Source organism: Amblyomma maculatum, chromosome 1, assembly GCF_055883805.1.
Source record: "Amblyomma maculatum isolate TAMU_Amacu chromosome 1, ASM5588380v1, whole genome shotgun sequence".
Taxonomy (NCBI): Eukaryota; Metazoa; Arthropoda; class Arachnida; order Ixodida; family Ixodidae; genus Amblyomma; species Amblyomma maculatum.
In genome coordinates this window covers 228,636,830-228,781,008 of record NC_139344.1, presented here as the reverse complement: position 1 = coordinate 228,781,008, position 144,179 = coordinate 228,636,830, and the positions used below count along the sequence as shown (strand labels likewise).

General features: G+C 42.7%; 2 protein-coding genes and 1 pseudogene across 3 annotated transcripts; 1 reads left to right on the top strand and 2 right to left on the bottom strand.

Moving 5' to 3' along the window:
* Positions 1-57,886: 57,886 nt before the first annotated feature.
* Positions 57,887-106,793, bottom strand: LOC146205843 (GPI ethanolamine phosphate transferase 1-like). 2 transcript variants are annotated; one of them, XM_084590479.1, is made up of 25 exons: positions 103,843-103,967; positions 101,305-101,385; positions 100,948-101,054; positions 99,922-100,046; positions 99,712-99,842; positions 95,691-95,807; positions 94,165-94,265; positions 93,915-94,063; positions 93,734-93,812; positions 93,578-93,657; positions 91,535-91,725; positions 89,888-89,960; positions 88,535-88,637; positions 88,361-88,444; positions 86,979-87,070; positions 81,114-81,164; positions 79,593-79,671; positions 79,029-79,137; positions 70,202-70,304; positions 69,223-69,310; positions 69,040-69,138; positions 68,569-68,624; positions 65,388-65,463; positions 62,973-63,089; positions 57,887-61,763 (listed from the first exon to the last, which is right to left on the bottom strand). In XM_084590479.1, exons 2-25 carry the CDS (start codon positions 101,324-101,326, stop codon positions 61,584-61,586), a joined length of 2,412 nt encoding a protein of 803 aa, XP_084446605.1. In that variant the 5' UTR covers positions 101,327-101,385; positions 103,843-103,967; the 3' UTR covers positions 57,887-61,583. The 2 variants fall into 2 exon arrangements, with proteins under 2 accessions (XP_084446605.1, XP_084446603.1); XM_084590477.1 differs by lacking the exon at positions 101,305-101,385 and adding an exon at positions 106,345-106,793 and having other exon boundaries at positions 57,888-61,763; positions 103,843-104,063.
* Positions 106,794-107,187: 394 nt separating this feature from the next.
* On the top strand, positions 107,188-113,537 carry LOC146205842 (transmembrane protein 70 homolog, mitochondrial). The gene is made up of 3 exons (XM_084590476.1): positions 107,188-107,464; positions 107,719-108,017; positions 110,594-113,537. The coding sequence occupies exons 1-3, from the start codon at positions 107,360-107,362 to the stop codon at positions 110,901-110,903; spliced, it is 714 nt and encodes a 237-aa protein (XP_084446602.1). The 5' UTR covers positions 107,188-107,359; the 3' UTR covers positions 110,904-113,537.
* Positions 113,538-129,721: 16,184 nt separating this feature from the next.
* On the bottom strand, positions 129,722-131,688 carry LOC146205841 (uncharacterized; annotated as a pseudogene).
* Positions 131,689-144,179: the final 12,491 nt, after the last annotated feature.

Below are 144,179 nucleotides of genomic sequence, written 5' to 3'. Positions count from 1 at the left end.
TATTGCGCGAAACAGAATAGAAGTACTCATTCGAAAACCGGACTTTCAAAAACCGTTATACTATTGCGCGAAACAGAATGGAAGTACTCATTCGAAAAACGGACTTTCAAAAGCGTTATACTATTGCGCGAAACAGAATAGAAGTACTCATTGGAAAACCGGGTTTTCAAAAACCGATATACTATTGCGCGAAACAGAATAGAAGTACTCATTGGAAAACCGGGTTTTCAAAAACCGATATACTATTGCGCGAAACGGAATAGAAGTACTCATTCGAAAACCGGACTTTCAAAAACCGTTATACTATTGCGCGAAACAGAATGGAAGTACTCATTCGAAAAACGGACTTTCAAAAGCGTTATACTATTGCGCGAAACAGAATAGAAGTACTCATTGGAAAACCGGGTTTTCAAAAACCGTTAAACTATTGCGCGAAACAGAATACAAGAACTCATTCGAGAACCGGACTTTCAAAAATCGTTATACTATCGCGCGAAACAGAACCCAAGTACACATTCGAAACCCGGACTTTCAAAAACCGATATACCATTGCGCGAAACAGAATAGTAGTACTCATTCGAAAACCGGACTTTCAAAAACCGTTATACTATTGCGCGAAACAGAATAGAAGTACTCATTCGAAAACCGGACTTTCAAAAACCGTTATACTATTGCGCGAAACAGAATGGAAGTACTCATTCGAAAAACAGACTTTCAAAAGCGTTATACTATTGCGCGAAACAGAATAGAAGTACTCATTGGAAAACCGGGCTTTCAAAAACCGATATACTGTTGCGCGAAACAGAATACAAGTATTCATTCGAAAACCGGACGTTCGAAAACCGTTGTACTATTGCGCGAAACAGAATAGAAGTACTCATTCGAAAACCGGACTTTCAAAAACCGATATACTATTACGCGAAATAGTGCAGAAGTACTCATTCGAAACCAGATTTTCAAAAACCGTTATACTATTGCGCGAAACAGAATAGAAGTACTCATTGAAAAACCGGGCTTTCAAAAACCGATATACTATTGCGCGAAACAAAATAGAAGTACTCATTCGAAAACCGGACTTTCTAAAATCGTTATACTATTGCGCGAAACAGAATGGAAGTACTCATTCGAAAAACGGACTTTAAAACGCGTTATACTATTGCGCGAAACAGAATAGAAGTACTCATTCGAAAACCGGGTTTTCAAAAACCGTTAAACTATTGCGCGAAACAGAATACAAGAACTCATTCGAGAACCGGACTTTCAAAAATCGTTATACTATTGTGCGAAACAGAATACAAGTACCATTCGAAAACCGGACTTTCAAAAACAGTTATACTATTGCGCGAAACAGAATACAAGAACTCATTCTAAAAACCGGACTTTCAAAAACCGTTATACTATTGCGCGAAACAGAATAGAAGCACTCATTCGAAAACCGTGCTTTCAAAACCCGTTAGACTATTGCGCGAAACAGAATACAAGAACTCATTCGAGAACCGGACTTTCAAAAATCGTTATACTATTGTGAGAAACTAAATACAAGTGCTCATTCGAAAACCGGACTTTCAGAAACCGTTATACTATTGCGCGAAACAAAATAGAAGTACTCATTCCAAAATCGGACTTTCAAAAACAGTTATACTATAGCGCGAAATAAAACACAAGTACTCATTCGAAACCCGGACTTTCAAAAACCGTTATACTATTGCGCGAAACAGAATAGAAGTACTCATTCGAAAACCGGACTTTCAAAACAGTTATACTATTGCGCGAAACAGAATAGAAGTACTCATGGGAAAACCGGGCCTTCAAAAACCGTTAGACTATTGCGCGAAACAGAATACAAGAACTCATTCGAGAACCGGACTTTCAAAAATCGTTATACTATCGCGCGAAACAGTACCCAAGTACACATTCGAAACCCGGACTTTCAAAAACCGATATACCATTGCGCGAAACAGAATAGAAATACTCATTCGAAAACCGGACTTTCAAAAACCGTTATACTATTGCGCGAAACAGAATAGAAGTACTCATTCGAAAACCGGACTTTCAAAAACCGATATACTATTGCGCGAAACAGAATAGAAGTACTCATTCAAAAACCGGACGTTCGAAAACCGTTATACTATTGCGCGAAACAGAATAGAAGTACTCATTCGAAAACCGGACTTTCAAAAACCGATATACTATTGCGCGAAATAGTACAGAAGTACTCATTCGAAACCAGATTTTCAAAAACCGTTATACTATTGCGCGAAACAGAATAGAAGTACTCATTGGAAAACCGGGTTTTCAAAAACCGATATACTATTGCGCGAAACAGAATAGAAGTACTCATTCGAAAACCGGACCTTCAAAAACCGTTATACTATTGCGCGAAACAGAATGGAAGTACTCATTCGAAAAACGGACTTTCAAAAGCGTTATACTATTGCGCGAAACAGAATAGAAGTACTCATTGGAAAACCAGGTTTTCAAAAACCGTTAAACTATTGCGCGAAACAGAATAGAAGTACTCATTGGAAAACCGGGTTTTCAAAAACCGATATACTATTGCGCGAAACAGAATAGAAGTACTCATTCGAAAACCGGACTTTCAAAAACCGTTATACTATTGCGCGAAACAGAATAGAAGTACTCATTCGAAAACCGGACTTTCAAAACAGTTATACTATTGCGCGAAACAGAATAGAAGTACTCATGGGAAAACCGGGCCTTCAAAAACCGTTAGACTATTGCGCGAAACAGAATACAAGAACTCATTCGAGAACCGGACTTTCAAAAATCGTTATACTATCGCGCGAAACAGTACCCAAGTACACATTCGAAACCCGGACTTTCAAAAACCGATATACCATTGCGCGAAACAGAATAGAAATACTCATTCGAAAACCGGACTTTCAAAAACCGTTATACTATTGCGCGAAACAGAATAGAAGTACTCATTCGAAAACCGGACTTTCAAAAACCGATATACTATTGCGCGAAACAGAATAGAAGTACTCATTCGAAAACCGGACGTTCAAAAAGCGTTATACTATTGCGCGAAACAGAATAGAAGTACTCATTCGAAAACCGGACTTTCAAAAACCGATATACTATTGCGCGAAATAGTACAGAAGTACTCATTCGAAACCAGATTTTCAAAAACCGTTATACTATTGCGCGAAACAGAATAGAAGTACTCATTGGAAAACCGGGTTTTCAAAAACCGATATACTATTGCGCGAAACAGAATAGAAGTACTCATTCGAAAACCGGACCTTCAAAAACCGTTATACTATTGCGCGAAACAGAATGGAAGTACTCATTCGAAAAACGGACTTTCAAAAGCGTTATACTATTGCGCGAAACAGAATAGAAGTACTCATTGGAAAACCGGGTTTTCAAAAACCGTTAAACTATTGCGCGAAACAGAATAGAAGTACTCATTGGAAAACCGGGTCTTCAAAAACCGATATACTATTGCGCGAAACAGAATAGAAGTACTCATTCGAAAACCGGACTTTCAAAAACCGTTATACTATTGCGCGAAACAGAATAGAAGTACTCATTCGAAAACCGGACTTTCAAAAACCGTTATACTATTGCGCGAAACAGAATGGAAGTACTCATTCGAAAAACGGACTTTCAAAAGCGTTATACTATTGCGCGAAACAGAATAGAAGTACTCATTGGAAAACCGGGTTTTCAAAAACCGATATACTATTGCGCGAAACAGAATAGAAGTACTCATTGGAAAACCGGGTTTTCAAAAACCGATATACTATTGCGCGAAACGGAATAGAAGTACTCATTCGAAAACCGGACTTTCAAAAACCGTTATACTATTGCGCGAAACAGAATGGAAGTACTCATTCGAAAAACGGACTTTCAAAAGCGTTATACTATTGCGCGAAACAGAATAGAAGTACTCATTGGAAAACCGGGTTTTCAAAAACCGTTAAACTATTGCGCGAAACAGAATACAAGAACTCATTCGAGAACCGGACTTTCAAAAATCGTTATACTATCGCGCGAAACAGAACCCAAGTACACATTCGAAACCCGGACTTTCAAAAACCGATATACCATTGCGCGAAACAGAATAGTAGTACTCATTCGAAAACCGGACTTTCAAAAACCGTTATACTATTGCGCGAAACAGAATAGAAGTACTCATTCGAAAACCGGACTTTCAAAAACCGTTATACTATTGCGCGAAACAGAATGGAAGTACTCATTCGAAAAACAGACTTTCAAAAGCGTTATACTATTGCGCGAAACAGAATAGAAGTACTCATTGGAAAACCGGGCTTTCAAAAACCGATATACTGTTGCGCGAAACAGAATACAAGTATTCATTCGAAAACCGGACGTTCGAAAACCGTTATACTATTGCGCGAAACAGAATAGAAGTACTCATTCGAAAACCGGACTTTCAAAAACCGATATACTATTACGCGAAATAGTGCAGAAGTACTCATTCGAAACCAGATTTTCAAAAACCGTTATACTATTGCGCGAAACAGAATAGAAGTACTCATTGAAAAACCGGGCTTTCAAAAACCGATATACTATTGCGCGAAACAAAATAGAAGTACTCATTCGAAAACCGGACTTTCTAAAATCGTTATACTATTGCGCGAAACAGAATGGAAGTACTCATTCGAAAAACGGACTTTCAAACGCGTTATACTATTGCGCGAAACAGAATAGAAGTACTCATTCGAAAACCGGGTTTTCAAAAACCGTTAAACTATTGCGCGAAACAGAATACAAGAACTCATTCGAGAACCGGACTTTCAAAAATCGTTATACTATTGTGCGAAACAGAATACAAGTACCATTCGAAAACCGGACTTTCAAAAACAGTTATACTATTGCGCGAAACAGAATACAAGAACTCATTCTAAAAACCGGACTTTCAAAAACCGTTATACTATTGCGCGAAACAGAATAGAAGCACTCATTCGAAAACCGTGCTTTCAAAACCCGTTAGACTATTGCGCGAAACAGAATACAAGAACTCATTCGAGAACCGGACTTTCAAAAATCGTTATACTATTGTGAGAAACTAAATACAAGTGCTCATTCGAAAACCGGACTTTCAGAAACCGTTATACTATTGCGCGAAACAAAATAGAAGTACTCATTCCAAAATCGGACTTTCAAAAACAGTTATACTATAGCGCGAAACAAAACACAAGTACTCATTCGAAACCCGGACTTTCAAAAACCGTTATACTATTGCGCGAAACAGAATAGAAGTACTCATTCGAAAACCGGACTTTCAAAACAGTTATACTATTGCGCGAAACAGAATAGAAGTACTCATGGGAAAACCGGGCCTTCAAAAACCGTTAGACTATTGCGCGAAACAGAATACAAGAACTCATTCGAGAACCGGACTTTCAAAAATCGTTATACTATCGCGCGAAACAGTACCCAAGTACACATTCGAAACCCGGACTTTCAAAAACCGATATACCATTGCGCGAAACAGAATAGAAATACTCATTCGAAAACCGGACTTTCAAAAACCGTTATACTATTGCGCGAAACAGAATAGAAGTACTCATTCGAAAACCGGACTTTCAAAAACCGATATACTATTGCGCGATACAGAATAGAAGTACTCATTCAAAAACCGGACGTTCGAAAACAGTTATACTATTGCGCGAAACAGAATAGAAGTACTCATTCGAAAACCGGACTTTCAAAAACCGATATACTATTGCGCGAAATAGTACAGAAGTACTCATTCGAAACCAGATTTTCAAAAACCGTTATACTATTGCGCGAAACAGAATAGAAGTACTCATTGGAAAACCGGGTTTTCAAAAACCGATATACTATTGCGCGAAACAGAATAGAAGTACTCATTCGAAAACCGGACCTTCAAAAACCGTTATACTATTGCGCGAAACAGAATGGAAGTACTCATTCGAAAAACGGACTTTCAAAAGCGTTATACTATTGCGCGAAACAGAATAGAAGTACTCATTGGAAAACCGGGTTTTCAAAAACCGTTAAACTATTGCGCGAAACAGAATAGAAGTACTCATTGGAAAACCGGGTTTTCAAAAACCGATATACTATTGCGCGAAACAGAATAGAAGTACTCATTCGAAAACCGGACTTTCAAAAACCGTTATACTATTGCGCGAAACAGAATAGAAGTACTCATTCGAAAACCGGACTTTCAAAAACCGTTATACTATTGCGCGAAACAGAATGGAAGTACTCATTCGAAAAACGGACTTTCAAAAGCGTTATACTATTGCGCGAAACAGAATAGAAGTACTCATTGGAAAACCGGGTTTTCAAAAACCGATATACTATTGCGCGAAACAGAATAGAAGTACTCATTGGAAAACCGGGTTTTCAAAAACCGATATACTATTGCGCGAAACAGAACCCAAGTACACATTCGAAACCCGGACTTTCAAAAACCGATATACCATTGCGCGAAACAGAATAGTAGTACTCATTCGAAAACCGGACTTTCAAAAACCGTTATACTATTGCGCGAAACAGAATGGAAGTACTCATTCGAAAAACAGACTTTCAAAAGCGTTATACTATTGCGCGAAACAGAATAGAAGTACTCATTGGAAAACCGGGCTTTCAAAAACCGATATACTGTTGCGCGAAACAGAATACAAGTATTCATTCGAAAACCGGACGTTCGAAAACCGTTATACTATTGCGCGAAACAGAATAGAAGTACTCATTCGAAAACCGGACTTTCAAAAACCGATATACTATTGCGCGAAATAGTACAGAAGTACTCATTCGAAACCAGATTTTCAAAAACCGTTATACTATTGCGCGAAACAGAATAGAAGTACTCATTGAAAAACCGGGCTTTCAAAAACCGATATACTATTGCGCGAAACAAAATAGAAGTACTCATTCGAAAACCGGACTTTCTAAAATCGTTATACTATTGCGCGAAACAGAATGGAAGTACTCATTCGAAAAACGGACTTTCAAACGCGTTATACTATTGCGCGAAACAGAATAGAATACTCATTCGAAAACCGGGTTTTCAAAAACCGTTAAACTATTGCGCGAAACAGAATACAAGAACTCATTCGAGAACCGAACTTTCAAAAATCGTTATACTATTGTGCGAAACAGAATACAAGTACCATTCGAAAACCGGACTTTCAAAAACAGTTATACTATTGCGCGAAACAGAATACAAGAACTCATTCGAAAACCGGACTTTCAAAAACCGTTATACTATTGCGCGAAACAGAATAGAAGTACTCATTCGAAAACCGGACTTTCAAAAATCGTTATACTATTGTGCGAAACAGAATACAAGAACTCATTCGAGAACCGGACTTTCAAAAATCGTTATACTATTGTGCGAAACAGAATACAAGTACCATTCGAAAACCGGACTTTCAAAAACAGTTATACTATTGCGCGAAACAGAATACAAGTACTCATTCGAAAACCGGACTTTCAAAAACAGTTATACTATTGCGCGAAACAGAATAGAAGTACTCATTCGAAAACCGGACTTTCAAAAATCGTTATACTATTGTGCGAAACAGAATACAAGTACCATTCGAAAACCGGACTTTCTAAAATCGTTATACTATTGCGCGAAACAGAATAGAAGTACTCATTCGAAAACCGGACTTTCAAAAACCGTTATACTATTGCGCGAAACAGAATGGAAGTACTCATTCGAAAAACGGACTTTCAAAAGCGTTATACTATTGCGCGAAACAGAATAGAAGTACTCATTGGAAAACCGGGTTTTCAAAAACCGTTAAACTATTGCGCGAAACAGAATACAAGAACGCATTCGAGAACCGGACTTTCAAAAATCGTTATACTATCGCGCGAAACAGAACCCAAGTACACATTCGAAACCCGGACTTTCAAAAACCGATATACCATTGCGCGAAACAGAATAGTAGTACTCATTCGAAAACCGGACTTTCAAAAACCGTTATACTATTGCGCGAAACAGAATGGAAGTACTCATTCGAAAAACAGACTTTCAAAAGCGTTATACTATTGCGCGAAACAGAATAGAAGTACTCATTGGAAAACCGGGCTTTCAAAAACCGATATACTGTTGCGCGAAACAGAATACAAGTATTCATTCGAAAACCGGACGTTCGAAAACCGTTATACTATTGCGCGAAACAGAATAGAAGTACTCATTCGAAAACCGGACTTTCAAAAACCGATATACTATTGCGCGAAATAGTACAGAAGTCCTCATTCGAAACCAGATTTACAAAAACCGTTATACTATTGCGCGAAACAGAATAGAAGTACTCATTGAAAAACCGGGCTTTCAAAAACCGATATACTATTGCGCGAAACAAAATAGAAGTACTCATTCGAAAACCGGACTTTCTAAAATCGTTATACTATTGCGCGAAACAGAATGGAAGTACTCATTCGAAAAACGGACTTTCAAACGCGTTATACTATTGCGCGAAACAGAATAGAATACTCATTCGAAAACCGGGTTTTCAAAAACCGTTAAACTATTGCGCGAAACAGAATACAAGAACTCATTCGAGAACCGAACTTTCAAAAATCGTTATACTATTGTGCGAAACAGAATACAAGTACCATTCGAAAACCGGACTTTCAAAAACAGTTATACTATTGCGCGAAACAGAATACAAGAACTCATTCGAAAACCGGACTTTCAAAAACCGTTATACTATTGCGCGAAACAGAATAGAAGTACTCATTCGAAAACCGGACTTTCAAAAATCGTTATACTATTGTGCGAAACAGAATACAAGAACTCATTCGAGAACCGGACTTTCAAAAATCGTTATACTATTGTGCGAAACAGAATACAAGTACCATTCGAAAACCGGACTTTCAAAAACAGTTATACTATTGCGCGAAACAGAATACAAGTACTCATTCGAAAACCGGACTTTCAAAAACAGTTATACTATTGCGCGAAACAGAATAGAAGTACTCATTCGAAAACCGGACTTTCAAAAATCGTTATACTATTGTGCGAAACAGAATACAAGTACCATTCGAAAACCGGACTTTCTAAAATCGTTATACTATTGCGCGAAACAGAATAGAAGTACTCATTCGAAAACCGGGTTTTCAAAAACCGTTAAACTATTGCGCGAAACAGAATACAAGAACTCATTCGAGAACCGGACTTTCAAAAATCGTTATACTATTGTGCGAAACAGATACAAGTACCATTCGAAAACCGGACTTTCAAAAACAGTTATACTATTGCGCGAAACAGAATACAAGAACTCATTCGAAAACCGGACTTTCAAAAACCGTTATACTATTGCGCGAAACAGAATACAAGTACTCATTCGAAAACCGGACTTTCAAAAACCGTTATACTATTGCGCGAAACAGAATAGAAGTACTCATTCGAAGACCGAACTTTCAAAACCGTTATACCATTGCGCGAAACAGAATAGATGTACTCATTGGAAAACCGGGCTTTCAAAAACCGTTAGACTATTGCGCGAAACAGAATAGAAGTACTCATTCGAAAACCGGACTTTCAAAAACCGTTAGACTATTGCGCGAAACAGAATACAAGAACTCATTCGAGAACCGGACTTTCAAAAATCGTTATACTATTGTGTGAAACAGAAGTACTCATTCGAAAACCGGACTTTCAAAAACCGTTATACTATTGCGCGAAACAGAAGTACTCATTCGAAAACCGGACTTTCAAAAGCCGTTATACTATTGCGCGAAACAGAATGGAAGTACTCATTCGAAAAACGGACTTTCAAAAGCGTTATACTATTGCGCGAAACAGAATAGAAGTACTCATTCGAAAACCGGACTTTCAAAAACCGTTAGACTATTGCGCGAAACAGAATACAAGAACTCATTCGAGAACCGGACTTTCAAAAATCGTTATACTATTGTGTGAAACAGAAGAACTCATTCGAAAACCAGACTTTCAAAAACCGTTATACTATTGCGCGAAACAGAAGTACTCATTCGAAAACCGGACTTTCAAAAACCGTTATACTATTGCGCGAAACAGAATACAAGTACTCATTCGAAAACCGGACTTTCAAAAACCGTTATACTATTGCGCGAAACAGAATACAAGTACTCATTCGAAAACCGGACTTTCAAAAACCGTTATACTATTGCGCGAAACAGAATACAAGTACTCATTCGAAAACCGGACTTTCAAAAACCGTTATACTATTGCGCGAAACAGAATACAAGTACTCATTCGAAAACCGGACTTTCAAAAACCGTTATACTATTGCGCGAAACAGAATACAAGTACTCATTCGAAGACCGAACTTTCAAAACCGTTATACCATTGCGCGAAACAGAATAGAAGTACTCATTGGAAAACCGGGCTTTCAAAAACCGTTAGACTATTGCGCGAAACAGAATAGAAGTACTCATTCGAAAACCGGACTTTCAAAAACAGTTAGACTATTGCGCGAAACAGAATACAAGAACTCATTCGAGAACCGGACTTTCAAAAATCGTTATACTATTGTGTGAAACAGAAGTACTCATTCGAAAACCGGACTTTCAAAAACCGTTATACTATTGCGCGAAACAGAAGTACTCATTCGAAAACCGGACTTTCAAAAACCGTTATACTATTGCGCGAAACAGAATACAAGTACTCATTCGAAAACCGGACTTTCAAAAACCGTTATACTATTGCGCGAAACAGAATACAAGTACTCATTCGAAAACCGGACTTTCAAAAACCGTTATACTATTGCGCGAAACAGAATACAAGTACTCATTCGAAAACCGGACTTTCAAAAACCGTTATACTATTGCGCGATACAGAATACAAGTACTCATTCGAAAACCGGACTTTCAAAAACCGTTATACTATTGCGCGAAACAGAATACAAGTACTCACTCGAAAACCGGACTTTCAAAAACCGTTATACTATTGCGCGAAACAGAATAGAAGTACTCATTCGAACACCGAACTTTCAAAACCGTTATACCATTGCGCGAAACAGAATAGAAGTACTCATTGGAAAACCGGGCTTTCAAAAACCGTTAGACTATTGCGCGAAACAGAATAGAAGTACTCATTCGAAAACCGGACTTTCAAAAACCGTTAGACTATTGCGCGAAACAGAATACAAGAACTCATTCGAGAACCGGACTTTCAAAAATCGTTTTACTATTGTGTGAAACAGAAGTACTCATTCGAAAACCGGACTTTCAAAATCCGTTATACTATTGCGCGAAACAGAAGTACTCATTCGAAAACCGGACTTTCAAAAGCCGTTATACTATTGCGCGAAACAGAATGGAAGTACCCATTCGAAAAACGGACTTTCAAAAGCGTTATACTATTGCGCGAAACAGAATAGAAGCACTCATTCGAAAACCGTGCTTTCAAAACCCGTTAGACTATTGCGCGAAACAGAATACAAGTACTCATTCGAAAACCGGACTTTCAAAAACCGTTATACTATTGCGCGAAACAGAATACAAGTACTCATTCGAAAACCGGACTTTCAAAAACCGTTATACTATTGCGCGAAACAGAATACAAGTACTCATTCGAAAACCGGACTTTCAAAAACCGTTATACTATTGCGCGAAACAGAATAGAAGTACTCATTCGAAGACCGAACTTTCAAAACCGTTATACCATTGCGCGAAACAGAATAGAAGTACTCATTGGAAAACCGGGCTTTCAAAAACCGTTAGACTATTGCGCGAAACAGAATAGAAGTACTCATTCGAAAACCGGACTTTCAAAAACCGTTAGACTATTGCGCGAAACAGAATACAAGAACTCATTCGAGAACCGGACTTTCAAAAATCGTTATACTATTGTGTGAAACAGAAGTACTCATTCGAAAACCGGACTTTCAAAAACCGTTATACTATTGCGCGAAACAGAAGTACTCATTCGAAAACCGGACTTTCAAAAGCCGTTATACTATTGCGCGAAACAGAATGGAAGTACTCATTCCAAAAACGGACTTTCAAAAGCGTTATACTATTGCGCGAAACAGAATAGAAGTACTCATTCGAAAACCGGACTTTCAAAAACCGTTAGACTATTGCGCGAAACAGAATACAAGAACTCATTCGGGAACCGGACTTTCAAAAATCGTTATACTATTGTGTGAAACAGAAGAACTCATTCGAAAACCAGACTTTCAAAAACCGTTATACTATTGCGCGAAACAGAAGTACTCATTCGAAAACCGGACTTTCAAAAACCGTTATACTATTGCGCGAAACAGAATACAAGTACTCATTCGAAAACCGGACTTTCAAAAACCGTTATACTATTGCGCGAAACAGAATACAAGTACTCATTCGAAAACCGGACTTTCAAAAACCGTTATACTATTGCGCGAAACAGAATACAAGTACTCATTCGAAAACCGGACTTTCAAAAACCGTTATACTATTGCGCGAAACAGAATACAAGTACTCATTCGAAAACCGGACTTTCAAAAACCGTTATACTATTGCGCGAAACAGAATAGAAGTACTCATTCGAAGACCGAACTTTCAAAACCGTTATACCATTGCGCGAAACAGAATACAAGTACTCATTCGAAAACCGGACTTTCAAAAACCGTTATACTATTGCGCGAAACAGAATACAAGTACTCATTCGAAAACCGGACTTTCAAAAACCGTTAGAATATTGCGCGAAACAGAATACAAGAACTCATTCGAGAACCGGACTTTCAAAAATCGTTATACTATTGTGTGAAACAGAAGTACTCATTCGAAAACCGGACTTTCAAAAACCGTTATACTATTGCGCGAAACAGAAGTACTCATTCGAAAACCGGACTTTCAAAAGCCGTTATACTATTGCGCGAAACAGAATGGAAGTACTCATTCGAAAAACGGACTTTCAAAAGCGTTATACTATTGCGCGAAACAGAATAGAAGTACTCATTCGAAAACCGGACTTTCAAAAACCGTTAGACTATTGCGCGAAACAGAATACAAGAACTCATTCGAGAACCGGACTTTCAAAAATCGTTATACTATTGTGTGAAACAGAAGAACTGATTCGAAAACCAGACTTTCAAAAACCGTTATACTATTGCGCGAAACAGAAGTACTCATTCGAAAACCGGACTTTCAAAAACCGTTATACTATTGCGCGAAACAGAATACAAGCACTCATTCGAAAACCGGACTTTCAAAAACCGTTATACTATTGCGCGAAACAGAATACAAGTACTCATTCGAAAACCGGACTTTCAAAAACCGTTATACTATTGCGCGAAACAGAATACAAGTACTCATTCGAAAACCGGACTTTCAAAAACCGTTATACTATTGCGCGAAACAGAACCCAAGTACACATTCGAAACCCGGACTTTCAAAAACCGATATACCATTGCGCGAAACAGAATAGTAGTACTCATTCGAAAACCGGACTTTCAAAAACCGTTATACTATTGCGCGAAACAGAATAGAAGTACTCATTCGAAAACCGGACTTTCAAAAACCGTTATACTATTGCGCGAAACAGAATGGAAGTACTCATTCGAAAAACAGACTTTCAAAAGCGTTATACTATTGCGCGAAACAGAATAGAAGTACTCATTGGAAAACCGGGCTTTCAAAAACCGATATACTGTTGCGCGAAACAGAATACAAGTATTCATTCGAAAACCGGACGTTCGAAAACCGTTATACTATTGCGCGAAACAGAATAGAAGTACTCATTCGAAAACCGGACTTTCAAAAACCGATATACTATTACGCGAAATAGTGCAGAAGTACTCATTCGAAACCAGATTTTCAAAAACCGTTATACTATTGCGCGAAACAGAATAGAAGTACTCATTGAAAAACCGGGCTTTCAAAAACCGATATACTATTGCGCGAAACAAAATAGAAGTACTCATTCGAAAACCGGACTTTCTAAAATCGTTATACTATTGCGCGAAACAGAATGGAAGTACTCATTCGAAAAACGGACTTTCAAACGCGTTATACTATTGCGCGAAACAGAATAGAAGTACTCATTCGAAAACCGGGTTTTCAAAAACCGTTAAACTATTGCGCGAAACAGAATAGAAGTACTCATTCGAAGACCGAACTTTCAAAACCGTTATACCATTGCGCGAAACAGAATAGAAGTACTCATTGGAAAACCGGGCTTTCAAAAACCGTTAGACTATTGCGCGAAACAGAATAGAAGTACTCATTCGAAAACCGGACTTTCAAAAACCGTTAGACTATTGCGCGAAACAGAATACAAGAACTCATTCGAGAACCGGACTTTCAAAAATCGTTATACTATTGTGTGAAACAGAAGTACTCATTCGAAAACCGGACTTTCAAAAACCGTTATACTATTGCGCGAAACAGAAGTACTCATTCGAAAACCGGACTTTCAAAAGCCGTTATACTATTGCGCGAAACAGAATGGAAGTACTCATTCGAAAAACGGACTTTCAAAAGCGTTATACTATTGCGCGAAACAGAATAGAAGTACTCATTCGAAAACCGGACTTTCAAAAACCGTTAGACTATTGCGCGAAACAGAATACAAGAACTCATTCGAGAACCGGACTTTCAAAAATCGTTATACTATTGTGTGAAACAGAAGAACTCATTCGAAAACCAGACTTTCAAAAACCGTTATACTATTGCGCGAAACAGAAGTACTCATTCGAAAACCGGACTTTCAAAAACCGTTATACTATTGCGCGAAACAGAATACAAGTACTCATTCGAAAACCGGACTTTCAAAAACCGTTATACTATTGCGCGAAACAGAATACAAGTACTCATTCGAAAACCGGACTTTCAAAAACCGTTATACTATTGCGCGAAACAGAATACAAGTACTCATTCGAAAACCGGACTTTCAAAAACCGTTATACTATTGCGCGAAACAGAATACAAGTACTCATTCGAAAACCGGACTTTCAAAAACCGTTATACTATTGCGCGAAACAGAATAGAAGTACTCATTCGAAGACCGAACTTTCAAAACCGTTATACCATTGCGCGAAACAGAATACAAGTACTCATTCGAAAACCGGACTTTCAAAAACCGTTATACTATTGCGCGAAACAGAATACAAGTACTCATTCGAAAACCGGACTTTCAAAAACCGTTAGAATATTGCGCGAAACAGAATACAAGAACTCATTCGAGAACCGGACTTTCAAAAATCGTTATACTATTGTGTGAAACAGAAGTACTCATTCGAAAACCGGACTTTCAAAAACCGTTATACTATTGCGCGAAACAGAAGTACTCATTCGAAAACCGGACTTTCAAAAGCCGTTATACTATTGCGCGAAACAGAATGGAAGTACTCATTCGAAAAACGGACTTTCAAAAGCGTTATACTATTGCGCGAAACAGAATAGAAGTACTCATTCGAAAACCGGACTTTCAAAAACCGTTAGACTATTGCGCGAAACAGAATACAAGAACTCATTCAAGAACCGGACTTTCAAAAATCGTTATACTATTGTGTGAAACAGAAGAACTGATTCGAAAACCAGACTTTCAAAAACCGTTATACTATTGCGCGAAACAGAAGTACTCATTCGAAAACCGGACTTTCAAAAACCGTTATACTATTGCGCGAAACAGAATACAAGCACTCATTCGAAAACCGGACTTTCAAAAACCGTTATACTATTGCGCGAAACAGAATACAAGTACTCATTCGAAAACCGGACTTTCAAAAACCGTTATACTATTGCGCGAAACAGAATACAAGTACTCATTCGAAAACCGGACTTTCAAAAACCGTTATACTATTGCGCGAAACAGAACCCAAGTACACATTCGAAACCCGGACTTTCAAAAACCGATGTACCATTGCGCGAAACAGAATAGTAGTACTCATTCGAAAACCGGACTTTCAAAAACCGTTATACTATTGCGCGAAACAGAATAGAAGTACTCATTCGAAAACCGGACTTTCAAAAACCGTTATACTATTGCGCGAAACAGAATGGAAGTACTCATTCGAAAAACAGACTTTCAAAAGCGTTATACTATTGCGCGAAACAGAATAGAAGTACTCATTGGAAAACCGGGCTTTCAAAAACCGATATACTGTTGCGCGAAACAGAATACAAGTATTCATTCGAAAACCGGACGTTCGAAAACCGTTATACTATTGCGCGAAACAGAATAGAAGTACTCATTCGAAAACCGGACTTTCAAAAACCGATATACTATTACGCGAAATAGTGCAGAAGTACTCATTCGAAACCAGATTTTCAAAAACCGTTATACTATTGCGCGAAACAGAATAGAAGTACTCATTGAAAAACCGGGCTTTCAAAAACCGATATACTATTGCGCGAAACAAAATAGAAGTACTCATTCGAAAACCGGACTTTCTAAAATCGTTATACTATTGCGCGAAACAGAATGGAAGTACTCATTCGAAAAACGGACTTTCAAACGCGTTATACTATTGCGCGAAACAGAATAGAAGTACTCATTCGAAAACCGGGTTTTCAAAAACCGTTAAACTATTGCGCGAAACAGAATACAAGAACTCATTCGAGAACCGGACTTTCAAAAATCGTTATACTATTGTGCGAAACAGAATACAAGTACCATTCGAAAACCGGACTTTCAAAAACAGTTATACTATTGCGCGAAACAGAATACAAGAACTCATTCGAAAACCGGACTTTCAAAAACCGTTATACTATTGCGCGAAACAGAATAGAAGCACTCATTCGAAAACCATGCTTTCAAAACCCGTTAGACTATTGCGCGAAACAGAATACAAGAACTCATTCGAGAACCGGACTTTCAAAAATCGTTATACTATTGTGAGAAACTAAATACAAGTGCTCATTCGAAAACCGGACTTTCAGAAACCGTTATACTATTGCGCGAAACAAAATAGAAGTACTCATTCCAAAATCGGACTTTCAAAAACAGTTATACTATAGCGCGAAACAAAACACAAGTACTCATTCGAAACCCGGACTTTCAAAAACCGTTATACTATTGCGCGAAACAGAATAGAAGTACTCATTCGAAAACCGGACTTTCAAAACAGTTATACTATTGCGCGAAACAGAATAGAAGTACTCATGGGAAAACCGGGCCTTCAAAAACCGTTAGACTATTGCGCGAAACAGAATACAAGAACTCATTCGAGAACCGGACTTTCAAAAATCGTTATACTATCGCGCGAAACAGTACCCAAGTACACATTCGAAACCCGGACTTTCAAAAACCGATATACCATTGCGCGAAACAGAATAGAAATACTCATTCGAAAACCGGACTTTCAAAAACCGTTATACTATTGCGCGAAACAGAATAGAAGTACTCATTCGAAAACCGGACTTTCAAAAACCGATATACTATTGCGCGAAACAGAATAGAAGTACTCATTCGAAAACCGGACGTTCGAAAACCGTTATACTATTGCGCGAAACAGAATAGAAGTACTCATTCGAAAACCGGACTTTCAAAAACCGATATACTATTGCGCGAAATAGTACAGAAGTACTCATTCGAAACCAGATTTTCAAAAACCGTTATACTATTGCGCGAAACAGAATAGAAGTACTCATTGGAAAACCGGGTTTTCAAAAACCGATATACTATTGCGCGAAACAGAATAGAAGTACTCATTCGAAAACCGGACCTTCAAAAACCTTTATACTATTGCGCGAAACAGAATGGAAGTACTCATTCGAAAAACGGACTTTCAAAAGCGTTATACTATTGCGCGAAACAGAATAGAAGTACTCATTGGAAAACCGGGTTTTCAAAAACTGTTAAACTATTGCGCGAAACAGAATAGAAGTACTCATTGGAAAACCGGGTTTTCAAAAACCGATATACTATTGCGCGAAACAGAATAGAAGTACTCATTCGAAAACCGGACTTTCAAAAACCGTTATACTATTGCGCGAAACAGAATAGAAGTACTCATTCGAAAACCGGACTTTCAAAAACCGTTATACTATTGCGCGAAACAGAATGGAAGTACTCATTCGAAAAACGGACTTTCAAAAGCGTTATACTATTGCGCGAAACAGAATAGAAGTACTCATTGGAAAACCGGGTTTTCAAAAACCGATATACTATTGCGCGAAACAGAATAGAAGTACTCATTGGAAAACCGGGTTTTCAAAAACCGATATACTATTGCGCGAAACGGAATAGAAGTACTCATTCGAAAACCGGACTTTCAAAAACCGTTATACTATTGCGCGAAACAGAATGGAAGTACTCATTCGAAAAACGGACTTTCAAAAGCGTTATACTATTGCGCGAAACAGAATAGAAGTACTCATTGGAAAACCGGGTTTTCAAAAACCGTTAAACTATTGCGCGAAACAGAATACAAGAACGCATTCGAGAACCGGACTTTCAAAAATCGTTATACTATCGCGCGAAACAGAACCCAAGTACACATTCGAAACCCGGACTTTCAAAAACCGATATACCATTGCGCGAAACAGAATAGTAGTACTCATTCGAAAACCGGACTTTCAAAAACCGTTATACTATTGCGCGAAACAGAATAGAAGTACTCATTCGAAAACCGGACTTTCAAAAACCGTTATACTATTGCGCGAAACAAAATGGAAGTACTCATTCGAAAAACAGACTTTCAAAAGCGTTATACTATTGCGCGAAACAGAATAGAAGTACTCATTGGAAAACCGGGCTTTCAAAAACCGATATACTGTTGCGCGAAACAGAATACAAGTATTCATTCGAAAACCGGACGTTCGAAAACCGTTATACTATTGCGCGAAACAGAATAGAAGTACTCATTCGAAAACCGGACTTTCAAAAACCGATATACTATTGCGCGAAATAGTACAGAAGTACTCATTCGAAACCAGATTTTCAAAAACCGTTATACTATTGCGCGAAACAGAATAGAAGTACTCATTGAAAAACCGGGCTTTCAAAAACCGATATACTATTGCGCGAAACAAAATAGAAGTACTCATTCGAAAACCGGACTTTCTAAAATCGTTATACTATTGCGCGAAACAGAATGGAAGTACTCATTCGAAAAACGGACTTTCAAACGCGTTATACTATTGCGCGAAACAGAATAGAAGTACTCATTCGAAAACCGGGTTTTCAAAAACCGTTAAACTATTGCGCGAAACAGAATACAAGAACTCATTCGAGAACCGGACTTTCAAAAATCGTTATACTATTGTGCGAAACAGAATACAAGTACCATTCGAAAACCGGACTTTCAAAAACAGTTATACTATTGCGCGAAACAGAATACAAGAACTCATTCGAAAACCGGACTTTCAAAAACCGTTATACTATTGCGCGAAACAGAATAGAAGTACCCATTCGAAAACCGGACTTTCAAAAATCGTTATACTATTGTGCGAAACAGAATACAAGAACTCATTCGAGAACCGGACTTTCAAAAATCGTTATACTATTGTGCGAAACAGAATACAAGTACCATTCGAAAACCGGACTTTCAAAAACAGTTATACTATTGCGCGAAACAGAATACAAGTACTCATTCGAAAACCGGACTTTCAAAAACAGTTATACTATTGCGCGAAACAGAATAGAAGTACTCATTCGAAAACCGGACTTTCAAAAATCGTTATACTATTGTGCGAAACAGAATACAAGTACCATTCGAAAACCGGACTTTCTAAAATCGTTATACTATTGCGCGAAACAGAATAGAAGTACTCATTCGAAAACCGGGTTTTCAAAAACCGTTAAACTATTGCGCGAAACAGAATACAAGAACTCATTCGAGAACCGGACTTTCAAAAATCGTTATACTATTGTGCGAAACAGATACAAGTACCATTCGAAAACCGGACTTTCAAAAACAGTTATACTATTGCGCGAAACAGAATACAAGAACTCATTCGAAAACCGGACTTTCAAAAACCGTTATACTATTGCGCGAAACAGAATACAAGTACTCATTCGAAAACCGGACTTTCAAAAACCGTTATACCATTGCGCGAAACAGAATAGAAGTACTCATTGGAAAACCGGGCTTTCAAAAACCGTTAGACTATTGCGCGAAACAGAATAGAAGTACTCATTCGAAAACCGGACTTTCAAAAACCGTTAGACTATTGCGCGAAACAGAATACAAGAACTCATTCGAGAACCGGACTTTCAAAAATCGTTATACTATTGTGTGAAACAGAAGTACTCATTCGAAAACCGGACTTTCAAAAACCGTTATACTATTGCGCGAAACAGAAGTACTCATTCGAAAACCGGACTTTCAAAAGCCGTTATACTATTGCGCGAAACAGAATGGAAGTACTCATTCGAAAAACGGACTTTCAAAAGCGTTATACTATTGCGCGAAACAGAATAGAAGTACTCATTCGAAAACCGGACTTTCAAAAACCGTTAGACTATTGCGCGAAACAGAATACAAGAACTCATTCGAGAACCGGACTTTCAAAAATCGTTATACTATTGTGTGAAACAGAAGAACTCATTCGAAAACCAGACTTTCAAAAACCGTTATACTATTGCGCGAAACAGAAGTACTCATTCGAAAACCGGACTTTCAAAAACCGTTATACTATTGCGCGAAACAGAATACAAGTACTCATTCGAAAACCGGACTTTCAAAAACCGTTATACTATTGCGCGAAACAGAATACAAGTACTCATTCGAAAACCGGACTTTCAAAAACCGTTATACTATTGCGCGAAACAGAATACAAGTACTCATTCGAAAACCGGACTTTCAAAAACCGTTATACTATTGCGCGAAACAGAATACAAGTACTCATTCGAAAACCGGACTTTCAAAAACCGTTATACTATTGCGCGAAACAGAATACAAGTACTCATTCGAAGACCGAACTTTCAAAACCGTTATACCATTGCGCGAAACAGAATAGAAGTACTCATTGGAAAACCGGGCTTTCAAAAACCGTTAGACTATTGCGCGAAACAGAATAGAAGTACTCATTCGAAAACCGGACTTTCAAAAACAGTTAGACTATTGCGCGAAACAGAATACAAGAACTCATTCGAGAACCGGACTTTCAAAAATCGTTATACTATTGTGTGAAACAGAAGTACTCATTCGAAAACCGGACTTTCAAAAACAGTTATACTTTTGCGCGAAACAGAAGTACTCATTCGAAAACCGGACTTTCAAAAACCGTTATACTATTGCGCGAAACAGAATACAAGTACTCATTCGAAAACCGGACTTTCAAAAACCGTTATACTATTGCGCGAAACAGAATACAAGTACTCATTCGAAAACCGGACTTTCAAAAACCGTTATACTATTGCGCGATACAGAATACAAGTACTCATTCGAAAACCGGACTTTCAAAAACCGTTATACTATTGCGCGAAACAGAATACAAGTACTCATTCGAAAACCGGACTTTCAAAAACCGTTATACTATTGCGCGAAACAGAATAGAAGTACTCATTCGAACCCCGAAGTTTCAAAACCGTTATACCATTGCGCGAAACAGAATAGAAGTACTCATTGGAAAACCGGGCTTTCAAAAACCGTTAGACTATTGCGCGAAACAGAATAGAAGTACTCATTCGAAAACCGGACTTTCAAAAACCGTTAGACTATTGCGCGAAACAGAATACAAGAACTCATTCGAGAACCGGACTTTCAAAAATCGTTTTACTATTGTGTGAAACAGAAGTACTCATTCGAAAACCGGACTTTCAAAATCCGTTATACTATTGCGCGAAACAGAAGTACTCATTCGAAAACCGGACTTTCAAAAGCCGTTATACTATTGCGCGAAACAGAATGGAAGTACCCATTCGAAAAACGGACTTTCAAAAGCGTTATACTATTGCGCGAAACAGAATAGAAGCACTCATTCGAAAACCGTGCTTTCAAAACCCGTTAGACTATTGCGCGAAACAGAATACAAGTACTCATTCGAAAACCGGACTTTCAAAAACCGTTATACTATTGCGCGAAACAGAATACAAGTACTCATTCGAAAACCGGACTTTCAAAAACCGTTATACTATTGCGCGAAACAGAATACAAGTACTCATTCAAAAACCGGACTTTCAAAAACCGTTATACTATTGCGCGAAACAGAATAGAAGTACTCATTCGAAGACCGAACTTTCAAAACCGTTATACCATTGCGCGAAACAGAATAGAAGTACTCATTGGAAAACCGGGCTTTCAAAAACCGTTAGACTATTGCGCGAAACAGAATAGAAGTACTCATTCGAAAACCGGACTTTCAAAAACCGTTAGACTATTGCGCGAAACAGAATACAAGAACTCATTCGAGAACCGGACTTTCAAAAATCGTTATACTATTGTGTGAAACAGAAGTACTCATTCGAAAACCGGACTTTCAAAAACCGTTATACTATTGCGCGAAACAGAAGTACTCATTCGAAAACCGGACTTTCAAAAGCCGTTATACTATTGCGCGAAACAGAATGGAAGTACTCATTCGAAAAACGGACTTTCAAAAGCGTTATACTATTGCGCGAAACAGAATAGAAGTACTCATTCGAAAACCGGACTTTCAAAAACCGTTAGACTATTGCGCGAAACAGAATACAAGAACTCATTCGAGAACCGGACTTTCAAAAATCGTTATACTATTGTGTGAAACAGAAGAACTCATTCGAAAACCAGACTTTCAAAAACCGTTATACTATTGCGCGAAACAGAAGTACTCATTCGAAAACCGGACTTTCAAAAACCGTTATACTATTGCGCGAAACAGAATACAAGTACTCATTCGAAAACCGGACTTTCAAAAACCGTTATACTATTGCGCGAAACAGAATACAAGTACTCATTCGAAAACCGGACTTTCAAAAACCGTTATACTATTGCGCGAAACAGAATACAAGTACTCATTCGAAAACCGGACTTTCAAAAACCGTTATACTATTGCGCGAAACAGAATACAAGTACTCATTCGAAAACCGGACTTTCAAAAACCGTTATACTATTGCGCGAAACAGAATAGAAGTACTCATTCGAAGACCGAACTTTCAAAACCGTTATACCATTGCGCGAAACAGAATACAAGTACTCATTCGAAAACCGGACTTTCAAAAACCGTTATACTATTGCGCGAAACAGAATACAAGTACTCATTCGAAAACCGGACTTTCAAAAACCGTTAGAATATTGCGCGAAACAGAATACAAGAACTCATTCGAGAACCGGACTTTCAAAAATCGTTATACTATTGTGTGAAACAGAAGAACTCATTCGAAAACCAGACTTTCAAAAACCGTTATACTATTGCGCGAAACAGAAGTACTCATTCGAAAACCGGACTTTCAAAAACCGTTATACTATTGCGCGAAACAGAATACAAGTACTCATTCGAAAACCGGACTTTCAAAAACCGTTATACTATTGCGCGAAACAGAATACAAGTACTCATTCGAAAACCGGACTTTCAAAAACCGTTATACTATTGCGCGAAACAGAATACAAGTACTCATTCGAAAACCGGACTTTCAAAAACCGTTATACTATTGCGCGAAACAGAATACAAGTACTCATTCGAAAACCGGACTTTCAAAAACCGTTATACTATTGCGCGAAACAGAATAGAAGTACTCATTCGAAGACCGAACTTTCAAAACCGTTATACCATTGCGCGAAACAGAATACAAGTACTCATTCGAAAACCGGACTTTCAAAAACCGTTATACTATTGCGCGAAACAGAATACAAGTACTCATTCGAAAACCGGACTTTCAAAAACCGTTAGAATATTGCGCGAAACAGAATACAAGAACTCATTCGAGAACCGGACTTTCAAAAATCGTTATACTATTGTGTGAAACAGAAGTAGTCATTCGAAAACCGGACTTTCAAAAACCGTTATACTATTGCGCGAAACAGAAGTACTCATTCGAAAACCGGACTTTCAAAAGCCGTTATACTATTGCGCGAAACAGAATGGAAGTACTCATTCGAAAAACGGACATTCAAAAGCGTTATACTATTGCGCGAAACAGAATAGAAGTACTCATTCGAAAACCGGACTTTCAAAAACCGTTAGACTATTGCGCGAAACAGAATACAAGAACTCATTCGAGAAGCGGACTTTCAAAAATCGTTATACTATTGTGTGAAACGGAAGAACTCATTCGAAAACCAGACTTTCAAAAACCGTTATACTATTGCGCGAAACAGAAGTACTCATTCGAAAACCGGACTTTCAAAAACCGTTATACTATTGCGCGAAACAGAATACAAGCACTCATTCGAAAACCGGACTTTCAAAAACCGTTATACTATTGCGCGAAACAGAATACAAGTACTCATTCGAAAACCGGACTTTCAAAAACCGTTATACTATTGCGCGAAACAGAATACAAGTACTCATTCGAAAACCGGACTTTCAAAAACCGTTATACTATTGCGCGAAACAGAATACAAGTACTCATTCGAAAACCGGACTTTCAAAAACCGTTATACTATTGCGCGAAACAGAATACAAGTACTCATTCGAAAACCGGACTTTCAAAAACCGTTATACTATTGCGCGAAACAGAATACAAGTACTCATTCGAAGACCGAACTTTCAAAACCGTTATACCATTGCGCGAAACAGAATAGAAGTACTCATTGGAAAACCGGGCTTTCAAAAACCGTTAGACTATTGCGCGAAACAGAATAGAAGTACTCATTCGAAAACCGGACTTTCAAAAACCGTTAGACTATTGCGCGAAACAGAATACAAGAACTCATTCGAGAACCGGACTTTCAAAAATCGTTATACTATTGTGTGAAACAGAAGTACTCATTCGAAAACCGGACTTTCAAAAACCGTTATACTATTGCGCGAAACAGAAGTACTCATTCGAAAACCGGACTTTCAAAAGCCGTTATACTATTGCGCGAAACAGAATGGAAGTACTCATTCGAAAACCGTGCTTTCAAAACCCGTTAGACTATTGCGCGAAACAGAATACAAGAACTCATTCGAGAACCGGACTTTCAAAAATCGTTATACTATTGTGAGAAACTAAATACAAGTGCTCATTCGAAAACCGGACTTTCAGAAACCGTTATACTATTGCGCGAAACAAAATAGAAGTACTCATTCCAAAATCGGACTTTCAAAAACAGTTATACTATAGCGCGAAACAAAACACAAGTACTCATTCGAAACCCGGACTTTCAAAAACCGTTATACTATTGCGCGAAACAGAATAGAAGTACTCATTCGAAAACCGGACTTTCAAAACAGTTATACTATTGCGCGAAACAGAATAGAAGTACTCATGGGAAAACCGGGCCTTCAAAAACCGTTAGACTATTGCGCGAAACAGAATACAAGAACTCATTCGAGAACCGGACTTTCAAAAATCGTTATACTATCGCGCGAAACAGTACCCAAGTACACATTCGAAACCCGGACTTTCAAAAACCGATATACCATTGCGCGAAACAGAATAGAAATACTCATTCGAAAACCGGACTTTCAAAAACCGTTATACTATTGCGCGAAACAGAATAGAAGTACTCATTCGAAAACCGGACTTTCAAAAACCGATATACTATTGCGCGAAACAGAATAGAAGTACTCATTCGAAAACCGGACGTTCGAAAACCGTTATACTATTGCGCGAAACAGAATAGAAGTACTCATTCGAAAACCGGACTTTCAAAAACCGATATACTATTGCGCGAAATAGTACAGAAGTACTCATTCGAAACCAGATTTTCAAAAACCGTTATACTATTGCGCGAAACAGAATAGAAGTACTCATTGGAAAACCGGGTTTTCAAAAACCGATATACTATTGCGCGAAACAGAATAGAAGTACTCATTCGAAAACCGGACCTTCAAAAACCGTTATACTATTGCGCGAAACAGAATGGAAGTACTCATTCGAAAAACGGACTTTCAAAAGCGTTATACTATTGCGCGAAACAGAATAGAAGTACTCATTGGAAAACCGGGTTTTCAAAAACCGTTAAACTATTGCGCGAAACAGAATAGAAGTACTCATTGGAAAACCGGGTTTTCAAAAACCGATATACTATTGCGCGAAACAGAATAGAAGTACTCATTCGAAAACCGGACTTTCAAAAACCGTTATACTATTGCGCGAAACAGAATACAAGTACTCATTCGAAAACCGGACTTTCAAAAACCGTTATACTATTGCGCGAAACAGAATACAAGTACTCATTCGAAAACCGGACTTTCAAAAACCGTTATACTATTGCGCGAAACAGAATAGAAGTACTCATTCGAAGACCGAACTTTCAAAACCGTTATACCATTGCGCGAAACAGAATACAAGTACTCATTCGAAAACCGGACTTTCAAAAACCGTTAGACTATTGCGCGAAACAGAATACAAGAACTCATTCGAGAACCGGACTTTCAAAAATCGTTATACTATTGTGTGAAACAGAAGAACTCATTCGAAAACCAGACTTTCAAAAACCGTTATACTATTGCGCGAAACAGAAGTACTCATTCGAAAACCGGACTTTCAAAAACCGTTATACTATTGCGCGAAACAGAATACAAGTACTCATTCGAAAACCGGACTTTCAAAAACCGTTATACTATTGCGCGAAACAGAATACAAGTACTCATTCGAAAACCGGACTTTCAAAAACCGTTATACTATTGCGCGAAACAGAATACAAGTACTCATTCGAAAACCGGACTTTCAAAAACCGTTATACTATTGCGCGAAACAGAATACAAGTACTCATTCGAAAACCGGACTTTCAAAAACCGTTATACTATTGCGCGAAACAGAATAGAAGTACTCATTCGAAGACCGAACTTTCAAAACCGTTATACCATTGCGCGAAACAGAATACAAGTACTCATTCGAAAACCGGACTTTCAAAAACCGTTATACTATTGCGCGAAACAGAATACAAGTACTCATTCGAAAACCGGACTTTCAAAAACCGTTAGAATATTGCGCGAAACAGAATACAAGAACTCATTCGAGAACCGGACTTTCAAAAATCGTTATACTATTGTGTGAAACAGAAGAACTCATTCGAAAACCAGACTTTCAAAAACCGTTATACTATTGCGCGAAACAGAAGTACTCATTCGAAAACCGGACTTTCAAAAACCGTTATACTATTGCGCGAAACAGAATACAAGTACTCATTCGAAAACCGGACTTTCAAAAACCGTTATACTATTGCGCGAAACAGAATACAAGTACTCATTCGAAAACCGGACTTTCAAAAACCGTTATACTATTGCGCGAAACAGAATACAAGTACTCATTCGAAAACCGGACTTTCAAAAACCGTTATACTATTGCGCGAAACAGAATACAAGTACTCATTCGAAAACCGGACTTTCAAAAACCGTTATACTATTGCGCGAAACAGAATAGAAGTACTCATTCGAAGACCGAACTTTCAAAACCGTTATACCATTGCGCGAAACAGAATACAAGTACTCATTCGAAAACCGGACTTTCAAAAACCGTTATACTATTGCGCGAAACAGAATACAAGTACTCATTCGAAAACCGGACTTTCAAAAACCGTTAGAATATTGCGCGAAACAGAATACAAGAACTCATTCGAGAACCGGACTTTCAAAAATCGTTATACTATTGTGTGAAACAGAAGTACTCATTCGAAAACCGGACTTTCAAAAACCGTTATACTATTGCGCGAAACAGAAGTACTCATTCGAAAACCGGACTTTCAAAAGCCGTTATACTATTGCGCGAAACAGAATGGAAGTACTCATTCGAAAAACGGACATTCAAAAGCGTTATACTATTGCGCGAAACAGAATAGAAGTACTCATTCGAAAACCGGACTTTCAAAAACCGTTAGACTATTGCGCGAAACAGAATACAAGAACTCATTCGAGAAGCGGACTTTCAAAAATCGTTATACTATTGTGTGAAACAGAAGAACTCATTCGAAAACCAGACTTTCAAAAACCGTTATACTATTGCGCGAAACAGAAGTACTCATTCGAAAACCGGACTTTCAAAAACCGTTATACTATTGCGCGAAACAGAATACAAGCACTCATTCGAAAACCGGACTTTCAAAAACCGTTATACTATTGCGCGAAACAGAATACAAGTACTCATTCGAAAACCGGACTTTCAAAAACCGTTATACTATTGCGCGAAACAGAATACAAGTACTCATTCGAAAACCGGACTTTCAAAAACCGTTATACTATTGCGCGAAACAGAATACAAGTACTCATTCGAAAACCGGACTTTCAAAAACCGTTATACTATTGCGCGAAACAGAATACAAGTACTCATTCGAAAACCGGACTTTCAAAAACCGTTATACTATTGCGCGAAACAGAATACAAGTACTCATTCGAAGACCGAACTTTCAAAACCGTTATACCATTGCGCGAAACAGAATAGAAGTACTCATTGGAAAACCGGGCTTTCAAAAACCGTTAGACTATTGCGCGAAACAGAATAGAAGTACTCATTCGAAAACCGGACTTTCAAAAACCGTTAGACTATTGCGCGAAACAGAATACAAGAACTCATTCGAGAACCGGACTTTCAAAAATCGTTATACTATTGTGTGAAACAGAAGTGCTCATTCGAAAACCGGACTTTCAAAAACCGTTATACTATTGCGCGAAACAGAAGTACTCATTCGAAAACCTGACTTTCAAAAGCCGTTATACTATTGCGCGAAACAGAATGGAAGTACTCATTCGAAAACCGTGCTTTCAAAACCCGTTAGACTATTGCGCGAAACAGAATACAAGAACTCATTCGAGAACCGGACTTTCAAAAATCGTTATACTATTGTGAGAAACTAAATACAAGTGCTCATTCGAAAACCGGACTTTCAGAAACCGTTATACTATTGCGCGAAACAGAATAGAAGTACTCATTCGAAAACCGGACTTTCAAAACAGTTATACTATTGCGCGAAACAGAATAGAAGTACTCATGGGAAAACCGGGCCTTCAAAAACCGTTAGACTATTGCGCGAAACAGAATACAAGAACTCATTCGAGAACCGGACTTTCAAAAATCGTTATACTATCGCGCGAAACAGTACCCAAGTACACATTCGAAACCCGGACTTTCAAAAACCGATATACCATTGCGCGAAACAGAATAGAAATACTCATTCGAAAACCGGACTTTCAAAAACCGTTATACTATTGCGCGAAACAGAATAGAAGTACTCATTCGAAAACCGGACTTTCAAAAACCGATATACTATTGCGCGAAACAGAATAGAAGTACTCATTCGAAAACCGGACGTTCGAAAACCGTTATACTATTGCGCGAAACAGAATAGAAGTACTCATTCGAAAACCGGACTTTCAAAAACCGATATACTATTGCGCGAAATAGTACAGAAGTACTCATTCGAAACCAGATTTTCAAAAACCGTTATACTATTGCGCGAAACAGAATAGAAGTACTCATTGGAAAACCGGGTTTTCAAAAACCGATATACTATTGCGCGAAACAGAATAGAAGTACTCATTCGAAAACCGGACCTTCAAAAACCGTTATACTATTGCGCGAAACAGAATGGAAGTACTCATTCGAAAAACGGACTTTCAAAAGCGTTATACTATTGCGCGAAACAGAATAGAAGTACTCATTGGAAAACCGGGTTTTCAAAAACCGTTAAACTATTGCGCGAAACAGAATAGAAGTACTCATTGGAAAACCGGGTTTTCAAAAACCGATATACTATTGCGCGAAACAGAATAGAAGTACTCATTCGAAAACCGGACTTTCAAAAACCGTTATACTATTGCGCGAAACAGAATAGAAGTACTCATTCGAAAACCGGACTTTCAAAAACCGTTATACTATTGCGCGAAACAGAATGGAAGTACTCATTCGAAAAACGGACTTTCAAAAGCGTTATACTATTGCGCGAAACAGAATAGAAGTACTCATTGGAAAACCGGGTTTTCAAAAACCGATATACTATTGCGCGAAACAGAATAGAAGTACTCATTGGAAAACCGGGTTTTCAAAAACCGATATACTATTGCGCGAAACGGAATAGAAGTACTCATTCGAAAACCGGACTTTCAAAAACCGTTATACTATTGCGCGAAACAGAATGGAAGTACTCATTCGAAAAACGGACTTTCAAAAGCGTTATACTATTGCGCGAAACAGAATAGAAGTACTCATTGGAAAACCGGGTTTTCAAAAACCGTTAAACTATTGCGCGAAACAGAATACAAGAACTCATTCGAGAACCGGACTTTCAAAAATCGTTATACTATCGCGCGAAACAGAACCCAAGTACACATTCGAAACCCGGACTTTCAAAAACCGATATACCATTGCGCGAAACAGAATAGTAGTACTCATTCGAAAACCGGACTTTCAAAAACCGTTATACTATTGCGCGAAACAGAATAGAAGTACTCATTCGAAAACCGGACTTTCAAAAACCGTTATACTATTGCGCGAAACAGAATGGAAGTACTCATTCGAAAAACAGACTTTCAAAAGCGTTATACTATTGCGCGAAACAGAATAGAAGTACTCATTGGAAAACCGGGCTTTCAAAAACCGATATACTGTTGCGCGAAACAGAATACAAGTATTCATTCGAAAACCGGACGTTCGAAAACCGTTATACTATTGCGCGAAACAGAATAGAAGTACTCATTCGAAAACCGGACTTTCAAAAACCGATATACTATTACGCGAAATAGTACAGAAGTACTCATTCGAAACCAGATTTTCAAAAACCGTTATACTATTGCGCGAAACAGAATAGAAGTACTCATTGAAAAACCGGGCTTTCAAAAACCGATATACTATTGCGCGAAACAAAATAGAAGTACTCATTCGAGAACCGGACTTTCAAAAATCGTTATACTATTGTGCGAAACAGAATACAAGTACCATTCGAAAACCGGACTTTCAAAAACAGTTATACTATTGCGCGAAACAGAATACAAGAACTCATTCGAAAACCGGACTTTCAAAAACCGTTATACTATTGCGCGAAACAGAATAGAAGCACTCATTCGAAAACCGTGCTTTCAAAACCCGTTAGACTATTGCGCGAAACAGAATACAAGAACTCATTCGAGAACCGGACTTTCAAAAATCGTTATACTATTGTGAGAAACTAAATACAAGTGCTCATTCGAAAACCGGACTTTCAGAAACCGTTATACTATTGCGCGAAACAAAATAGAAGTACTCATTCCAAAATCGGACTTTCAAAAACAGTTATACTATAGCGCGAAACAAAACACAAGTACTCATTCGAAACCCGGACTTTCAAAAACCGTTATACTATTGCGCGAAAAAGAATAGAAGTACTCATTCGAAAACCGGACTTTCAAAACAGTTATACTATTGCGCGAAACAGAATAGAAGTACTCATGGGAAAACCGGGCCTTCAAAAACCGTTAGACTATTGCGCGAAACAGAATACAAGAACTCATTCGAGAACCGGACTTTCAAAAATAGTTTTACTATCGCGCGAAACAGTACCCAAGTGCACATTCGAAACCCGGACTTTCAAAAACCGATATACCATTGCGCGAAACAGAATAGAAATACTCATTCGAAAACCGGACTTTCAAAAACCGTTATACTATTGCGCGAAACAGAATAGAAGTACTCATTCGAAAACCGGACTTTCAAAAACCGATATACTATTGCGCGAAACAGAATAGAAGTACTCATTCGAAAACCGGACGTTCTAAAACCGTTATACTATTGCGCGAAACAGAATAGAAGTACTCATTCGAAAACCGGACTTTCAAAAACCGATATACTATTGCGCGAAATAGTACAGAAGTACTCATTCGAAACCAGATTTTCAAAAACCGTTATACTATTGCGCGAAACAGAATAGAAGTACTCATTGGAAAACCGGGTTTTCAAAAACCGATATACTATTGCGCGAAACAGAATAGAAGTACTCATTCGAAAACCGGACCTTCAAAAACCGTTATACTATTGCGCGAAACAGAATGGAAGTACTCATTCGAAAAACGGACTTTCAAAAGCGTTATACTATTGCGCGAAACAGAATAGAAGTACTCATTGGAAAACCGGGTTTTCAAAAACCGTTAAACTATTGCGCGAAACAGAATAGAAGTACTCATTGGAAAACCGGGTTTTCAAAAACCGATATACTATTGCGCGAAACAGAATAGAAGTACTCATTCGAAAACCGGACTTTCAAAAACCGTTATACTATTGCGCGAAACAGAATAGAAGTACTCATTCGAAAACCGGACTTTCAAAAACCGTTATACTATTGCGCGAAACAGAATGGAAGTACTCATTCGAAAAACGGACTTTCAAAAGCGTTATACTATTGCGCGAAACAGAATAGAAGTACTCATTGGAAAACCGGGTTTTCAAAAACCGATATACTATTGCGCGAAACGGAATAGAAGTACTCATTGGAAAACCGGGTTTTCAAAAACCGATATACTATTGCGCGAAACGGAATAGAAGTACTCATTCGAAAACCGGACTTTCAAAAACCGTTATACTATTGCGCGAAACAGAATGGAAGTACTCATTCGAAAAACGGACTTTCAAAAGCGTTATACTATTGCGCGAAAAAGAATAGAAGTACTCATTGGAAAACCGGGTTTTCAAAAACCGTTAAACTATTGCGCGAAACAGAATACAAGAACTCATTCGAGAACCGGACTTTCAAAAATCGTTATACTATCGCGCGAAACAGAACCCAAGTACACATTCGAAACCCGGACTTTCAAAAACCGATATACCATTGCGCGAAACAGAATAGTAGTACTCATTCGAAAACCGGACTTTCAAAAACTGTTATACTATTGCGCGAAACAGAATAGAAGTACTCATTCGAAAACCGGACTTTCAAAAACCGTTATACTATTGCGCGAAACAGAATGGAAGTACTCATTCGAAAAACAGACTTTCAAAAGCGTTATACTATTGCGCGAAACAGAATAGAAGTACTCATTGGAAAACCGGGCTTTCAAAAACCGATATACTATTGCGCGAAACAGAATACAAGTATTCATTCGAAAACCGGACGTTCGAAAACCGTTATACTATTGCGCGAAACAGAATAGAAGTACTCATTCGAAAACCGGACTTTCAAAAACCGATATACTATTGCGCGAAATAGTACAGAAGTACTCATTCGAAACCAGATTTTCAAAAACCGTTATACTATTGCGCGAAACAGAATAGAAGTACTCATTGAAAAACCGGGCTTTCAAAAACCGATATACTATTGCGCGAAACAAAATAGAAGTACTCATTCGAAAACCGGACTTTCTAAAATCGTTATACTATTGCGCGAAACAGAATGGAAGTACTCATTCGAAAAACGGACTTTCAAACGCGTTATACTATTGCGCGAAACAGAATAGAAGTACTCATTCGAAAACCGGGTTTTCAAAAACCGTTAAACTATTGCGCGAAACAGAATACAAGAACTCATTCGAGAACCGGACTTTCAAAAATCGTTATACTATTGTGCGAAACAGAATACAAGTACCATTCGAAAACCGGACTTTCAAAAACAGTTATACTATTGCGCGACACAGAATACAAGAACTCATTCGAAAACCGGACTTTCAAAAACCGTTATACTATTGCGCGAAACAGAATAGAAGTACTCATTCGAAAACCGGACTTTCAAAAATCGTTATACTATTGTGCGAAACAGAATACAAGAACTCATTCGAGAACCAGACTTTCAAAAATCGTTATACTATTGTGCGAAACAGAATACAAGTACCATTCGAAAACCGGACTTTCAAAAACAGTTATACTATTGCGCGAAACAGAATACAAGTACTCATTCGAAAACCGGACTTTCAAAAACAGTTATACTATTGCGCGAAACAGAATAGAAGTACTCATTCGAAAACCGGACTTTCAAAAATCGTTATACTATTGTGCGAAACAGAATACAAGTACCATTCGAAAACCGGACTTTCTAAAATCGTTATACTATTGCGCGAAACAGAATAGAAGTACTCATTCGAAAACCGGGTTTTCAAAAACCGTTAAACTATTGCGCGAAACAGAATACAAGAACTCATTCGAGAACCGGACTTTCAAAAATCGTTATACTATTGTGCGAAACAGAATACAAGTACCATTCGAAAACCGGACTTTCAAAAACAGTTATACTATTGCGCGAAACAGAATACAAGAACTCATTCGAAAACCGGACTTTCAAAAACCGTTATACTATTGCGCGAAACAGAATGGAAGTACTCATTCGAAAACCGGACTTTCAAAAATCGTTATACTATTGTGCGAAACAGAATACAAGAACTCATTCGAGAACCGGACTTTCAAAAATCGTTATACTATTGTGCGAAACAGAATACAAGTACCATTCGAAAACCGGACTTTCAAAAACAGTTATACTATTGCGCGAAACAGAATACAAGAACTCATTCGAAAACCGGACTTTCAAAAACCGTTATACTATTGCGCGAAACAGAATAGAAGTACTCATTCGAAAACCGGACTTTCAAAAATCGTTATACTATTGTGCGAAACAGAATACAAGAACTCATTCGAGAACCGGACTTTCAAAAATCGTTATACTATTGTGCGAAACAGAATACAAGTACCATTCGAAAACCGGACTTTCAAAAACAGTTATACTATTGCGCGAAACAGAATACAAGTACTCATTCGAAAACCGGACTTTCAAAAACAGTTATACTATTGCGCGAAACAGAATACAAGAACTCATTCGAAAACCGGACTTTCAAAAACCGTTATACTATTGCGCGAAACAGAATAGAAGTACTCATTCGAAAACCGGGTTTTCAAAAATCGTTATACTATTGTGCGAAACAGAATACAAGAACTCATTCGAGAACCGGACTTTCAAAAATCGTTATACTATTGTGCGAAACAGAATACAAGTACCATTCGAAAACCGGACTTTCAAAAACAGTTATACTATTGCGCGAAACAGAATACAAGTACTCATTCGAAAACCGGACTTTCAAAAACCGTTATACTATTGCGCGAAACAGAATAGAAGTACTCATTCGAAAACCGGACTTTCAAAAACAGTTATACTATTGCGCGAAACAGAATACAAGTACTCATTCGAAAACCGGACTTTCAAAAACAGTTATACTATTGCGCGAAACAGAATACAAGAACTCATTCGAAAACCGGACTTTCAAAAACCGTTATACTATTGCGCGAAACAGAATAGAAGTACTCATTCGAAAACCGGACTTTCAAAAACAGTTATACTATTGCGCGAAGCAGAATACAAGTACTCATTCGAAAACCGGACTTTCAAAAACCGTTATACTATTGCGCGAAACAGAATAGAAGTACTCATTCGAAAACCGGGTTTTAAAAAATCGTTATACTATTGTGCGAAACAGAATACAAGAACTCATTCGAGAACCGGACTTTCAAAAATCGTTATACTATTGCGCGAAACAGAATACAAGAACTCATTCGAAAACCGGACTTTCAAAAACAGTTATACTATTGCGCGAAACAGAATACAAGTACTCATTCGAAAACCGGACTTTCAAAAACCGTTATACTATTGCGCGAAACAGAATAGAAGTACTCATTCGAAAACCGGACTTTCAGAAACCGATATACTATTGCGCGAAACAGAATAGAAGTACTCATCCGAAACCGGACTTTCAAAAACCGTTATACTATTGCGCGAAACAAAATACAAGTACTCATTCGAAAACCAGACTTTAAAAACCGCACCAAGGTATACACTTCCTGCATAAATCCTAGTAAAAAGAGACAGACAACAAAATTTGAAGAAACCGGCAAGTTGTGAATCCGTCCTCGTCGAACCCTTGTGTTGCCATGAAGACGGCAGGAACGCTAGACACACGCAGCTGCAAAAAATAATATGCTAACGATAAACTAATATACCGCAAGGAGAGATATATAGCAAGGAGAGATAAGAATGCCTTCCTGAACATACAGTGCCAAGCAGTTGAGGACAACAGCCAATTAAGGAACACAAGAGCTCTGTATAAGACAATCAAAGATATCAAAGGAAGCTTCTGTGCTAAGCTGGGCGTGATAAAGGACAAACGAGGCAAGGACCTCACTGAAGCCTCAGAGATAAAGAAGAGGTGGCAGGAATACACAGAAGAACTGTACAAGAAGGACCCGAATGTGCAAACCCAACATAAAACGGTTGTGTATACTGATCTCGAGCCGGGCATCCTGAAGAGTGAAGTTGAATGGGCCTTAGCCAGCCTTGCTAAGAACAAAGCTAGCGGAATTGATGGCATTCCAGCTGAGTTGCTTCAAAACCTCAACCATGAGGCTGTTAACATTCTGCATACATTATGTCAGAAGATTTGGACAACCCTGCAGTGGCCACAGGATTGGAGGAGGTCAGTTTACAACCCCATTCCAAAGAAAGGCAGTGCCAAAGATTGTTTCAACTACCGCGCGATCGCGCTTATTTCGCATTCTAGCAAGGTGATGTTGAAAATCCTCCAAGGAAGGCTGCAGCAGTATGTGGATCGGGAGCTTCCGAACGTGCAAGCAGGGTTTCGCAAGGGCAGAGGAACTAGAGACCAAATTGCCAACCTTCGCTGGATCATGGAAAAAGCAAGAAAGTTCCAGAAACCCATCTACTTCTGCTTTATTGATTATGTGAAAGCGTTTGACTGCGTAGATCACAGCATATTCTGGCAAGCTCTCCAAGAGATGGGAGTTCCAATTCACCTCATCTGTCTCCTTAGGTTCCTGTATGAAGGACAAAATTCCACAGTCAGAACTGGGCATGGTCTTAGTGATTGGTTTCCGATTGAGAAAGGAGTAAGGCAAGGCTGCATACTGTCGCCCTGCCTATTTAACCTATATGCTGAGTGCATCATGAGGAAGGCTGGTCTGGACGAGTCTTCAGCTGGAGTGAAGATTGCTGGAAAATGTATCAACAACCTTAGATATGCGGATGATACCACTTTAATGGCAGAAAGTGAAGTGGAACTCAAGAGACTTCTGATGCGCGTACAAGAAGAGAGTGAGAAGTTTGGGCTTAAACTGAACATTAAAAAGACAAAGGTCATGGCGTCGTGCCCTATCAAGTCCTGGAGCATCAATGGACAAGAAGTGGAAGCTGTGACATATTTTCTCTTCTTGGGCTCCAAGATTACCTCGGAAGGAGACTGCAGCCATGAAATTAGGAGACGCCTGCTTCTGGGAAAGAGAGCAATGGTTAACCTTGACCGCCTAGTAAAGAGCAGAGCAATTAGTCTGCCAACCAAGATCCGTATAACTCGTGCCATAGTCTTTCCACTTGTGATGTACGGATGCGAGAGTTGGTCTGTGAAAAAGGCTGACCGCCGAAGAATTGACGCGTTTGAATTGTGGTGCTGGCGAAGACTCTTGAGAGTTCCTTGGACTGCCAGAAGATCAAATCAGTCAATATTGTCGACCATAAACCCTGACTGCTCATTGGAGGGTCAAATTCTAAAGTTAAAGCTCAGCTAATTTGGTCATCTGATGAGAAGAGAGGAGTCGCTGGAGAAAGATTTGATGTTGGGAAAGGTTGAGGGTCGCCGGAGAAGGGGTAGGCAGCGAACGCGATGGTTAGATGGCATCCTCGAGGCACTGCAGATGAAGTTATGTGATGTTAGGAAGATAGTGAGAGACCGGAAAGCGTGGCGTGACATGGTCCATAGGGTCACGAAGAGTCGGACACGACTGAACGACTGAACTGACTGATAGCTGTCACAATCAACATATTTAGCCGTACACCTCACCTTTCCTTTTCTCTCCGAGCTTTTTTAGTCTCCTGCGTGGTCTACCATCCTGGACAAGCGAAATTTGCCCTCCTCCTTCGATGTTGGCGGGAGGCGAGGCACCAGGTGGATTACGTCAGATGCACATGTCATGCTTCCGCCTTGTGAAGTATTACGTGGTAGCGCATGCAGCTCGTTTCGCCGAAAAGACTCCGCCGCCGTAGGCTGTGGTCAGGAAACATTCTGATCGAGCGACAGAGTCATGACGTCACAAACATGACCTCACGTGGGAATTTCAAACGCCCCACATTCAAATAAAGCTAACGAATAAAGGAGGGTGCAAATCAAGCCAAAATTGGCAAGGAGGCTTCTCTAATGAAGATATTTCAGAGATTAAATGTATTTCACTTGTCGCCAGTCAGGTTCGAGTTCCGACTTTCTGCATATCGGGCGGGTACACAACGCATAGGCCCCCAAGCACCGTTGGTACCAAACGCTTAAGAGGGGCACCTAGTGAGTGCGTTATAGTGCGTATGACTTACTAACGTCTATTCGGGATGTGTACTGATTCTACCGTAATAATAATTTTAAAATTTAAATAAGTTAATTATATTTTGTTTTAATTTGCGGGATTGAAAGGCCGTCTACTGTGAAGGAGATCTTCGAGCGTGCTCCTAATTGTTTCTTCCTTTTTGCCGTCGCCTACATGTAAGGCCGCATTTCTTCGCTATGAGAGAAAGCGCGAGCTCTAGCGCAGCGGATAAAACTTCAGCCTGGGTTCCCTTGACATGTTGCTTGTTCTCGGGATCGGAAAGTTCGCGATTCTCTTCGCAATGATATAAACCCCGATGTGCGTGTCCGTTTGGAAATACTGTTCGTTTGGAAATACGAATGGGCCTATACGATGACCTCACTTTGCGCATGAGGCAACAGAGACGACGCCCAAAATCTGTGCCATCATCTGGTCGCGCGGTGCCGAGCTGACGACGCAATACGTTGTCTACGCCCACCCTTACCGTCAGTCAGAGAGACGGGCCAATCGATGATTATACTGCGTTGACGTCAACGTGGAGGTAGGTGACAGCGCCAACGTAGAGGATGCTTTTGTTTGGCTTTCTGCAAGGCGGCCTGACAGGGCTTTGATTTAAATTTTTACTGCTTTTCGAAGCACGCGCGCACACGGCTCAAGTATTTTGACAAACTATTCCTGATATAATCAATGAGGTTTCTTGTTTAAAATGTTCAGAACCTGGTCAGTGTCCCTTTAAAAAGAGAATGCCCAGAATTCGCTTGCTCTAAGAGAAAATAGAAATGAGTGGCAAACACAGTCAAGTACCTTTTAATGAAGCAAATCATCCTGGTCATGAGAGCAGCAGCATGAGTCGAGGACGCGCAACGTGCACATCACTCTGAATGAAACGGTCCCTCAAAAAGGACGTCTGGCGTGGACTAGTGAGAACAGACATTGAATATTGTAGGCGTTTTGATAAATTTTTGACTAAAATTTTAAAAAATCTACTTTTGCCAACATGACGGGCCCGTATACCTTCCACTGAGCGAAGTTTTTCTTCTTCAGTGCCCTTTGAAATTAAGACTATGTTACTATCTGAAAAATGAGGGAGGGTCTCTACATCAAATCACATTGCAAAGATCGGCACTAGAAAAGGAGAGAAGAATTGATTTAAATGAGTTTTAAAACTCTGCCTTCTTTTCGCATAATAAAGCACCAGCCCTTTGCGCTGTGCTTTGGACATCGTAGTCTTCATTTTTCATCCGTATACTTTACTCAGTCCAAATACTAGAGGCCACTTGCAAGTGCGAGCCTAGGTACGAACGCGTGGCCTTTTTAAAAAGTGCGACCGTTCCCAGTTGCTAGAGCACAGTGGAATTTGAAACCCCTCATGATGATGATGATGATGGCTAGTCCCTTTGTATCGGGCACGATGGTATCGGGTGGATGATGTCCCAGCCTCAAAACGAGCAAAGGAGCGTCATCTGACGAGCATGGAGCAAGCCACGAAACGGCGGGAGGTTTGAACCACCATGCCAAGTCAACAGAGAAGTTGAACATGCATTCATGTGAATAACATCAGTCCGTCAACGCAAAATGCTCACGAAATCGGAGCACACACGGTAACGCATTCGCCTTCCGCAACAGTTGCACTGATGCCCCGTGACTTTTATTACTACTGCACTTACTACTATCATTACTGCCACTACTATTACTGCAAATGCGATCACCACTGTTACTGTTTATATCTTTTACTGGGGCCGATATCAGTTCACACTACTGTTACTGCTGCGCGTACTAATACCGCTGCTAATATTGATACTTCTAACGCCTGCTACTACCACTAACACTACTATTGCTGCTGCTACCACTACGAATACTGCTACTATTATCGCTACTACAACTTCTACTACCAGTGCCATTACTGATTGTAGTAATCTACTACTACTACTACTGGCACCATTAAATTTAAGGCTAAACGATGGCCTTACCATTCTCGTTAAACTTGTTCACGGTCTCACTGGCTACCTGAACGTTAAGCCGCATCAAAATTCCGATCCAGAAAAAATTCAAGAAAAAATCTAGGCCTTTCTGTGGGATTCGTCTAGGTTTTGTCAAAAACCAAACGCGCGACTTCAGGAAATGCATAAAATTATTCAGAACACCTGGGCATATTTCACTTGCCGTGTTATCCGCATTTTTGAGACCGACGACCGGAAAGTTTGTGTGCATGTTCTTCTCCCTCTACCCCTTGCTGACCATAATTCTTTCTAGTGAGGCCTGGTGCCTGGTTTGGGTTAGAATTTGTAAGCGAGGAGAGATACCCAGCTTCGCGCCTAGTTTTTGCAGGCTGTTTAAGTTCACATTTGGATTCGGTGTATGTAACGGCTAATGCGATAGCTGCCTCTTCTAAGGGGGTGATGTTTGAATTTCGAATCGTTTGCACCGGTACCGTATGACCTGGGTGAATGACGGCTATTGTTGTGTTGCCCTCGGAAGGACAAGGAGCATCCAGGACGAAGGCTGTTGTCGGTCGTTCTGACTCGTGCCTTGCCTCGTTCCCGATGCTCTACGTGGTCCATGTTACGTGGCAGGGGTGTGCTATGGAATTTCGCCCTCGATTTGTGGGGTAGGTCCTATTGTAGTTGTGTGGTGGAGGGCGATCTAATGCCACGACCTTGAAATAATTGCAGTCAGTGGCCGGTATGAGAGTGGCGGAAAGTTTTCTTTAGCAGGTCAGCAGGCCAGTTCGTCACTGGTGTTGTGGACGCTCAGTAAAAGAAATGAGGGGTTGCCCTAGAGCTGGCTTGTAAGCCGAGCGAAGCACGCTGTAGAGATGCTTTAGGTCGCTCTTCCGTAGCTTGAAGTATGAGGTTACAAAGGTTAAATGGATGTCTATAAAGGCTTGAATCAGTCGGAGGGTGTCGTTTTCTCTCTCATACCAGTATTATTTGTCGTAATGCATGAGAAAATCCTGTTGACTGGACCGCACGTCGTGTGGAGCTTGATGGCAGCTTGTCGTGTTTACCCCTTTGTTATTTACGTCCAGCCCCATGAAGCGAATTCTCTGTGCTTTGGAAATAAGTTTGTTACACATCTTGACTTCGATCAGTTCGTTGGTGCCGTGAAAGCGTGTGACTGGAGGTTCATATTTAGTAGGCAAACAAATGAGGTCGCACTCAGTGACGTAGCTATGCATCGTGTTGGTGGCGTCCTGGAATGCGTCGTCAATCTGTCCTGTGTTATCTCTTGTTGACTAAGTGGTAATGCCTTCTGAATAGAGGGCATGATATAGGCCTTGTATGGCTTTGAGTTAGACGGGTAGTTACGATGGCATTAGATTATGAGGGAGCGCGGAGAGTACCGCCCTTTGTGGTGTGCATTGTGGATGCGGTTGGATCACATATTGCGCGCTCAGATTAGCCCCTGGCTATCGTCCAGCAATTCGTTGACCACGTTATAGGTGCTGACTACGCACTGCTGGCTGTGGAGGTTGTCCAAGATTTCGCAGAGCCTGACGTTATCGTATTCCTAGGGTGTCGTCGAACCGAATTTTTTCGGGTTTGGTTTCGGCTGTGGAGACGCATTCCGTTCCGATTCGAACCGGTTCGACCCTGCCCGAAACGATTCAAATGGGTTATTAGACAACGATAACAAGGAAAGTTTCAGGGACCCTCTGTTTTGTAAGCGGTCTCGTCCACACGAGTGGCATTAGAATGAAGACTCCATTTATAATTTTCTTGTTTTCTTTCTTTATTTATTTCCTGTATTGCTTCTTCAAGCTAGCCCCTTCCCGCCGTCTCACAGACTTTTCTTTCTTTCAGGTGCTCACGTTGAACTTCCCCGACTGCACAATTACTGCCATTCCCTCCTCTGTTTTTTTTTTTAATTTTTTGTATACTTAGGGTCTAATTGCAGGTTCCTTCGGTCCGCTTGATTCGTCCCTCTCCCTGCCTTGTCACCGCCTCCTCCCTTGTCACCGCGACCTCTCTTGTCGCCGCGCAACCCATAGACTAGGTTACTCATTAGTTACGTTTTCTCTCAATAGTGCACTTCTAGCTTTCAGTGCCACCTTTGTGGACTGCCTTAGGTATTCACATAAGTGATGGTGGATTAAGCAATGAAACACCCTCTGTTTTTCGACGCCATAATTTTACGGGCCAAAACAATAGCACACCAAATAGAGCTTATGAATTAACACTCCTACCAGTACTTCCACTCAGTTCCTTGCTCCACCCAGTCTTCACATTTGAACATTCACTCTTGCTTCCTTCCTGGTACAGTTTAACTCGTCAAGGGAAATAAAACAAGCAGTTATCGCTAGGGACAAAAGGAAGGGAAGGCAAAATTAGCTGGGGCTGAGCTTTAGTTAAGCCCGGTAGGGTGCGAAAGCAATAATAGCATGGCTACGCTATAGTTCAGCTCGTAGTGTAGCCGGCATTGCCGTTCTTCTATTTCCTGAACGCGTCGTTGCCGCCTAGTTGCAATCTAACGTTCTAGACTGCTGAGTGAACACGTCGGCAAAGATTCTTCACTGTTCAAAGCGTCCATTACATTCCATTCGGAGTCGTCACCGGTTGAGGATGATTCAAGAGAAGCGCGACGCGCTCGTCGAGCTGCATCTTGAGCGCGCCGTCGAGCGAGACGTTGTTCCCGTTCTTCATCTGTCTCTGTAGCCCGCTGTCGTTTCCTGGCTTCATCGAGACGACGTGACTTCTTTTCTGTTTATCAGGATGGATAGCGAATGCTATAGCTGAGCAACCGCGAGCATTTATATACCCATCGCTTTCGTCCTCCTCTCAACTGCGAGAGAAGTGACAGCAGTGCCTCCACTCGGTAGCAGCGCGCCGTGCTTACCGACCGCCACCACCCGACGACTCGACTTGGTAGCCATCTCTCACAGCTGGTATGACGTCACAGTGACGTCATCATCTCATCCGCGGCGCGCCGTGCCTACTGACCGCCGCCACCCGACGACTCGACTTGGTAGCCCATCCCTCGCAGCTGGTATGACGTCACAGCCATCTGGAATCATTAAAGGTCAAATATGCCTACCTACCATGGCTACGCGAAGGGCTGAAAATGGGAGTAGTATTGCTTACGCAACAAAAGGGAAATCGACTTATTTAATTATCTTTGTGCTAAGTTCAGATAAAACTCAAGAACACACCGGTAAATTGCTGCACAAGGCGGCCTTGCCACTATCGGCGCCGGCTTATCATTCTGAAGTCTCGGTCAACCAAATTGCGCCTGCAGGCGTCGCATCGTATACGGCTGCTATGCGCCTGCCATGTGACTCTTGCGACGTCGTCGAACGATAGGAAAATAAATTGATTTGCCTGACATTTTTTTAATAGATACGCGTTTAGTTTTTAGCTGTACACAATTATATATTTGTTTATCTAAACATGTGAATCAACTTGCGAATTATATGCTATTATTTTACTACCTAGGAAGCTAGGTTCTCGAATGGGGCAACTTTCTCCATGGCCAGGACGCCATGAGCAGCCACACGTTTTCGGGATAAAACTATCGCTCGACACGAGTGATTGGTGCTATGCATGTGACAATATATTTTCCTTTGCTGTTGACATCCTTTTGCAAGACAATTTTTCAATATGGTCGTGATGTTTGCAGCGTGCAGTGACGTTTCGGCAATAAGCGAGAATAGCGTTTTACAAGCATCGATAAAAGAAAAAGGAATGAAGGTAAGTTGCCAGCAAATGTGGGCCGGAACCGTACCGCGAACCGGGTAAGAACGGTTCCTCCAATTTCTTTCAGTTCAGTTCTAAGATGGCGAAAAAGATTCCGATTCGGTTTGGTTTTGGTTCTGGGCGAAAATTTAGGTTCGGTTCCGGCTTTCGTTTCGGTTCCGGTTCGGCACCCTGCGTAATTCATTTTAAGTGTGCACCGCAATGGCGTGTGAGCATCGTTCGCGGTTGGAGTCGACGACCTCACGTCTATTGCAAGATCAATAGTTTGCTTTACAAGCCGAACATGCAGTGGGCCAGGAGACTGTTCTTGTCTAGGTAGCGGGAGAAGTGGAATTGCACTGCTTTATTCACAAGCTTGAGCGCGCACGATATGGGGCATACGCATATATTAGCGATGTTAATTACTCTCCAGTATTTGGGAATGAATCGCACGTCTGCCGTCTTCTTTTCTTGCAGTAGTATCCGGGCGCACTAGCATTATATATATATATATTGTAACCCGCGCTAACCGTGTCAGTTCTGGAGGGAGAAGAAGACGAAGTTCTGCGGAGTGCGCGTAGTTCTGGGACGCCGCTGCTTTTGCCTGGTCAAGCGCCTGCTCTCTGCCTCCTGTGCCTCAACCCCGTCCTTTGACCCTGTCCTTCTGGACTGCCGTCCGGGTAGCGATAGAACCCGTGACATTCTGGTGGAGGTGCGGGGTAAATGCAGCACAGCCCCTCAAAACCCGCCACTCTGAGTTCGCCCCCAAGTTTCAGCCGCCGCCCCTTCGACGAGGAGGCCGAGATACGTGCCAGCCGGCGACTTCAAGGGCTTGCTCCTGAATTTGGTCTGTTGCCGAACTCCGGCTCTCCAGAACTTACAATGGCCCGGAGTACCACGACCCAATGTCAACAGACGGACTCGCTTCTCGCACCGTCCGTGGTGTACCTACCGATGGCTCCTCGAGCGGCTGCCACGTTCCATGGCGATGCCTCCGAATATGTGGAGGATTGGCTGGAGCAGTACGAACGTGTGGCGCGCCACAATGGCTGGAATGCCGAAATCTGTCTTCAGAATTTGTATTTCTGCCTGGACAGTACGGCTCGGCACTGGTTCGAAAACCACGAGGCCTCCCTTACATCCTGGGACACCTGTAAGGAAGAGCTGCGACGGACGTTCGCCAATCAGTATCGGCGACAGCGAGCAGAAGACCTTCTGCAAACAAGAGTACAACGACCCGACGAAACTGTAACGAGTTTTGTTCAAGACGTCCTACGACTTAGCTCCCGTGCCGACCCCCGTGCCACCGAGGAAAAAAAGGTGCGTGCACTCATGCGGGGCGTCAAGAGTGACATTTTCGGCGGGCTTATTCGTGATCCGCCGACTACAGTGGCACAATTTGTAAATGAGGCGACGAACATTGAGCGAGCCTTGGTTACGCGAGCGGACCATTATCGTCGCCTTGCTGGAGGTCCCAGCGTTTCGAACCTTTCAGCTGCTCGCTTCCCTGTTGGTTCCCTCGACACCGCAAACCTACGCGAGATCATCCGCGAAGTTGTACGCGAGGAAATACGGCAGCTGCTTCCACCTGCTGATGGTACGGCATCCTGCGCCCTCACGGATGCTGTCCGCGAAGAAGTACAACGTGCCCTTTATCCACAGTGCTCCGTTGCTTCTTCACCTACTCAGCCCATTGAGACGTACGCGTCCGTTGCTAGTCGCCCGCCGCCGCAGCAGCCACCACCGCCGCCTGCTCGCCGTCAGTACTTGCCTGCACAACCCCGTATCCCTGTGTACGATCTTCGTCCGCAGCAGCAATGGATGAGCAAGGCTGACGCGTGGAGGACAACCGACCAACGCCCACTATGCTTCCACTGCGGAGAAGCAGGCCACGTCTACCGTCGATGCCCTTACCGCGAGCTTGGTCTTCGCGGTTTCCAGCGGAATGCTCCCCGCCCGGAGTTCGGCGAGCAACCCAGCGACATCGCGGATTATCTGCGCCGTTCACCACCACCCGACCGGTCTTCACGTCGCGACCTTCGCTCGACACCGTCCCGCCGATACGATTCTCCCCTTCGCAGCAATCGACGGCAAAGCCTGTCCCCTCATCGGGAAAACTAAGCCCGGCGACTTCTGGAGGTGACGTTGCCGAACCCGTTCCTGTTAAAGAGCCTCCACGTTTTTCGCCCCGCTCCCCCACGCGAACCGACGATCAACCCGACGACCTTCCCGACGAACTTCGCGCCGAACTTCTCGCCGAACTTCCCGCCGAGCTTTCCGACGAGCTTTCTGACGAACTTCACGACGAACTCCCTGACGGAGCTTCCGACGACCGTCGCGCCATAGTGTACAATAACCTCGATGTTGTGATCGACGGCTACGACGTGACGGCACTCGTTGACACCGGTGCAAACTATTCTGTTATGAATGGGAGCTATGCCGCCGACTTCGCAAGGTAACGACGCAGTGGGATGGCCCCGATATCAGAACCGCTTGAGGCCACCTCGTGAGACTAATCGGCAGATGCACTGCTTGTATTGAGATTAACGGTCTCAGGTGCCCGGTTACCTTTGTTGTACTATCGAAATGTTCCAGAGACATTATTCTCGGCATGGATTTTTTGAGTGATTGCAGCGCTGTAATCGACTTTACCGACCGCCGCCTCATGCTTCGTCAACCTCGATATACCTCGGCGCAAACAAAGCCCCAAGTTTGCATGGCACGCGTCTTGGCGGAGCACGTAACCGTACCGCCCCAGTCTAGCGTATTTCTCCCTGTCACGTCCGACCACGTTGCTTCTGGCGAAGTTCTGCTGGAAGGAAGTGCTCAGCTGCTTCTTGAACGGGGTCTTGGTGTTGCTCGAGGTATCGCGCAGCTGGATACTGGTTGCGTACACGTCCTAGTCACCAACTTTTGTGGCACTCCACAGCGCCTTACGAAAGGCACGGCTCTCGGTACCATGGAGAGCATTACCGCCCCTATTCAAGTTGTTGCCCTGTCCGAAGGTGCTTTCTCCTCCTTCTCTTCGCAGCAGAACGATGCACCTTTGGGTGTAAGCATTGCACCTAATTTCTCTGTGAGCGAGAAGGCCAAATTGATAACGCTGCTTGCAGAATTCCAAGACTGCTTCTCTACGTCATCCGGAGTTCGCCAGACGACCATTGCCAAACACACAATAATTACCGATGACGCTGCTCACCCTGTTCGTCAGTCGCCTTACCGAGTTTCTTTCAAAGAACGTGAAGTTATTCAGAACCAAGTGCAAGAAATGCTGGCCGACGATATAATCCAACCCTCGCACAGCCAATGGGCAGCTCCAGTGGTACTAGTAAAGAAAAAGGATGGCACTCTTCGATTCTGTGTTGACTATCGCCGTCTCAACAACGTCACCAAGAAGGATGTTTATCCCCTTCCTCGCATTGATGACGCACTTGATCATCTACGACATGCCCGTTACTTTTCATCCATAGATCTGAAAAGTGGTTACTGGCAAATCGAAGTTGATGAGCGCGACCGAGAGAAGACTGCTTTTATCATCCCGGATGGTCTATATGAGTTTAAAGTGATGCCGTTCGGCCTCTGTACCGCCCCAGCAACCTTTCAGCGCGTTATGGACATCGTCTTGGCCGGACTGAAGTGGCAAACTTGTCTGGTGTACCTTGACGATGTTGTAATCTTCTCAAGCACGTTCTCCGATCATCTTCTTCGCCTGAGAGCAGTACTACAAGCTATAAGAAGCGCAGGCCTCACTCTGAAGCCAACAAAGTGCAAGTTTGCCTACGATGAATTAAAATTTCTTGGCCACGTCGTCAGTAGCGCGGGTGTTCGTCCAGATCCCGATAAAACAGCCGCCGTCGCCTCCTTTCCTACACCATCGGACAACAATGCTGTGCATTCGACTGCCTTAAACAAAGCTTACAGACCTCCCCTGTACTCGGGCACTTTGACCAGGACGCCGAGACTGAAGTTCATACAGACGCCAGCAACAAGGGCCTCGGAGTCGTGCTCATTCAAAAAACAGAACGGGACCGAGCGTGTAATCGCTTACGCAAGTCGAACATTATCGAAGGCGGAGACTAACTACTCGACCACTGAAAAAGAATGCCTTGCGATAGTTTGGGCGATTAATAAGTTCAGACCCTACTTGTACGGACGCCCATTTCAGGTGGTTACCGATCATCACTCTCTATGTTGGCTCAGCACTCTGAGAGACCCTTCAGGGCGACTTGCACGGTGGGCCCTTCGGTTGCAAGAATTCGATGCTACAATAGTTTATAAGTCCGGTCGCAGGCACACAGATGCTGACTGCCTCTAGAGAGCCCCTATAGAATCAGCATCTGACGGTCAAGACGACGAGTATGAAGATGCTTTTATAGGTACCATAAGCACGGTCGATATGGCAGCGCGGCAGCGACACGACACTGAACTCCGTGAAGTAATCACCCATCTGGAAGGTCAAGAAGGCACCATTCCACGCGTCTTCTTGCGCGTTCTACCCGCATTACGTCTTCGCAACAATGTGCTATACAAAAAGAGCTTCGCAGCGAGTGTGAGGTCTTGGCTACTGGTTATTCCGGCTGACCTACGTAATGAAATTATGGACGCCTGTCATGACGACCCAACTTCCGGGCATTTGGGATACAGCCGAACACTCGCACGAATTCGTTTCAAGTATTATTGGCCTCAACTTGCTAAGACTGTTCGTCACTATACCAGGACCTGCCGCGAATGTCAAAGACGTAAGACTTCGCCCGTACAACCCGCAGGACATCTTCACCCCATTCCGCCGCCTATGACTCCGTTCCAGCAGGTAGGCATGGACCTGCTCGGACCTTTTCCTACGTCCAACTCGGGACACCGCTGGATTGCTGTTGCTACGGATTACCTCACACGGTTAGCTGAATCGCGAGCTTTACCTTCTGCAACAGCGGCTGATGTAGCGAAGTTTTTCGTCGAGTCCATCGTCCTCCGTCACGGTGCTCCCGAAGTCTTGATCACAGATCGCGGTGCCGCGTTCGTGTCCCAGCTAATGGCAGAGATCTTGCGTTTAAGCAACACGCACCACCTCAAAACTACCACATACCACCCCCAAACGAATGGGCTCACAGAGCGCCTTAATAAGACTATGGCCGACATGATATCTATGTATGTGGACGTCGAGCACCGTACATGGGACGATATTCTTCCCTACGTAACTTTCGCTTATAACACCGCAACTCAGGAAACAACCGGGTTTTCGCCGTTCCGCCTGGTGCACGGCCGAGAGGTTATTACCATGCTTGACGCCATGCTTCCTCATGAGCCAGAGGCCTACTCTTACGACGATGTCCAACTGGTAACCCAGCACGCAGAAGAAGCCCGACAGTTGGCACGACTACGCATCCAAGACCGCCAGCACGTCGATGCACGCAGGTACAACCTCCGGCATCGTGAAGTTCATTTTGCACCTGGTGATAAAGTGTGGGTGTGGACTCCCTTTCGCCGTCGCGGTCTCAGTGAGAAGCTGCTAAAGCGTTACTTTGGCCCATACGAGGTCGTTCGCCGTATAAGCGACGTGAATTACGAGGTGATTCCGATTGTTCCGAGCACATCTCGTCGGCTCCCTCATCCTGAAGTGGTGCATGTGGTTCGCCTCAAAATTTACTGTGAACGCTAGAACCATGTATTCTGACTCTGAGCTCTGCTCGATTTAACGTTTCAGTTACGCTGGAGCGCGCATCGGGACGATGCGCCTTTCAGGGGGAGGAGTAGTGTAACCCGCGCTAACCGTGTCAGTTCTGGAGGGAAAAGAAGACGAAGTTCTGCGGAGTGCGCGTGGTTCTGGGACGCCGCTGCTTTTGCCTGGTCAAGCGCCTGCTCTCTGCCTCCTGTGCCTCAACCCCGTCCTTTGACCCTGTCCTTCTGGACTGCCGTCCGGGTAGCGATAGAGCCCGTGACAATATTTCATTAGTTTCTCGGGTTTTCCACAGCTGAGGTTAGCGAGGAGGCCTACTGTGATCTTATGGCCTAGGACAGTGCTAAGGCGCATTGTCATGAGGGCGGCTTGTATTTCACTGGCACTGAAGAGTCACAGTCGAAATATATTTTGTACTTGCCGTCGTAATCTATAGGGAAATCGATTATCTCTAGAAATGCAGAGCTAGGCGTCGGCAAAGGTGTCGATTAATTTTTCATCTCTCCCTTGGAAGGAGTTGGGGGCCGTTCTGACCCTATGTTGCCGCCCTCTTCGGGACATCCGAGGAGCTATCAGGAAATTTGAAAAGTTCCAGGCTGATTAAGTTCCGAGGCTGCCAGTATGTTAGTCACATTGCATGAGCCAGTTGTTTTCAGTATGAGTTTTGCTAATTTCGAGTTAAGTTTCCGGTTGAGACGTTGCTTTTTCCGCCACTATGTGAGACTTCTACTGGTGTCTCGGAGATGGAAACGGTGATTATTTGTGTCTGCACTGTATTCCAATGTTTGCAGTCTGCGTGTAAAGTTTTCTCTGGTCTAGTGTCGATGAGAGCTCGCGACCATGTTTCGTAGTTTTTAAATTTTGCTTTGAGGGTGTAGGTCTCCGCAGCACGCAACTGCGTCCAATCCACGGTGCCAGCTCGCCGCCGGCGTGTGCGGTGTTTGTTAACGGCAAGGCTAATGTGGTGTAAGTAACGATCGGTTCCCAGAGTTTCCTCCGTATACTGTGCAACGGCGTCACATGATGCGCGTGGTCTTTTCAGTTCTGTGGCGTGAAATCATTACACGAATCCGAGTTTTTATAGCTTAAATTCTACGGCCGTTTTTGCGGGTTAATCATTTAAATTTCACATTTTCTATTTCGATATTATGAGAATATAATTCTTATCATGACCATATGTGCGTTAATTCCTTTTATATGAGCAGTCATTTCCTTTAAGAATGTTTAAATAAACTCTGTCACTTCGACACAACGTGTATATGAGTTATTTCAAAAAGAAGATGAAACCTACGTTCTGAAATAAGGAATTAGAAATGCTCTGAATTAATTCAACACAGAACCTGAAAGGTTCTAACACCTCACTATACGTGGCTATATATGCGGCAGAATAATTGGAAGCGTAAACTCTCAAGTAGTTCATACGTCCAGGTATAGCTCTTCCATACACCCTTACGAAGAGTGGCCGCGAAGTGCATGTACGAAATTCGACTCCTCACAATCTAGCGAGCGATTCCTAGAATTTATTCGAGCACCAGCATGGAATAGCTATTTGTTACACTTTAACGGGCGCTAAGGCGAAGAATCTTGATACTGAGAAATTTCACAAACTACCAAAATACGAGTTAAATTGGAGTTACCACAGATATAGGGTCAGTGGCATAGCCGGAATTTAGTTGCATCTCATACATGCACGCTGATGGCAAGAAAACAAACACGTTGGAGCAGCTGGACGCAATTTAATTGCATTTGACCACTCTGAAAAGCAATTTTTCGCTCATAGCCGACAATATCCGACGTGCCAGAAAGCTAAGATTTTCTATGCAGACTTCCTCGACCAGGATTTTTGCCAATCAGCTGGAATTTTTCTTCCTGATGCATTGCGCCCCTTATTTCTTGGCGGCCTTGCGCTTGCCCCTGCTGCTGGTATGAGACTTCGAACGAAGGGCTCTCTTTCCCTTCTTCGTGGGAATGCTTTTTGAGGACGCGCTGGTAGAACGGTGATGGCGTTTTCCTCTGCGTCTGTGCCCGCCGGTGCGCCTTGAGGATCTAGAGCGGGACCTGCGATGCCTCCTCCCAGCTCGTTTTCCTACGCCAGTGCCGCCGGAAGAGCTGGATCGTGAGCGGCGATGGGAATGGGAGCGCGCCCTCCTGCGACCTCTGCTTCGTGATCTTTTGCGGCTTCTCGGCGTGTGCTTTTTGTCTCCAGCAGGTTTCCGGGACCTGCTGCGTGGCCGACGAAGACTCTCACTTCGCCAGCCAGCCGAAGAGGGACCTGTAGAGGTGCTTCGGGCATGTGCCTTTCGACGCACAGCGTTGGCTTTCCCTTTAGGGGGCGACGGCTCTGACTGGATGCTGCCTGGTGAGTCCGCTGCCTTTTTTGTCAAACGGCTCTTGGCGACGGAGCCTAACGCCTTCAGTGGTGCCTTGCGTTTGGGCTCATCAGTTACACCATTGGTAGCCTTCTTCGGTCGACTGAGTGTAGGCCTGCTACCGGTTGTCTTTGGTGCGTCAGTCGGCGAATCGACCCCAAGCGGAGCTATCTTCGCCGCCTTACGTGTTCGCCTTAGCTTGGGTTCCCTGGTGTCACTTGCCGCTGGGCTCTGACTACGCTTCTCGGCTTTCCGTGAACTTTCGCGGGCGTCTTTATCCATGCTGTCGTCAGGTCAGCCTCGACCGATGAAATGGGTTCAAAACGGTCCGTCTGGTCGAAGCCTAGGACAGTCAGGACTCGATGGCTGTTCGGCAACGCCCGGAAAGCTTCTCACCTGAGCACGTCTCAGAGGGTCCTCCCAACGGATGACAGCCGGGCCCGCTGGAGATCTTTGCAGCGAGCTCCAGGCTCCTCAGTCATGCCGCGCCACTCCCTCGTTGATGCATACCGGCGCTGGCAAATCTCTTGGCCAGCCGACGCAAGACGCCGGGGAAGAGAAGCTGGCCGGCCAAGGCCCGGCGAAGTGTTCCAGCTGAAGCCGAGCAGGGCTCTGGGGCGCGTGGCAGCGCACGGGAGCCGCTGACTACCTCGTGACATTCGTCTTCTTCCCATTCTGCTGTGGGGCCCTGCTGATGGTAGATTACCGAAACAGTCAAAATGCTCAAATCACCGTGTTTAATCGAGCGCTTTCCACACCACGAAACAAAATAATGTCAAATAAACAGATAAAGTTCGAACAGGGCCGCGCAATAAAATTAATTTCTTTTCACCAAGACAAAAGTTGCCTGGGCAGCGAGGCCCTTACAGAACAGAGAAGGCTTACCAAAGTTTACAGCTGCTCATATGTCACTTACGCAAGACGCTACCGGTTTACTATACAGAACAAGTTCTTTTCATTTCGACCCAAATCTCATCTCACGAGTTTTTTTGTTTTTTTTTTTTTGTTTTTTTCGTCAGTTACTTGTCGGTACTTTTGTGTGCTTTTTTTTCACATCGTGCTCTTTGGCCCAGCAAAATCATAAACGAGGGTTCATGGTGTGCTTGTTGGCAATACTGCATTGCTGACTGACTGCACCATTAAGTTCATCCAGCTCCGATGGTACGCCTGCTTTTTCTTTATTTGATACGTTGTTTATAGAAAAAATAAAGAGTATTGTTCTGATATTGCTTCGTTTAATTTATGTAGAGCCGGAGCAAGTGGCATGAACACCAAGTGGGCAGCATGTTGCAAGTTGTGGGGATTCAATATTCCTCTCGCCCGCACGACGCGGCGAACACCCTCTCCTTCCCTTTTGCGGGGAGCTATTATCCTTATGCTTTTGGCCTCGTTTCCCCGTAGCTGCTGCGGAGAGGGTGGGGGCAAGAGTTACTGGCGTAGCGCCTCGGTCGGCCCCCGTTTCTCCCTCCCATCTCATCTCGACGGACAGCCTCTGCAGCGCGCGGATGCTGCTATGACCGAGGAAGAACATTGGCGATGACTTCCAATAAACAGCTTGGCCCGCTTTCTGAGCCTCGGTGTGCTGTTCTTCCCTACCACTGATGTGATCCGAGCTAGCGGCGTGGCGTTTGGCTCCGAGAGCAGAGCGCGAGCCCCGTTAGGACCCCCACAAATTTTATTGTGCAGTACAGAGAGGAGTGCAGACACACGCCCCTTATGTAATACCCTGAAATGGGTCTTTAAGGCAATAAAATGAAATTAAATGTTTAATGTTGGTTGGAGTTATTGGGGGAAGGGGGGGGGGGGGTTAACGTCCCTAAGAGACTCAGGCTATGAGAGACGCTGTAATGGAGGGCTCCAGAATTTTGACCCCCTGGGTTCTTTAGCGGGCACGGGCGCCTAGCTTTTCGCTTACAGCGCAAATCAGCCGCCGAGGCCGGGTTTGATCCCGCATCCTTGGGCAGAGTATTCGATTGCCCTGACCACTGTACCACACCAGCGGGGTCGTTTAATGCTAGAAAACAGTGTTCCTTATTTGTTGAACATCACAAACTGATTTCTAGGGCACTAAAATGGTGCTATAATTGGTATTGTAGACTGGAAATGTTTTTTTTTTTTTGCTGCCTTTTAATTCAACGCGACTGCTAACGAAATACGCACTGCAACAGTGAAAGTCATGAAGGCAAGTGTCACGCGGAAGGCGAATCCTAACGCGCACGCACGCGCACGCGCACACACACACACACACACACACGCACACACACACACACACACACACACACACACACACACACACACACACACACACACACACACACACACACACACACACACACACACACACACACACACACACGCGCGCGCACACACACACACACACACACACACACACGCGTGGTCACGTGGTGCGTGTCACGTTGTCTCTTGACGTCAAACGACCCGCCAGCCAATACTGGCCGGCCATGTCTCCTGCCAAATATCACCTGCTGAAGGCATGCTCGTGAGGATGACTGAACGGACGGACGGACGGACGGGTGGGTAGGCAGGCAGGCAGTCTAGTGGGCGGGCTTTGTGAATAGTCTGTATATATAGTCCTATCTGTACATAACCGAATGTAATAAGCACGTCTGAAAAAAAAAAAGGAAATTGTTGTGGCCCATAGGAAGCGTGCCTGTTTCGCAAACCTGAGATTCTAGGTTCGAATATCTCACTCTAGCGCACCATCACTCTATTTTCTTTCCAGCTCAATTACTTTCATTTGGCTACAAGAACTTGCTTGACAATTTTGGCCTTTCACACGTTCTTGAACTTTATGATTATTTGCTTCCATCGGGCGTTTTCGTTCACGGCAATCAACGTCTACACTGACAGCGACAGTGCCGGTTGGCTTTTCTGCGACACGGGATCCTTAGCTCTATACCGTTAAAATGAAGTATGCGTCCTATGTCAGTCGTAAAGGCGCCGATTTCTGCATATCATGTCAGATGATAAACCGCGACCATGGGCCAGCGGTTGCCGGCTGCACTGTACGGAAACCGGCCGTATAAATCATTGCCGACACGGTCGAAGAGGCATAGGTAAGGTAGCGGATACACTGGCCCCAGTGGAATAAGGAGACAATGTCTTTCGACGTTCACGGGCAAGGCGGCGAAATTCAAGAATGCGGGTTGTAACTGTACATTAAAAACTCGCTGTTTGCGTTGCTTTTTTTTTTTTTTTTTGAAAAAATGAAGGCGCAATATTTGTCTCAGTGCCTTTAACACAACTTTTTCATTCCGTGAACACTTCTATTCATGAAGGTAGCAATAAGATATGAGCGGAGGAAGAAGTATTTCGAGCTTATGTACTATACTAACATCGCCATGCCCACAGGCGTCTTTAGCACCTCGTTTCCGTCGAAATGCGGCCGCCGTGGTCAAGATAAACTCGTGAACGTGTGCACGGCAGCCGAAAGCCGCAGCCATCGGGCCGCGGTGGAATGCACAGTTTCAATATCGATTCTTCAGTCACGGTGCATGTGGTGGTCACTCCAAGGACTGCGCGCTCAAGTTAGTGCGCACCATGACTACATGGCGGTTTCCCGCGCAAATAACGACTAGGCCAGCCACTTTTCACGGCGACGCAAGTCCAGCATTCTGGGACACTTTTTAATTATGAGGCGCATCTGGAATATTACAAGACACTGTTAGCGCACGTCTTTGGCAAATGCATAAGCTTGCGATGCGTAGCAAAATTTTGCTTTTAAACTTAAATTAATTTTGAGGCAGCTGTGGGGTATTTTAAGATACTTTATGGATACCTTGATAGAAATGGCTTAAGCTTTAGGTGTGGACCAAAAAGTTTATATGAAACTAGCCCCGCTCTCAAAACAAAAAAATCAGACTACCATAGAATACTAATGGGACCCGTTTTTAATAATTAATCAAAAAAGGAAAAAAAATTGCTCACGATTACGTTACTTCCTGATGCAAAACTTGGGCGCAGCTCATTTTCGATTAATTGAGGTATGCGTTTCGGCTCGGGTGGTGCACATATCGAGATCCGCCGCCACCGATCCGCAGCTCTGATTGCCGCCGCACAGGGGTTGCATTGGAGGAGCAGCGAAGAGAGCAATTAAGTTATCGGGAGGTGGCTAGAGGCAGCGCTTGGGCCCATAGGAACGTTGCGCGGCGAAGAGATAGCAGCGATTGACTGATGCCGCTGACGCTGCTAGCGAGTCAAGTCAACGTGGCTCTGCGTTTCAGCTAGGGATGCACGCACCGTGATCCGCTGGTGCCGAGCCGGTGCTTCGGCAACCGGAGAACACCGTCGCCACCACACAGGAAGAGCGGGAGGGGGTTACATGCATCGGCGAACGGTGGTGGCAGGAGTGCGCGTTGTCCCGGCTGCGGAGCGAGGGGCAACGGCGACGACGACGCGAAACGCAGGAACGGGCGCCAAAGAGCTGCGCTCTAAAACTAGAAGCCTACCGAAGGCGGATATATGGATATATTAATTCTTGGTGAAGTTATACCATACGTGACAAAATTACATCCATAATCTCTATCCCAGGAAATGTCCAAAATTTCTGGGCATGTTCGCATCGATAGGCGAACGCTTGCGCCGCAGCAATGCATTCACCACAGTACGAGCGTTCGTGCGGCGGTGCATCCTTTACAGGCGAAAACCGTTTAGGCGTTTAGATCTGCAATTAGAGGAGCTTCAGCCATGTTTAATGCGTGCTGATTGGAAAAAAAGCTTACAACGCTGGCCGTCAGTATATAAATACCATATGGGCTTTAGTCAAACACTGTTCTGGTATCTACCAACCCATTCCCTCAACTAGGCTTACATTATGCGTTGCTTTTCGGTGAAAACGGGAAATTGTTTGGCCAGAGCTGTTTATCCATTGCATTCATTGAAGATGAAAAGAACCAGTTAACATTTAGTCAAGCGAGACTGCAAACCAATAATGCACCTATTCACATGAAAAAAGAACAAGAGAAATGTGAATTCAGGCAATCACCAACGGTTGATAAATGAGAATCTACCTATCCCCGTAACCGCCCGGTTCCCTTCCCGACTCGGACCTGAAATGAAGTTTTCCTCCCTTCTTACCTGTGGTCAGGAAATGTCGTGGTCACTTTCCTATTATTAATTTTTTTTTTTGTTAAGTCCGATTTCAAAACAGCGTTTTATGTAAGGAGTTACACCTGAATTTAGAGCTGGTTGTCCAGCGAACCTTGTCGTTTTGTACACTCGATTCTTTTTGTGGCTGAAAGACGTACCAGGGCATCATATCCGTGACATACTCTCGATTTGCGTCACAGACTATGCCTAGTCTGTCTGTACAGCACTGACCAGACATAAAAACATCTGAAAATTCGTCTTAACATGCAAAAAAATCTATAATTGACAGCATAGACATACTTATTGCCGCGAATATGATTCAAGCAACATATCTCAACAACGAGCATGAAGAAAAACAAAGGACAGAATCGATCCTCGCGCTAGAATCACAATAAGGCGGCATGCGAGCTGCTGTCAAAAAAGAACAAATAAAGATTTGGTTTGGTTTGTGGGGTTTAACGTCTCAAAGCAACTCAGGCTATGAGAGACGCCGTAGTGGAGGACTCCGGAAATTTCGACCACCTGGGGTTCTTTAACGTGCGCTGACATCGCACAGCACACGGACGCCACTTCGTTTCTCCTCCATCGAAACGCAGCCGCCGTGGTCGGGATTCGGTGCCGGAGTTCCCGGGATCGAATCTCGACCACGGCGGCTGCGTTTCGATGGAGGAGAAACGAAGTGGCGTCCGTGCACCATGCTCGATATGCAATGAAACCATGTATACATGCAGCAATTGCAGAAATCCACAAACACTGGCTCCACAAAAACGGTGTGGAACCAATACCACCCCCTCAAAACTGACCTAAATTGGCCCTTGCAAACTCCAGCACTTGCAAGATTTTGGATGTTTTTCAGTCTTCCCAAAGAGTAGACATTCAAGATTGAAGATACTTTATTATGTAAAATGATAGCACAAAAACACACCGGTCAGTCCAAATAAAATGCGTACTTCAATTCACTATGTGTAGAAGTTTTGCACTCTCAAAACCCAAACAGCTTGCATATGTTGTAGAATTTGAACTGCCACCTGAAAAATTTTGTTGCAGTAATAACATTTCATTTAAACAAGTTTCAGGTCTCTCAGTGTAAAGAGGAGTACCACATTATAAATGCTACATTTGCGATGCGGAGCAAATTTCATGCTATAAAAAGGAATGAAATTGGAACATTCTTTTCTAACGGGTGTTTCACATCTATTAGTATACAATTCTATTAATAATTATAAACACAGCTTCAGAGAATGTTTTGGTATATTTTATAATTATGCATGTACCAAAAGTGATCTTATGATTCATATATTCTTAGTACATTAAGAGAGGATCTTTCAGAGCCCTTTAAGATGTTGAATACCGTATTTACTCACGTAAAGAACCCACTCGCATAACGAATCCCCCCCCATACTTTGATCACTCAGAATCTGAAAAAAATAAATATATATATATATATATAAAAGAAATTAGTCTTCAGCACATCCCTCAGTTTCACAGTCCACAGTGCATTTCTTGGCAGCGAGTCAAGATGCTGTACAGGGATAACATCATGGTGTGTTTATCTTTTGAGGTTACCTCTAGCGATGGGGGAGGGGTGAGGGGGGCAAACTAGGCAGAGTGCCGGCAGAGGATTGCTCAGCTCCAATCTCGTCAGGTTGCGCAAGCCCGATTATCAATATGTTCACTTTATATTATGCGCAATTGGGACGGGTGCTGTTCACTGCCACAAAATCATTGGAACATGTGATGGCAGCAAATGCTTTCTGACTTTGTGCTTTCGTCTATGACTGATGGGTGGAAGGATGGACAAATCTTGCAAAAAAAATGTTTTGCCCACATAATGAATCCTCCCCCAAAACTAACAAGTTTTTCTTGAAAAGAAAAAAAAGTGACATTATGCGAGTAAATACGGGACATACTTATTTCCTTCTTGAGGTATGGGGAAGAGCAAGGGATGCAACATAAAGAAATTATGGGGTGCCCTTGCCTGCTTACGTGCAGAAATACAATAGCATTGCGAGTTCCGTGACTAGTTCCGTTACGAGTTCTACGTTTCGTTGCTCAGTACTGTTGCTTAGTTGGTGTTTATAATGGACAAATTCGGACAAAGTCAAATTTCTGGGGTGGCTTACGTAAATTTGGAGGTCACCACAAAATTGGCCATACTCAAATTAGGTTAGTCATCAATTTTGGTCAAATTCTGAAGAGGTGAAATTTCAGGGATCCAGGGGGCCAAAGTTTGGGGGTGGCCCATCCCACTTTGGAGGTCACCACTGAATTGGCCACACTCAATTTAGGTTAGACATCAACTCTGGTCCAATTTTGATGAGGTCAGAGTTTGAGGATTCAGGGGGACAAATCTTGGGGGTGGCCCATTCAAATTTGGAGGTCACCATCGAGTTGGTCATACTTGCATTATACTGGATAACAAATTTGGTCAAATTACCTTGTTATTCATGCATGCACTTTCTGTCCACAGCTCCAGTCCACAGTTTAATTCATTCAATTAATTAAGCAATCATTTAAACATTTCATTGACTTGATCAATCTTACTTATTTACATATGATCTTAATCAACTATTATATTATATTACCTATGGAACTGATGATTGATAGTTTGTGTGGACACACTTGATGACAGGCTCTGTCCATGCCACCCATGAGCCAAGAAATGCCTTTGCATTGAAAATTCGATCCATAACAGTGAGCCAAGGGTTAGATCACCGAGCTACTGAGTACAAAGACATGGGTGTAATCCAAGCTGTGACAGCCATGTTTCGATGTAGGCGAAATGCAAAGTACCTGTGCGTTATTAGTGCTAAACAGTCCTAGCAAAATCGAAAGTAATCCAGAGCCCTCCACTACGACATCACCCATGTCACTTTGGTATGTTAAACAACATATACTATCAGCACTTTACTAAAAAAAGATTCAGCTTTCGTGAGGGCAATAATTTGGTGGCTTCAATAGCACAGTATCAGAAAAGCTTCCTAACAAGACCCACAAGATACTGCTGCCTAATGTCCCCTCTTCCTGAAAACATTTTGGCCTGCACTTATGCCGTAACAAAATTTCCTTAACGACAAATTACAAGAAATAACTGACTAACTACATATTTATAATGGCTGACAATTTATAAGCGTGGGAAGTAGACCTCAAGAAGTATACATTAAATGTAGCCTAATGGCCTCTACAATAAATGCTTAGGTTTTGCACATACATTATAAGTTCATTAATAGTGAAAATACCCTTTTCCATGGCACTACTGCCTTTGAATTACTGAATAAGGTAGTGCACAGCATTTGTCAAGAGTTTAGTGCCCAAAGGGTATGCTTCTAAGTCATGTAGTGGGGCTCTTAAGACTTTGCGAATTTTTGAAGTTCTGGAGGGGTTAGGATGAGAGTTGCTCTCACCTTCCCGAGATTTGGAACCCTGATGCTGCACAATGAGCCAAAAAGCATGTTCCAGTATCAAACACGATGGGTTCTACCCTTTTAACTAAAGGTGTACCATAACTTTATTCAAGTGAGAAACCTCCTGACACAGTGAACCAGAAATACCAATAAGTTGGACAGATAAAAACATTGGCTATCCAGCTTGAAATGGGCCATATCTTTTGATGTGTCACTTCATGCACATGAAACTTGTAGTTCTTGTACCACTGATAACATCATTATGTATCCCAGTGAAGTCAGCCTTAAATAAGATAATGACAGCTGAATAGTGTAAGACTGCTAGCAGTCGTATCAGTTGTAGTGCGTGACAAAACAGCACAATCTTTAAAAAGGCAATTCTTGTGAACTTTCCATCGGTACAACAGCCAACACTCATCTCACTGCCAAAAGCGCCACTCACATAGGTATAAAGGAAATGGATGAAAACGGCTGAAATACAACTGAGAAATTCAACCAAAGGTACCTAATATCTGGAAACTACAAGCCCGTGATACTAAGGAGTATGCCAGACCTTAAGAAGAAGACCCATACTTCAATAAAATTTGTGCGCCAAATATGCAACAGCCTACTGTTCTCACAAAGATCATGATGGAAGACAGCTTGCACAATTGAGTACTTGACTGCGACACACATCTTTATGTACTAGTGACAACCACATTACTGAAATAACAATAAATAACACATTTTATTTGCTGCATAATGTTGATGCAGCCATGATGAAAGAATAAACACAGTAAACTTGAGTTCAATAGAAACTGGCCATCTTGCTCACATGCTCAATAGTGTAAAGTTCACAACAGAACTGTTTGCAGAAAGACTGCTGCACAAATAAATAGGAGATAGGATGACCTATGCATTCAAAAAACATTTGCCATTCAATCAAAAACACACACAGAATGTCATGTTCCAAATTTTGTAAAGCAACCGTGAACGAGATCAAAGTGTTCTAATAAACACCTTATGCGTATAAAGACAAGATTTTGGCGACAAACAAGTCGAATATTCTAAAAGACTGAATTCAGCAACTTCAAGGAATGTCAGGCAGCACTATCAAACTTCTTGACCATAAGTGACAGCGCCAAATTGCTTGTAAAAAACTAGGCTTGGAATATGTCACAAAAGATGCCGCTTGAACTGATGTCCAGAACACTCCAGTGAAAACGTGGTCATAAACCAGGCAAGGCCATGGAACACAGCTGTGAAGATGAACATGCCCATGGCAAGCAAGTAATGGCTGATGGACATTCCAATGTCAAGCCAGCTGCCACTGTCCTTGATAAGGAAAAAGAAATGCTGAAAAGAGAAGGAACATTATACAACAATGTTATAATGAATTGGCTAGACCTAGCATATTTTTAATTAACATACTGATAATCAGGATGTTAGTGGGGATACTGTCAACAAATGGTCAACAATGAATGAATGAAGCTAGATATTCAAAGTGATTTTATCAAGTGATATTTTTCTTGCATACATTATAAAACAGAAAATTACAGTCGATTTAGATCATCATCATCAGCTGGACCATACCCACTGCAGGGCAAAGGCCTCTCCCATATTCTTCCAATTAACCCGGTTCGATGCTAGCTGCATCTGATTTAGATAAGTTGGCCAAATGCAAATATGGGCGCTAGACAACACGTTCCACTTCCCTTTCGGTGTGAGGCTAGGGTTTTAAGGTTAGGCTTCAGGCAAAGATCAGTGAAATCAGTGACTGAGGTTCTGAGTAGTAATGCACTATAAATTTTGGGGACCTTTTATAGCACCTTATGAGGGCAATGCGACAACAGTGTATTCTAGATCCAGTGCGCAAGGATGGAAGATGATGACATGCAATGCACAGCACGAGGGGTGATCAGATGCAGTGATATAGTGCTCTCGTGCAGTGGCCAGTGAAGCTGATCTGGTTACGCTACTGTGGGATCAAAACTCAGTCACAGACAACTTTTCAGTAGAGTGCAAGCCCTAAAGATAGCAGTCGAAAAATACACTGTTACTGACTTCTTGAAAAGAAAAAAATAAATGCAGCATCACAGTAGTAAGAAAGTAATATATAGAGAGCAGCAGCACTAGATCAAAAGTCATGACTACATGAACTGGCTACATTTGCAGGCCTCAGAACAGATTTTTATTCAATGTGCTAGAGTAGAGTGTTAAGGTTAGCACCTTTTGTCAAGCCCACACAACTTTTACACTTTACATCAAACAAGGTTTGAACAAACTGCATCTCACTGCCGTGTTTAGTGCGAAGATTTGGCAGCCTAACACAACAAAAAGAATATCTTCTTTTGTGAGCACAGCGAGATGTATATGTGTGGAAAGAAAAAAAAAAGTGAGCTATAGACTTCTGCCTCGCAGCAGTCAACAGTCATTTCACAGCGGACGACCATACAGCTCAACCAGAAGGATACAGAAGGATAAATATGAGTGCCAACTGACAACCAAATTCAGCTTAAACCATGATTCAATGACCAAAAATCACAGAACAATGTCACTACTTACCAAGGCTGTGAAGTCTGAAAGGACGACGACAAGAAGGAAGAGAGCCGTATTTGACACCTTAATTGACTGGAGAAGGGCCCGGAATGCACAGCTTACAATAAGTAGTGGGATCAGAACCTGTGTCAAAGCAAAAAAAAAAAAAAGGCAATGTTCCAAATTCAAACAAATAAAAAAAAAAATTACAAATGAATGCACAGCAAAAAGACAATTACAATGTTCACCCTAACTCAGTTTATCAATGCAATAAATATATGCAAAAGGGATCAAATGAGGTTGACATGTTTGAGTGCATACATGTATGAGTGACATGTATGAGTATGTATGAGTGAAGGCTATAGACCTTTTCAAAATTGGCCAAAGGGCGCTGCCATATTGGAGACTGGGCTGTGCTCATAACACAGGAAAAAGCTGCGGATTCTCCCCCAACACCTGGTTCTCAGCCCAGTCAAACCGGTTTCTCCAAGGGTCGTGAAAAGGTCTATAGCTGGATTCCTGGGGGCACTACATGTTTTTTGCAGGCAGAAACCAGAAATACAATACTGATAAGTCATAGGCAGAAAACAGAGAAGCAGTTATGCCCCACTTGTTTACTGCATATTAAACTATCAGTCTCTATTAACTTTAAATAAATAAAAAAAAGTGTAGAACCTCTGACTTGGTTGACCTCTTATGGTTACAAAAGTGAATTGTCAGCAACAAATTATATTGATTAAACCCCTTCTGTGTGCTGAAGGCACATCCAGACTGTGAGAGAGACCCCACTAATAGGTTCTGATTAACTTTTACCATCCTAGGCTGTTCAACGTGAACTCAAAACATGCAATGAGGAGCCCACCTAGTGTTTGTGAGAGGTGGTCCCGGCCCCCCCCCCCCCCCCCACCTCAAGCTATCTCTCTGTAAATACCCAAAATAAATTTTTTTTCAGAAAGACACCAGTAGCAATTGCTGAAATAAGAAAAGTTTCTAGCCTGCCCTCTGCACAAAAAGATCAAAGTAACTGAGAGATTGCGGCAAGTATAAAAAAGCCACCTATCTGTGAAGGCTATCATTAATTCAATATCAGAATACTTCACTTCAGACTGAACAAATGCAAGATAGCCTTGATAACTGTACAAATGGTAAAATCAGGCTGCTTAAGGGGGTATACTAGGCTAAAGGGTCCACTTTTGAATTGCTGCACCAATTTTGATAAAACCTTCACAAATGGCTTATCTTCCCCTTATTAGAACATATTCTGAATTTCATCACTGTAGCTCAAATAGAAAAATAGTTGAAGCTGTCATATTGTGCAATTTAAAAAAAAAAAGAAGATATACAAATGTTTTTGTGACTACGATATGCACAGTTCACTGTGCAGGATAAGGCCAATCGCGGGTTCTTTATTACATTTTCACGAAAATCTGAGCACTTTTCTGTTACTACTTTTTTTTTTTTTTGCTCACAGACTAATTAGGAATCCAAAAAGTACCTCATCTTGTTTCCAACAAAATTTAAGTCCAGAAACTACCTTGAAAGCAGCTTTTGGTAAAGAAGCTTGGATATGATAGCTTTTGTAACAGTTGTGTTCTTGCAAAAAGTGAAATCAGAGAAAAATGAGTTCAAAAATTTCAGAACATGCTATTTAATTTTAGGGCCTAAAATAACTGCCCTGCTGCATATGTTGGGTCTTCCTTTTAAACACAAATATGCTCTATGGCGACTGCTTTTAGTCGGATCTTTTTTTCAGCTCTATAGCTGCTCAGCACCCTTGTCTGCGCTCGTAAAATGCTTTCTCTGGTTGCTTTCTGGATGGGCTTCCTTGTCTGGGCTCCATATTCTATCTCGAGCTTGTCCAGCACTGCGGCTAGCGAGGCTCCTAGTGGCGCAAAATCAACGTTCGAAGGTCACATGCTGCGTTTGTGCCAATCTAAGGTTCTGTTTTGCTTTACTAGCCAATCTGCTGTTGCCACAGCCCAAAATATGCCTTTCCTTTTGGATCTTTTTACCTGTCTGCTGTACTCTCACTTACAGGTCTTCTTAGGCTAGAAAGCATGAAAAACAAACATTATAACTTGGGGATTCACTCCATGTTCAGTTTCTTGCCTGCTCTGTGGTTGCATTTATAACAACATTCTTAAGCACTTTCAGCAGCAAGTGCGCCCCAATGCCTCATAAAAAAAAAAAAAAAAATTTCTACATGCACGTGACAACCAAACTTTGTGAAAAGTTTCTTTGAAGCATGCTGAATATAAAACAATGATAATTTAGGAGACTTCTTTGGTTAAAATTGTGATTTTAGCTCCGCATCCCACCTCAAAGGATTATGATCACGAAATGCTAAGGCAATAGGTCTTTTTATGTGCCATTAAAGCAAAACCAAGTGCAAAGGAAATAGTGCCAAAAACAAACTATATATATAAGAAGGACACCTCGTACCTTGATAAGAAGGATGGCAGCCATTGTGAATGGTCGAAATACTGTGATGAAACAGTAGAAGCTGGAGATGGAAAAACTGTAACAAAGGTTGTGCAACAAGTTACGATCACGCATGATCTGAGGGTCTTAACATGAATTGACATTTTTTGGGGCAGGAATGCTTTTGCATGCTGCTTCTGCCCAGGCGAGCTTGCCTCGGAAAGGGTTTAATCTTACAATCTGGGCTCAGGAATCAAATGCTAAAGACGGCAAACAACTATGGCGGGTAATTATTTCAGGTTTGTTGATCTCTCAAAGTGTATAACAGAAAAAAAGAGAGATCTCCAGCCGTCATTTTGTTAATGACAAGAAATTGAACATGGACAGACCAGCGTATACATCAATCCAATTCCAGACCACTAGGTGCACTTGCTAATATATTTTTTTCTCAATAGGGAATTTTGACAAAGACTGCAGAAAACACTAAGCAGAGAAAATTATCTGCACTGCAGTCATCAGGACTTTGAAATTTACTATCTAAAGTTATATATCTTAAAAGGCATCTTATTATTGAGAGTCATTTTCCTGTATGCTGCCTATGCTGGCAATAAAATCAAAATAAACACTAAAGTGCGTTGCAGAGTATTAGGAAGACAAGCTTGCGGACATCAAGCTTAGATCCTGTGCCTTATCGCAGTGCTTTCAAAAAGGACATATCTGATGCTTTTGGTGCTGAATTCCTAAAGGTGATCAGTTCTTTTCCCCCCACAACTTTGTTCAGCCTCCTCAGGCATCAGTACAATGACCTGGTGATGGTGGTGCCACCGAATACAGTTTCACTCAGCATCCGACCACTTTGTCAGAATTCTTGAGGAACTTCACCCAAAGGTACAGTTTCTGCACTGGCTTGGTAAATCAATGGCAATGTCTTTCAACTGATATCAGGAGCGCAATGTGTGGAATGTGCAGCTCCTGCTTCTTGGCATCCGGCTGTTAAAGGAGTGCAGACACATCGTTTTTGGTCAAATGTTTTTGTTCTTTGTAAAGATGCGCAAAATATTGGTGTGCATGCATCAACCATGATATTCGCTTATGACTGATGAATAATTTATAATCGAATTTCTTTTCTCACCTACTTCGGTTTCGGCTCTAACAGCAGAGTGATGGCTATGACATCAAAGTTCCATACAGGTCATGTGAGGGATAAAAAACTGCGACATAATTGCTGCTTCTTTATTCGTGGCGATTCCGGCTCTTGATGCAGGCTAGTTCTAGCTTTGTGGTGAATCAAAATGATGAACAAGAGGCGACTGTATCGCAGTTTTTTATGCCTCTTGTGATCTATACACAACACTGACCTTAAAGCCATCACTCGGCTGCTGAAACTGAAACCCATGTGAGAAAAAAAAATTAAATTACAGATCAATTAGCAGCCATAAGCAAATAAAATGGAGTGATCCGTGCACAGTAATGTCTTAAGCATCATTAACAAGAAGAAAATATGCAATCAAAGCTTGGTGCCTATATTCCTCGAGGCTATATGACGAACAAATCTTTGATAGTGGCTTTACGTGTGGAGGCTTCAAAGCAAATGCATCATATGTGCGCTAGTGAGAAGTTCAACAAACAAACAGCAATCACCTGTACATCGCAGTCATTGTGCATGCGTATGAGCACTAGGCTTCATACTGCAGCCACATCAAAGATACAATTACTCTTATAGAGTCCCATTCCATCGCTATCTCTTATTTCTGCAGCTACAGCCTTTACCGGAAAATACAAGCAGTAAATCTCAGCCGTCAACTAGAGCCGCAGTGGCCATGACAAGGTGGCAGCACAAATGGCAAATGCGCGCCAAAGCAAGGCAGCAGAGTCAGCAGATGCCACCACAGTTTACAGAACTGGCTGCAAGAGGGATTCAGTGGTACCACTATCGGTTGCGCTAATGGCGCATAACCTGGCACAGTTAATGAAAACACAGTGAAGTGGGCTAATTGGAAATTCATACTAACATAAAAACAGCACAACTTTGCCAGTTCCATGCCCAGTACATGCCTTTTGCCTTCTGGCATGCTTCTTTTATTTTAGAGCTATTTCTATCTTTACACTAAAGAAAAAGTGGAGCTAGCAGAGTTATTCAAACCGACCAATAACAGGATGCAGTAAGAAAAAAAACTATAATAAGAAGAGAATGTAGGAAGCAAAAAAGCGCCAAAAGAAATCTGCAAGTAGAAAAAACAAAAATAGGCCTTGGCAGACGCCAGATGCAGGATGTAAACGACTAACATCACAATGTCATTAACATTAATGGCAAGACAAGGGACATAGTTATTTCCTGAAATTCTCAGTAATCAAGCCAAGCAGAGGATTATAGTACCAAGAAACATTAACACTGCAGGTACAGAAACACCCCTTGTAAGTAAAGAAAAAGTAAAAAGTGCAGGACGGTTATGAGAATGTAGGTAATGACAAACATTTGAGTGTTTGTTGCTTGTGGTGTGACGGCAAAGAATTTTTCACAAGCATATTCTGTTTTTCTTTTCCTCACTAAGTCAGACAACCAGACGTGAAACCAACTTGCCCAGGACTGCAGTGATAGTCATGACTCAACTATGGGTTGAGTCATGACTATCACTGCAGTCCTGGGCAAGAATGGGCATAAAAAGAATGAAGACGGTAATGGGAATGGCCACAGGTCAGATACAGCAATGATCTTGGGAAATCTGCTCGAATGATGCAGCTACAGCTGCCACAAAACGATAGCAACTGAAAGTGTTTGTGCGAGGCCTCTGTCCTGCACTAAACAAGTTGATGATGCAGATATTTACTTGCAAGCTATTTGTAGAGTACTAACTGTTTTCTTTGGATTCCTCCCCAGCATTAAAAAAGTTTCACTGATGCTCATCATTTTTGTAAATTCACCAAAACAACTGGCAAATACACTGAGACAGCTGCTGAAAAATATTAGGTGTATTCAAATGTAACCCCTTGTGAATATGCCAGCTGCAACAATGATGAAGACTGGTCTCAAAACACTGTCTACTGCAAGGTGCCAGTATTATACCTGGTAAGCCCTGTGTCAAATAAATCTAGGTACCCAATTCTCCTAGTATGGGTATCACATGCATTGAGCACAGATTACGTGCTTATTCACACAAGTTCTCACTCTTACTTTGCGCTTTAAAGCTTATTCGTAACTCACCTGTTAAGGCTGGCAATGTTCCCAGTACCATAGAATGCGACAAGCATAAAGAAAATCTGGTAGGCAGTTCAGGACATCAACTCCAGAGTAGTAGCGTGTCTGGCTCTGTAGTCAGACACTTGGGATTCAAAGGTCTCAGATTGTTTGATTTCCATCTCAAATATGCTGCCCGTGCTCGCAACTCCTGGACATTCGGCCATGAGATGCGGTCTCATGAACAGACATGTCACCAGCCTAACACTGCTCACCAGAGGCATGCTCATGATTTTTTTTGTTCTATTGTTGTACATGCCACTGGCTTTTGTTGAAATGGGGTTCATAATGCTTTAGCAAGAAAATAATTTGAGGAAAGCTACATGATTGCAAACGACATGCAGTTGGTTTCACCCAGCTGTGCTGCATCGCCGTTTTTTTAATCCTTGGCTGAAGTTACGCGAAACACCCTCTACATCAAGATGCAGAAAAGGATACGAAGAAGTATGCCTTCCTGATGTCATCGATGCGTATGTGATAAGTTACAGCCTTTGCTTGTAATGAGACATCCTGTGACTCAAAAGTCATGTCTTGCAGCTACATGGGAGAGAAAAAGAAAAATAAAGTGAGAAACTTGATTGTTATGACTAGCACGGCAAAATAGTTAGGGGATTCACATACCCGCAGTGTAGATCCTGAAAGCTGATGTTCAATGCAGATCCAGAGGAACATCACAAAACAAAGAACCATAAGGAACAAGCTTTCATAGCTGCAGTAGCATTAAGGAAGTTACCTGCCCATCACATTCAACATACACTTTTTGTTTACAAAATATACACATAGCAACAACCAGTCACAACCACCTATTGGCAAGTGTGACTTCAAGAAAACATATATTCATCACAAATCCTGTGTTGGCTAGTAAAAGCATTTGTACAAGGGTACAAATGTGGTAGTATACACTGGGTTACAACAATAAAACAAACGTGCTCAGGTGTTGCAAGTAACTAAAACACAGGCAGACATATTGAACTTCATAAAGCTTATCTTTGCCTTTTTGTGTTGGACTTTCATTTTGATGTCCATGCCCAGTCAGTTATGCAGAACTGAGTCTTCATTAGCACCCTACTGAAGGATGACATTTGACATTGTATAAAGCAACCCCAATTGCTCTGTGTATAATAATATGGCAAAAGATGACATCATCTTACTGGAGGGCAACAGGAGCTAGCAAAAGTTGGCTCATAATTTTTCAAACATAGATGATAAATTTTATGTTTTAACAAGTTTCTGCTTGGTTCATATGCAACTAGGGTTACTTTAATTATTGTTTTCCTATAAATTATTGCAATTCATTTTCCCACCCTGTTAATGTTTTAAAGAGATTTTTAAACAGACAATTTAAAGAGAAACGAACTCAGTTTAGCTGCAGGAGGTTATAACTTCATATGAAGTTTCAACAGCACCACAATACTTGATTTAATCACAGTCCCTTAGGCATGCTAGACTCCAGCTGAACTGCAAGCAAAAAAATCAAGTTAAGGTGATGTACCCCAGCTCAAGATTTCCCAGCACCAAGATTTACTAGTGGTACAGAAAAGCAACAGCTTCATTATTACGCTATGCAACAAGTATTATGCACTTCTCGATGAAAGGATACAAGATGCACATCAGAATAAATGGAACCAGCAATGACAATGTCAAATTTTGCAGTCTGTTCAAAAGACTTGTGGTTGAGAAGAGGCACAAAACTGGAGAAAATACTGCAAAAAAAGAAAGTCACAGGAATTTGTTAAATTTCTCAAAGTAAATTTCTTAAAGCAAAATGAAAATTTCAAATTTGAATAACCACACACAAAGACAAAATGTCTAAATAAAAAGATAGGCATGAGCACAATCAACCCATGATTTGTTTCAAAGATCAATACACTCTCTTAAATTTAAGTTACAAACGACACAATATATAAAAACATCTCAACAAAACTGCTCAAACATCAATACTATAATATTGAAGCAGTGGTTACAACTACCTGAATATCCCACAATTAAAGTAGCTAATACACCAGACATGATGAATAAACAGCGCTACAGACTAGGACGGAGGTTAAGAACAAACAGGACGGGCTAAATTTTTTTTCTAAAGCAGGAAGACTATCACATTTGCATACTTTGTCCTGTAATAGCATGGTTGCAAACCCCTCAAACCACCAAAATTTTTTTTGGAACCATAACACAGTGCACAGCCATCATCACATGCTGCCTGTAGTACACAAAGGAAGCTGTGGCCCAAAACAGTGTTCTCGAATTAAGTATGTAGTATCAAGAGTAAAGAGTGTTTCAAGGAATTTAGTTCTTTATTAAAATAAACCCCCCCCAAAACATAGGGGATCCCACTGGTGGCATGTGGCTGTTTTTTCTTCTACTTTCTAATCAACTATCCCCATGATTATGTTATACTTCACACTGATCAACCCAAAAGAAACAAAAAATATTCCTTATGTTTCCATTCTATCAGTGTATGCTGACTTCCTTCTTATGAACACTGGAACTCGTTAAGGCAACTGTTTCACTGTTGAGCTTTAATGTAAGACATAGTTATTTTGATAAACGCCTGCACATTACTGGGGCAACCCATCCTTTGCAGAGACTATGATATGCATGGCGTGATCATGGCATAACAGGATTCTGCCTTTAGATACTTCAGTGAAACAACAAATAAATCTTGAATTTTTGGCACGAGGAGCTGATGATAAAACAGTAGAGCAATGGGGATACCAATGAACACAAAGGGTGATGCAGTTGCTCTTTCAGCACATACATGTACAGGTAGCTCCATGATAAAAAAGAACAGTGAGCTTGCATACAAGAACTATTTCTGTTGTTACTGGTGCGTTTGCGGCAATTGATGGCTGGTGTGCGGTTCAATTTGACTGCTTTTTGTCAGTGCCTGATTGCCATGCAGACAGCACGCTCACGAAAGCACGTGTTTTTTCACATCAACAAAGCTGCAACACGTTGCATGGCTGCACAAGGCTGCAACCATGAGCGAAACACGGAAAATCATCTCCTTCACAAATGTGCAGTCTACACGGCCATCGGGCACTGATGAAAGAGCAGGGAAATTGAACTGGGCACCAGCTATCGTCAGCTACTGTAAACATACCAAGCGCATCGTCTCCTACCTGGTGGCTAATGCTTCGTGATGCTGGCACCATTCCTAACCACTATGTCAATCATTTGTGTTCTGTAGGCAGCTGTAAGCACATGTGTAGATTTTAACTATCAGAAGCTGCTGATGAATATTTCAGACTTACATTCAAAATTTTAATAGTCCCTTCCCAGGCATCACTCCATGTAAAACTAAATGTACCGGTGCAATCAAAAGTAAACGAAGCACGGTTATTTCTTCTAAAATTTTTCACACGTTGCATGATTGAAACTAGTAGCTTTCGCATGTGCAAACTGGCAGTAGTCGCCAGTGCTCTTTAACTTGAACTTGGAGAAATATTGTTTTCTTATCTCCAGTGCAGGAGGCATGATTTTAATTTGAAAGGAAAAGCGTGCTCCGTTTACTTATGCCTGCTCCTGTAAGTCTTGACAGATATAGCAGTGTGTCATGTCAGTTTTGTATATTAGAAATAACATAGGTTACCATTACTGGTTACATGTTAAACAAATCCACAGGCTTAATAGTCAGAGTGATTACACGGTTTTACTAGTAGAAGAGCCTCTGATGTTAAAGGTCAGCAGAAGCCTCCACAGAAATATGATCAAATTTTCGAAGTTTTAATCTATTAAGAAAAAAGAAAAGCAAATCTTCCATGTGAATGCTAACTGTTGAGCTTAATGACTAAAGCAGAATACAGATCTGTCATGAATTATTAACAGTTCCACTATTTTATATCAGTACCTAGAGCCCATAGTGTTACTACACAACAGTTCTCATAGGAGGCTCTGAGTGGGCAAGGAAAACTACATATATTTTGCATAACATCTTTTGATAAATTTAAAGAGCAACAACAAGACTTAAAGGTCAAAACCAAATTAGAAAAATGCCTGCTACCTGAAAGTGACATTCTCTAAACCTAGCCCACCAGCCTATCAGGTGTTTAACGTTGTGGACAAATATTTCCAATGTAATATCAATTCAGTATATCTCTGTAATCTGAATGCCATCAAAGCTGATGTATGCACACTCTCCTTTTCTTTTACAAAGCTGTAGATCCCTGCATGTTAGTGTAGCTAATATTTTAGATTTTAGAGCATGTGAAACATTAGCTCCCTCACCCCCTGCCCCAAAATGGAGAGCACAGTGCAAGTGCACTTTGAAAACTTAATGTGCCATTAAATTATTAAATTGCGATTCACTACATGCCAACAAAACTTGATAGCTATCTCCACTCCTCAACTGATGTGTACCATACGATGTCAGTGCATGTTCAAGAACCCCAGATGGTGGAAATTTTACAGTGTTCCACTATGGTGTCCTCCATAGCCTGAGCTGCTTTGAAACCGTTGCTTAACCTAGTCTTATTTAATACTGAAAGCAATAAGGTGTTTGCTGTTATGTTCATACTAAGCAAGTATATAATCAAACAAGTAAAAAACCGTGTTGAAGATACCCAATATTCCTAACATAATGTTTCAAATGCATGCAAAAGCAGCGCAATTTAGCCAGTGAAGAGACAGAAGCCTTGGCAACCCTTGCTAGGAAAATGAAAAGACCTTTTCCCAAGTTTTACCGAAATTTTCCAAGATTCTTGCGGTGATTTCGGAGGCCGCAAAAAACTGAGCGCCAGATAGTTTGGCTTCCCCACATAACACTGCAAACCTGCAACGATCTTGTCGGACCGTGGCCCAAGTGCTATCTAAGGTGGCTTTTTCGCATATGTCAGAGTGAAAGCTATTGCCATTTTCACCACCTCCATGACAATCAACATGAACGCATGATTGTTACAAGGCTAAAATCATTCACACCGCTCATTTAACCCTTTCGCTGTCGGGCGTTTTTGGCCGTGATGCACCCCCAGTGTCGGCTTGGTTTCAGGGAACGAGCATATCAGGAAACGAGCACAGCAATTTATTTTTGATTATGATTGCTATACAAATAACATAGTTAATGAAAAATGCACATTTCAGTGTTCTGCAGGTGTTGTTAATTAACATCATCATTCTTATCAGCTAGATTATAAATTAGATAAATGAGGATAATATAAAAAACTGCTCGATACTCGAGAGACCGAATCCGAGCTCGACTCGTATTTATAATCAAAAGAGCCATCGCTCCAGTCCGCAGTCGAAGGTCCCGCGCGGTCAGCCATCCGAAAGTAACCGCGCGCACGGAGGGCACACTTTCGGTGGCCAGCACAATGGAAGAAATGGCACGTTGCGAAATTGAGATGACAGAGGGAGATGGAAAAAGGCTAAAACAACCTCATTTGCTGCTGCTAGCCGCAAGCAAGGGTGCAGCAAGAGAGAGCGAAAGCAGCGATAGAATCATGTGTCGATCTATTGGAGAGGCAAAGGCGCGAGCCCCTGAACGCGACGCGTCGTAGCAGACACGCCAACAGAATAAAAATTAAAACCTGCAAGGCAGATGGCGGAACAACCCTTGAACCCGTAGCCACACGCAAGTGCCGCATGATCGCTTAGCGCGATAGAATAGCACTCGCGAAGCGACCGCGCCCTCCTGAAAGAAGGTGGCGGGGGTGGGCGCGGTCGCTCCATACTCGCTCCAACGCGGGGCAAAAATACGAGCTTATAGAAAGATTTGACAGATGACGCAGCCTGTCCAGGCACGCCAGCTTCACGCTTAGGAGCAAAGTTTTGAATGCACGATAGAGAACGTACCGGTACGTCGGTGACACTGTGGGGGGGAAGCGCGAAAACGTAATGGTACATTCATGACAGCGAAAGGGTTAAGACTGGTTCGAAGAGCATGGACTCGTGCTGACTGCTGGGTTAACAGCTGTCCATGTGAATGTGAGATATAAACACAACAATAAGCTTTCATGTGAACGCTCGCTGCACCACCACCAGTCACCTGTGTACTGCGGTGAACACTGCCGCTTGCAATTCGAGCAAGCACCGTTTAATGCTGTTCAATATAACCATTTCCTTATGAAACGGATATATCGAACTTGCACAAGAAATTGTCATATATACACAGTAAAAGAGCTGAATATAGACAATATTTTGTAACAACCATGTTCGTTATACCAAGGTTTGACTGTATTACTTTCTATAAATATCACAATTCCCTGGTCAAAAGAACATAGCTGATGGAGTCATGGTATAATGTGATGTCTGCAGCTCCAGAAGATTTTTTTTTTTTTGTTATTATTAACAGTGCTTCACATAACATAAAACATTGCGAAGTAATGTTTGTGCGAGATAAAGGAAATCAGCACATGGCTTTAAGCTGCTTTTAACTAGGCTTGGCATACTTGCACATAATATGCCTCCAAGCTTTCAGAAACTATAAGCTGCAAGAGCTTTGCATAGTATCACTGGATTCAAAGTTCCTTAACAGTTTATATTGAAGTGCAGCACAGAGCTCAAAGCCTGCAAAATCCAATTTTTTTCTTCCTAGATCAATAAAAACTCGTCTAAAATTCAAAGGCAAAGTCAAAGTTTATTTCCCATCTAAAACTACAGATGGAGGAATCGTAGAAAAAAGCTGCCCTTGGGCAGCTTGACGAGTCTACAATCCTAATTATTGGCAGGGAGGCAACACAAGAGTTTATACAATTTTAAAAACAAGCTCATCAAGAAACACCAGAAGATACACGAAACAGCAATATGTATACATAATGAAACTTAAACCATGTTATTCAAAAACAAATTATGTAGTTCATGACGTGGAAAAGAAAACAAATCGAGGTTAATGTGGATATACCTATTTAGAAGAGATGGAAGAGTGTACTGAAGGCATTCCCTACCAAGATTTAATCTAGGTGTTGGCACTGTCCATTCTTCGCCACATCTTGTTGGATAGACTGATTCTTTTTTCCTTAGTTCTGCTAAATTCTTAAGGTTTGTTACATTATTCCTGATTTCTGTTTTAAAAGTAACACTGCGGCGATATTTATAAAGATTATGTGCTTTAATAACTCTTGAATGACAAAAGAGAGCTGCACTTGGATGTCGGAACGGTAAATTATATGTATTTCGGAGATATCTTTTTTGCATTAAATGAATGCGTTCAAGGTTAGAGAATGTTGTAGTGCCCCACACTAAGTGGCAATAGTTTAAATGCGAGTTGAATATTGAATTGTATACCAGCATCTTAGTTTTTGTGGGAAGTATGTATTTTAGACGGCCTATAATACCAGTGATTTGAGCTATTTTTTTCAAGATATAATTGACATGATAATCCCATGACATACTGGCAGAAAATATAACCCCGAGGCATTTAAATTGCTCAACTATTTCTACAGCCCGCGAGTTTAATATAATATTATTGTGCGGTGGGATAACTTTGTTTTTCGGCCTAAATATGAGAGCTTTGGTCTTACTCTCGTTTATTTGCATCAAGTTAACTGCAGACCAGACCTCAAGTGCTTTCATTGTGGCATTACATTGTTTGATAAGTTCATGAGGATTTTCACCTGAAAAAAATACGCTCGTATCGTCGGCATAGATGAAAAACTTTGTATTATCGCTGATGTTGACAATATCGTTTAGGTAAACATTGAAGAGTAGAGGCCCTAGCGTACTGCCTTGGGGGACACCGCAGAAGAGCGGCTTCGGCTCAGACCGTATACCATTTATGAACACCACTTGCTGTCTAAACGACAAATAGGAACTTAAGAGTGAGAGCGCTTTTCCTCGGATACCATAGCAGTGTAATTTATTTAGTAAGATTTCATGATTTACCAGGTCAAAAGCCTTTGAGAAGTTCACAAATACACCAATGACAATAGCTTTGTTTTCAAGTTGCTTTATTATATATTCCTTTTGTTGGAGTAACGCAAGTTCAGTTGATTTGCTTTTGCAGAAGCCAAACTGAAATGGTGTTAGCAAGTTAAATTTATGGATGAAATTTGACATTCTTAAATGGAGCATTTTCTCAAATGCTTTCGAAAACACTGGCAAAACAGAGATTGGTCTGTAGTTGCCGAGGGCGTTGCGATCTCCTTTTTTGTAAAGAACAACAACTTTTGCTAATTGCATTTTTACCGGAAAAACTGCAGCCTCTAAACACATGTTAAAGATGTGAGCAAGTATGGGAGCAATTATATCAACTACATGCTTGACTGGCCATATTTGGATACCATCAATGTCACAGCTAGTGCTATTGTTAAGATTTGTTATCACCGACACTACCTCGCTTACCATGACTGGGTGCAGAAAAATTGTTTCATCATTCTGAATTCGAACATATTTGCAAGCGTCAGATCCGGCAGCACGGGTAGCCAAGCTCGTTAAAAAAGTATTGAATACATTAGCGAGTTCAACGCCAGAAACTTCCTTTCCATCAATATTTATTTTTGTTAATGCAGTGCGTGAGCTGTCCCGCTGCAGAAGTGTATTTAATCTCGACCATAGTACACCATTTCGAGCATCCTTAACCTCTAGAAGTGACACATGATAGGCTGTTCGTGCAGACCGCAGTTTTTTAGTCAGTTTATTCCTATATTTTTTAAATACCGCAAGGTCCTCAGCCTTCCGGCTGGTCAAAAATTTTCTATACAGTTTGTCTTTCATTTGTATTTCTCTGCGAAGCTCTGGCGTTACCCAAGGCTTGCGGATTCTGCGACTTTTCACACGTGTTACAAGAGGAAAGCAGTCGCGATATATCTGTTTAAAGCAATCAATAAACATATTATAAGCAACATTTGCGTCATGAAGTTCAGCTATCTTACTCCAATATACTTTCGTGAGCGCATCCCTAAAGGATTTCAATGATGATTCTGTAATAGCTTGGTATGTGATTGATGTGGACTTACTCCCTATTGTACTAGCCTTCTTAATGCAAGCAAACACGGGAAGATGATCACTAACACAACACGATAAAACACAAGAAAAAGCATTCAGCTGCATAGAGTTAGTAATAATTAAATCGAGAACTGAATGGCCTTCGCTTGTGACTCTGGTTGGTGTATTGATCAGGTTAACAAAGCCATTAGACATAACAGTCATATTAAAATCTCTAGCAGATGGGTTGGGATTACCCATATCAATATTAAAGTCACCACAAGCTATTAAGGTTTTCTTATTGTGATACTGAACAACAAAAGCCAAGAACATGTCATAAAACTGTAAGAATGATGCAATATTACCGTTAGGAGGGCGATAACACACAGAGAATACAGCACTTTGTGTAGAAACTGAAATCATTTCATAATCTGTGGTAATTAAAGTGTATGCTTCAAGTAATTCTCCTTCAACGTCATCCTGAAGCAATAACGCAACACCACCGCTGCGAGCATGTCTGTTTGCATAATGTGTCGTAAAATTCTTCAACCTGAAAACATCACAGTCACTTGTGCTCCACGTCTCGGTTAACATTATTGCAGAGAATTCAAAGGAAAAACTAGCAAAAAATTCTTGCAGGCAGAATACTTTGTTTTTCACAGACCTAGTATTCCGGTGAATACATTTGTAAGAGGTTGCCGGAAAATCTGACACCACTTGATCCACATCACTGGGCAAGTAATAGCGAGTACCATCCATCACTTTTTTTTTTTCAACAAATTAGAACAAACAATGCGTCAGTTACAGGCTATCAAGGTCAGCTTTGGTCTTAATAACAATGGCAACTGCACCGCTGGTCTTTCGAACCAGAACTTTTCCGTTCACGTACCAGACAAAAGCATAGCCTTTTTCCTTTGCCTTATTCTTCGCGTCCCGAAGAAGTTCTCTGTGGTAGCGAGTTAGGTTTTCCTGAATGAAAGCATTTGTTTCACTGTCTTTCAGCACGCTTCTTTTCTGAAGCCATGCGTCTTTTGTCTGCTGCTTGGTAAACCGGATAATAATTCCGGGGATTTTATCTCTCCTGGCTGGCAGGCGGTGAGCTGATGCGACGTAAGCGTCAGTGAGCTGAGGGACTTGAAGCATGTCGGCAATCTGATTCAGAGATGATAACAGGTTTTCGCCCTCGACAACAGGGACACCGTGTACTTCCAGATTAAGCCGCCTACTGTGAAATTCTAGATCATTTATTTGTTGCTCAAGATCAACTTGTACTGTAGCACGAGCTAAATCCTTCTCTTCCAATTCTGCCACCCGCTCTCTGAGCGCCTTTATTTCTGTGTCCTGTCTTCTTATCTTCTGCTCAAATTTATCGAACTTTCCTGACATGAACTGAACAGATTTTTCCATGTCACTGATTTTTTTCAACTAGTGCCGGCAAGCTTTCGAGCTTTTGATCTAAGCAAATGTTGTTTGCATGCATGACATGGCAAATACATTTCCACAAACTTATTTTAAAGAATGGCTCCTTCAGACATGCTAAAATCATAAGGTTGTGAGAGAAAACATACTCAGCAGCAGCCATGAAAGAATCTGGTTGAATAGTGGTAGCCCCTCCTTGTGCTCAATGCTGTCTGCTGTGCTTCTCACAATTGTAACAGCCACCCAAATCAACACGATCTGGAAAGTAATAACTTCATTGAGCACACTTTCCCACAAACCTGTCCATGAAGAAAGGCTTCAACTGGCCATGAAGCTTAACATCATAAGGACTGCAAAGAAAATGACAGCGCTGCTTGGCGAAAAGTAGCAGCACTTCAAGCAAAAGCATGGTCAATTAACACGCATTACTTAAAGAGAAAGTCTGTGAAAATGACTGCCTGGCTGCAGCAACTACTGCTTTGTTCGGGCAAGGTGAAAAATAAATATCACAGGAAGATTAACCTGCTTCAACATATATATACAACATATATCACAGAAAAGGTGTGCTATGCATTATATTACAACATATATCATGGAAAAGGTGTACTATGCAGTTACATCACCCAAGTTGAGATATCAATGCTGAAGATCTACCACGCTCTTCCTCAATACTGAATCTCAAAGTAACTGCAACTTATGTATCCGCCACTTACTTGCCCTGCAGTCAAAATAACAGATCTCTGTGGCTCCTTTGGAATTTGTCTGCTGTTTCTAACCAACCCCAGTTCAGGCCTGAAAAGAAAGAAAGCCAACTGTGATGGCAGCGAAGCTTCCAGTTTAATATAACATTGTCAGCAATGCCTAGTGAAAGCAATGGTTCAATTCGCTAATAAGGTTTCCATAAGCCCACTCTGTATGTGCCGCAAATGGATTGCCAACTGAGCTCTCTTGAGATGCAGAGATTAGAATGAACTGAGCAACTCTTTTCTGCTGTTTCCTGCACAAAACAACATTTGACATATACAACTTGGCCTTCAAAGGAATCTGCATCACAGGCAAGCAAAAAAAAGTCAGCTTAAACTGCCCATAGCATGCAAAACAAGCACACAATTCATAAAACAAAAGGCTAATTGGATTCACCATGTTTCTTGACTGGTCCTCAAGGGTCAAGGCTGCTAGCAATCTGCCACCTTCTTAATTTCTTTTGGTGCATTCTCATAGTCTCATTGCTTCAGTTTATATCACATTTTTATTTCCAATCCTGTCATTTTACATTGCTGTTTTACAAGACTAAGAGCTTCATTCACGAGGTTCTATATCAGGAACAGGTTTACAAAAGTTACAATTACCAAAAAAACAACAACAAAATAACTGGGCAGTCTCCTTGAAACTGCCTTACTTCAAGAAGGCTAGCGAATGTTTTTCTAGACACATTAAATCACACATCCAGGATATTATTAATGCCCCTAATAAGCCCTATAGCTGCTCGAATGTGTATTACTACTATTATATAAAGCTGTAAAGTGTAAATACAGAAATTTGGCTGTTATTGCTGTTTGCAAAGCATATTAGCTCAATGCTTTCAAAGAACAAGCATGCGTAGAAAGTCCAGAAATGTAAAAAAAGCCTTCTGAGAATTTGAATTCAAAATTTTTTTTTTTTTCTCTCAAGAACCTGGAAAGAAAGCATTACTTACATTTTTAATAAGTGAAAATAAATTCTCAGCTGGTGTACTCTAAGCATGCTTTTAAGCCGATTCTCATTCATCCATAGCCACCTTGTAACAAAACAAGTTTAGGCAGCTTTCCAAAATTACAAAATGCCATCTCTGACCAGATTGAAGTGCTATGTAAACATAGCAAATAATGTGACAGGACATAGAAAATTCAAGATTTTACATCCACTTTTTAATCCAATTTTCATCAGCTATAATAAGCTATAATATATAATATTTCACAAGTGATAAGATAGTTTTCATGACACAATCTATATACTATACCCTTTAATAAAGTTTATAACAAGCATAAATATGCTTGCAGAATGAAACAATTCCCAACAACCATGCCTATATTTTGCTCAGAAATGACTTTGTGCTAGAATTATACATATGACGATCAAATTATTACAACAGATTCCAGAACCATGCAAAGTGAACGAACGTATGAAACAAATACACTGATTAAAAAATAAAAGGCGAAGCTGAACAAGACACAAATGTGTCATAGTATACACACCTTCTGGCACAATATGAAAATACAAGTATGCTGACCCAACCAGACAGTGTCCTATGAAAAAGAATGAAGGCAATGTGTCAGTCCAGTCAACAACCCACCTTAGAAACAAGAGTACAAACTGACACAAGGATATTTGCAAGATTATTGTAACAGGATTCCATAAGCAAACGTGCAGTAGCTGTAAGCTTCCTTCATAGTCAAATCAATCAAACCACAGAAAATGCTTGCAAAAACATGCGCGAAGGACTTCCTTACAGATAAACTCTGTTGAGATGAATTGTAAGATAAGTAAGCAAAACGGATAAGGGCATTCATTCAGTTTTCCGGACACCAATGTAAAAAAAAAGAAAGAAAACAGGTTAAAGCAAACCATTACACTTATGCATGACAGTTAATAAGAACTCTTCCAGACACACAAGAGTTCACTTTATAATGGTGATGCATATGCAGACACTCTTCCAGCCAGATAGAATAATGCTATACTTCCATTTCACATCCACAGTTAGTTTAAAAAGCTCCTAAGCTACTAGGTTTGCAGCTGGGCCATAGCTGAAGTGCTCTTGTATCACCTTCACTCATTCAAAGTTCTAAAGGGGTGAGAAGAGGACTTCTTAGACTCTGGGGATCTTTAGTTCTCGAGATGCCATACTTATACAAACTGAAATGCAGGATCCCGAAGCAAAGCTGGTGACCTTTGAGAAATAATACAGATTAGATTAGGGGTTGGGTTTGTGGGGTTTAACGTCCCAAAGCAACTCAGGCTATGAGAGACGCCGTAGTGGAGGACTCCGGAAATTTCGACCACCTGGGGTTCTTTAACGTGCACTGACATCGCACAGCACACGGGCGCCTTGCTTTTCGCCTCCATCGAAAAGCTGCCGCCGAGGCCGGGATTCGATCCCGCATCTTTGGGAACAGTAGTCAAGCGCCGTAACCACTGCGCCACCAGATTAGATTAGATTAGATACCCAGATTAGATTAGATACATTTTTCCTTCACACACATTTTTTTCAGCAACATGCGAGCTGCATGCAGTCTTCAATATAGATTCGGTAGATAGATGTCCCCCCATAACGAGAAAACGGCAATTTATTCTGTGTTATGTCAACTTTTATGATGCATAAGTAGTTATGCCTATCATGTATGAAATAACAAGTGGTTTTATGCCTAAAGCAACTTGGACTATAAGTGGAGGGCTCCAGAAATCTCGACTACCTGGAGTTCTTAAACGTGCGTTGACATCACACAGTACACAGCTGCCCTGCTTTTCACCTCCATCAAAAAGGAAGACCTCTAGGTAGCATCACAAGCTTGCTTTAGGTTCAACAAAGGAAGCTATTCTTGCTTCTGCACAAACGCTTCTTCGACAGTGTTTCTAAGGAGAATGAGGCAACTGTCCGGTCGTCATTATCATCATCAGCCTGTCTACGCCCAACGCAGGACAAAGGCCTCTCCCATATCCTTCAACTAATCCTGTCCTGTGCTAGGTGCATCCACTTAGCTTCTATAAACTTTTTAACCTCATTCAGCCACCTAACTTTCTGTTGCCCCCCACTATGCTTACCTCCTCTTGGAATCCAGTCCTTTACCTTTAATGATCATCGGTTAACTTGTCTTCACATTACAAGCCCTGCCAACACTAATTTAATTATCAACTGCAATAGCATTGTAGTAGAATCTCGGTGATACGAATTTCACGGGGTCGTTAAAAAATATGTATCATCCGAACATTCGTATCATCAAAACAAACAAAAATATGTATGCAGAAGCATGCGCAGGTCTGTTCAAGGCCGAGAGGTTTATTACGGTCGCGCGGTACCAGCTAGCTACTAGCGGCGCATGCAGTGCGACAAGCGATTGTGACGTCGGCAGTGTGCGTGGACTGCGTGCCTCCGCATAGTTCTTGGGGCACATACAGCACGACAGGAGATAGTGACATGCAGGCCGCACGGTGCCACAGACTGCTTGCGATGCGCACAGCGCAGCTAGTGATCATGAAGTCTACAATGTGCGGGTCATGGGCACCTGCTGTGCGCCGCCGACTACTACTACTCAGCGTACAGTATCATGGCTGGTGGTTGCGATGTGGGCGATTTTCGGGCCGCACACCGCCACATCTTTTTGCGGCGTGGAAAGCAAGGCAGACGATTGCAATGCAGGCGATGTGCGGCTCGGCCACCTACACATACTTCTCGCGGTGCATACAGCACGACAGGAGATGGCAACGTGCGGACTGCGCTGCGCCACCAACTGCTCGCTGTGCATAGTCTGACTAGTGAATGCGAAGCCAACAATGTGCTGTCCATGCGCGCCCGCCGCGTACGCCGCGATCACGACGTTGCCGGATTGTGGCAAAAACTTTTCGAGGCATGTAAGCGCGACAGGTGATCGCGACATGCGGACCACGCGTTGCTGCAAACTGCTCGTGATGCGTACTGTGCGGCTGGCAATCGCAGAGTCAATGATATGTGGGCAGAGTGTAGTGCTCAAGGTTGTAGTCACAGTTTGCACTTTCATATCATCCATAGTGGCGCGGGAGAATGTTCAGAACATCCGAAATTTTGCACATTGTACACAATGCACTCTGGCCGAGGAATTTCGCGAATTCGTATCATCCTGAAATTCGTATCAACCGAATTCGTGTCACCAAGATTTTACTGCAGGTTGTGCCTGTTCCCTCACCCATTCTGCTCTTAATGTTATGCCTGTCATTTCCCTGTCGATAGCACGCTACATTTTTCGCAATTTAAGTTGAACCCTGTGGGAAATCAACATCCCTCTCTCTTTTTCACGGGAAGCCCTCATCTTTCCCCTTCTAGCCTCCTTCCCCCGGGGTGAGAGAACTGGTGCAGCACACCGGGTAGCCTCTCCTTCCCCCTCCCCTCTCATCTCGGTGGACAGCATCTGCATCCAGAGAGACGACGCGCGTTGCCGGAGCACGCGGATTATTTATTTATTTTACAGGTATTGCCAGCCTTGTTATCAGGCCTTTGGCAGGAGTGGGCAGTTCAGGTGAACAAAAGCAAAAACAGCAAACAAGATACTAGACACTGAAGAATAAATCATAACAAAAACACACGAGAATATTTACATGATGAGGTCATTTGACGAGGAGAGGATCATGTAACTATGACTTTGGCGCAAGTGTGCAGAGGAATGAAGAAATAGTTGGGGAATCAACAGTGTCGGCGGGTAGCACATTCCATTCACAAATAATATGCGAGGTTTTCGGAAGTGACCCCATTAAAAACGGATCAGCTTATACGATCAAAAGTGAGGAGAAGCTATTACCTCACTTGTAAACTACGCGGCCCGCCATAGCATAAATGTGCGCAATTATCACGCCAGTTTCAGCTTATTTTTTGTTTTCACTTGTTTGCATATGCTACAGACTGGGTGGAGTGCTTTTATTTTTAATTTTTACTCCTATGCCTATACACGCAGAGGGCCAAGCCGAGCAAATGGGTTAATTCAAACGAATTATGATTAGACTATAGAATGGCACTATTATACACGCCTGCCACACTAGTTAGAAATTTTTCATTAACTTTCAATGATATGCAAAACTTATCAGAACATTTTTGGCACTAAACATCCGCCGGTTGTAATGATACTAGCCACTTTCTGAACAAAATTACGAGGCAAACACTGCTCGCAATTTAAAAAAGACATGTTTCTTTATTTACAAAACTCATGAGATGAACAAAGAGAAAAACAACATGGGCAAGCACAATCAAGAAGTACACACAAACATTTCGTTATTTACAAAGTTCAATCACCACATGATGACTACTTGAGTAGTTTTCTATTAGCAAAGATAAAACTTGCCAGACTAAACACGCAGCTCCTATCTTGCTCAGCAGTTTTGTTTTTTTTCCCGGTAAGCTGCTTGATCAATTACTATTTTTCCTGCGTTGATAAGCTGTGGCCTAAGCAACTTTATGATTATCTTCGTTGTTTCAGTGGCGTGGTCCTTTCTTGCTACACAAAGCTAGAAGAGAGCACTTCTCGAAGTAAGCATCATAAGCTAGCGACATGTACGCTACACATGGAATGTAGTGATGTACCTCCACTGGAATTTGTTATATTTGCAAGCAACCGCAGAAGCCTTAGGATTAAAAATGGGAAGGAAAGCGAATGTCTCATCACTTCACCAAACTGCAACAAGACCTTGCAGCTGAGAAACATGCATGCCTTTGACCACTCGAGCATACGCTCGTAACGTTGATTGACTGCCGGCTTCACGAGTGACCGTTAGGCTCTCGAAGACTACCACCTACACGAGGTAGTCTTGACGAGTAACTGTTTCATAAGCAAAGAAAACTATCTACACGAGTACAATGCGTAAATTCTAAGTAGAACGGAACGCATTATGTGAACGCAGCAAGAACATCAACACTCCGGTTCGGTAGTAAACACAACACTTAAATTGTGAAATATTTCGGACACACCTTGCGGTCTTTGCTGGAAAACCAGCTAAAAATGAACGGCTATGTGACACGCTCGTAACAAATTTTCGCCAATGTACACGAGCAAAAAGCGAGAGAACCGCCAGTGGAGATACGCCGCGAGCGGGCTGGACGATGCATCGACGCATAGGCGCGCACTGCCGCCTGGTGGCGCCTGGAGGAACTGACAAACTTACAACATTTGGCTGGGGCGCACGCAGATTGGAACGGCCGGAGAGAAACGCGCGCAAGAGTGATCTCGGAGGCCATGTCTGAGTTCAAGTCTGCAGAGTTAGAAGCTGCATTATTGACTTGAACACCTTGTTTTCGTAAAGACAGGTATTCGTGAATCCAGTTAATTAAGGTGTTCTTTAGAATAGGCCTTAGTTTTAGCAATAATTTGGAGTGAGAGACACAGTCGAATGCTTTTTCGAAATCGAGGAATATTACATCAACTTGGCTTTGCTTATCTAAAGCAGCTGCTAAATTATGAACTGTTTCTATGAGCTGAGTTACGGTGGAAAACCCTTTTCTAAACCCATGTTGTCTTGCATCAATTAATGCGTTGTCATTCAGAAAGATGGATATGTGTTTGAATATTATGTGTTCGAGCAATTTAGCGCATGTGCAAAGTATAGAAATTGCTATGTATAGGATGCTGCTATGACCGAGGATGTGAATTGGGCACTCCCAATAAACAGCTTGGCTCGCTGGCTGTGCCTCGGTGTTTTGTTCTTCTCTGCCACTAATGTGGTCAGAGCTAGCGGCGAGGCGTTTGGCTCTTAGAGCGGAGCCCGAGCCCCGTGAGAACCCCCACAACCTTTTTCACTGATCTTCACATTTCTGCCTCACAGGCGAGTAAAGGTAAGATACAGCTGTTATATTCTTTTTTCTTGAGCGATACCAGTAAACTTCCATTCGTGGCCTCAAAGTAAATGTGCTCCACCCCATTCTTCTGGTCATTTCACTCTTATGGCATATATCTATGGTCACTACCTCCCCTAAGCAGAATTCCTTTATCTCTTCCAGTGCCTCACCACCTATTTTAAACTGCAGTTTCCTTCTGACACACTAGTGTGGAACATCATTCAAGTTTACATATTGCCCTACCGTGATCTTGCCACTGATTTCAGGAACTGTCACAGGAGAGGCTAAATTTCAGTAGACTAAAAAGACATTAGAGTTTTCGATTACAAGAAATTTTGTCTTGCGAAGCACCAAATGCTTCCTCAGGAAACTCCATTTTTACCTTTGACTCATTCCTGCTTTATTAACAGTGCCAATATGCTCATGCACATTCTTTTATTTTGGTAACTTCTCCTGAGCTGAACTTCTGGTAAGCTGAACCCATAAGGTCTTTAAAGGGAAGTCCACTGCAAGACAAGAAAAACAAAAGAGGACCAGTGTTCATACTTACACCAAAGTGTAGTTGTGCTGTTTTCCGATCACTGGCAAAAGGGGGAATATTCCAAGCACCAGGCAACTTATCAGCCACGTGAAGCTTATTTTCTGGAAAAACAAAAAAAATAATAAATAAATAAGGAAGAAAAAGCAGTAAAATTAAGCAAAATTATTTACACAATAAACAGACTCTTTGTACAGAAAAAGATATCTACGTTATTTGAGGGTGCATTTATTATACAGTGGAGTAAGATCTCGTGAATTTGACCCCCATCAATTCGGAAATACGAACTAGGAATGTGGTCCTGGCCAACACCCATGTAGATCTACAACGTTTAAAATACTTGTTAATTTGGATGTGGGCGGACCTCGCTCTGGTTAATTCAGGCAGGAAACAGTGGCGAGGTACGACCGGCGCAGCAAGCGATCACCGAAATAGACCTCCTCCATGCTTCAGTTGTGTGAAACAGTGGTGTCCACTCACTTTGTGCACACTATGGCAACCACAATGACTATTAGAAGTTCCCATTTTCAAAATATAGCTCAGTCACAGTTTTGGTTTTGCTTTCTTTAACTTTATGCCATCGTGAGCTGCGATAAGGAGTATTCATCAGCCAGTCGCGTCATTTCGGACGCTTCTTGACGCACTACTGCTTTTATTTTTATTATGGAATGGCGTCAAGCTGTTCTAACACCTACGCATATATCCCTCGCACGAATTCATGGATGCGTGCATCCACATGTTGCTTCTGGTACGCTGAAACTGCACATTGGACCACAACCAGTCTCAAGGAGAATGCGCGCTCCCTTTACTGGCCATGGGTGGACACGCGCAGTTTCACCGCACCGCGCATTTCATCGTGATGCTTTACTGCGTGGACTGTGTGGTGGGTAGCGAAGGCCTTTTTGATTTTGGAGCCCTTTTCATTCAGGGCGACAGTGTGTGCAAAGTACACTAGACAAAATCGGTAAAAACCATTTTTTTCATTAGGGTTTCACCTCAAATGTAGACTAGGATCACAAAGGTGTTAATTAGATAAAAGTACTGTGATGCAAACGGTTTTCAGAAGTTTTTACAGGCCCACTAGATAATTCAAACTTTCGGTTAATTCAAACATTTCTCCTACTCCCTTGAAAGCCAAATTAATGAGAATTAACCATACTCCGGTCAATTAAAACTTCCCAAATTTTAACGACAACGTAATGAATGCATCTGTTGTGCAATTGTTAAGTGAGTAAATTAAGGAATATGGCAAAATGAACATAATCCTAGAATCAAGGTCACTTCTTTAAGTTTATACAAACACTAAAGGAGGCACAATAAAAGATTATGATTGAAACATGTCGGTTCACTGGCACTCTGATGTTAATCAAAACTGTAAAGATTGAGAAACACACCTTTGACACAGAGGTACTAAAAGGCCAACAGCCAATAATCAGCAGCCCAAGAGACATGACACCTCTGTAGAAGAATGTGATGACCTGTTTTGTTAAAATAAGAAAGTGTGTTTGTCAGCATTTATGCATAATTTTTAATTTCAGCTCTTCCAATAATGCAAAGCAGGAACTTACCACAAGTTCCATAGCAAATATTGCTGTAAATGTCAATGCCAGAAACCACATTTTTACTTCAAAGCGTCTCAGGTATGCCTTGGCTTCGTAATACACATCAACTCTGAAAAACAATGAAGGATTAAACACGAAAGTACTCTGAACCACTACAAGCTATGACATAACACCCCCGCCCAGATGAAAAAGAAAACACTTTACACTGACGTGTTTAAAAAAAACACGTAAATAAAGAGAATAAATATACAGGCACTTAGCTTGCAAAGCTCAAGCCAAAATTATTGGCCATATATAGTATTTCTGCACCCCTCAGCCTGCCTAAGGCTCTATTTTGACTTAACAATATTGCATCTACTACACTTCCACTCTTCACTCTAATTTAGTTTTTCCGCTTTTGCCAGAGCACTGAAGAGACAGCTATATTAGTACTGCACCCCTCCACTAAAGTGATCTCCTTCCAGACCAATTATAATCAACCCCATATATATAAAACTTGAAGGGGATCGCAAAATAGCTTGATATATACTGATATATAAAACATACCAAAAGATGAGCTTGTTGTAGCCCAGAAGCATAAATACAGTGCACCCATGTAAGTGGTGCACACCCTGCAGCGACGTGTTGCCCGCCTTCACACCGGCAGCACACCAATCATTGCGGGTGCGAGGACTCTCGGTGTGTGCATCTTATGTTACATTCGAAATCTTTGGAAGAGAGCTACAGTGACGTTCACTACCAGTCCTACAAGCTATGAGAAGCCAGGTTTGCAAAGACGTTGAGGCTGCGCAGTGCATATACTATAGGCAGGGTATTAGAGAGTGGTTATAATATCAAACAATATATTTTTCATTTTTGTGAGATGTTAAACTCCCTTCATTACATTATAATACAAAACCATGTTGCTAAATTGTCTAAAGTTGGCTATCATAGACCTACAAGTCATGGTGGAAAAAAGTAAAAACAGCAGCAGCTAAGGAGCCTTTTCTAGCCAGTATCTGATTTACCATGCAGATATGAAGACATTGCAAGCACACCAGCGCTAGTTAATGTTTAGGACTGTAGTAGATTATTTCAAAGACAACAGCAGTGATAAAAAGCCAAGGCATGGCATGACATGAAATGTGGGGTCTGATCTTCTAAAAGTGATTACATGGGTGATGAGAGATGCCATAACAGAATGCTCCAGATTAATTTAGACCCCCTGAGAGTCTTCAACATGCACTGAGATCGCACAGCACATTAGCTCTTATGCAATTCGCCTCCACTGAGCCCCTGCAGACAGGGTTAAATCTGGAGGAATGCTATAGTTTCAAATGCACTCGCATTTAAATGTGAAAATAGCTTTGTAATACTCACTCATAGAAAACCATTGTCCACAAAACAATGGGAATTAGGAAGTAAAAGTAATACATAAAAGGTGCGTTTTGTACTGAAAGAAAATTTTGGGATGTGGTGAGTCACACACTGTCTGTGGTTGGCAAAACACCATCATGCAACAAACACAAATATTTTTCTACACAAACAGAGCAACACTTCCTGCATCCTGGTACGAGCTTGACGCCTTTTTTGCTGACATTTTAGATGCTCTAAATAATTACTTTATGTTGCTGCCTACCTCAAAAAAAAAAAAAAAAAAAGAAAAAGAAAATCTGCGTTTGGCAGCACATCGATAACCAAAGGTGATAGTAGTATATGACCTATTTTCTATGAGGCCTATTCCCTAAGGGGCGGTCCTGAAGAGTCAAGTGCTTGAATGCTTTGAGCTCTGGCACTTAACTCTTTGATGCTACAATACTGTTAAAATACTGCTCCAAGCACAGCACTCATGACGGTACGATGGCAAACCAAAGGCCCAAAAACAAACCCCCCCACATATTGGTATGGTTTTGTTTTCCCTAGTGCATGTGCCGTGCAATAGGATTATGGGCATTTGTGTGGGTTGTCACTGAAGTTTATGCTTTTTTTTTTCATAAGCTTCCTTTTTTTTTGCACTCTGTGGCCAATGAACAATAGTTTTCGACAACACATTACTAAGCATAAATTCTAATGTGTTAGAACACACAGCCCCATCTAGACAAACAGTATGACAACTGCAGTTTCAGTTTCTGCCTGGTTCACTTTTTCTCGGCAGATGGCGATGTAGAGTAAATACTTATTCAGAAAGAAGTGGTCTCGAGTGGCAACAAAAATGGCGTCAAACTTGCTTCAGGATGTGCTGCAAATTCGGCACCATTCACGTGATTCCGCTGCTTCCTTTGTGTATTTTTTGATGACAGCAGTAGCAAAGAGTCCGAAGACAACTTCACGAGTTCTGACTACAGCTTTGATGGTGAGTTGGGCAAATATTAGCCTAGAACTGTAACGAGTGGCTCAAGGAAAGCATACTTTAAACTTCAACCTACCCTTGATCAATTATACGTGCTCTCTGCGTACCTGCTATTTGATCGACGTCGAATAGCTGCATTTTAGTATACTATTAGTATATGGTATAGTAGAATTGAACAAACAATTCAGTCAGAAAGTTTCTCCTCGAAGACCCCTCAGAGTTGTCTTTTTTTATTTTAGTCCTGAAAGAGCTAACACCATAAAGAGAAACTTAAACATACGCCAGCCATATCTTCAAAGCAAGGGCATTGTACTATCTTGAAATTTTGTTATTACTGTTTCTTATTTTTATATCCATGATTTTTAACTTTTTGTAAATTTCTGTTCCTGAAAGTTTGTAATAAAAGATTTTAATTTCAAGATATTTATAATGCTTTAGGTAAATACTATTCACATGTATGAAAGACAATTTGAATGCCTTATGTTTTGTACATGCTATACCAGATACTGCACTTATAAAGGGTTTTTTTCCAAGACTCATCAGGATTGCCTGTTCTTTTTTTTTAATCAGAGTTAAGCAGTGCATAAACTCAAAGATAAAAGAAATCATTCAAGACCAAAGCTTCGCACCCAACGATTTTCTCACTTCAAACTAGAGAGCATCAGACCAATTCTCACCATATAAAAGCATAGTTGACAAAAACAGCACCAAAATGGATGTGGAAATGATCTTCACTTTTGTTTGCCACTCTTGATTCCTTTTGTTAGACTGACTTTCCAGGGATTTGCACATTATGCCAGTGTAGTTGCGTAGCACAAGCAAGACAACAAAAGCCATCCAACCTATAAAACCAAGTGCTACTGCAATGCTGAAAAATAAAAGTTATAATAATAAGAGCATTAGGTATGACAAAGTAAGTGACTATCAACATTGCACAGCTTTACAAAGTGCTCAGTAACCGCAAAAAATATCAGCCCCAATAAACTGGACACACAATGTTGTGACAAAATAAAACAGAAAACAAGTGGTGCTCATAAGACCATTTGCATACGCAGCTTCTCCAATCACAACAGTCAAGCCCACTTATAACGGCTGTAACTATAATAAACGAGAGTGGAGCTATCATCAAAACACAGTAGAATCTTGGCGATACAAATTTCGGGATAATATGAATTCATAAAATTCCCTGGCTAGTGTGTACTGTGTACAATAAATAGCGCACTTCAAAACACAGACAAAGGAAGGGAACGACAACACCGCTGTGTTGTCGTTCCCTTCCTGTGTCTGTGTTTTGAAGTGCGCTATTTTGCTTTCCAAGATGATTTACCAACTAGCCCGTTCTTCCACCCTTGCAAGGTACAATTGGTGTTTCCAATACTCTCCCACGCCACTATAGATGATATAAACGTGCAAGCCATGACCGCAGCCTTAAGCACTATGTTGACTCCATGATTGCTAATCATGCTACGCACAGGGAGGTCTGTGGCACCAAGGGGCTCTCACATGTTGACCTCTTGATAGCCAGTCATGCTTTACGCACCGCGAGCAAATTGTAGCAGCACATGACCCGCACATCAGCGATGTCGTATGGCCATAAATCCGTTCAGCAGTAAACAGGCATGTGTGAATACCTTTCCCATGCTTCTGCACACAAACTTTTATAGGTTTTTATGAAACAAATTTTCGGAAGGTACTCATTTTTTCATGGCCCCATGAGATTTGTATCACTGAGAGTCTACTGCATATGTATTAGGGCATGGCACTGCATCTACTTGGTTATAGTGCACAAGAAGGTGCTGTAAACTTGCTCCCACAGTCAAAACATCCATGCTCCATGCCAGCACAGTGATCAAAGAGCGTCTCATCCTAGCTTCCTAATACAGCCAAAAGAAAGCATCAAACCCCACCTCCCCTCTCCCAATTAAAATTGATAGCATTGAAATGGCAGCTCACCATCGGTCAAGTGCACACCAGAAGGCAACAAGCTCAATCGGTACATACGTGCCTGGCTCAGCAAAGCATAATAAGTGCAAGAAGAGTGGTAAGCATGAGACAGGGGCAGCTTTGAAAGCGAAATTACTGCTCACAGCCTGCAAATGACAGCGGTTCGAGGAATCCAAACACAAATCACAAGATATGCTTTAAAACACTGCATGGTGTGCATTGCCTATCCAAGTGTATCTATGCCTTCTGCGCTGCTGCAACGCTGCTGCAGGCAGTGTGCAGACAGTAAATGTATGCTATGCGCACTTATAAACTGCAGTAGCTTTGTCGCTACATTCTTACAACTTTATCAAGGATCGAAGACAACGATGCTGAGCTCCCATCAGTTGCAGTGAACACCTCAATTGATATCGGTATTAATGCGTCTCTAAATCAGCTTATCTGCAACAAGGGTCTCGGCCAGGAGCATATGACTGCCCTGGAGAGCTTAAGAAGTGGCTGGATAGAAAACAGATGTGCACGGTAGACCTTTTGAAGAAATAACTGCAACATTTTTTTAATACAGGAGGGTCATTTACGACAAACTGCGAATACAACAAACGCAATCCGTATGACCATCAGGTTTGTTATAAGTGGGCTTGACTGTTTTAGAAATAAAGATGAGGCCTAAGCAAGCGGCTCCATACGTGGCAGATAGCAAAGCATACAAACAAACGTAGCAGTCACGTTACTTCAGCTGTTATGTCCAACAAGTCGAATATAAAGCAAAAGCCCACCTCAAGGTCAGTCGGTCATACTTTTGATAGTAAACAAGCCCTTTTAAAGCAAGTTCAATAAATTTCTCAATGACTTGCACCTGAAAAGAACATGGACCAATGTACACGTGGGAAAAAAGGCAGTAACGTGGAGAAATGAGGTAACTTAGCACTTACTGCCTCCTTGTATCTTGACTGCTTGAGTAAGGTCTCAATCATTTCAGTCAGTTCGACCTCTCTTTTCGGCATCAAGTCTCTAACACACAGGGGACAGAATGTAGATCCCAGAGTAGCAAAACGACAAAAAGTAACTATACATCAGATATGCAACAAGCCTCAAATAGTTTTCATTATTTACCTGAACTGGCGGAAGAACAGTGAAAAGGTTGTCTCCTCTATTATGTGTTTTTGCTGTTTGAACTGTGCAAGTATCTGCCTTGCATTTGTAAGCAATGCGACCGCTCGAAAGTGCCAGTCAGTGTTGAGGTATTCAACGGGTAAGAGACCCTACACAGAGCACAAGGAGCAAATGACAAAAAAAACAAAAAACACTCACACTATTAACAGCACTATGCATGCAAGGTGTGCTACTGTGCTCAAGGACTCACCAGAGAATTGACTGGGATAGCCACACCCAAAAGAACAGCCATAAGAGGTGCAAGATCAGCTTGATTGATGTCTACTCTTCTGTACAAGGAAAGATTCCATGCTGCAATTGCAAGAAGAAATTTATCACAGGCCTCATGTATTAACAAGAGGTGGAATTTGGGCAGGTGGTTTTAGGGGCTAAAGGCTCACAATGCAGACTCTCCACTGTTGATGCGGTTCAATACCGTGACCTCTGCAAACCTGATATGCAGTTTTATTACACTGAGTGCATGCTTTGCAAGAAAATATGCAAATAAAATGATTTTTTTTCCCTCATTGCAGCCATTTCAGAACATTAAGTGTTAAATCTTAGCAAGTAGTCTGTGGCATAGGTTACAATGGCAACCCAGGAAGAGAGAACTGGCTCCATGTCACTCAAGCTTGACAATATAAATATGAAAAATCAGAGGCATAAAAATCAACTACACTATGCTTTACACCTTGTTGCTGCACAGTGCTGATGCTGCACAAATGGGTCTTGAGCAGTGAATTTTGTGATAAATGACAGCTGGTCCCGAAGTGCCATCGATTACCACATCAATTCTAATCATGTTAGGAAACAAACATGGGAGGCAAATTACAGGGATGTACCATTGTAGTTGTGTGGTGGCAAGCATTACTTCAATATAAATTTTCTATAGCAGTCCGAATGCCTTTTTTTTTTCTTTACAGGGAGGACCTGCATGAAACCGAGTGAAGTTGTCGTATTGCTACTGACTAGAGTAAATCTTGTTAGTCGGTCTTCAAGGGGCCAGAAAAACTGTCCCAATTAACTGAAAGCTCGAATTATCACATGGGCCAGAAAAAATCTGCCTGAAACTGTTTGCGTAATTATCTGATGAACACCTAGATGATGATTGTTTACGTTACAGATGAGGCCGAAATGAGAACATTTTTTTCCCGGTTTCATCAAGTGCTTCACTTTGCGCACACTGTCAGGAAGCTCCCTCTTCACAAAACGGCCCCGTCGCGTTTTGAGGATGCTTCACTGCGCAGTTAATGCAATCGGGCATTGCGGTGAAGCGCGCAGTGCAGTGAAGCTGCGATGAATTCGAAAATGTTTTTTGTATTTGGTAATTTTGGAATATCTGAAAAATTCCAAATACTATGAACTTTTCGAATATGTATAAGAATCAAATAACAAATATATTTGATTTGCACTCAAAACTTTGAGTATTCATATGCCCCTACTAAAACCTGATATGAATATTACTTACAATGAGTTGCAAACCTTTAAAGAGAAGTGTAACTGCAGCAGTTAATTTGATTATTAGATATTCGTTATCCAGCCTGCTAGCTAACATGCCTCAGATGCATTCTGACATGCAAGACTGCTGACAATGCAAGAGCGAAGAAAATGCTGTTTTAACTCAGAAACCCTGGTTTTAGTGAAACGCCCTGCATATGGAATGCACACGTTTCCCATCAAATGCACACAAATAACACTCCACAAAACTAAGCACAAATTCTGCTGAGCAGTACATACCTTCAGAATAGCCATCATAGTAGCCATCCCGGCCCGATAATCGAGGTAATGCAATCCCTGCTCCCCAGGCAATAAGAGGTGTTTCAGTTTCCGATGAGCTTCCGGCTCCATGATTTCCTAAAAAGAGTTTTTACTTTTTAATTGAACACAAAGCTGAAGTAAAATATTTGGGTGAACTAACACGAAACATGCCACAATTGAAGGATACCTATCAAAGACTAGCTTAAGAGCTAAGCTTTGTCGAACCATGTAGATATAGAAAATGACGAGCTAGTTTGACTTGTCCATAATAGGGCAGCAATGCACCCCTATTTTCATAGGATGCATTGTGGTACCTTACATAGGAATGATGTCTAACGGGATCAACACTTGATGATGCTGGCTGCTTGAAACTGGATAACAGACACTCATTTGCAGCAAAGATTTTGGTACACTGAAGCGATTGGTTAATAGCGCTAGGAACCACTCAACCACTGCTGCAGTGCTAAGATGTCAACAGGGCTTGATACCACTTCCAGTTTTTATGCACATTGTATGCATATATTCTTTTCTTTCCTGTTTCCACCTTTCTTTTTGTCATTTTACTTTTCTTGCTCATATGTGGGATATCAGACCCAGCTGGTCAAAATCCCTACCTTTTCTTTATTTGCTGCTTTTTTCCCTCCTTATAGGCATAAAGCTTCATGCCTGCAGCTTTAGGGAAGCTATACAACATATTAATGCAAATATTGATGGTATGCTAAGCACACAACACAACCCACAAACCAACCTTCATCTCTTAAGCGTAATTTTACACATCTACTCTGGCAAAGGGCTCATATAAAATTAGTAAACAGAAAGGAGACTGTTAGCGAAAGAAGGCATCAAATATAGCATGGAATGATGTTTGGGCACACAGACACTCAGACGTTATTTTATAGAAATTTTCTTTTACAGGAAAAGCCGTCAAAAGGTTGGTTTAACCATGTAGCCCTGCATTCTACCAAGGCGTCCCGTAGACTTCTGTCCTGAAAAGTATACTTAGCCACATGGGCAACCTCTGAACTGTCTTATGAATCCCCTGTCCACAGCCAGTGAGCAGCCACAAGTGTCTGTGGTTGACTAATTTGCATTCTGCTGCATTGCCCCGACAGTATGGGCACAGTAAACACACATCTCTTGCCATGCTTCCACATAATCTTGAACAGTAGGCTCCTTTTAAGACAAACCTGAAGATTTCTGTCTTAGCAAGAGCCTACCTTAACAGAAGTGCCCTTAAAAAAGATTGAGCAGGCTAAGCGTGGCCGAACACATGTTACAAGAAAACAATCAATAAAATAGCCTTCGAGAAAGATAATTGCAAATAGAGCAATAGCTCATATACATGAAGTGAGCTGAAGGCAGAGCATGAAACCAGCTCAGGTTATACTACCTCAAAATGGCACTGCTCTAGTTTTCTTTTTTAACTGTCTCACCTTTCTTACTGTATTCTACAGCAGCTGCAAATTCTTGTTTTTTATTTTATTTTTACTTCCAATCTTACTCTGAGCATTTCGATAGTAGCCAGTGAGTCTCTCTAATTTCGCTACATTTGCAGTATAACTGCTACCCTTTCCACGAGCATGCATATCCCATGCATTTCTTTATACCACAGGCAACGTGCATAGCACTGATATCTGGCCACCTCTGCATCACGATAATGTGCGTTGTGATGCCACGTCAGTAGAAAATGTAGCCTCAGAGTTCTTAAACCCCATGTCAGTGAGTGGGCGCACTTTGCGCATATGCGCTTTATAGTCTGCAGGAAGCAGACTATAAACGTTACATGGCATGTGACATAAATGCGAAGCCAGAGACCAGATCTCTACCAGCGCAAACGCAACAATCGCACTGGCAAGGAAGCTTCCCCAAATAAAGCGGCTCTCCTGCAAGACAGCATCCCCGCAGTTCTCTGTAACTGTGTACAGAAGCCATCTTGTGAGGGCGAGCTTTTTTTGCACAGAAGTGTAATACAGATCTTTTTTACAGGTCAGTGTCATGTCAAAGCCCTGCGAGTGCCATTGCGTGATGTCATCATGGCTCATGGTTGCTGTGAAAGTTCATCTTAACCGAAGGATATGCTAAAACCTTCATTTTAAGCAAGGCATTTTTACACTGAGTCCAATGGGAAACCAACCAAATGGTCTCACATACAACTTATCCGAGAATTCATCTCAATGGGCACCTACTGCAGACATGGTCCTTTATGAATTTAGTAGTTAGTAACTTATTTTCAATGCTTTTGACAAATTTAACTTGAAAAAAAAAAAAAATGTAGCAGCCACACCAAAAAACCAGCATACATTAATTAATGCTTTTTGTCAGCGTAGCCAGAAAAGGTCCTGCCGAGGTTAAAGCTAATCAAACTAAGCTTACTTTTCAGTTGTAGAAGCCACACAACATGCAATGGATGTACAGTCATGAGCAATATGAGCTAGAACAAAGATATTTTGCACAAAATTGCGAACATTATCGGCATTTCTCTACCAAATATGATGGCGACCTTCGGATATATGCATCCAAAGGAAACCTCTTTACAAAACTAAATAATCTGTTCTTGCCAAACAATATTATAGAGTAATATATAAATGAACGCTCAAACTTTGTTATAGCTCATATTGCTCATGACTGTACATAAAAATCAACACAACAGCAATGTAAACAATACTGCAGCTACAGTTTTGGTACAGGAAATCACCTGAACAGCTGTAAAGACATGCACTTAATCAGTTCAGTTCAGTTTAGTCGTTCAGTCGTGTCCGACTCTTCGTCCACATCCACAACTGAGCGTCCTTTTGGCTTTAGCCCAGCCGCTTCATTAGTCCTGGAGCTACTAGGAATCGCCCTTTGTTCATCCCCAGTAACATGTGGGACGCCTTCCAACCTGGGGGGCTCATCTTCCGGTGCCATATCATTAATGGTATTGTGACTGGCCATAGGGTTTTCTTGGCAGGAAATACTGGAGTGGGTTGCCATTACCTTCTCCAGTGAATCCCATTTTGTCAGAACTCTCTGCCGTGACCTGTCTATCTTGGGTGGCCCTACACAGCAGAGCTCACGACTTCATCGAGTTTCGCAAGCCCCTCCGCCACGACAAGGCAGTGATCCATGAAGGGGATGCACTTAATACTTGACAATATTTGACGGCAATTAAAATAAGCTAATAAAATATATGCCTATAATTTGAAACCGAGCACAAACTTTGTTAGCTGTTTGTGCTTAAAGTTCATTCTTTCTGAAATGTTATAAATTTAGTCATTTTTTAAATTTAGGAGCATCAAAATTTTATCAAGCATTAATTTATCCTTTTATTAATGTGTTTATGCACCCTGCAGGCAATAAGGCACTCTAATCGAGGGGTGAACATTAGTTCAATCTCCAGATTGAACTAATGTGCACCCCTCCATCAAAGCGTGGCTGCCATAGCAGAGATCAAGCCTATGACCTCACATTCAGAAGCATTATGTAGCTGCAGCCAATCCAAACTACCTTTGTAATTCCATGGGCAAATGCATTCAAGCCGTACAGCATACGCCCATCAGCCTCTCAGCTAAGTTCTACTCTCTTCTGCAGCCCGTATATGAAATGAAAGGCTTTCTTTTTCTTCCACCTTTGGCAACCTCATACTATCCATCCATGACCCACACAATATAACTGTGTACAAGCCAGGCAAAGTTGAAAATTACCCGAACACAGATTTTTAACAGAAATACAAGAAACATGACTGATGCGGTATGCGCACCAGCAAAAAATAATGTTCAGAGAATGGTGAAAAAGCCAAATGGAAGATCATTACGCAGGGCTCTGTCAGAAGTTCAAGTGTAAAGAAATCTGAAGGGCAGTATTTCAATCCAATGAAAACTTGCAGAACCTTAACACTATGCTCAATTTCATTGACATTCTTAGAAACATCTTTCCACGACCAGTGCTCTTCTTGTTCGATTGAAAGACATTTGAGGGCTCACACTGTATACAGTTAAAGGATCAGGCTTCACATACATACCCCAGTCTGTCATTCCATGATCAGATGTGAAAACATAAGCGGTTTTGCCATCTTCTTGATAAAACTCTTCAAAGAGCTTGACCACATCTTTTACATTGCGATCAACCAGTGCAATGTTCTCATAGTACTCTCTAAAAGAAGAAGAACTCACTTCACTCACTCTGAGCAATAATTCAAGATCAGTTTTAAGGAGACCCAGAAAGCACTCACTTTGATTCAGGAGTATAACCATGTCCTATGGTGTCCAACCCAAGAAGGTGCAAAAAGAAAACTGTTTTATCCCTTTTAAGCATCTCATTCAGAGTTTGATTGTTTTCAGCACTACGGAAAAACTCCTGAAACCATCAAAACATTTTTGAAACATTCATACTAAGACCACATATGAAATCAGAAGTCACGATTATTGCAAAATACTTTGCAGGTCACATAAATAATACTAGTTGCATTATCATGTACCGTGCTATCTTTAAAGGAGTAAAGACCCCTCATTTTAGTTGTAAGTTTTTTCCTATAAAAAGAAGCATAAAATATTAAAATGGAAGAATCACCATGCGGTATTCACCTACGAGTGCTAGAAACTTTAACATTAAATTTCTGCTCTCATATCATTTCAGTTTGCCTCATCACAAAAAGAACAGCTTTGACATGTATGAAGAGTTTAGGACAAGTGAGGCATGAAAAAAACAATATAACTGCTCATACATATTTGCTGCATTCCCATCTCTTGAAGCAGGCTAGCTTAGAGTTTTCGTAAACTGAAACTATATCAGCAATTGCATCGCAGTTTTTTTTCATGCATGCCTCACGTGACCAAAACGCCTCTTGTACATCACCGCTATTGCTCAGTTGATGAAAACAAAAAAAAAGCATGTAAAGTAAATTTAATATAAGTTATTTTAGCCATTGTATAAAAATAATGTGGGGTTATTCATGCACGCTAATGCTTAACACATCATTCGAAGGAAGAAAACAAGCAAACAAAAATTTGGTGACTACAGTGCTTTAAATGAACAGAACCAATATACTATGGACAGAATGCGAGCTGTAATGCTGGCAATAGATATTTCGCTTCAAATTACAGATCTGATCTAGATGTCAAACATGAAGTCTTTCTACCAGGAAGAAAATTCAAAATACCAAGATAATGAAACAGTTTCCATATAAAAGAGGCATCATCTAACTGCAAAGATCGACAGTCATCTGACATGGCAGGACAAGTCACTGAACAAATCCTACCTGAAGCTTTCCAAAGACCCATAAGTCAAGTCTGGAGGCATCCTCATCAGCAAAGTCAATTTCATTTGTATCATAAGTGTGCGCATGGATGCGTTGCACATGGTCCCCTATAGTGCAAGAACAGTAGTTAAGCAAAAGTTTGATGAAGGATCCAAGCAAATGTGATTAAAATTTTAAATAAAAATAAACAAAAGAGTAGACATGATAAGCTTGGGAACCACCATCCATTTTCATTACCCATCATTACACAGAAAGTGGAGGCAGTATTTTCGGAGTATCTCTTTGGAACACTATTGCAAGAAACAATATCATTTATTGTAATCAGCAGTACAATACAGTATAAAATTAAGTACTCACAAGGTTCTTTCATACTTGACATGCAAAGTCAAATGTAGGTCAAGGCTTGTTGGTTTATTGAAAGAGTTAATGCATGAAAATCTGCACAATTAAACAAGAACAAGAAGGGCATGAACAAGGCAAGGCTGACTGTACTACATTGTGCATGTCTTTTTTGTTTTTCGTTTGCTGAATATGGGAAATTAGAATTCAGTGACTATAATGCAGGGGTATGAAAATATTCGAAATTTTGAGCACGAATTGAATATGTTGCTTATTTGATTCGTATTCAAAAAACTGATATTTAGAATTTTCTGCAGTTTCACTGCACTGCGGCTTCACTACAATGTTTGACTGCGTGGATCTGCAGTGTCGGGAAGGCCGTGTTCACAAAAGGGAAGGTTCCTCCTCTTCACAAAACGCTCCATCACATTTTGGGGATGCTTCACTGGAATACCTGACCGCATGACTATGCAGAGAAGCATCCTCAAAACGCAACTGGGCCATTTTGTGACGAGGGACCTTCCCTTTCGTGACAACGGACTTCCTGACAGTGTGCGAAAAGCGAAGCACTTCACGAAATTGGGAAAAAACGTCTTTCTCACTTTGGTTTCATCTCAAACGCAGACAACCATCGTGCAGGTGTTCATTAGATAAAATTACTGTGATGAATGTTTTTCAGCATTTTCTTTTTCCAGATCCATTCGATGGACATTTTTTCTGGTCCCGCGAAGACAGAATTAACGAGTGTTTACTGTATTTTGCATTTATATGGCAGCTCCACCTGATTTTATGCAGGTTTTTCCTGTACAGAAAACCAGTTTACAGACTCGTATGTCAAAAATCTGCAGTGGATTTCTCAGCAGAGTATACACCTCTGTGCAATTTTAAAATAAACAAGATAAACAATGTTTGCTATTTCTTAATTTTCCATTTTTTTTTTTTCTGATCCTATACTCGATTTGATATTCAAAGACATTTGTTTCCCACATTCGTATTCGATTCACATTAGAAAATTTCAATATGCGCATGCCCCTACCACAATGTCAAATACATACAGATGGTATTGCATTTAGAGTACACTTAAAGTAACTCAGGTCAATGACATTCTAAAGGAAATCAAGAAGAAATAGGCTTGGGCAGGATATGTAGCGTGACGAAAGGATAACCGATGGTCGATTAGGGCGACAAACTGGATTCCAAGGGAAGGAAAGCGTAGCAAGGGGCGGCAGAAAATTAGGTGGGCGGACGAGGTTAAGAAGTTCGCAGGGGTCAAGTGGGTGCAGTTCGCACAGGACCGGGTTAATTAGATGAATATGGAAGAGGCCTTCGCCCTGCAGTGGGTATAGTCAGGCTGAGGATGATGATGATGAAATTGCACTGACAATGCACAGCACATGGGTGCCTTGTTTTTCGTCTCCGCCGAAAAGTAGCCACCGCGGCCCAGATTCGATCCCGCGTCCTTGGGTTCAGTAGTTGAGTGCCCTAACTACTGAGCCACCGCATCAGTGCACTAAACGAGTTTAAATTTAAAATAGCTGGAAGAGAATTTGCACACAGCAGTAGTTGCACAAGGTCAGACGTGACAAGAGTGTGCACAACTATAGCTGTGAGCATGCAGACGTATAGCATAAACACTTTTTTGGATTAGTTATCAAAAAGCTTAATCTGCCTGTATACTTTTACACGCGCACTTTTTCGTTATTTTTGCTTTCATGAACGTTTCCACTATTCACTATGTGCCCAATGCAAACTAATAAACTAGAAAGATGCGGCTCACAATAACTTTTCAGCCTTAAAATAAATACTCCAGTCCCTGCCATAGAATCCAAACCATACATTATCAAACATATTTAATATGATTTAAGACAGTGTTGATTTTCAGTCATGATGCACCAGGTGCACTATGTATATGTGAGAGGCAGTGAATACTCAGAGCAATAGTCAAATTAGTATGACAACAAAACAATCACAAGGCCTCCCTCCTTTCAGTGCCACTAGCCTGTTGGAAGGTGCTGTGGCACGCAGCTCCCCCCTGACCATGAAGCATGTGTGATGTGTCCATGATGCTCAACAAATAACATGATGCAACACTGTCTTTAATTGTATCTTCTGCATGAAGTCTTTGAATATGTGCTTAAATGTGGACTCTTTTCCTCTTGGATGAGAATGCCGGCCAATGATGCTGTTACTCGGTTGTGCCTCTGATGCAACAACTGTGAATGTAAATGAAATGAAAAAAAAAAAAAAAAAGGCCATTTGTTTAAATAAAAGAATAAATATCTCACAAAGGTTAATTGGGAGCCATTTAAATAGGCCATTTGAAAGCTTGCTAGTACTTTCTTATTGTATGGCAACAACAGCAAAGATGTGATCCCAAGCAGTGGTGCAGCCAAAATTTACGGGCTACCATCCGTTCAATGCTCGGTTAAAATGACAGGGCAAAGGGAAACCAGTGCAGTCCATGTAGGGTACACACAACTTCAAGGCTGCCTTCCAATGACGTGCCTCACCCCCATTTAACCTCTGTAAAGAAGCAATGTGATTAATTGCACATACCTTTTGTAAAAAGATGCACCATGTCTGCTGCCCCCCACGCCCATACATGTCGACTTCTGTTGAACACTGAATCAAACTCTACAGGGTTGTGTTTCCACCCTTTGGTGACAGCACTGACATCCTCATAGAACCCTGCTATGAGGGCGACATGACCAGGTCTTGACTCTGTTGGCACTCGAGTGTGTGACACTCCCCAGCTTCCTCTTTCAGTTATAATTGACCTGCAAAAAAATCATTTCAACAGCCTAGCTGCACTAATCAGAAAAATACCTTTCCTGAAAGTTATTACATTAAAGGAACGTTTAAGCTAGCAAATTTCGAAGATAGCATTTGAGAAAACAATCACTCTAACCGTGATGTTTAAGAAATTTCTCTGTTCACAGCAGTAGTGACAAATCGAGCAAAACACATGCAAAGCTTACTATGCATAGAATTACACTTGGATAATAAGTGACAATATTTTAATCAAACTTGGAGGACACCTATCTTCCATTAGCTGTGACAACGTGATAGCACAAGAGCCTTGCCAGCTGTGATCCACAACCGTACATATTAAACATACCCCACATACCATGCACTACCACACACACAATGCATGATATGATAGCACATACAATGCATCACCCCACACATTTTTAAAAATTAATTAGAACCAGCTTCATATTGCATTTGCCTTCCAGTCTCTCCTTCCTCTCTCCTAGAAGAAGAGAAAGGAATTTGTCCCCACTTTACCGCCTGCCACCTGAACCAGGTTGCAGCTGGTTTTTTTCATGTACCAACCTTTGCTAGAGACAGGTGACTCTTACCATCTCCCAGATTGCATGCGATAAGTTTGTAACACCGGATGCCAGCTCTTATGTTATAGCATAAAAACAGGATAATTCTACCAGGCATACGCAATCTGCTTTGTGAATATGAATGCAGTTAACTCAGTACAGACTCTCTACAAATGGCATGAGCCACAAGTAATGCCATTTCTTTTCCAGATAAAACTATACACTAAAATTTTGTACCTTGAGTGAGATTCATAAATCTGATAGAATAAAATGTTCATTAAAATACCTGTGCTCTTGAATAAAGAAGGAGAGCTTCCCTATGTTAGTAAAAAAGCTTCAGCAGATAGCCTTCTATTGCTTCCTACATAACATGGAGTCATACTATGAAATGGAATGCTCACAAAAGAATGCTCACTCCAGCTTACATAACCACCATGAGGGAAAATAAAACTAGAGAGGGAGCATTGTGCCTTCTAGGCAACTTCCACAAGCCAGACTTTCACGCTGTTGTCTTCCCTCTTTCTCTCCTAAGGTATGTGAAAGCAAACAAGGTAGATGCTCGGGCATGTTGGTTAGACATTATCGGTGCAGCGAACACGACGACTACAAGAGGAGACAAAGACACAGCGCTATGTCTGTGTCTTCTCTCGCCCCTGTCGTATGCGCTGCACCAATAATGCCAAAGGAAGCACCCCATCATGGGCAAGACATGACCTAGGCCAAAATATGTGCCTCGTGCTGTCATGTAGGGGGAAAATGGAGGACATGGGAAGAATTCAATTAATCACTGCTACGTGGCAGCCACACTCCCATATGCCATTTGAGATTTATATGCTTCCTCCACTGGTTCTTGGAAAGCTTCTACTATTTTGTTTTCTGTGAGGTAAATGAAGTGCTGAATATGAAGTTCTGAATACAATTCCCTTAGTCACAGAGAACGTGAAGAAATATTGGCATAGGTACTGATACTGAATTCTTTGCCAATTTGAGCAAACAGGTTTTCAAAAACAAAGTCCTTTCATGTATTATTGGGACACGGAATTAGACACCTCATAGGTGCTGATGGCACAGAATATCAACGTGAAAACCTTGTAAAAGAAAATTACAACTCAGCGAACATGACAGTAGTTAACAGAAGGAAGATTAGGTGAATTACTCTGGTCATTTGTTGGCTTTCAACAGGACATATAAAAATCTGAGTCTGACCAGGTTTAGCAGGACCAATTTTTCTGGCTAGAAACTTGAGTAAAGCGAAAGCCAGAAAGCTTCTCAAAAAGTGTGGTGAAACTTATCCGTAAAGATATGTTGAAAACAGGCATCAACAACTATCAATTTTGGCTCAAAACATATGCACACATTACACCATCATAACACCCAAGCTACGAGCCATTAGCTTCTGCCTGTATGCGAGGAAAAAAATTCAGAGTAGATGGCCCACGTTAAGGCGCATATGCATCTTCATAATAACTATGTTATTGTAATAGAACTTTTCTTTCAGCCACGTTCGTATCAGAAACAGGTCACGGCGGCACACTCTTGTGGAAACGTCATGTGCGGTACGCGAGGCAGATAAACAACACATTTTGCTAACAGTCGATCGCGTAATAAGAGTAAATTTGCCCGTCACTTGATGTAGGTATCAGTTAGTCGCGTTCGGCAAGCGAACAGATAATACATTATATACGAATGCGGGGCACCATAAACCGCGTATTGGCAATTTTTTTACCTCAGGTAAGGAGCTCTTGACGTTCCATTTTTCTGGAGCTCGAAAACCTTATCGGCGCGAAGACCATCAGCGACGATGAGCACGAGCCTAGATGCTGGCGAAGGCAGTGGCACTTCGTATGCCGGTAGTCCGTGAATGATAGGCGACTTAAAGTAAATATCAAATATCGAGAACAAAAACACAACATGCACTGCTAAACCAACGACACCAGCAAAGACAGAAAGCAACATTTTCCATGAGACGCGATCACATAACAATTCAGTCAGCACACAAGTCCCTGTGCAAGTTGGAGCCTTCCGCACCAGAAATACACATTTCGATCCATCAGATCAGCGTATTAACGATGTTTGAGTAGCAGTAGTAGCTGCAATACATAGTTGAACAATGTTTTCCGTCTATGGGGCAGCTGCCGGGAGCAGTGATCGATAAATACATTGACTACGCTTGGCTCTTTTCCTGTCTTACGCTGGCTAAAAGGAAAAAGACTGCTGAATGTAAATCAAAACAAGCAGGTGAAATTCCACATTATACTATGTAAAATAGTAAAATTTATAATTATAAAAATGTCAAATAAGACAAATATTGCATTAATGTGCTTGCTCTAAGGTATGGTCCTTGGAAAACCTCAAAAGCGCTTGGATCACACAAATTGTAAACTTAAGAAGGCATAAATTTTGTTTCAATCATTATTTATTTTTTTAGATGTTTAAGAACTTGAAATTAAATACATTGTAGTTGCCCTCCGTAAAAACCTTGTCTGTATAACTCGCTTGCGATTGTTGCGCTACAATGTTTTTTGCGGCTACCATAAACTTTGTTCGCAATGTAACGTGCTAAGTTTCACAACTATTGTGAAATTATGTCGTCTTCAATGTCCTGAAGGCTGAACGTGGTTTGCTGTCCGTGTGTCCGTGTAGCTAGTGAGGCACCGCGCTGCGTGCAGCGCCGGTTTCATAAACGCTTTCGCATTGTTACTCGTCGAATAATTAGTGGCAAACTCCTCACTATTAGCGCCATGACCCTTTTGCGAACACTACATACACTTTCATCCAAAAACTTTCTAGCGGGAGCAGCAATCTTGCGTGCACAATGGTGTGACCGTCTACACGGAAAGCAAGCTGTGAGTTCTCTTGCCGGTATCAACTTTTACACACGTGTTAAATAGCTGTGGGGTAGTAGCGTTGCCCTTGCAGACTATGTTTGCAAGCGTGCGGTTTGCTTTCGTTTCGCTTATCTACTTTTAATTCGAATACGTGGGTAACTTGAGGCGCAGGGCATATTGTCCGCGCAATGTCCTACTTGGTGCGCGCTAAGTAACAGTCGCCAGCATACATGGATGCATTCGTTGCTTACTTTGTTTTCTCTCCTTTTCAGCAACAGTTTTTTGCAAGTGATGTGCAAAGAAGGTGCATGTCAACGTCGTCATCTAAAAAACAAAGCCACTGCGACGAAAAGAGTTCAAGTAAAATGCTTGTCTACTTGGGCTCGATTCGGTCTACTGTAAAAATGGTGAAAAGCCTCTCTTTAACCAGCAGCTTCCTTGGTATATTGGCGCAGCCAATTTTGCTTCAGAAGCTGAGTGGCTCATCTGTGGGTGCTACCGTGATTGTGGTATCGTGCGCATCATTCTTCATCTTCGTCACACCACTGATGCTGCATTACATAACAAGGAGGTATACCACAATTTATTTACTAACCACAGGCGTTGCAATTTTTAATGCACTGGCACTATGATTTCCACTCCGCCAAAAAGCCCTTCGCATTTTGTCCGGTTCTTGGCCGCTGGGAAGTGGTAGTTGATAGGCAGTTCGAACTTGAATTCGCCGATTTTGCCAATGTTTGTCAGGTAGTTGGCAGGTGACATGGCCAGGCACTGATCGGTAGGCGGGTTGTGTGATGCCACGAGACTACATGCCATAGCTAAATTGGCAGGAGCTGACAACTTGATCACGTCTTTTGAGATGCAGAATAGAACCTGCCGAGGCAATTGGAGCGCCAAAGCAGACATGCTACGCCTACCTAGGCTGGTGCAGTATGAAACCTACCTAGGCCATGCAGTCATGTTTGCTTAGCTTGGTTAAAGCAGGTCTTTTTCTATTTATGTCGGGTGATATTTCACACAATGTCGTTATCTTCATCAACTTCAATCCGTGTAAATGGATCCAAAGCACACTGCTATCGCAGTGCTTTTTTTAGGTGTATTAAGCGGCCCAAATTTTACAGTGTACTACCACTAAGGTCCCCAATCCCTTCCAGTTCAATTAGGGCAAAACCATGGAAAGATAAACCTTGTAAAAGTAGAGTTAACTATGTTAGTGCACAGTAATTCATGATTAGCTCCAAGCTAAATCACCCATGATTTTTTTATTTTGTAGAACCCAGCAGTACTTAAAAGGTGCACCTAGGTATTTCTAAGCAGGCAGGGACCTGTCAGGTTAGGATAGCTGCTTGTCCATTCGGACTTTGGTTTTAGCTGGGAGCGCAGCATGCTAAAAAGGGGCAGTGAGTTTAGTCGAGCTTAGGTCATTGAGCATCATATTTTGGAGCCGTTAGGCAGTGATAATAAAGGAGTACTGCAGATACTAATAGCATTGGTAACATAATGTTGTTTCCTTGGGCTGTTTTCTGCTTTGCATAAGTGCAGCAGCCAGCGTTGACAGCACATATGAAGTGAAGACATTTTCAGTTTCATTTGGCCCACTCCAGCTTGCAAGTCCAAATGCAGTTAGTTGTGTGTTATTTTCACTGTCAGTTCAAGAAAGATTTCAAAGCAGTCTTGAATAGACCTTTTTATTCAGTCAGAGAGTCACAATATTTTGCCTGTCATCTGACCTGATGCCATGCTCGCTTCTATGTCCTGATAGTTGAAGCTGTAGATAAATGCAGCACATAAAGAACATAGTGTGAATCGAAATGCTCAATTTTCAACCCCTGCATAGCATGCATAAGAACTTCCACCTGCCTGCCAGCCCTGCTGCAGTGGCTCATTTGTTAGAACACTCGAGTGTTGAACCCAAAGATGTGGATTTGACTTCGACTGCAATGGCTGCCTTTCAGTGGAGGCAAAAATCAAGGCGCATTTGTATTGTATGTTGTCGGTGCACTGAAAAAACCCCAGGTGGTCGAAAATTTCGGAGCCCTTGTCAACAGCATCCCTATAGCCTGGGTCATTTTGGCATGCTGAACCCTATAAGCCAAACCAAACTTGCCTGCCACACATGCCAGTTAGGGACAAGGGGCCAGTTTTGTAGGGGGAAAGCAAACGTTACTCTTTACCTAATCAAAAGGCCTAATTAAGGGTTTTTGATCTCTAGTAAAGGATCAAATTTTTCTTTGGTAGTATAGTCGGGTGTTTGTGTAGAAAACGCATTCACAGTAACTAAAATCTGTGTTCTGATATGCTCTGCCAGTGTCACCACAAGTTTCTCCTTGTGAGCACTGCAAGGGGCTAATGGACAGTGGCCAACTGAAGCATGCCATTATGTATACCAAAGTATGGCTCACATCAGCACTTTCAGGTCACCGTGTTCGAAGTGTCGCAATAAACTAATGAAAACTCCTATAACCATTGTTGCCATAGAAATTATATGCATATGCAGTGGACATCTTGGAATAGGTTTAGTGCCTGCTGAATAAAGCTAGTGAAAAGTTGGATATTTACCAATGTAATGGCGATTTCCACTGGTCGATCGGAGCTGGGCGCCCGAGCCGACCTAAAGCGCTACAGAGCGAATCAGCCTTGGTCGACCAGCGGAACGTGTAGAGCGCGCGGCGGAAGTAAAGCTGAGCCGGTTTCGAAAGTTGTAGCCGCATCCCAGCGCCAAAATGTTTGCGGTTGATAAATAGGCAGGAGTGCGGCCCTCAACAACTTGCTTTCTCATTTTTTTTAACGCTGCAGACGTTTTTCGATAGACGCACTTCGACATATTCGCGCAAAAAACGATGACATCCAGCGTCCTCTGCCAATGTCGCTGAAACGGTCAAAAACAGCCAAAAGAATCCAGCAGCATCCGGAAGTGACTGCGTCAGCGACTAGGACTTCCGGCGAGATCCGACTTCGGTCGGCGGATCGAGCTGGAGCGTTCCGAGTTGCCCCAAACGACCAGCGGAATACGCGAAACCTATCTTGGTCGACCAGTGGAAATCGAAATCGTCGTCCCGGAGCAAGAAAACGTGCTCCGTAGCGACCAGTGGAAATCGCCATAAGTGTATACCGTTGAACCCACCCTTCTTTTTTTTTCCTTTCCAGATATGTGACTGAGCTAACATATGACCCCGGCACTAAGGAGTTTAATGCCACAACCTTGACCTTGTTGAATCGAAAAAAAGAAATGAGCTTTATTGCTGATGATGTTGAAGTGCCTACAGTCCCTGGCCCTTTCACTACGCTTCTGGCCAAAGGTCGACCATTGTTTGTGGAGGTGCAAAATTTCCAGAATGCCGATGCGCTGGAACACCTTTTGGGTTACGATAAGCCCATTGACTTGAAGATGAAACCATCACACGCCCCAGAACCAGAGCAGGTTCTAACAAAACAAAAATCAACACAAGGTAGTTGATCAGTATTGGCTGTTTTATATTACTGAAAGCTGGAATGTTTTAAAATGAGCAATTATCTTCTATCTGTGGAATAAGTGGAAGCAAGTGTGTGGTTGCTTTACGATGTGTAATAGGTACTATCTAGTTGGCAAACCTTTACGCTCCTCCATTCATTTCTTATTTCCGCATTACTGAAGTTACAATTTGTCAGCTTTGCTTTTGCTTGTGTCCGAATCACATTACTTTCAGAAAGACATACTTAAAGGGACAGTCTACTGCCGGAGATGACTATAAAAATAATTCTGGTAGATCTCACCATTTGGTGGCAGTATCGAGGAGAGAACTCGTGGTTAAACAGGAACATATATATTAAATTGACCAGGAAAGTCGGGTTTTAGCAGATGGTGGCGGCATACTTTGTCCTTTTGTAGCTACTAACATTTCTTCTGTTTGAAGCGTTTGAAGTGAATATACTTTGTTGGCTCTGCCACAGTGTCATACAGACAGGTATTTTGTTCATATCATACTTTTTTCTCTTTCAATAAATTACAGCTATCTTTATTCTGTAATCTTGCTTGATTTTCTTTTAAAATGCGTTCAAAACAGAAAACCACCCCACCAAAGACGCCGTCATACTTGTAGCTGCACTGCCATCGGCAGTGTTGCTGTAGGCAGAAACGGTTGCTGGTATCTGTGGTAGATGTCGTCGGGTTTATTTAGTTTATTTATTCATTTTATTCTATTTTAAGCTATTTTGGTACTCTCATTTAGTTTTAACAACTTGTGCATCTTAGTTAATGACATGCTCTGCATGCGGCTTAAGTGGCGTGGCAGTCGCTGTGTTCATAGAGCTGCATAGAGTTTCTGTACTAACTGCATGTTGTGTCAATGACTAGTGCTTGCAGACGCGGACTACCACTGAGATAACGACTTCCATATGGAAAACTTGTTATAAATGGTTCTGCCATGTTGGCTGGGTATTTGTTAATTTGGGTATGGAGCTTTCCAATGAAGCAAGGAAAAAAGTATTTTTAAAAAGAGTCAATAGACTGTCCTTTTAAGATTCTGGCTGGAAGACAGTTTCAAAACTTTTTAAAATTTTGTTTAAAAGCTGTACATAATGGCCCATATAATCTACCTCTAGTAGAGTTTATAGGAGGCAGTGTTATTGGTTTTCTTGTATTGCCAAACAATTTCATGCGTTATGTTGTGTTTTCTGCAATTTTTTTGTAGTTGGCACAACGTAATTCTCTTTACCCATTGTTTTGTGGCAGGCTCACTGTTTATGGTATGACAAGATATGCATGATATAGGTTGTTTTAGAGTAATAATTATGTCCAAGTTAGTGACATGTATCACTGTCTAACGTAGCCTAGTAAAAGCTTTGAAAATATTACCTTCTAATAACGTAGTGTGGAACGCCCAAACCGGTGTGTTCCTTGCTGAAATTCTCGGATGCCTGTGCATGCAAAGTAGTGCATGCCCTTGGCAACAATGGTTTGACTTGTGAATATTGTGTATACGGCTTATGTTATTTTTTATATTACCACTTACTAGGCTCACATTCTCAGAGAATGGAAATTACTTTGTATGTTAGGTAAACTTATGTGTAGCATGGCCTTTTGGCAGCACATAGTGTTCTCAGAAAATTTTGAGAGGTAGATATTTGAAGATTGAGGGGAGGGGTAAAGGTGGTGTGGTGGCGTAAACCAAATGACAAGACAGGAAAAAAAGGAAAAGAAATGACTGCATAGATGGCTGCTTTGGCTGAGGTTTTCTGCCCTGACGGCCTTTGAAACTGAACTACCAGTAAACACAAGTCATCTTATTTGTAATTCTACATATTGTTTTTCAAGCAGCACAGGATTGTCAATTTTTTTTACATTGCTATATGACTGAAAGGCCCCCTGCCTACAAAATGTGGCCAACCTTATTATAGCGAGGTTTTCTTAAAGAACTCTTTCCTCACAAGCCAGATGTGACATGTAAGAGCCACCTGCCCTCTTCCTGAAGAAAAGTACATAAGTGTTCCACACATCTTATGAGACTTAGCATTGCATATTTGTTGCAGTATCTCTCAGGTTTTCTTGCTGATATCTTGTAATACTCAGCAAAGAATGACGTTTTTGCAAGTTAGTTTGATCTGTATTTTCATTACGTTGTATTTTTTGGATAATTACGGCACTGAGATTATGGTTACTGTATTGTCCTTAAACCCATATATGGGCGCATATGTTTTGAATTGCCAGGCAAAAATTTGCACTTCATAGTGTATAGCATCAGTCAATATTGTGTTCACAAAATGCAGTGGGCTTCCATGGCCTGAGTCTACATGGGAGCTGCAGCTTGGATTCTAGAATCTGCATGTTGCAGCACCTGTCTACCGAGGTTTTGCCTATAGACTCAAGTATCACATATAGTTGCACTTAATGTTAAGTTCACCAAACTACACTGCACAGCATAGCCGGCAGTGTTGCATTGGCAAGCAAAAACGTATGAACTTCTGTAGCTGTTTTGATCTGAATTTAGAAAGCGCATATTTTTTGCACTAAAAGTTGATTCCAGTGTGGTATTAATAAGGCACGTGGACAATGTTGCGATGGAGTTGTACGTATAATATGTGAATAAAATGCATAGTACGAATTGAGTTTAATATGTGCTGTTTTGTTTAGTCTCCGATCTGGTTACAACCAGTTTTTGAGTTTCATATTGTCACGCCGTATTGTGGGAACAGAGCGGCAGTGGAGGCCGCAAGCGTGCCGGGTAGCGGGGACCAGAGCGACCGCAGGGAACCCCAAAACGCGGACAGGTCTACGCGCAGCCGCGCCTTCCGCGAAACAATCATGTGTATGCGCCGACTCAAGGGGCTACTGAAGAAAAAGGGCGGGCCTTAATTCGGGGCGTCCGAAACTGCATATTTGGCGGCCTTATACGCGACCCGCAGACTGCAGTAACCCGTTTCATAGCCGGGTCGACTAATACTAAGAGCGCATTAGCCACTAGAACGAACCACTTTCAGCGACTGGGCAACTTCCCTGACGTCTCCAGCTTTGCTTCGTCTGGCCGTGGTGGTGCTGGCCTGACCGATGTCCGCGAAATCATCCGTAAAGTCGTGCGAGAAGAGTTCAAGATATTTTTCCCAGCTGAGCAGCGTCGGAATCCAGTAGTCTCCTGCTCTACAGACGTTCGCGAAGAAATGCGACAGACACTGGCACCTGAAGCCGTCCCATTGTCCTAACTTGCTCTAGAAGAACAACCGGCGGTGTTATGTTTCCGCTGTCCGTCACTTACCGGTGCCAACGGGCTACCGATCCTGGACCCCGATGTCGCGAATTCCTGGCGCATACTCCGATCCGCTTAGACGACGAAAAACCTGCATCTGTATGAGTGCGCATAGCTGGCCGTTGTTTTCACTACGGTGAGCCTGATCACATGTATCACCGCTGCCCATGCCGAGAGCTCGGCCTGCGAGGATACAACCGGGGTGATCAGCACCATTGTTATGTTGAACAGCCTTAAACATCTTCGACGCTGTGCATCACAGTCGCAAGCTGCACTTCATGCTTCCCGTTTGCCGTCACCCCGCCGCACAGCCTCCCGTTTTCGCGGGGCTCGCCGTGACAGCCTGTCCGGCCTGTCCTCTTTCCCTCGTCGGCTAGACGGTATGGCGACTCCTCCTTTCAACCCGCCCCCCCCCCCCCCCCCGCTCCTACACACACACACGCAAGAATCGCTGTCTGGAGGTTGCATTGCTGGAATTGGCCGAAGCAAAGAGTCTCCATTTACAGTCGCGGACAGAAGAATATGGACCACGCCTTGGCGGGCAGTCTTCTCACGCGTTAATTAACAAAACATAATGCTTGCTTTTTGCATACGCTTGTAATATTTAATTTTGTCTTCGCACGTGAGGACAGCAAACTTGTTTATTAGATGACAGGACTGAAGCGTTTGAACCTGAAGGGTGGTCCATTTTATTCTGTCCGCGACTGTACATTAGAGTTTGGCATCACGAACGATGGCATGCTTGGAAAAGAAAATATTACGGCCTAGCAACGCTAGCGATATAACTGACGATCACGAGGTCACTGCGCTTGTTCACACTGGTGCAGATTGCTCGGTATTCAGCAGTTTTGTCGCCGACTTAGCAAGGCTACCACCTATTGGGATGACCTTTCGATACCGCGGGAGGTCACCTCGTAAATCTCATTGGAAAATGCACAGCCCGCATCGAAATCCACAATGAGACGTACCTTGCCAAATTTGTGATCTTAGATCATTCCTCCCCGGGATCGAACCCGACCGCTGATAGCTGCGTTTCTATGAAGACGAAAAGGAGAGGCGTCCGCCTGCTGTGCTAAGTCAGTTCACGTTAGAGGTCCTCAGGTGGTCAGAGTTACCCCGTAGCCCTCCACTACGGCACATCTTTCACTCCCACTTAACTACCTTCCCGTGCGGCGCGGCTCAGGGGTCCGTGGCGGAAAAATGGCAGATATTGGGCCATTCCTGTAAACCAATTATTGTGTTATTTCTCCAAGGATGTTATTCTTGGAATAGATTTTCTTCGTAAATATGGCGCAGTTATCGATGTAGGGCAAAATAAGTTGACTCTCCGGACACTTCCGCCGCTGTCGACAGTATTTCTACCTGCTCGAGCCGAAATATCCGCATGTGGCGAACCTGGAAAGGAGTGCTGAAATGCTGATTACCAGTGGAATTGGTTTTCGAGGGGAATAGGGCAGACGTTCAAAAACGGCGTGACAACGTCTTCCTGGCGAAATAGGCGGTGTGCCTATTTGCATACGCGTCCCAGGAGGAAGGCACGACAGGCCTTTTGGGAGTTTCCTGGCAGCATGTGACAAAAGTCCATATGGAAGATATAAGCGACGTTTGAGGCTGCTGCGTTTCCTGAGCAGGGTATTCTGTCCTAGCAACAAAGTAGAAAACTTTGCAACTCAACATCAAGACAAAACTTTGAGTCGTCCCAGACATGTGAACTACTCGGAACTTTTCGCAATCACGATTGTTTTTCGTCGACATCGAGTTCGTCAGATGCCCGTCGCAAAGCATACAATTGTCAATGGCGCAACACATCTGATTCGCAACCATCGTAGCGAGTTTCCCTGAATGAAGGAGAAACAATACAGGAAAATGCGTGAAATGCTAAATGACGTCATCAAGCCTTTCAAGAGAGAGAGAGTAAACTTTAATTAGTTAACGGAATAGCATGGGTGGTTTCCTCAGTCCAGGATACCATTGGCTTGGGCTGCCTCCCGGGCCCTGGTGAGCAGGCTGCGCTGCTCAGAGAGACCCGTGTGGGACAGTTCTGCCTCCCACTCCGCTTGGCTGAGTGCTCGATCTTTCTATTTCTCTAATCGCTCTTTGCAGTTCCATATCACGTGAAGGATGTCCGAGACTTCACCGCATGCAGTGCATGTGTTATTTTTGAATTTTTGGGGCCAGATTTTGTGGTACTTAGCTAGGTTTGGGAATGTCCTAGCCTGTATGTTCCTCCAGGTTACTGCCTCCTGTCTGCTGAGGTGTTTGTGTGGTTCTGCGTATCGTTTTCTTTCTAATTTGAAGTATTGTATTAGTTCCCCGTATGTGAGAGGGGTTGAAGGCTCTGGGGCAGCTGACGCAGGTGCCCGGAAAGTATGCCCTCGGGCTATCCTGTCGGCAGCCTCGTTGCCGGATTCCCTCGTGTGCCGGTGTCCACAGGATTGTGTGCTTCATGTTGCCCGTCTTGTTTTCCTGCTCCATTATTCGGTGCGCCTGTTTGCATACGCGTCCCAGGAGGAAGGTACGACAGGCCTTTTGGGAATCGCTGAGTATTATGTGTTTTCTACCTAGGCTGCTGGTGTGTTTAACTACAAGGGCGATTGCAACTTCCTCTGCATCTTCTATGTAGTTATTGGTCTTGATCGATGAGCTGGTCACCTCTCTTCCGGTGTGGTCAACTGTGGTGGCTACAGTCGCTTTTCTTCCTCATAGCTTCAAGCTGGGGGAATTCTTTCTCGTCTTTTATGGGCGGCTGTTTCTCCTCGTCAAAGACGACCTTTTTTGCTCTTTTTGGTCTTAAGTTTTTCTGTTGGTATTTGTTCCTGCACACTGGATCGCCTAGCTGTTGGATGTCCTCCTCCACAGAAGGCACAGACCTTGTCACACGTGTGGATGGTCGGGTCTTCCATTTTGCCGCAGTATTCGCATGCCTTTTTGTCGGGGTGCGGACATACATCCGTGCGGTGTGTCTGCATGTTGCACCTTCTGCAGATGATTTTAGTTTTCCTGTAGAGGTGAACTTGGAGTTGCACGCCCTCCTAATGTACTTGTCTTGGCGGGTCGCCCAAAAGAGTACTGTTCTTGAATTTCCTATCATCCTTGCGAATGCGAGTTGGATGCCAGCTTTCACAATCCTGATGTTCTTCACGAGATGTTTGGGATTTGTGTCGGGGTCCACGCCGTGGAAGACGCCTTTTTCGATGTTTCCAGGTGTCGTCCCGTATGTTTTGAGCTCGTAAGTTTTCCCGGCAATCATGATTTTTCCAACTTGCCAGATTCGGTTGGCCTGCTCCACGCTTGGGTGCTTGCAATGGCGGAGTTCGATGCACTGTTCACTTTCACTATGAGTCCTCCAATCTCATTTTCCATGCCGCACGCGCGCGTAATTGTGCCCTGGCGAACGCTAATTATGAGACCTCTCGCAAATCGCCGTCGACAGGGCGAATGGAAATTTTGTAGTTTCGGGGGAGTGCTTTGGGTTTGTAGGCTTGTTTTTCTTTTCCCGCGTTCGTTGGCTTATTCTCCTTGCCAACTGCCTTGGCGTTGCTCGTTTCGCCTTCCCGTGGGCTTTTGCTGCTGGGTGCGTCAATCCACACGCCTTCTCGGGTTGCTCGCTGGAACTCTAGGTACTGTTCCTAGTTTATTCGGTCTTGTTTGGGTCTGCCTTCCTTGAGTATTTCCGACTGAGTTACTGCGGCATTGTGTTCCTGGCCCGCGTCCGTTTCCATGTCCCTTAGCAAGTCGAAAGGGTTTCTCGTTGTGGTCGATGACGCTTCGGCTGGAATCATGTTGTTGCGTTCGTCGATCGACGGCTCTTCGACGGCGGCGACACGGTTGCATACGCGTCCGAAGTAGGCCTAGCAAGGCCGGTCTCCGCTTCGGAAGCGGAGTTGCCGATAAATAGTGATTGGATGGTTCCACGTATCGGAGTTAGGTATCTACGTGAAGCATTCAACTTGCTGAGTCGATTACGTCGGTTTTCGCTGGGTCCACAGTGAATTCTTTTGCGGTCTGGCGTGCTCAAAGCAGGAGCATTCGAGGCGCGTCCGCTCCGTCTCGCCTGAAAGACGAAAAACTACTGCCAAACTCGATGTTTGGCTTCAGGAAGAATCTGTCAACACAGGACGTGATGCTGCAAATCAAGCACGACATCTTGGACATAATACCAGCCAAAAACTAAGGTATCCTTCTCGCAGTGGACCTAAAAGGTGCCTTTGACATCAGCCACAAAGCAATTCTCGACAGCATATCGGAAGCTGGGTGCGGGGAGAGAACGTCCGGGACTTTCTCAGCGTCCAGACAGCAACGATAGGTGTCGGCGGTATCAGGACCAACGAAAGAGCAACTGCCGGGAAAGGAACCCCGCAGGGATCCATCATCTCGCCCCCTTCTCTTTAATCTGGCCATGGTGCCGATATTGAGGAAATTGGAAAGCATACCTGGAATTCGTCACGCACTCTACGCCGACGACATTACGGTGTGGACGACGACAGGATCAGCGGGAGAAAAGAAAGACAAATTGCAAAGAGCCCTGGATGGCATTGAAGAAATTGCAAGAAGAAACGGCATGCAATGCCCCCTGAAAAAAACCGAGTTTATTAGAATCCACAAGAAAAACTTCAAGGCATAGCTGATTCAAATCCGACTTCAAAACCAAGAAATCCGAGAAGTAAAAACCTTGAGGATACTAGGTATGTGGCTACAGAGCAACGCGGGGAAAGAACGCACACAATCAAGCTACTGACTCGGGCAACGATGATAGTTCCCCGCTGGACGTATAGCCACCCGTACCACAACGTCACCAGAACGGAATCACAGAAAATTGATGCACAGTTTCGGAAAGCTTATAAACTAGCACTCGGATTACCAAGTCATGCATCCAATGAGGCTTTTATGGCAATGGACCCCATCTCGGCCACCTACGAAAAACACAAAGAAGCAATCCTGGTCTGCCGAGAACGCAGACTAGAACAAAGTCGAACTGGTAGACATCTACTGAACATCATGGGACGACCCATCGACGAGAAAACTAACCCCCCAAGAGAAGCCTTTCAACAGGCCGTGGGCTGAACCTGGGATGATGTTCAAGAAAAAAATACGTAGCACTTCGGTTCCGCGTAGATGGCAGACATCTCAACAAGTTCACAAAGAAAGAGGTATATCCACTGCTCCTTATTGACCCCTCCGGATGTCCTCTGCACGTTCCAGGGGATGCCGTTTGGCTTATGCATTGCGCCCACGACATTTGAACGAGTCATGGACACTGTGCTCGTCGGATGAAGTGGCAGGCGTGTTTCGTCTATATGGATGTTATCTTTTCAAGCACCTTCGGACTCGCTCTCAAGCCTTCGAATTGGCAGTTCGCATTCGGCGAGTTAGTTTCTTCATAGGCGTGAAGCCAGATCCCGAGAGAACAGCGGCCATAGCGTACTTCCCACCACCGCCGGAGAAGCTTTCTTGGTGTCTGCGCCTGTTTCAGATGTTTCATTCACCCAGATCGCAGCGTCATTTATCCACCTTACGAAAGAAAGCGTCGACTTTTGTGTGGAACAAGGACCAAGAGTATATAAGCATTCAGTCAAATACAGCAAGCTTTTTTATCACCCCTATACACGATTTTACGAAAGGGTGAAGGGTGCTGCCATATTGGGACGCTGGGCTGCTTCGTAGCAAAAAAAAAAAATAAAGAGTTGACGACCCCCCTCACCCCCCCCCCCCCCCCTTCCCCCTAACAGCCCAGTCAAACCGGTTTCTCCGAGGATCGTAAGATGGTCTCGGACGACAGCAACAAAGGACCGGACAGCTGAACGGGTGGCGCCGCCTCTCGGCGCATCGCTCAATCGCCGGAATGCGCCGGCCCCGGCCGGCGCATTGCCAGCGCATTGGAGGGTACTGTTTGTCGTTGGTTTGTGTGAAAATTAGAAATCCTAAGGTTTAGATGACGTTGTGCCTGAATATATCCTCAAGAGAACAGAAAGTTGGGCTAGTTAATTGTGTGAATATGTCCAGTGAAATTAAGTCTGGTCGAACAAGGCTGGCGAAACGCGGTGCGTTGTTGGCTCCACTGGCAGCTACGCAAACTCGTCGGACGTTTTTAAGTCGATTCTCTTCTACGGGTTTCCACAGAAGCATGAGTGGCGGGTGACCTAATCATGGTTCTTTGAAAGGCAAAGGCACGAATCTACGTATTTGGTGTGTGGTCATGGGAAGCGCCGAATTTTTAAAATTCCGCTTGCTACCGGATGCTCTGTACCTTCTGTTCCCCAGGGGTGACGGCACGAGAGTCTCCGAGCCGAAGCCACACTCCTTCATCTGTAGTCACTTTATTGACAATTGGAAATCGAAGTAACCCAACAACGTAAGTTACAACGCTAGCATTTCAAGGCCTGCGTACTAGAAAACCCCAGCACGGAAAAGAAAACGCAGCTCCATCATCGTAGTTCGGGCTGCGTTACGATCTTCAGTGATGGGCAGAGACAATGTTTGTGCGGATACTTTCGCTGACATAGTCAAAGATAATTTACTTTTTTCTCTTAACAGAAAGAGCAGATAGGGGACATGAACAATTCCTATTGCCATGATCTTGTCATTTTTCCTCTTTTCGTTTGTCAGCCAATGAAAATACGCTAAGAGCTCTGCGTTGATACTCTTGGAATTTGTTAACATTTGTTTGTGGTATGTCCATTTCGCCTAATTAAATCACTCATTTCACAGCTCAATCAATACCGCATGGTCACAAAATCTGCTATCGGCTTCATATAAAAGTCGAACAAGAAAAAAAATACAATTTAATTTGTGGAAACGAGCATAAACGTAGCAATTTTTTTTTTTAATTTCGAAGGCCGTGTAGCAGTTTTTTTTTTCGCATTCACGTTGCACCTGACACGGCTTTACGTATTTTCTCAGCAGTGTCCATTTCCTGGCCCGCCTAAATACATGTGTTTCTCATCGGCGTTTTAGTGAACGTGAGATTTCCTGATTGTGGCATAGTATGACAAGACCGTTTTACCTCTCTCAGAAATTGCTTCTAGGTATGGCCAATGTAAACAGATTTAGCAGCAGTCCGGCAAGCTGCAGTGACAAAGTTGTAAAAGGAATGGCTTTCTGTTATCAGGATTCATTTACGTGCAAATAGAAAACTACATACACGGTCATGTCCCTCACACTTATCAGGTATCGAGGTCAGCTAGGTATCGGCCCTGCAAGTTCGTGATACGCTGAGAAAGTAGACCACCTTAGCGAACGAGCCATCAGAGGGATTCATTTAACAATAGAACGCTCTCTTAGTTGTCGGTGGCTTATCTTACAACATATCACACTGTTTTTTTTTTTCGATTGTATTTAACAGTTTGACAGCATTGGACTATTGCCTTCAGATGTTCAAGGCAGGTGCGGTCAATCGCATTGAACTTCCTGCGCTAAGAAAACGCTAGCAGGAAATTTAATTTTTTTTTTCTTTTCACAGCCTCCGCAGCATGTCGGGAGAAAGGCATGCATAGTATAATATTTTCTAAGTCAATGATATGTAGCAGCTCCGACGTGTTCAACAAGAGCATTGCCGTATATGTAAAAATGATGCTGAGGTGGTATTGCTCATTTGGCGTATATTATGATTAAGTTTGATGGTCTCAAGGCCGGGTTCAGTGAGCTATTGTAGCATAATTGTGCAGGAAGTCTGGGAAGTATATGTGTGTTTGCTATTTTAACCATAAATAGGATCCTACTTTTGTCTTGCTTGTTTATTTTTCTCCTTTTACAGCTCTCGTTGCAAGGTAGAAACTGGAATGTCATTTGCTATTATTCTGCTCTGAATCATTTGAGGCTAGCTATTACCAAAAAAAAAAAAAAAAAAAACAGGTGCAGCATCTTTTTCATTTTACATGAACGCTGACCATTACAACTAACACTACTACACGGCTACACGGCTCGGCGGTATTTGATCCTCAGGCAGATTCATACTAGACCTAATATAAGATAGACGCACAGTGCAGGCGCAATTCCCGTCTTCGAAGTCGCCTTAACAAGCGCCTAACGAAGGTGTTCCTAGCGCATGGTGAAATCACGCGCGCGGCATTTTCGAGTATATAACAGAAATACCATGCGCCGCGCGGTTTCAAAAAAAAAAACAAAAAAAAACAAACAAACAAAAAAAAAAACACGCACGCCCTGCCGAGAACGGCCCTTTTCTTTTTCAAGATTTTCCCGTCAAAAAATACTCCTTGCGATTACTCAAAGCAGCTCAAAGCTCTCAAAGCCACACCGCAAAACGACGGGTATGGACAGGCTCAAAAACGCCTCGCAGAACGGAAACGACTGCGCCGCTCAGCTGCCTCGCCATTCCGCTGTTTCGGCACTCCGCCGCTGGCGGCGCTGTTCCACCGAGGCGACGGTGGCGCCATATAACGGGCGCCCGGTCCCTATAGGGGCAGTGTTTCTATAATTCCAAGATGGCTCTGATTGCTGAGCCGGTTGTTGCGTACACTATACGAGCTCTTTCTGAGGTACCAGAATGCATCCTACAACCGCGCGAAAGGACAATGAACAAGCAAAAAACCGACACTACACAGCGCAGAACTTCAATACAGGTGCTCGTTTATACAGTCGCAACCAGAACGCTGGCACGTTGGCGTCTACCGGAGCACCGCCGCAGTGAACAAGCGCAACGTACGCGAGCCGTTGCCATTCCGTATTACCATAAAATCTCCCTAGCGTAAAAAAGTGGCTCAGAAAGGTGATGCCCAGGTGTCCCTTTACTGCACCCAGAAAACTGGCTGACCTGTGCGGTAAGTTGAAACGAAGGCACTAGAAAGAATGCAGCATTAAGAGCGTATAGACAGTTTCGTCCTGTGCTAGTGTGGGGTCGTTTACCGAATAGCCCCGTTCTGTGGCAAAAGCTACAGGACAAACCGGACGTTGCATGCATAAACGTCAGACTTCAGGAGCACCGCGCAGAAGTAGGAGCATTAGTAGTGAATCGGCATGTAGTCGAACATTGTCGCCGCTCCCGTGGTTGCACGCCTCGGTTCCGCGAAACAATATTGAAATTTGCGTCCAAACTACTAAGCAGTGAAGTGTACGAAGCCTACTTCTTTGGTTCGCAGACTTACCACTCGGTATCGAGTAAGTTGGGGTGGTGAGCGTCCTTCCATTTAGAGCCACGCATTGCTTGGTGCAGCACCCGATGGCAGCCCTGCAAGATACAATGCCTCACACGCGATGTGGCCGTTTCAGTCCAGTCCTCACCGGCGAACGCTTCCTCAAGCTGTGTGCACATGCGCGCTGCCGCCGCGTAGTATGACAAAGGGGTGGCTGCTGATGGCGCACTGTTGGCAAGGGCGCGGGATACCAAGGAACGGCGGTGGTTCCCAAGCCAGTGCAGGAAAAAAAGGTCTAGCTACCTAATCTGCCTGGCCTACAAGGCTCTTCACCCACTCAGCGCATATTCCTCTGCAAAACGTTACCAAGCATGGTATGCTCCCCACTGCGCAGTCGTGCGCAAGACGAAGCAGGGCTCGCGAGACTATAGTTCAGTTTTGCCCTCCAAGAACCAGCCAAACAACAAAGTGTGTAGTTCGTGCACTTTGAAGGAAACGCGACGCGTGCAACAAACCATAGCTTGCTGCACAGCATGTTTTTCGCAAATTATTTCCCCTCCCTCTTAAGCAAGGGGGAAGAGGCCACGCCAGCCACTTGATTTTGTATTGCTGCGACAACCTTTTGTCATGTGCGTGGAGAGACGCCGCTCGCCCAAAATGTGGCTCCTTAAATTGTGACATGCTCGGAGCTTATTAGCACGTCTCGGAGAGTATTAGCAGAACGCCCCAGGCATAGCACCTGACTTTTACTTTCGTTCAACGTTCCGCTAGAGAGAGAGGCGTACTCAGTGTACAATCGGGAAAAGCTCCCCAGGCTGTCTTCTGAATCATGCAAGAGCAAGGTTACGTCGTTCGCGTATGCCGTAATCTTCACCCGCGAGATGCCAGACAAGGGCCAGGCCACGCACCGAAGCCGAACCCTGCACATGTCTCCACAGAGGGTCTAAGCGAGCACGAAGAGCACGGGCGAAAGCGGGTCATCCTGCCTAACGCGTGGGTTACAGCAAATGGCGGTGTGAAAATTCCATTCAAAAGTATGTCAGAAGTCATATTGCTGCACAGCAGTTGAAGGAGTTCAGTGAAGGCTTCTGGAAAATTTTAACCGCGTAGGATCCTTTGTCCCAGGCGATCGAACGCCTTTTCATGATCCAGCTAACACTATCCCGCTAGCTTCGCGTGAATAAGTAAACTCAATGATGTCCCGCAATAGTGGTAATGATGTGAAGATACTGCGTCCGGGAACCGAGCAAGGCTGCTGGGGGCTAATTAGCTGAGGAAGAAGGGGGTCAAGGCGTTTAACAAGGATAGCAGTCAGGGTTTTGTAATCGGTATTGAGCAGCATAATGGGACGCCAGCTGGATGGCTGTCGCTTCTCCTTGTCCAGTTTAAGGAGCAACACGATCCGACCCTTTCGAAATTAACGCGGAACGAAGTACCGAGAAAGTGCGCCGTTAATAGTCTTGATTAGCATAGGGTGTATTTCTGCCCACAAAGTGCGGTAAAATTCAACGGGTATGTCATCAGTGCCCTGAGATGTACCCGTGTTCATGCCCGATAGCAACTCGACTTTGAAGGTCGGACGCATGAAAGAGGCCGAGGTTCCATTCGCGGGAGAATGGAACCGAACTGGTTGACACGCATGTTGTATTTCTGGCCTGTAGCGCGAAGCTCGGAAGTGAACAGATCAGAAAAGTAATTCCAAACCATATGCGCTCAATGTCACGCCGTTTAGTGCTATCCTGGCCATTCTCTATGTACACGCTAGTAACATATGTCGGCAACTTTCTTGAAGCGTTAGAGTCCCATGCTAGGTGCAATAGGTCGGAGATGGGCCGCTTTTCAGCTGCCATGCGTTCTGTGGTGCGTGTAAGTGGGCACAGCAGGCGCAAGTACCGATCACGTTCTGCAAGTAGGCCTCTGGATTCCTCGAACCGCCTAACTTAACCATGCTGATGCGCCCGTAAACTGTCCTTGAGAACGACCGCATCGCTTTCGCGTTTGCCTGACCTAACGGACACATCACGCCATCCTTACTTGAGCGTGTCCCAGTCACGCGATCCTAGTCCAGGTTTGCCAGCGACGTCGTGATCGCGTCTGTAACAAGCCTCCAGATCTCGCAAAACTGAAACATCGAGGTGCCAGATATCGCAAAACCGAAACATCGAGGTACCAGATATCGCTGCGATCCCCCGGTCGACCAGGTAGGTAAAGCGCCACAGAAAGTGCGCGGTAGTCTGACACGTAACCGGCATCTGCTGGAAGTCTAGTATGTGACATTGGACAACTGCAGTCAAAAGCTCGCCAGGAACACAGTCCCGATCAAGCCTGCTTAGCCTGACGCTCCGAGTGAAGCCAAAATAATCTGTATGTAAATAACACCACGCGTCATACAAATCAAGCTGCGATAAAATACGCTGCAACTCTGCAGTGCGGGTCATTGTCTATCGGACTTCTCTTAGTGAGCGTATGTCTCTGTTCAGGTACAGAACGCAATTAAAATCTCCGATAAGCAAGAATGGGTGATTGATTGATTGAAACACGTTTATTGACAGCCCTGAGTCATGCTTCTGGAATCAGTGCATCAGTGGTATATGCCGTGGGTGTACCACAAGGCTTTCGCCAATCACACTTTAGAATTTCCAAAGTGTTTTCGGTAACTTTTTTATCATCCAAAGAGCGAGAGTGAAGCTGCGAAGTCAGGTGTTGCACGCTCGTAGCTCAAGAGCGCCAGCAAGCGACAGCAAACGCAACGCCGCCTCACGGCCGCTCACCTGCTCCCGCAGCCTTCAGAGCAACCAAGTTACTTTTGGCAAATACGGTACTTGAAGCCACCGAGGTGCTGCGAGTACATCACGCCGTCAGCACTGCTCATTTCCTCGACCGCGTCAATGACGACGTCGTGACTCGAAGCTCCTTACGGAGCCACTATGAAGAAACAGTGCGCCTTGGCAGGCGTCGAAGGGGCAGGTGGAGGGGGGGTCTCGAGTGTCCCGCGCTGGCCACTCCCTGTACACGAGGGAAGGCACGGGCCCAGGGCAAGCTGTCTGACGGGCAGGCGGTAGCTCGATAGCGACAGCAGAAGGAACAAGTTTGCTCGGCGGTCGTCGATCTACAAATGCCCATTGCAATCGGTAGTGCTTAATTTACAGTCCCCGCAGAAACATCTAGATAAACCAGCCACATATGATGAAAAACTCTGGAACATAACGGAAACACTTGTGCTTGCCTGCGATCATTCTAGCCTATTCCTGGCGCATCTCGCGCTACAATTAAAGCAAGTGATAAAGCGCGTTTTACGATATCGAGCATGAACAAACAATGCGTACAAAAATCGCCCGTACGGTCTTTATCAAAAGCTCACAGCCCAGAGGGTTTGCTTTATAATATGACTGCTGTAATCATCGTGGAAGTCCTAGCCATTGGAGAGGGTAGGACGAAAAATCTCCTTGCCTTCAGCAAGTATGGAAACCTAGGAATGCATTACGAGCCACATAGTATCGCTCAGAAGTACAATCCCTGGGCTGTAAACTTTTGATAAAGGCTGTACGTCACAATCACATTGACAAGGCCGCATGTCGGCGGCTATTCGAAAGCTACAAAGATTTGACTGGTTCGCGGCAGTGCGAATCAACCTTCCTGTGCTCTTGGACGTCGAGTCAAGCACGCTACTCCTACAGTACAGCTGCCAACTCGGGTTGCTCACTTGAGGAGGGAGGGTGGAATGAGAATCAACCTTCCTGTGCTCTTGGACGTTGAGTCAAGCACGCTACTCCTACAGTACAGCTGCCAACTCGGGTTGCTCACTTGAGGTGGGAGGGTGGAATGAGAATCAACCTTCCTGTGCTCTTGGACGTCGAGTCAAGCATGCTACTCCTACAATACAGCTGCCAACTCGGGTTGCTCACTTGAGGTGGGAGGGTAGAATGAGAATCAACCTTCCTGTGCTCTTGCATGTCGAGTCAAGCACGCTACTCCTACAATACAGCTGCCAACTCCGGTTGCTCACTTGAGGTGGGAGGGTGGAATGAGAATCAACCTTCCTGTGCTCTTGCATGTCGAGCCAAGCACGCTACTCCTACAATACAGCTGTCAACTCGGGTTGCTCATTTGAGGTGGGAGGGTGGAATGAGAATCAACCTTCCTGTGCTCTTGCATGTCGAGTCAAGCACGCTACGCCTACTATACAGCTGCCAACTCGGGTTGCTCACTTGAGGTGGGAGGGTGGAATGAGAATCAACCTTCCTGTGCTCTTGCATGTCGAGTCAAGCACGCTACTCCTACAATACAGCTGCCAACTCGGGTTGCTCACTTGAGGTGGGAGGGTGGAATGAGAATCAACCTTCCTGTGCTTTTTTTTTTCTTTATTTCCTCCGTGTACTTACCGTACACGGAGGTATGAGAGCACGAGTGCGGCGTCGGAGGTGCTGCTTTCTTGTTAAAATGATGGTCGCATTATTCAGTTTCCGGAGCTTTCTCTTTGCTTGTCTGAGAGATGATAGTTACCTCGTTGCGAAGTGTTTTAAAGAAACTGAGGTTATCGAAAATTTTCGTATGCAGGAAATGTCTGAACAGTGCATCTTTCTGCTTTATCAGTTTTAGTAAGCCTTCAGAGCGAATATTCGCTTACTGCCACGGCATGATCGTCGTTGCTATAGCTATACCAGCTATTTTCGTGCTAGATTTTAACCGGAGATCGCGGCGATCGCATTACTAATGACCCCGCCGGGGTGGCGCAGTGGTTACGGCGCTCGACTACTGTTCCCAAGGATGCGGGATCGAATTCCGGCCTCGGCGGCCGCTTTTCGATGGAGGTGAAAAGCAAGGCTCCCGTGTGCTGTGCGATGTCAGTGCACGTTAAAGAATCCCAGGTGATCGAAATTTCCGGAGTCCTCCACTACGGCGTCTCTCATAGCCTGAGTCGCTTTGGGACGTTAAACCCCCCAAACCAGCCAACCAACCAAGCATTGCCAATGAAATTGAAGTGCAGTGCAACATGCAGGCCAAGGAAACGCGCTTTAAGAGGGCTCACCAGTGCCAACGTCCATAGAATATACATGGTAACTTTCAGAAGCTCTAGCGTGTCCAAATGCGGTTAAATTTTCATGGGGTTTGTGGCAGCGTTTTCGTCTTTAGAGAATAGAGGAAATGTTGCGGGCAGATTTTATTTTTAAGGCTTCATTTTATTTCAAATCAGAGACAAATATTCCTAAAAATTGCGTTTTTAGATATGTCGGTCTTCCTTGTCATCTCATAAAAAAACTAGGCTAAACATCAAAATTTCCTCCACAACATTTCCTCCCTTTTTCTTTCCTGATTGTTAATCTGCAATTTTTATCCATATCGAACCTATTGTTAGTGTTTTACAGGTTCTGAAAGTTGTGAATGTATTTTCTGCGGGAATTGAAGTTCGCGCCAAATTTAACTATTTGCGTCGTGGCTCCATCTGGTGTCAAACTGTTTAGACAATACTACACTCTACCACCAACCTCTTGCTTGTCAGTGTTAGTGCGCGCATGTTTTTCTCGAAATTTTGACCAACTTGACTTCTTTCGGTCCTTTTTTCTTGCTTGGGCTGTGAAGTGAGATGCCAGGCGCAGTCAAGAAGAACCCCTCCCCCGCTGCCCGAGGATATAACATTTTTCGCACCAAAGCATAAGTGACTCACAGGGCCATTTATGTGGGAGAACAGCTTTGTTCCCACCCCAACAAAGGTGTGCAGTGGTTCAGGCGACCTATAGTAGGATACAGTTGAAGGCAGGAGCAAACATCCTTGGCACCTATCCATTGTGCATGTAGAAGAGGCGCGACAGGAAAGCAAAGGAGATGAGCCTTTGTTGGCTTTTGTGCCCATGATGTGGGAAGTGGGCTCTTGAGCTCTAATCACCTCGCACCCTTTCTCCAACCTCCCCCTTCACACCTCCGCAAGAAAAGCGAACATCCACTCCCCACAGCAAGGGGACAGAATCCTGTCTCCTTCCTTTTCCTGCCTAGCCTCTGCTGCATTGCCCACGGATCGGTTGGTAGCGCCAGCTGAAAAATCAATCCAGCGAGCCCTATGGTACCTATGGCTTCAATCAGGTTGGAAAGGTCTATACACGCTGACATCTCCCCAAGGCAAGGGGTGAAATAACCATTTCGTTCCTTTTCTTGTCTAGCCTCTGCTGTACTGTAGCTCCGACCTCATGAGAACTGGTCGAACCGGTCCGTCGTGTAAATAACATGACCTCAAAGGCGAGTATCCTGGCAGGCAAAATCATTTAGTTGCACTTCTGAACCGGTTTCGCTAAGTCAAGCGTTCGACCACTGCCTTTATTCTTCCATTTAGAGCTGGCTCGGTATGCGCCGCAGCTAGCAGGACCTCCTGCACCACGCTGAAAAATACACAGCGACAAAAAAAATGCAACTCGAAGTAGGGCGCCTACTAAGCCTTCCTTGGAAATCATATCAGGTAAGGAATTTCAGCTTGCAAACCAGTCGGAATTGGTTGGAAGATTTCCTTTTAGGGTTGCTGCCCCGTTTTTGCGTACAAAAGATCATACGCGGGTGGCGTGGCCACCACCCCTCTTTCCTTCTGTTTAGATTGCATTTTTTTTATTTGAACAAAATAAACCAGTAGCAAGAAACCTGTTCCAATACATGATCGTGACAGTGACAAAAGGAAAGGGGAAAGATGCTCTGTAGTCAGGAAGGGTGTCCTAGACGATTTCTCGGCTGTCTTCATTTTTAGTTTTTGCATTCAAAGGTCGCTTGAGTGAGCGAGTCATCTGTGCTTCGACAATGTAATGAGGTTCGCGAATTGGAAGGCCACGGCTTCTTCTTGGGTCCACGAGTTCTGGCAGCAAACAGTGCATATAAATTTTTTTGAGACGTGGCAACATCTCGTCCTCCCAAAACGATTCATGCCTGGAAATCACCTCAATACTCATGCCATTTTTGGTCCAGATTACAAACAAGCACTTCTGACGGCGAGCAATATTGAGCTGGCCTTGTACTTGGTACCAATAATTGCTGTTAGTCTTCAGCTGCAATCTTCCGTCCTTGTTTTCGACACAGCAGGTTATTTTTTTTTTTTGGCGTGAACTCCTTCTAGTGGAGTAATGTCCCTCGCTGAGTACGGACACTTGACTTCGACGAGGATGTCCTCCCCAATGAGTCCGTCAGGGGAAGCGCCAAGAAAGGGGTTTTCCTGGTCAACAAACAGGCCGCACTCTTTTACCACAACGTTGCATTCCTTCTCGATTTGCTTTAGTGCTAAGCACTCGTGGTCCTTTCCGTACCTTATGGCTTCAGATGTGATTTCTTTGTACAGGATATCGCCAACTGTCCGCCCACATCCCGTCGTTGCTTTCATTTTACACACAGCGCCAAACAGTGATGCTGTCAATCTCTTTCGCCTTTCCTGATTCCATAGAGTGGATCCACTTTGCTTTGACGTTGCTCGCTGCAGGTCTTCAATGTTGTTTGCCGAGAGCGAAAGCGATTTCAGGAAGTTGTCCGAAGCAGTTGCAAAAGCATCGGGCTCCATGTCTGGTAGGCCGTAGTCAGCATCGGCACCAAGATGTAGCTCTTTATCTCTGCGCTGGCAGCGTGGCGTGGTTGACAGCTTCTTTTTCGGTAGCTTTCGCCTTGAATTCCTCTTGGAAACTGATGCCTTCACAAATGATGCTGTACATCTTCCAAGCTGCCCTCCGGAAATCCTGCGCGCTATTTTTTCGTGGTATGTTCCTCGGCAGTTCACCGATAAAGACGCAGCAAAACACCTTGTCTTGTACGATCCTTTCATGGAATAATTAATCCGCTTTCCGCCTGCAAATTTTGCCACAACGGAGTTATAATGCTCGGCAGCATTATTGTCGACGTCCATTATCAGGCTCGCAGCGTTTGCAACCACTCTGCTCATGGCCACACAAATTTCTTCAAATATGCCTTTTTGAAGTATTTCAGGAAATATATTTTCTTCTCCCGCTTTGCCCCCGGAACAGAAGTAACCAGCGCAGTTGGCGTGGTCTCCAAACACATGATTTGGGCCGTTCTTTATATCCTTAACAAGGCGCTCTACTTTTTCAGAAAACGATGCATCTTCAGAGCCTCTAACTTTTATTGCTGTTGCAACACCATGCCGCAGGCGCACAGCTGCTTGGAGAACAGAGTTTTTTACCTTCGGGGCAAGCTTTTCCAGCCGTTTCTTCTGTGCAATCTCTCTTATCTTTGAGGCATAGTTGCGAAGTATGTGGTTCCTGCACTCAATTTTTTCAACCCGCTGGTTTCCATATGGTGCTGCTGCTATGATAGAGCGGTAAGTGCTCGAATCACCATCAGCAATAAGTTTTGTATACTTGATGCCATGCAGTTCAACGCTTTTCTTGAAGCCTTCAACCACAATAGCTTGCTCCATGCTGGTTGAGCTTCCGTGCCAGTTCTTGTGGCACTGATGCTGTTTCGGGATGGCACCTTGTGGAGTACGAGCACACATTGCGCACACCTTGTTTTTCACGCCAAGGTACAGGACTTTTCCAGTTCTGTGACCAACGATAGCAGCCTGAAAGAGTAACACCAATATTAGTCACAAAGCTGCCCTGCTGATTGCAGTGCTTATTGCTAGAACAGATAGGTATTTCAGCTTATCATGCAAGTTGCAACTCAAGTGTTACTTTTTAATGACCTTTTTCGATCCCAGTGGCACCTATCCCTGTTGTCATAGATGTTCAACATTCTTTTTTCTTAATTGTAATGTGATTATTTGTAAAAAAAAAGGAAAGTAATATAATCATTCAGGTCCGTGTGTTTGCACGTATACACACGTATACTCAAGCACAGATAACATCGCTGGCAGCACTTTTGTATTCACAATTCTAACCATCGCACACTTGTCCTCTTCGTTGACGCTAGACGATGCAAGCGAAACCAGTTTTAGTGCTAGGTTATGGTGGTGTGGGCAGCGATCAAGACAATGGGGCAGTGGAAAAAGGTCAAGCATCTTTTTGCACTGAGTATAAAACATTTCCATGTATAAAATGGAGCGCTTTTTGTTATTATCGTAATTCAATTAATTTGTGCACTCACCACTCCTGACGAAGCGTCATATTTGTTCTTGTAGGATCTTTTTGACCACGCTCCATCTGCGATGACTGCTATCGTGGGTATACCATCACTGTCAATGTCTCCACATTCTCTTGCCAGCCTTGCCTCTTCCGCGCCCGCTTTTTTCATTTCCTCCCAGGCGGCTTGATTGATAATTTGTCCAACGTCGTCTTCTATTTTTGTGTAAGTGTCCGATGACATTCCTGGGATGTTCATGGACGCCAGCAGTTCGTTGAGGTTTGAGAAACCGCAGCCGATTGACACTATTCCACACACTGCTGCCGTGTTTATGTCGCCGCAGCCGCTGGAAGATTGCGCGTCAGGTGCCGGGTCGGTGTGGATGACATCCTTTCTTCGGCACATCCTGCATACAAGAATCAGCTTACTTCGAAGACCTTGCTTTCTTTCAGACACACAGTCCATATCCGCCAAAGTGCAGTTGAAGGGAACATGGACGGCGGTCTTTTGCAAGCTGGTCAACAGGTGCTGAAGGTTAACAATGCGTCGCCCTTGTATACCAGCATTCGCACTGACGTCCTCTTCTGCAGTGGGTGCGGAACCTCCATTAGCAATATCTTCGTCGGACGACCCTGTTGCGCTCATTACTGAAGATGACCGGATATTTCCTGACACCTCTACATCTTTGATGAAAGCTTCAACGTCTGCCGGCCTGGGGCTGTGCTTGATGGCTTCTGGTGACGAAGGCTCTTCAGCAGGGTGGGAAAGGTAGCTGCCACAGCGAGAATAGTGCGTTTTGCTCGTAGGTGGGTCATTATCCAGAGCTTGCCTCTTTCTAGTGTTCGCAATCAGTGCACCAGCTCGCTTACGCTTCCCGTACCTGAAATTCTTTGCTGGCATTTTCTGCTGCCTCGTTGCCTTCTGGTATTCAAGTCACTTGATACTAATTAATTGTTCACTAGACTGAAATCACAAGTCGGGCGCAGCGTTGCGCGAAAAACTGTCATAAGATTACGATCAAGGATTGAACGAAATACACATGTCTTGTTGGTACGAAGGAGCGGAAGATATATGTGTTCGGCGACGTGAACGCTGGCAGGCAACTAGGCAAAGTAAACGGTCATACACTCGCGGACACCTCTCTGTGGCTATGTAACCGAGGCAATGCTGGAAAGGGAAGCAGACAAGATTTTGTGCACTAGGAGTTCCTTTCTTTCCTTTTATCTGGGGGCTGAATACTAGGGTCCCCAACACAATGGATTGTTTTCCAGTAACCAAAGGCTAATATGGGGGAAGGTTCCCTTCACGCGTTTTCAACTCTGTCAAAAGATGATTCACACCTTTCTCTCTCCCTAGTCGAAACCACCCCTGCTTAGTACTGCCTGCAAAGAATCCTCACCCTACCACTATAAAGAGTAGTAAACCGGTTTCTTTTACGAGTTAACCTCCCTGCCTTTCCTCCTCATCTTCCTTCTCTTCCTTCGCACAAAAGATGGGAGGGGGCATAGGCGACCCAAACTGGAAAACGCTACAATGGTGCGCTACTGGAGAAAAGGACCATTCTCTGGCCCCCACTCCGGTCCCCCAGGTTTAGGTTTGGCCGCATATCAACTGAAAGTTCTCGGCTCTACTTTTTGTACGCGGAAAAAGTAACACTTTCGTGTCACGGTGTAATTCACACACCTGGACGGGGAATAGAACTTTCCTCCCTTTTGTGGTGCTTAAGTGCTGCCATCTATCGACAAAAAAAGTTCAAATCTGAGTTGCCTTGCAGCTGGTGAGCCCATGATCGTCGATGGATTATAACCACGACAGTGGCTTTTCACATAAAATTTTTAGCGCTGCCTACACGAGCGCTGCCCTACACAGTAGCTGAAAGCGTTGCGATTGAAACGGCCTTGCGTAAACAAAAGTGTTTCCCAGCTCATCCTGCTGTAGCCCGGATGGACTCGACATCAGCACCTGAAAACGGTGATCGTATTTTCCCTTCTGATTGTTGGGCCTAAGCTCTCTAGACTTTGTGCAATGTGAAGGGACTGATCGCCAATCGATCTTCTTTGTTTTCAGTGATTACTTTTGCATGCAGGTGTTTTGGCATGTTGGACGCCTACATGTGAAGATCCTTGTGACGCAAGATCTTTGTGCTGTCCGCCGAACGAACTCCTCGTCACCAAGGTGCTAAAGAAAGCTGAAGCCATTCCACCATATCTCCTTCGCACGGGTTTTGCTCATACTTCTGCATTGTCTCATAATTAAGACATGATTAAGACATCGTGTTCACTGTGTTCGTGGGGGGTTCGCTGCGATTACGACATTGTAAAGCATGGTTTACAGTAACCGGATTATTGAGAAAGCGATCCCGCCTTCTTCTATGATTCCTTCAGGATATTGAACTTGTATTCTTCTGATGACAGTGACGGTTGAAGACTCTTGTGGGTGCTTGCGTGTGTCATCGAGAATATTCGATAGTTATCACAAATTCTCGTCTTTAATTACTAATTAGTCGTCGCTATGCGGTGAATTGCCGGAAGAATAACGCAAATTAGCACAGTCGCGCTCCATCATTCATGTTTGTGTTTGGCACGAGGGGGTTTAGAGGTGCTTTCAAGGGCTCGTTTTCAGGTAAAATTTGCCACCACGCAGTTTCAGTACGTAAGCTATGCAACCCAACTGTTCCTGAACAGAACAAAAGGCACAGTCTATGACAGTGTGCGGTCCCTTTTAGAACTCGTTAAGTTTGGTAGACTTCTCATGGATTGATTCGTATGCGTTCACGTTTTTGTCCGACGGAAGTGGTCGCGAACACGGTTTGCTGAACGAGCGTATAGGAATGAGCGCGTGTTTATATAGGGCGACGTTCTCAAGAAGACCCGAGGGCAAAGCCAGAGACACCGAACGCAGCGGCGTCGCCTCACCTCAGCTCGCTGCCGATTAGGAGCAGCCGGTGGCGGAAAGTTTATGTATACACGGTGGAGGGCTCTGTATAAGCACGTCGCCTCGGTGGACCGCACAGTGGAAGCGTGTACGGACCGTTGGAGACCGCCGCTCGCAGTACCGCTGCCAGCAACTCTGCAAGTTTCAACGTAAACACGCGTTATTTTCGTGGGTTACCAAGACTTAATAAGGAAAACGAAAATGATGGAGCTGAATGTTTTATTTGTTTCAGCGGGTACCATCTTTGTCAAAAGAAACCAGTCAGCGGGGTTCGGTTCTCAGCCTTATAGCGGAGCCCTTACGGCGCTCCTATATAGAGAACTAGAGAGATGCAGTCTAAGAGGTGTCGAAAGATGAAGATCAGGTTTCGCTTTACAAGCTTTCACATTTTTTAGCTTAAGATGGACCACAAGTATTCCACTTCACAGATAAACAAACTCCGCTGCCTGCTTACTGCTGGCGAAGACGGTACGCCGCTTGCTCTGTTTGCCTCATCGTGTATCCTCAAAATGGCGAATTAAGTTTTGGGCACGGCTGAAAAGCACGTACCTATCATTAGGCTAAATGAATTTCGGTCACGAACAACAACAACAACAAAAACATTAGTGGTACATCTGAGTGATGATGATAGATTATTTCCAGTTGTCTTCATCGGACTTATGAAAGCTGAGAGAGATCAAATACAAATTATTTATAAGCAGATATGTGCAATATATTAACAACGACTTGCATTGAACAAACTTTCCGGCCTCACGCGGGTACTTTCCTTGGATGTTATTGCAGGCTAGTTGGTGCATTTCTTAAAGTTGAATTTAAGCACGGGACATTCGGACACAAGAAACCTATTCAGCGTGGGATCTGCCCACTTAGCTTCAGAAAAGCTGACGCTTGAAACGCAGGGCAGCGGCGATTAAATAGGAAAATATCCCCATCCTCTCCACACACAAAAGTAAAAGAGATAAACTAGAACTTCCCCTGGCATCAGTTTGCTGCTTTCCAATTCGTCAAAAGCGATGTCAGGGTTTCACAGTCGTCTTCGTACAATCACCCGTGAATTGCGTAACGTCGCAGTTCACAGGCTCAATTACCCACAAAAACCGACGGGTCAAACGTAAACCTATGGGATTCAAACGGACTGGATGCTAGCTGCCAACACGGGAGCATCTAACACTTCTGCCATTCTTGACGGCCCATGCTGTCGTTCAGTCCCTATGATGCTCATTCCGCTCACTGTAAACATGCTAGAAGAAACGCTGTATGGTCGCCATCGAGGGAAAAGTAATGTCTAGATTTCTGCTCAACACGCGGACAATGCCACAATAAGCAATAGACATAAAAAAAAAAAAAAACGCGTTGAACCCTACAGTCTGCTTGCTCGATTACTTTTACATCTGTTTTGCATCGCTCTGATGAATCACCCAGTGGACAAGCTCTTATAGGCCAATGCGCTCGTGGTCGGAGTGCGACGCTGGCATGCTAGAGACAGAGATGGAGAAAGAAACGCTTTGTTTGAACGGCCGCCCATATATGTTTGCGAAACGGCGCTGTTGTTTTGTTTGTGTGAGCGTGTGAGCGGTAGTGTATACTGCCCTCGAGCGTATTTAAAAAAAGCTGGAAGTGCCAGCGGTCACATTGTTGCTGTGTGGTCGCGGAATCACTGCTGTCACAGGCGTCAGAGAACGTTTGCAAGAGGTGGTGAATAATGTCTAACCATACGATGACACACCACTTCGGTAGGGAAAGCTTCTCGCATATATCACAGTTACAGCCGACATGTTTTGGGGCGAAGTTATGATTCTTGCCTGGATTATTGAACCTGGAGGGATTTCGAAGTCAAGTTTCTGACGGTATCCCTGTCTGGCCGGGATGGTACGTACAATAAAGTAAATGGCGCCGACCCGTTGGTGAGTGCCATTTTCTTTCGATCCGGAATGAGTTCGTTGGAGTGGGTAATTTTGATACCCTTGGTTTCTAATGCTTGTCTTGTTTACTCTGAAAACGTACGGTATAGCGTTATCATCCGCTCAGAATTAAGGGGTATGATAATAATCTTTACCTGTTGCAAAGGAAACACAGCGCTTACGGCTGGCGTGTAAAATATTTTACTGAAACTTTTATTTCTGAAAACGAAGAAGCCACTGTGATTGATGTATACCCACGAAGTTCTGGGCTGAAAACAGTTTTTCCCGAGTGCTTCTTCTGTGAGTTGAAACCTTACCGGCTGCGAACTTCTGTACAGCTGCCATAGTTCTTGAGTGGAACAATAGACTATAGAGATGCGCACGGCGTATTTCTGACGATTGGGCCCACCTCTTAGGGATTCATTTTGTAACCACTGGACTGCAAGATGGACCCCTAAGCGTGCTGAGCTGTGTTTCACGATGGAACGTGATTCAGCTTGCCACCGCGCCTCTTTTCCCCTCGTTCCCACGCAGTGGCTTACCTGCTTGTTTAGGACGCGCTATCAAGTCACGACCATTTTTGTTGAAATTCATCTGTTTCGTTCCCTTTGCTATTTTCCTATAAAATGTTTCGTGAGTGTGCAGGCGAAGGGGAAATGTGAGGAGGAGGGATCCCTTGCGTGTCCAGTCTACTGTAGTGGCGTGCTTGCCGCGAACGTCCTTGACGCAAGAGCCAAATGTGCAAGTGCCGGTCTGGCGAATGCCAAGGACGCCGGAAAATATACCACGTCATGCTCCCACGGCTATTCCCGTAACCACCCCCCTGCGCAGCAACATTTGTGGAGTTGGAAACCGACGCTTTGAAAATATGTTTACAATCGGGGTGGTAGTTCTCAAGCACCGTTATTAACTCGTGTTTGCCGGGAGTTCGAATCTGTACGTCTTCGGAACGGCTTTTGAAAATTAAAAGCGGGGTGATACAAGCAGCATTATTGCTACTTTTGCTGCGTGTCCGAGGTCATAAACATAAAAAGATAAAAAACCTAGGGCCATGCCTCTATGGCAATCATTTTTTCAATTCATTATTTTGCATTTTTCCAGTTGATTAGCTACACTACCTATGACGACATGTCTGACTGCTAACAAGAGACGTCTTTTGCCGGCGCTGGTATCAAAGGCACCATTGCTGACATGTGACAAAGAGGGCGAACAATGATTTTGCAAAATATCACAGTGTGCATACTGCCCCGAGTCACTGTTATCATTGTGCACACACGCATGAGCGCAGTAAACTGGCAAGACACCTGAGTAGATATGACATAATGATATCATCATAATAATATTTCACTTACCCATAGTAGGCGGCTAAACTCTCCCTCTCCCTTCACGTTGTCGCTGCATGCGATATTTGCAACTAGGCGCGATGAACGACAAGGATAAAACAGAATAGCATCGAATATAATAGAAGTTGGAAACCGCCATTTCCGCCTGCTCATCATTTCACGCCGGCCTAAACCTGAGTACAGAACAAAGAAACGTGCTGAAGCTAGGCTAAAGAGAAAATGTTGTATACTATACGACGACAATAAGGCAGTTTGTGTCTCACTGATTGTATAGGCATATACAGTCAATAGGAGCGCGAAGTAAATTAGCTTTAACTTCATATTAAATGAGTGAAAGACCCTGTTTCCAGGCTAAATGAAAGAAATATCGAAACAGATCTATAGTTGCCATCTCTAAGTTAAGCGTAGCTGATTTATTACACATGCCTTTAAACACCTGTCACCGGTAAAACATAGTGTCGAAGCTTTTTTCCTACATACCTTCAGCGCCTGTTTCGAGAGATGTTTTCACACCAACGTAAGCCCAGCCGCAGTAGCGTGAGAAATGCCCTCTCTTGGCACCGGTTCGGGGTGAGCAGCCTGAACTTTAACGCCATTTTTTTCCTGATATAAAACCCGTTTCCTATTTGCTTTGAGAGCTTGCTTGTGGACATGTGTTCAGAGCTATATATATATATGTACATATCCTTCTCCTTTGCTCCTCTGCTTTCGTTCTGTTTGGCGCCATTTCTTGGCAGAGTGATGTCTTGTTTTGGAGAACGTTATATTCGCCGTCGTTTATTGTTTGCGTAATCGCAATGCGAGAGTTACACGGCTTCCAGCGTCCAGTCACTGTCTCACGCTCACTTGTCGCCTGGCGTGCTGGACACGACTCTGGATGGTCCTCTTGGGAGCGACTCCGAGATCGTGTGAACGACGCTCGTTCGACTCCGCCTTTGTACACCGAAGTGAACAGCGCACAAAGACGCCCGTGCACGAAAATGCGCTCTTGGCACCTCTGCTTTATTCAAAGTTCATGCGCGCTGCGAGAGGTTCGCAAGAATAATTTCGCATTGAGACATATTGCTGTCCCCCCCCCCCCCCCCCTTTTTTTTTCGCTTAGAGAAAAACTATAGATAATTATATCCGAACCGAAGTCAACAGGAAGAAATGGACATGCAAAGCCGACATCAGACAACCGGATGGTCCGCCAAGATAACAGAGGTCGATCAGTGGGAACAAAACACACCTGGGAGATGCACATGAATCAAGTGGGGATAAAATACGACAAAAATTTGTAGAATAGGCGGAACAGCCGCGGTTGCTGCAGGGCATGGCTAATTGAAGGTGAGAGGGAGAAACATTTCTCCTGCAGTAAATGTAACCTTAACCTGAAACTGAAATAGTGAATTTTCGGCCTCAATAATTTGCGACAACTACATGCACCTTGATGAGCAGTTGCAAGGGGAGAAAAGATTACCGTATTTAGGAGACAAAATAATCAAGATTACATGGTTAGTGAATTAATGCTTATTCCTGCGCAGAATGTCGGTACGAACCAAAATCAAACGGAACTGCAAAATTGATCTCGCGCGTGGGCTGTGTTGATAACGAATGTTATGCAATGGGGGCCAAGCACAAGTGTCTGGAGCACGGAAGCCACGAAAAAGCTGAGCTTTTGTAGCCTGAAGGCGTCGTCTGACGTCGAAGTGTCCACTGGGCAAATTGCGTTCTCAACTGTAGGGAACATCCTTATTCAAAACGGGGCTGCGTGCTCAGAGTTCCAAGATATATCCGAGAAATTGTTGAACTTAGCGGCAAAAGTTGTTGGGCGAGTTGGCAACGGTCTTCAATGCGGTACAGCGTGACGTACGGGACAAAGGAAAAAGGGAAGCAACGCTGCATTGTGTTGCGCCCATTATGTATGGTGTCCTGTGTGCCACGCTCCGGTTATGAAATGAACGAAAGTTCAATTCGACAATTTATACAGCGATGGCACTAACATTGCATAATATTTTAAAGTATACCTTCATAATTTTTTTTTGATAACAAAGTGCAGCTAGAGGTATAAAATTTGTTCACACTTGGCTTAAACTTATGGGGGAAATATTGCACTCCCGCATGAGATTGTTTTCCGAAAACTGTGGCACCCGATATGAGAAAAAAGAAACTGTTTCGAGAAAATCAAAATAGAGACAGTGCATTAATGCCATATGTGAAGGACAAAATCTGTGCCACATTCTCTCAAAGAATTGGTTGACACGGTATCGGCCAATGGTTTTTGTATTTTGTAATAAAATCACAACGCCTAATTGCATCAAAAGCTCCAATGAAAAACTTATCGTTGCCTAACGAAGAATTATATTTATGGTAGAACTGCAGGAGTACTCCTGAGTAACGTTACTGATCACTGTCAACCTCTTGCTCTACGGAAGTATAATATGAGCAAATCATCGAACAAACCAATTCGCCTAAGAATTTCCAGATTATAAGCAAGAGCAAAGTTGAACATTTTCATCAACTCGTTTCCTTAGCCGACTGGTGCGATTTGCAACGCGAGCGAAATCTTGATATATGCCACACATTATTGAACAATATAATATAGTTGTATGAATTTTCGTTCCCAATTGTAACAATGACGAAATGCAGAGTGCTTCGGATCACACGAGATCTGCTTGGGCGAATCGAATAACGAAATAGACTTTTCAAGAAACTTTTAAAGTTCGAAGATTTGACAATATTGATACAGTATAAAATATATTATTAAATTAGGTGCACTTACGGAAAAGGTCGAGACTTCACTACTACTCTAAATAATTTTCGGATAGTTCTTTTGATCCTGAAAGAACCTGGCCCACAGTCAGATATTTACAGAAATCGAAATATACTAACTTGAATGACAATCGGGTGAAATCCTTTGAGTAGTAAATTTCTTGCCAACAAGTTCAATAGACAGTTTTTAGCATTTGGAGCATTTGTTAAAACAACGCCCAGTAATTATGGAAAATACGTGGCATCCAATTTGCAGCATAGCCCTTTCTTGTATCTTGCTGCGCCTGCCGAGGTTAGGAACATAATTTTAGGCCTCAGAAATAAAATAACTTTTCTCGCGGCTTTAATGACATCAAGGCCACACCATTTGAAGCAATCATTGACCTAATAGCTCACTAACTTGTCACCGAATTAATGTAATGTTGACAACAGGTATTCTCACATAAACAATGAAGATGGCTGGAGTGGCTCTTTTACTCAAAAGGTCGTGCTGATGATATTATTTATGAATATAGACCTACATCAGTTCTGTTATCTTGAAAAGCAGTATAAGTAATTATTATTGGGATTGCAAATTACTTTATTAACTTCACATAATTACTTCCAGCCATTTTGGGTTTCAAGAAGAAAAAAAGAAATCGTCTGAACTTTCCTCGCATAGTATAAAAAAAAAAATACGAAAAACATTAACCCCCCCCCCCTTTTTTTTTATAGACAGCAGAAAGGCGTTATTTTAAACTAAGCAAATGTACTCTAACAAATTGCCCTATTTTGGAATACGAGGAATTCCGTAGTACGTTGCAGTTGAATCCCGCTTTTGATTCTGAGCTTACGAAATTTGGTATTCTCCATAGGTCAACCCCAGTACCTGCTCTGTTTATTCTGTACATAAACAAGCTCTTAAATATACATACCATAAATTCTTCCTGTTGTCCTTTGCACTGATTATACAAGTGTATGTTTTCTGCAGAGCATGTATGTACCTTGATTCAGCGTGTAAATTTATAGCTGAAAATTTTATACCGTTGTTTCGTTGCGAGCGAACTTTCGTTAAATGCGGGTAAAACTAAGTACGTTTCTTTTACTACTGCGAACAGACCAGTTAACATTAGTAACGTGGTGACGTTTTTGTCGCCCCGCTGGAAAGGCTTTCATACCTCCAATTTTTGGGCGTTTAGTTCCATGCAAGCCTCCGTTGATGTTGCCGCATGCTCGCTTGATTAAGCGCAATATTGCACAGTGCAGTGACATACGTAATAGGTTTCGGTTATAGTGGCCTGGTTATTTAAGGCTCATCTTTATTTCTCCAGTGTCCCCTAGTGTCTACGTTGCTGCTTGTTTTTATGAGGCGTCACTACTATAGCATTCGCAGAAAGCCTCTATATATTAAAAAAAAAAAAAAAAGAAGAGAGTACACTTTACTGAAAATGTATATAGGACATTATAGTTAATCAAAGTCAAATCTTTGGCATTTATTCTTCGTATAAGCTGCGAATTTCTTAGATTGAGTTTTATGATGTAAAAGTGATCCAGCTATTGATTTCAATATATGCGGAACGAGAGCCGCTCTACGAATTTAAGAAAACTAGCTTTATTAAAACTAAACGCACGACTAACCACGGAAGAGAGTTCTTAAGTTGGGAACCTGTTGAATAAATACTGTGATCCGGTTGATACCACGGAAGACTTCCCCTTTGCGTGCTTTCCCAAAACAGGCGAATATTTTCTTCTTGAGTCACGCGTAAAACATCTTATGCTTGTATAGCCCTGCACGGTGCAGTATATTTATTGTTGTTTCCATGGTACCCACTTTTTTTTTTTTTTTTTTTAGTTTTATTGGTGAACATAGTTGTGATCATTCTGATTTTGAATTATTTTGTAATAAGGCGTACACTCCATAGATGTCTTTACTTCTACGTGAGAAATCTTGTAGTCGTACTAGAATATTTCGTTGCATTGTGCCTTTCGTGCTGTATTTGTTTCATGTAGGTACTGGGGCTGCATGAATGCATGGTGTCTGCGGCCTAGTCAAGTGACCTCGTGTGACAGCTTCAGCCCTCTTCACCTAGAAAATTGTGTTTTTATAAATTTCAATCAGTTTCAATTTCAATTAAATAAACTTGTCATGATTTACAGTTGACCCCATGGGCAAGTAGTTTTGAGCCAGACGTAAGCGTAATATCAATTTATTTTTATTTCCGGGTCTTAAAGTAAGATATTTTTATATCATTGCAGCACTTATATACCGCGTTCTTGTACGATATTCTTGTACCGATTTGCCCCCCTCACCCAATGCTCTTCGGGGCCTGTGAGGTACTAATAAATAAATAAATAAAAATATAGTTTTAATATATTTTGGACCACCGTCCTGCATGTGCGCTCAAAGCTGATATCAAGAGAGTTGAGCGTCAGCTTGCCTTTCTTACCTCAAGATACAAACAGTAATCCAAAGAAACAAACAGTTACGGTTATTTTATTCTCACATAAACTGCGACATACAAACAACATAGCCAAGGAGAGAGACGGAGCACAATACGCCATCAGTGCAAGCAGTCGACCAGAGTGGTGCCTCATTCACTTTGTCGCTGCGGGGGGGGAAAAGGTAAGCGGCCGCCTCTTTTGTTGGGGAGTGAAAAAGTCGCGGATTCGCCGCGGCGACCGCGCTCGGGAATTACTTTTACGGCTCACGTGCCTCCAAGTTGCGGTCTTCAAGAGGGGGTATACTATACAGTGCCACAATCTCCAACGTTTTGAGCCTCAAGTTTGGTAGGTCAAAGGTATAAAGTGCCCTGCAATCCCCAACCGCCCAAAACATAGCTGCGTTGCACGGACGAACCGTGTCCACTTGGACTTCTCGTCGTGTACTTCGCTTTTTTCTTTTTACGCTTATCTTTCTTATTTATTTCGGGTTGCGCGCATTATCGTGTGCACTCGCTTTCTCTCTCTAGCTGATTTCG

What these genes read in the sequence shown, in the direction of transcription:
- LOC146205843 (XM_084590477.1), bottom strand. Translation starts at nt 106,574, where the DNA reads ATGTTGCTTTCTGTCTTTGCTGGTGTCGTTGGTTTAGCAGTGCATGTT. An exon ending in CTGTTCTTCCGCCAGTTCAG is followed by an intron (nt 93,813 to 93,914) that starts GTAAATAATGAA and finishes CCTGTGTGTTAG; the next exon opens with AGACTTGATGCCGAAAAGAG. An exon ending in TGGACAATGGTTTTCTATGA is followed by an intron (nt 88,638 to 89,887) that starts GTGAGTATTACA and finishes ATTGTTTTTCAG; the next exon opens with AGTTGATGTGTATTACGAAG.
- LOC146205842 (XM_084590476.1), top strand. Translation starts at nt 107,360, where the DNA reads ATGACCCTTTTGCGAACACTACATACACTTTCATCCAAAAACTTTCTA. An exon ending in GTCTACACGGAAAGCAAGCT is followed by an intron (nt 107,465 to 107,718) that starts GTGAGTTCTCTT and finishes TCTCCTTTTCAG; the next exon opens with CAACAGTTTTTTGCAAGTGA. An exon ending in CTGCATTACATAACAAGGAG is followed by an intron (nt 108,018 to 110,593) that starts GTATACCACAAT and finishes TTTCCTTTCCAG; the next exon opens with ATATGTGACTGAGCTAACAT.